The sequence below is a fragment of the Mya arenaria genome, chromosome 5 (genome assembly GCF_026914265.1).
Source record: "Mya arenaria isolate MELC-2E11 chromosome 5, ASM2691426v1".
Lineage (NCBI taxonomy): Eukaryota > Metazoa > Mollusca > Bivalvia > Myida > Myidae > Mya > Mya arenaria.
Window position 1 is genome coordinate 80,076,044 of NC_069126.1, and position 144,179 is coordinate 80,220,222.

A 144,179-nucleotide genomic window follows, 5' to 3' on the forward strand; every position below is an offset into this window, starting at 1 on the left:
TTAAAACATGACAATTTCATTATTGTTGTTACAAATGGCAGAATTAAAAATTGCTAATGAACGTACACATGTGGGCTGAGACAACAGGGCAATAAACAGCGGGTGCATAGCTGGGAATTGACCAGAATCTAGGCCTTTAAGGACTTTATAACCAAAAAGTGACCAGCTCTTCCAATAAAATTTACGTTTTAGGCAATTATTTTTTGACTGTATTATGGCACCAAATGTGATAAAAACTAATGCTACATGATCAAATAACTCTCACAGTTTTATCATTTTGACAACATCTTTGTATTTCTTGTCTTTGTGTAATCCATTTTTTGCATACACGTCTGGAAACCAGTATTAAAAGACTGCTGACAAAAGATCAGATCGCAGTTTATCATATTTACATTTGATTGCTGTTTTATGGCCCAAGTGTTACTTAACGCTTAAAGAAAAAAAGGTATTCCAAATAATTAAGATCCTTCATCGTGAGTTATCTTATATGAAGGTTTTGATGCAAAAAGATAGCTGATCCTGAAACAAAAATTAAAAAGATGTCAAAACTGGCAATCTGTGAGAGTGCAGCTTTATAGCCAAATGACATAATGTATACAACTAGAGATTGTTATACCATGGTATTTACATAATTTGTATTATATTTATATGGATATGGGGTTCATCTTACCAACACACGTAGCATACGACCGCTTTTTTCAAATCGTCATTTCTTAGTTGTTATAATCTATATAATGAAACTTTAACTTTATTGGTCAGTTAAGGCAACATTTATTTGGTTTTGCAAATAAAACTTTTAAGTCAATTTATCACACTGACATAATATACAATTGAAATTCTTCATCTTAACGTATTTTCAGGGACGTACCTGGGGTATTTCGAACTGTACGCCCGTATACTCTTATTCCAGGTGTTGACAGTAGTATGTAAACTGTATCTCACAGCACCAGGTCAGAATTTGCTAACGGTGCTGTGGTATACAGTTGGCATTCTACTGTCGACAAATGAAAGTCTTTCTTTACTAAGGTCACAATACGCTATATGGGGTGGAAGCAAATGGGGCGTCCCATGATTTGTTTTAAAGAATACAGTGATAAAGGAACCATTTTCAAGTACTATGTAGGTCAATATTCAGTCAAATTAAGTCCAACTCGAACCAATGAAATGAAAATATAATAATTATTATGTATAAACAGTAAACACCTCCTGAGACTTTTATCATAACTTTTGATTTCGAGTTTTAAGCATTTGCCATTTCGATTAAATTCATTTGTACGCCCGGGCGTACTGGAGTTTGCCTAGGTACGCCCCTGATACTTTGTCGTAAGCTTGTTGATAAGATGCTTCCCATGAAGTTTAAAGGCACAGATTATAAGTTAATGCCAAAAATATATATTTCAATGCATTGTCATGTTTAGCTCATATGCCTTTAATGATTTAAAGAAAATCATATGATATGTACAGATAAAAAATATATTGGCAATATTTGGGGCTGTTTTATACTGGGAAATTTGAGGTCACGTAGGTATTAATTAAAAAAAAAACATTCATAAAAGTTACATACTTTTTTATCTGTATACACAAATCATACGGTTTTATTATTTTTATCATTTAAATTCAAATAAAAAAATGCATCAGCCTTTATTGGGCGCCTTTAACCCTATCTGATGTACTGCTAGGAGATACCATGTGCTGACATTTATGCTTTTATATTTTTATTCCATTTACTTGTACAGATATCTTTATTGTCCTTATTTTACATCAAAACACATTCTTGCTCATGCAGTTTAAGCTGGGAGTAAGATTATTGGTATCCAGGTTTAAAGTAACGGTTTATATTTCTGAAGATGCAATCGTAAACACTCGGCAATGTTCGGCAATCGGAAGAGACTCAACTGTTCAATTACATAATGACCGAGGTGTTCCGATTGCTGATGACGGTTTTTCACCGAAACGTTTAGACAAGTAACATGCTTTTTTGTTTTGTTTTTTATTTATATGTTATTCTGCAAATCCGTTGAAAATTCAAATCCAAAGAAAAAATGTAACTTACAATTACTGAATACCGGGTAATGTGTTTTTTTAATATTTGTAGTTGAAGTGTACATGCTTTCTAAAGTGTATATATGGCCAAGCTTGAACTAAACTATTTATCTTTTTGCCCTGTGAATATAATGAATCTCATTATCCTTCACTTGCATTTTATTTTATTATCACTTTATTTTAATCATTTACATGTATATAAGCAAGCGTTAGCATTTGATTTATTAGTGTTATGATGTACACACTAAAAGCTATCAAATGAAGGAAATGCAGAATTTCAACACTATCTGCTAAACTTCCATGTGTGGGGGCATACCCATGGCCTCTCTTATTTGGTGCCTGCACATTAAAAGGGGGCTAGCTACGCCCCTTCTTAAGAGTTAGGTCGTTTTACATAATTCAATATTTTATGGGAAGATGTTTACTCCCTCAGACAACTTTTCTCAGAAAATTAAAAAAAATGCATTTTCTATCTAACATAATGTTAAGGTAAGCTTTCAGGCTAACTTATTATTTAGTATACATTGAACCACTAGATCAACTTTTACATCAAAACTACTCAATAATGCAATTCTCACTCAATAAATTAGTATTTCATAACTGTAGCGCTTCATTCTGAGACTTTTATTGCTTTGTTGTGATTTAGTAGTCAGAATAGCAAACACATTTAAGTATTTAATACTTTTTTATTTTTCATGTTATTCCTTTGCTATGTTTTATGTACATACTTCACACTTCACACATACTCAAATGTATTTTCTGCATTGATATTATACTCTTTTTATGCCATAGGCGGCGAGTGTGTGTTTATAATAAAGTTAAACTATATATTTAGCAATGAATGTCTAACATTCCATTTTTTCTTAAAATAAATTTCTGAATTGATTAATTGTTGTTTTAAAGAAAAAGGCCTGGCCCCGAACTTCTTTCTCCAAAGTTCTTATGTCCATAATAACAGGATTAAGATTAGCTTACTTTTTACCCCCGCTTAACTGAAGGTTTGTGGACAGGAATATTGTTTAGGCATTTTCCGTCCCTCTGTCATTCCATCTGTCCGTCAGTCCTCCCGTCCTTCACTTTTTTTTCTGTCTGAAACCATATCTTGGTAGCATTGGTCAGGTTATGTTTAAACTTGGTCAGAATGCCTCCTTGGTAAAATCTTCGACTGCTCGTCAATGTGTGTCACGTGGGGTCAAACACTAGGTCACTAGGTCAATTTGTAGGAAAATCTTTGGAACTGTATGACTACTTTGAAAATATGGTGTCAAAAACTAGGTCATTAGGTCAAATCTTAAATAAAAATATTATGAACATACTAGAGGCAAATAGGTACATATGAGAGGCAATATGTCTGGTCCCATGTTTATGAAACTTAATCAGAATGTTTTCTTTGTTGGTTTAGTATTGTTTGTATAATATATACATTCTTAAGAGTGTTTGTACTTTAAAAGGAAATTATCCTTAAGATAATCACGACAAATAATTATTCATTCAGTTAAATCAAGATAAAGAAAGAAATTTGGCTTTATTAAATAAGCTACTAAAGACTGTTATGTTTAAGTGTTTTTGAGAAATTCCGGCCATTTTTAAGGATAATTAAAATTACACAATGACAATACAAGTATTTTGTGTTTTTTATACTAGGCCAAAGGTTTACGTCGTTTACTCTGGGCCTTGCCCTGCCTGTTTTAATAATGGAATCTACAGGGTTAAGCCCAGTAGTATAACATTTAACGATAACCCTGTTTTAAGGCACACAGTTCAAAGCTCAAATGTAAACTTAACGAGAAACATATCCTGGTTGGGATCGAACAAACAACCACTTAGGTGAGAGGCGGACACCTATTACCACTAATTTATTAAACCACTTTCACCCAGGTTGATCAAACACTTAAACCACTAGACCATTAGACCACTCACACCCTGGTTTGGATCAAACAAACAACCCTCGGGTGAAATGCGGATACAAGTACTACTAGACCACTATCACCCTGGAAATGATCAAACACCGATATCACTAGACCACTCTCACCCTGGTTGGTATCCAACAAACAACCACTTAGGTGAAAGACGAAGACCAATACCACTAGACCATTCTGGGGGGGGGGGAGGGATTTCCCCGAAGTCTAACCCATCCCTGGTTCCCCGCCGGGGGATCCATATCACCTGGCATCCATAATAGTACGAGTGTGAAATTCCATAAAGGACATGATGATGTCCAAAGTCCAAAATTTATTGTAATGAGGGTGTTTTTGTATTTATTTTTATATCATAAATGTAGATGTTGCGCAAAATTTTGCTGCGTAAAAATCCCCTGGACCCTGGTGTAATATCAAAATCCCCTGGAATTCAGACCAAAATCCCCTGGACCCTGGTGTAATATCAAAATCCCCTGGAATTCAGACCAAAATCCCCTGGACCCTGCTGTAATATCAAAATCCCCTGGAATTCAGACCAAAATCCCCTGGGAAGCCTTTCAAAAATATGTCACGATGATATCATGGATTTTAAAAATAATTTAGAGACAAATAGATAGAAACATGATTAATCTTTTTATTGCTTGAACGCCCATCAGTAAAAGTTGAAACAGTACTGAAAAGGAATCACTTTCAGTTTGACAATTTCAAACAAAAACATGTAGTAAAATCTCGGTGATTTTTTTTACACGGACATTATCATCTTCTTTGATAATAACTACGTTTATAAAATATAATGCATAAATGTTACAATGCAATTGTTACAATGCAGTTTTCATTACAAAACAAATCGAAATATTCTCTGTTGCAAAATTAATAAGCTCTTATGATCCTTTTCATGTTCTTTGACATACATTGTATAATATCTAGGAAGATAAATGATCTGAAGACATATTTAAATAAAATGCAAAATTAATATGATGTATTATGTATCGAGGGAGATCGAAAAACCACCGTTCAGAGTATTTTTAAAAGCAGAGTATAGAATGTATTTAGTTTATGTTTGGTGATTTTTTTTTTAATTTCCCATTTAAGGCGAAAATAAAATAATTGCTAGATGTTCAACCAATTTTTCTTTAAATGGGGGTGTTGGGTGACATTTCATATTTCTTTTTTCTTCGATCACTGTTTCATGGTTGAATATGTGTTCATGCTGATAAGGGACCATAAACATGTGTTTCTCGATAAACCACAAATACCGTTGCGTTCCCGGACAGTACCGGAGCGATACACAAACACAGACCCTAATTCAACATTTTTATTCGGTCAATAAACTTTAAGGGGCTTGTGGGGATGAAATTCTAGCAATTAATTTGTAGTTTCCCAACTCAAACTATACTTTGAACATTATCAGAATATATATTTTGAAGAACAGATAGGAAGACATTACCTGGTAAGCATTTGTAATGAAATTTTCTTAAAACATATATTTTTTTCCATTTTTGATTTTTAACAATTGATGTATTAATATCAAATACAGTCTGCAAAGTACAATATTTATACAAAAACGGTGGCTACATTCAAACAATAATAGGCAAAATAATAACATAACGTAATAAGAATTATGCTTACTTTCACATACATTCAAAGGGTAAAATCTACCAGGAATGTTATATAAATACATATAAAAAAACAAAAAGTCACCAAATTGAATAAAAAATGTGTGACATTAAGTTTTAGATTTCATTATGTATTATCATTAAAAGTGTCTCTTTAACCATAAAATTCCAATGAATGGCAAACCATTCAAAGTACAAGACACTTATAGAAAATTGTTTATATCTTTTGACACGGAGTCTTAATGTCAAAAACTTTGAATTTTAATTTTCCAATTTGGTTTGTATACGTTTAAGCATTGTAACAATAAACCAAAAACTGTTTTTCAATATTATGTGGAAATATACAGCGCCCATCATGCAATATATCGCAAAATATTGTTAAAATTGTAAAATTGAGACAAATCTTTCAAACACTATCACTTCATAATGGAAATTTAAAAGAAACAAGAGCTGTCACAGTATGTGACGAATGCCCCCGATTGTGATATTGACCTATGAACAAGGTCAGTACATGAAAAGTTGATCTTGCCTTTACATGTCAAATACATATGGCAAGTTATTTTAAATTGCCTCTAAACATAAAAAATACCACCCATACTTGACAACCGACACTGTTATGTCCTTATATATGCAGCATTCCATTGTGAATAAACACCCAAGTGTGACCCTGACCTTAGAGATAGGGACACGGGTCTGTCATGCGACACATTGTCTTGGTATGTGGAACACATGTGGCAAGTTATTTTAAAATCTGTCCATACAAGGGAAAGTTACAGCCCGGACACGACAACTTATACTCTATGTCCTTATATGCAGCACTCCGTTGTGAATAAACACCTAAGTGTGACCTTGACCTTAGAGGTAGGGACACAGGTCTTGCACGCGAAACGTCATCTTGGTATGTGGAACACATGTGGCAAATTGTTTTAAAATCTGTCCATACAAGGGAAAGTTACAGCCCAGACATGACAACCTATACACTATATCTTTATATGCAGCACTCCGTTGTGAACAAGCACTTAAGTGTGACCTTGACCTAAGAGGTAGAGACACGGGTCGTGCACGCGACACGTCGTCGTGTTATGTGGAACACATGTGGCAAGTTATTTTAAAATCTGTCCATACAAGGGAAAGTGACAGCCCGGACACGACAACCTATACTCTATGTCCTTATATGCAGCACTCCATTGTGAATAAACACCCAAGTGTGACCTTGACCTTAGAGGTAGGGACACGGGTCGTGCACGCGACACGTTGTCTTGGTATGTGGAACACATGTGGCAAGTTATTTCAAAATCTGTCCATACATGCGAAAGTTACAGCCCGGACACGACAACCTATACTCTATGTCCTAAATGCAGCACTCCATTGTGAATAAACTCTAAGTGTGACCTTGACCTTAGAGGTAGAGGCATGGTTCTTGCACGCGACACGTCGTCTTGCTATGTGGAACACATGTGGCAAGTTATTTTAAAATCTGTCCATACAAGGGAATGTTACAGACACGACAACCTATACTCTATGTCCTATATGCAGCACTCTACTGTGAATAAAGACTAAGTGTGACCTTGACCTTTGAGGTAGGGACACGGGTCGTGCACGCGACACGTTGTCTTGGTATGTGGAACACATGTGGCAAGTTATTTCAAAATCTGTCCATACATGCGAAAGTTACAGCCCGGACACGACAACCTATACTCTATGTCCTAAATGCAGCACTCCATTGTGAATAAACTCTAAGTGTGACCTTGACCTTAGAGGTAGAGGCATGGTTCTTGCACGCGACACGTCGTCTTGCTATGTGGAACACATGTGGCAAGTTATTTTAAAATCTGTCCATACAAGGGAATGTTACAGACACGACAACCTATACTCTATGTCCTATATGCAGCACTCTACTGTGAATAAAGACTAAGTGTGACCTTGACCTTTGAGGTAGGGACACGGGTCTTGCACGCGACAGGTCGTCTTGGTATGTGGAACACATGTGGCAAGTTATTTTAAAATCTGTCAATACATGGGAAAGTAACAGCCCGGACACGACAACCTATACTCTATGTCCTATATGCAGCACTCCATTGTGAATAAACACTAAGTGTGACCTTGACCTTAGAGGTAGGGGCACGGGTCTTGCACGCGACACGTCGTCTTGGTATGTTGAACACATGTGTCAAGTTATTTTAAAATCTGTCCATACAAGGGAAAGTTACAGCCCGGACACGACAACCTATACTCTATGTCCTATATGCAGCACTCCATTGTGAATAAAGACCGAAGTGTGACCTTGACCTTTGAGGTAGGGGCATGGGTCTTGCACGCAACACGTCGTCTTGGTATGTGGAACACATGTGGCAAGTTATTTTAAAATCTGTCCATACAAGGGAAAGTTACAGCCCGGACACGAGTTATTGAGCCGGACACACGGACGGACGGAAGGACGGTGCGATTTTAATATGCCCACCTTCGGGGGCATAAAAAGGTCCATAAAATCAATAAATATTGAGCTGTTGGACTAGGACAATTCATTAAAGCATTTGATGTCTGAATAAATTGTTAAAATAATTACTGACAAATTTTGGTAAGCCGCAAGTTTCATCTAGCTACAATAATGCGTGTAAGGGGTACTTTATAAACATTTGGGCATTCATTATGTTCCAATTACTGCCACAAGTACACCGAATAATACCAATGTAAAATATTTTCTTCGACTGTAACCACAATTACACTGAGTTGTTCAATAAACAATAAAAACTTACACATAAATGATTTAGTAGCCAATACCATTTACTACTTATTTGTTTACAAGTCATTACTAGTGACGTTTTCTTTTTTAATATTAGCCGGTGTGTTATTTTTTTTGGAAGATATACTTAACGATTGCATTTGGCACACAAATGATGCAGAAATATGGAAGTGTAGTTGCCCACACAGAAAATAATCTCTAATCAAATCAAAAGACTCTAAATCAGCTATTTAAATGAAATAAGGAAAAATCTATCAACTTTTGATGATTTTTAAAAAATCTTTTTTGCGCAGGAAAAAGTCTGTCTAAAAAGCATAATTGCAATATAATATAAAGATGAAAATCTGACTGCTGTTTCATATCTTCACCAAGTGTACTGGTATATATGGGTTGGGGCCAGGTAGTCATCATACAGTAAAAAAGCCCAAGATGGAATCTCAAGACTAGTGAAAATTAAACAAATATAACGTGTACCTTCGAAGATGAGAAATTTCAATAAAAACATCAGACATACACTTCTATAATGCTGATTCTTAATATTCTTTATATTATATAAGGATAAAGAGCATCTCTTAAAAAACAAGGGATGTAATACAAATATTGACGTTTACATGTACTACAAAAAAATATAAAAATCTGAAACAATATAATTACAACAATCATTTCACCAGCAACAAATATGCAAAAATATCTACAATAAAACTAATTTATTACAGTAAGTTTTTAAGTCATTATTTTTATTAATATACTATCAAATAATTCATTCTTTTCTACGTTGGAACCATTTTTAAACTTCAAGCTTGATCAAAAAACCAACATAGAATATCTAAAGGCATATTTAAACAATAACAGCGAAGAAAATCAGCTGTACATATCACATAATAGTTGTACATGTATGCAACCCAATCAAAAGCTGGTTGAGAATCACATGACTTTAAGAATCAACCAATGAAAAGGCTGACTGCTGTCACATGATTTTAGAAACAACCAATGAAAATGCTGATTGAGTGTCACATGATACAGGTAAGAACTAATCAAATGTCTACAAATTATCACATGATTGAGCAGGCATCTGAAGTCCCGGGAAACTTTGGAACACCATTGGCATCAAAATCAAGTCCTGGAGCCATGTCACCAACTATTTCCTTCGGTGGTTGACCCAGATCCTGCATCTGAAATATGAAGGTTCTTCATTGGTTAAATCCTGCTTAAAACAATCTACTAGTATGTGTCATATTTAATTTACTGACTCTATATCCAATTTATTATACATATATAGGAACTGTAAGTTACATATCATATGTGTGTGATGTCATGGGCACTTTGAATATGTATTTATTTTTCAATTATTCTGTGTAACTTTTTATATCTGTTCATTAACCATATGCTTTTGTTTTGTTTTTATCATTAAAATCAAATGTGGTTTACACATAATAATGCATTAAAATAAAAAATAAAAATAATTATGGCATCAACCTAGATTGTGCCCATTTAATATAGACTGCAGTGAAATTAGTTTCAACCAGTTTACAAACATTTCCAACAACGAATGTACTAACTTCCCAACCAACCTATATACAGTTAAATGTCATACATAATCACTAATGAGAATACCTTTTGCATCATTTCCATAATCTGTTCGAATCTTTGTTTCTTCATATCATCTGTGTCAGTAGACTTTTCTTTATCGAATTCTACTAAAATCTGTGAAATCATGTCATTTTGTTTAGAGTAGTTGCTGAACGCTGCTTCTGTTATTTTGGATTTATTTTCTTCCAGCCATGGGGGATACTGAAAAATACACAGAAATGAAGGTTTTACCCGGGTTTTAAAAAGGGCAGGGTGCTTAAGGAGAGGAGGGCACATTGAGAATTTTGAAGATTATTACTTGGGAATTTCAAGCTGACAACACAGGGTTCTAAATAAGTTACAGTCAAACCGTCTAAAAAAGTGAAGTTATCGGCCAGCTACTTCTTATTATACTTGAAATTGACATATTTTTTTTTAAATTTGAATAGGCCCAATTGCCATTTGAACTTTCTAAAAAAAAATTGCCGGCAGTTGGTTTTTATTGACAAAACTTAACCAAGGCTAGGGTAATACATGAACACATTTTTCTCAAATGAGACAAGCTAAAAAGGAAAAAAGTCATGTAAATTAAAAATCACAAATAGATCAAAAGCATGTATTAGATTTGCTCTACACGATCAATAAAGATAATTTGTATGGTACATGATTGAAGATTGAATCAAGTTTGTAGTATGACAAAAATGTGTTATAATTCTAAATACAGTTAATTAATGACATTAAAGCTGAATTTTGTCTGTTTTACTCATCAATCCAGAGGCACAACTCAATATTCTTTTAAGGCACTTTTAGACTTTAATTCCGCAAATCAAAATCAGGTTTCATCAGAATCTACTTTTCGACATGACATGTTGAAATAATTAATGCTTCTGGGTTACAAAATATGATGTATGGTGTTACGGGATTTAAAGTAGAGTGAGTTAAAATACCACTTTATCTAAATAAGTTCATAAGATTGCAAAGTAAATGTAAATTTGAACGCAAGCCGAAGAATCTTTAATAAATCTTGGTTAGGAACTGAGGGGAATAGGTTAAAGATAATCATGCAGAAAATGGAAATAAGTTAACTTAAAGACCCTGCCTTATTTCACTTACTGAAAATAGTCAAAACCTCCTCAGCAATTGGGTTTCATTTAATAAACTTGTGAGATGAAAGCGATGTTTATATATCCTAATACAATAGGTTTATCAGTTACTGTTATGAGACTAGCTATATGTATTTAAAAAAATTACATTACCCATTCTCAGATCATGACAGGCACTTAAAGATTACAGTGTGGTGCCACTCAAAATATTATTTGGATTCAATTTTTATTGCCTGTGAACAGAATTGTAAACATAAATCAAGCTTGCCGCCTCTACAGGATTTCAAAGTTTAGTTATCGCCAGAGTTAAAGCTGCACTCTCACAGATATACCGTTTTTACAACTTTTTTATTTTTCGTTTTGGAAAGAGCAAATTTTTGCGTAAATATCTGCAAACCAATGATAAAAGATTGCTGACAAAAGATCAGAGCACAGATTTGCATATTTCCGCACGAAAATTAATGTTTAATAGCTTAAACCGTTTCTAATGGTTTAAGAAAAATGCATAAAACATGGGTTTTTTTAACTAAGATATAAAAATCTGTGATCTATTTTTTTTGTCAGCAGTCTTATATTTCTGGTTCCTATGGATTTTCACAAAGATTGGCTCATTCCAAGACAAAAAATAAAAAAGTTGTCAAAGTGTTCTATCTGTGAGAGTGCAGCTTTAAAGTCTAGGCATGAAACTGACAAAAACATAAAGCCTTGAAATATCCTAAAAAAAAATTCTTAAAAAAAGACAGCAATAAACTGTGATCAATTCTGAAATCTTTTTTAATGACGGGTATAGCACATCTTTTGAAAGCAAGGTTTTCATTATATTTCGCATCATCTGCATAAAGTTGTCCTCCTTGGCATTTTGGGCTGAGGCCCAGACCAGAAAACCTTGTTGTAAAAACCTAATATTTATTACCTTTTCTGAAATCTCTTTTAATGATGGATATAGCACATCTTTCGACAGAAGCGTTTTCATCATGTTTTGCATCATTGGCATAAAGTTGTCCTCCTGGGCATTTGGGTCGAGGCCCAGACCAGAAAACATCTTCATCATATCATCCTCCACTCCTGTGCCTGAGGCAGCATCCTGAAGAAGATAAAAAGCACATAATTTTAGGCATAAATATATAAAAAGCAAGATATCAAAGATCTTTACAACAAAAACGGAAAGCCGAAAACATTTTTGTATGGATATGTATTCCCTAAAGCAGAGGTGAATTTTTACTTTTTCTCCAGTGCTCCAGCAAGGATTTTAAAAGGGCAGGGTGCTAGGTCAGAAAGGGCGCTTTTGGTGTGCTTTGAATGAGCCTAAATAGAGCATAGTCCAGCAAGGAACAATGTACAATTATTATTGTGTATGTGTTGCAACTACTCTTAATAATAATAGTTTGTTATGAATATCTCTAATAGCTGTTATCTTTACTTTAGTGTTAAAATTATGTTTGTTAATTATTTGTATACTTCGTTCTGAAAAATGACTCTATCAGACAAAAGGGCACAGCAGGGTGTAGTCAAAAGGCAGTTGTGTGCTGGAAAAGGGCAGCGGGGTGCCCCACCTTGCTATTAGGCCTATCTGGGCACTGCAACTGACTGTAAGTATCAGTGATCAACAAATTAACACAATCGTCACCTGTAATCCTTCTGTATTTTGAGCTAAGCTTGCTAGAGTCTGTTTTAATGTTTCTCCAAACTCTTTCTGGCCTTCAGGGTTATCATCTGAAAAAAAGACACAAGTCAATGTCTTCCTTTTTCAAGTGAAATTTGAGTTAATTAAAAACATGAGCTGTCACAGTATGTGACGAATGCCCCCGAATGTGACATTGACCTATGAACAAGGTCAGTACATGAAAAGTTGATCTTGCCTTTACATATCAAATACATATGGCAAGTTATTTTAAATTGCCTCTGAACATAAAAAATACCACCCATATTTAACAACCTACAATCTTATGACTTCATATTCAGCATTCCATTGTGAATAAACACTTGGTGTATCTTTCACCTTAGAGCTAGGGACACGGGTCTTGCACGCGACACATCGTCTTGGTATATGGAACACATATACTCTATGTCACACAACTGAGTGCTGCATATAAGGACATAGAGTATAGGTTGTCGTGTCCAGGCTGTAACTTTCCCTTGTATGGACAGATTTTAAAACAACTTGCCACATGTGTTCCACATACCAAGACGACGTGTCGCGTGCAAGACCCGTGTTCCTACCTCTAAGGACAAGGTCACACTAAGTGTTTATTCACAATGGAATGCTGCATATAAGGACATAAAGTATAGGTTGTTGTGTCCGGGCTGTAACTTTCCCTTGTATGGACAGATTTTAAAATTACTTGCCATTTGTGTTCTCCATACCAAGATGACGTGTTGCGTGCAAGACCCATGTCCCTATCTCTAAGGTCAAGGTCACACTTAGTGTTTATTCACAATGAACTGCTAAGATCATCCCATATTTCACAGAGCGATATCATATGCCATATTTGGATATTTGGTTACTAAAGTGGTTATCACACTCAATTCTCACCATCGTGACACGGGTTCAATAATGCGTGGGCACATGTGAGTTGGTTATTGTTCACCAAGCTGGACAAGTGAATTTTCTCTGGATTTTCCGGTGTAGTCATGAGTGAAATATTCACTTTAAGTATTCATTGGGTGAATAAAAGTGAGATTTTAAACCAAAACAAACATTTTTTTTCCTTTATATGCTTAAATGTGGTACTTAAGACCTTTTTTATTGCATTTTATTAGAAAAACTTGCCAATCTGTAAGCGCAATTAAAGTCTTTTCCGAGATGAGGTCAGAGAGTTTATGTATCGGCCCTGTGCGTGCTGACGTTTGATGAAAGTGAAGCAGTTTTAAATTTCAAAGTGAAAAACACCAAACTGATATTTTCACCTCTTCATATATACCGGTACTTTTCATTTCACTGATAAATCTCTATAAATCATCAGAACGCATAATAATAAACAAAAGAAATCGCCTAACAATAATGAGCCTATTCAGCAGCATAAAATATACAAAAGTGGACTGAAAGAGACCTGTGTTGCCTGCAGCCTCAGCCAGTTTCTCTATCTGCTGCATCATGTTTGGGTCATCTGAGAGTAGACCCTTCATTGCATCTTCAAACTCTCGCGCCATTTCATCAGAAAACTGTTCTGCAAACATGTCCGAGATGGGATCATCACCTCCGCCTGCAGCTGCTCCCTGAGATAGGAAGGAAAAAAAGAATAGAAAAAGCCTGTTATAGGAATTTCCCATGTGGATGGTATAAAGCTGGAACAAATCTTTTGGCCAGCATAAGGCAAGAAGCCTAATCAAAATATGCTTTGTTTGACATCTTATACCAAGATTTTTGCATTATATTTTGTTCTTTAAATTAAAGAACAAGATTTTCACTTTACCTCATCTGGACTTAGACAGATAGACACCTCATAAACACCAATGTATATATTCCATAGATACGTCCACAAGGATGCCTATCCAATATCTGATTACTACCTTTGCTCCATCTGTTTTTGGTGTTGCAGTTTTCTGGTCCTTTTTTTGCCCAGGCTTTGCATTTGCATCAAAATCCTCCAATGCGCCTGAAATGAAAGGCAGGTTGTATTTTACTTCATCACCATCAGTTTTGCAAATTTCATCCCCCTAATGAGTGATTTTTTTCTAATGGCAAATTGGGTAAAAAAAATTGAGATTAGGAGAAATACAAAATCTGATTCAAATAGCAAACATAATGGCGAATATACCTGTTTTCACTTTTAAATTTATACATAATGCTGTGTAAGAGTTAGTTGTGTCAAGATTTTGTTTATTTTTCAAAAAATTCATTTCTTTTTTATTCACCAACATAATCTGCACTGATCAAATTGGGGAAAAAATTATGATTTATTTGGGAAAATGGACATTTTTTCGCTCAAGGAAACAGCCTTTAGAAGGCAGTCAATTGCCCCCTTACTGCTTAAACATGATGTCTCAATAAATAGGTTCTTGTAGATACAGCAATAGTCTAAAATAATAGACGTGTTATACGGGATTCTTCCAATCCCGAACGTCTAAACGGGAATGTGCAAAAAACGGGGGTGTTTTAAAAATATTGAAATTGTTTTAAGTAAAGTATTTTATGGTTGAAATTGATCATAAAGAGTTATATTCATATTTTACCATGTAAGTGAAATGTTATTTTGCACTAAACAAGCATTTAGTGCATTAAAACAAGTTGTTTACCTTTCCAATAAAACGAAAGCTGACTGACACAGACAACAATTATGCGAAGGGGAACAACTCGATACAATCGTAATAGCTCGGCCTCCTCCGACAAAGCTTCGAGATAGACCTCGTTATACAATCGTAACAACTCGGCCATGGCCGAAATGTTCCGAGCGATTTAAAACTGTGCCCTAAAGCCTTGCAGGTGCCCTTCATGTATATATTGTTATGTTTTGACAGAATGAAATGAAAAAAAGCCGTCAAACTCATAATTATAAGTTGGATATTTATTTTTTGTGTACGGAACTAATATAAAATAACATTATCTGGTAATATTTCTTGTTTTTATGATATTTTATAGACGCTATATGCTTTAACCCGGAATCCTGATCGGAACAACTACCCACTTTTGATACTAAACAATTTGTACGTGAAGGATTTGCCATATCAAAAATCTAAAAAAAATCCGCCAACGTACAATTATTTAGACTAGATACAGCAAGTGACTGCTGAAATAACTTAAAAAATGTTATATTCTGAGGTTTCTTCAACAATGCGTGATAATTCCTTAAAAGGTTTATCTGTATTAACCTTATACATTATTAACGGTGATGCACATCCGTTAAGTATTCATAAAAAATAATATTTGCAGATAAAAATTAGGACGACGCATGTCGCGAAATTACATGACATCATAACATTTTAATGATAGCTTTAGTTAATTTATAGAAAAAGAAATAAAAAAACATGAATACAATATATGTTTGATATTTACTGTCTAATAATTCATTCAGTTCTTCATCGATTTCAGTCTCAACCTGAGATTTCGACTTCTCTTGACTTTTATCTCCGGATTCCGCCATGTTGTGCCGCTTACATCAACTCAAAGTGGATTCTTTAAGCAAATTTTAAGAAAAAATGGTGCATTGATTCCTTTATTCAAACATAGTTATTAAAAAATATTCGAATAAATAATTACGCCTGGCCAATATACACTGTAAAACGGATTTGTAAGGTAAGCGATATTCCCCGTTGAGGTTCCCACGGGGATATTATCTGTAGGTCAAATTACACCATTACTAAGAAGAACTAGTGTGGAGTACCTTCCCTTACATTATCATTATCGGTATGTGATATCAGTACACAAGGAACCAGGCGATGTCACATTTACGTTTGAAAGAGGTTTTTGAGTCTTATTTCGTTGATTTTGGAGACAATCTAGAACACTCATTGATTTATGGCCTTATTTTTGCCTGAGCACTAGTTTAAATGATACATTTACCATAAAGGATGACATCCAAGCTTTCGGTTCTAAACCTTATTCAACCAGTTGAAGATTCTCTTTAAGCCCCCCCCCCCCCTTAATTAATTCTTATGTCAGCGTTCGGAAAGAAAGCATCCATCCAAACTGGGCGATAAACTTTCCACACCCTCATCATGACCTTCGGTCATTTAAGCATTTTCAGTGCAAGTCATTAATCGCGTAGTTGAAACGAGAAAAGAGTGTTTAATACCCGGAAAACCTAACATAAATCCCAGCTCTCCTAGTAGACTCGGAGAAGCTACATGAAGCTCATTGGCGGATAGACTTAACGCATGTATAAGAATGTGTTTGGGGTTTCCAGCTCGTCTATGCTTGCTGTGTGTAGGGACGGGGCATACACATTCTGATTGTACAGAGGTCTATCATGAACGTTTTTGTAGGATGGTCATGTTGGTATGGTCAGCTGCAGCTTACGGCAGGTGCTCTAAAGAGATTTTTAAACAAAGCTGGTAACACCAGAAAAGCTGTCGAAGATGGTTATATAATCTTAATCACTTTAAAAGCTATGGGAATTATCTCTGGCCCACTGTAAGGCAACATACCCCACAACCATAGTGTCTAGGAGCATTCTGGTCGTGTATGCTGAAAAATCCAAGTTGTCCGAGACGATTAGTTCATGGCTACAACTATGACCTTATCTATGTCGCTAAGAGTGAATCCTTCGTATACTAGTATGTCTAAAGAGTCATCATAGAACTCTGTAATTAAACACCATTACTGAGCTGGTATGTCGATGTTCACATGCAGAAAGTTCTACAAGCAGGTGTTCAGGACGCTGTTGTCGACCTGCCCCAAATATCACGAAAATACTAAACTCAAATCTCAATCTCAACTTATTTTACCTTATAATAACTTCTTTTTTTTTAAATATGTATGTTTTTACACTTTTCAAAATCATTCTCTCATGCAATGTGTTGATAAAAAATTGGAGTTGGAAATGCTATGTAATACTGTCGTGGGAGGATCGTGAGTTCGAATCACAACAACGCTCAACCAGTTTTCAATAAAATTTACTTAAAGCTGCATTCTCACAGATTTACCATTTTTACAGCTTTTTATTTTTTGTCTTGGAAAGAGCAAATCTTTGCGTAAATAATGTATCTGCAAACCATTGATATAAGATTGTTGACAAAAGATCAGGTCGCCGATTTTCATATTTCCGTTCAAAAATTAATGTTTTATTGCTTAAACCGTTATTAACGGTTTAAGAAAAATGCATAACACATCAATTTTTGAACTTGAATATAAACATCTGCGATCTAAATTTTTGTGAGGAGTCTTATATAACTGGTTTTCATGGATTTTCGCAAAATTTGGCTCGTTCCAAGACAAAAAATAATAAAGTTGTCAACACGTTCAATCTGTGAGAGTGCAGCTTTAAAAACGTAAGTTAAAGAGTTAAAAAATGTTTTAAAATATTTTCAAAATAGATTCCTTTTTGTTTGTTTTGTTCAAGACGGTGAAAATGTCTATTTTTTCTTCTTTTCAAAAAATGTTGATAAATGTTCAAATATTGAAGTTCACGATTTTGAAAGCGTTAGCAACGCGATTCAGCAAAATGACTGATTTGTCGGTGATTGATATTATCATGTGATGCTACTAATGTATTTATTAAATGTTAAAATGTTAGTCATCTTGCGTACTAGTCCTTGTTGGCGAGCAGATATGGTAAAAGTTGTCTATTTATTTCTTGACTATACCGACTTGAGTTTGCTCGCCACTACAACAGGGTCTTACACTTAAAAGCTGCACTCTCACAGACTGACCGATTTGACAACTTTTTCATTTATAGTCTCAGAATCAGCTGATTTAAGCATATTTGCTTTCAATTTAGTCATATAAGACTACTCACAATCGAACGAGTCTAAATAGGATGAAAAAAAAAATTCTTAACGCGTAAGTAACGCTTTTAGCCATAAAACATCAATATTCGAGCATAAATATGGAAAACTGCGACCTGAGCTTTAATTAACAGTCTTGCTATCATAGTTTTCAGGTATTGATGCAAAATTTGGCTCATTCCAAGACAAAAAATTAAAGAGTTGTCAAAACGGTCAACCTGTGAGTGTGCAGCTTGAACTGTATTTCTCCTGCAATTTCGGTACCAAAGAGTATACTAATTATACGATAAGTTTTTTGATGCATTTTAGGGGGAAATATTTTTGTTTGTTACCAAAACATGAGCGAGTCCCTTAACGTTGTGTTAAAGTGCCCGGACATATGATGACCATGCGTATAGACAACTGGTTGTCAAGTATGGCCTATTAATACATGGATACTATTTTCTTATGTTTTTTAGCATCATTCACGCGTGCGATATAATAATTAAGGACTGTTTTCTGTAACTTGCGGATTACATGTACCCCGTCTAAGTCGTGTTGCCAACCACAAAAGATTAACAAATATATACCATATACTTACGCTATACAAACTCCCAACTATTGGCGCTTACACATTTTCCTTTATAAATTGTCCAAACAATTAAGTTGCAATCTCACAGATATACCGTTTTTCCAACTTTTTTTTATTTTTTGTCTTGGAATTATTCAAATTTTGCGTAAATATATCTGCAAACCAATGATAAAAGACTGCTGACAAAAGATCAGATCGCAGATGTTAATATTCCCATTCCAAATTAATGTTTAATTGCTTAAACCGTTTCTAACGGTTTAAGAAAAATGCATTAAACATCAATTTTGGAGCGGATATATGAAAAACTGCGATCTGATCTTTTGTCAGCAGTCATTTATAACTGGTTTGCTCGTTCCAAGACAAAAAATAAAACAGTTGTCAAAACGTTCAATCTGTGAGAGTGCAGCTTTCAAATGAAAATGAAACATTTAAATTTATACATTAACATCGATGGTTCTACCACAAAGACATTTTCCATACTAAAAATAAAAAAAAAAGTTTAGCATGTGTTTGATAAAAAAACAACATAATTATAACACAGCTCTATTTTTGACGCAAACACTGTAACTTTTGTCCATGACTAATACACCGATAACGATATTCGCCTGAAAATGTACTATTGTCGACTAGGGTAGCAAGACCCATATAACTCAGGTTTAAAAATGATGGATTATCATTCGGAGCTCCTCGGCCATTTTATCGAAAACAACCTCGGATGTATTTGGACGGTTTACATACTCAAAAAGTGGTACGTTTAAGTCCGCTGCAAGTAGATCGCGTAGTAATTTTATTTAGCAGTTTAACTTTGTGACATTACTCTTGGGATTCTTAAATATGTTTGCAATAATACAATTTAATGGCAATCAATTTAAACTTAGATCAATAAATACAACTCTAAAACACTACATTTATTTATGATATAATTTAAATTTTTACGAACTACTTCAACTGATGTACCTGCATACATCCGAGGTTTTTTGTCATGGCCGAGGAGTTCCGAATGGTTGGATTATTTGTTTCCCATTGACTGAGGCAATGTCAAAGAGAATTTGCGTTAAGCGACATTTAGCTAGTATCTTTTGAGCCTTCGAAAAAACAACAACAACACACAGAGCTTTTAAAAATCAAATTAAAGCAAGAAAACCTACAAACATTTGTGTATCTAACATCATATTTTAATAAATTAAGAACCAAATATTAACAGTAAGCAAGGTCAGTTTATTAATTTATGCAAACTTGCGTCTATAAGCTTTTCATTGCCAGATATAGCTGTATATATCTCAAAATATGTTGAATTAAGGAAACCATACGGGTTTTTTTCGACATCTGTTTTTGTTCCTGTATGGTAGATAGGTTCGAAAACTGAAATTCGACGTGAAATAATCAATTTTTGGTTGGGCAATTCGAGAAAAAAGGAGGAGCGTTTGAACCCGTTCATGGTGCTCTTGTTGATTAAATGAATTATGTTATCCTATCGGCATGGTACTAACTCTTACGTACTAACTTGGAGTGCTTTTGGTCCAACTGACATTAGCATCATATCTTACCTATACATATTCGTTTAATACATTCCTATGCGCCATATTTTTACAAACAGAAATACCACGTGAACTTTTAGGGATACCCAGGTGGAATATTTGATTTGATGCTTTGATTGCATCGTCGGTATAATTTAAAGTGCATTAATTAAGTTATATAAGAGTGTGTTTGCATCAAACTTAGACATCCCGTTTGAAAAGGTTTAGTTTGGAGTTAAATGTTAAGTATACGGTATATAGAAATGAGGAACATTAGAGTGACCTAAATGTTGCATTTATATATATGAAAATGGTTTTGATGTTCAAAAGTTTGATAGGATGTAAATACAATCATGATGTATGTGTTCTTTGAAGATTAAACTGTTCATTTCATCCGGCAACCAACACGTGCGTTTTACAATTTTAGTACAGCTCTTCTTGTTCTGATAAATAGGATGATTTTATCCTGAGCTCTCCATATATTGACAAATTGGATGATATATCTAGATCAACATATCAAAATAGAATAAATAATGATAGTTTCATGTAGCCTTCATTTGGAAAAAGGCCAGAAGTTATCGGAATTTTCCCCTCTCGGGGCCTCAATGTTTGACAGAACAACAAGATGGCGGACGATAAAACACAGATCCCGTAAATTGGATATTTTCGTGCCAATTAATGGACATAAAATGGTTTGTTGTCATGTTAAATCAATTCATTTTAATAAATAATGTAGTATTTTTGCTAAATAGCATAAGTCTCAAGCGAATTAACTTGTTGACTTTGAGAAAACATTCATTAACTTTGTATCTGGGGCTATTGTTTTCATAGGATACGAAATTTGGTAAGGTGTAAATTGAGTTTTTATCGCTGTCGAGCAGTTTACAATATTCACAGAATATGTTTTTAAATATCGAAAATCAATTAATGAAGCATGCATATGCATAGTTTGTGTATTAGTTTGCAGATTACATAAGTTTTCACTGTTGTTATCTAGTTATTTTCTTGTTTTAAATATTTCCTAGCCTTAATTAGTTAATTCCTAGACTAAAATAATAGACATTCAAACAATAGGACATGTAATGGAATGAAAAATTTGTTATTTTTACGAAACAAGATGAGAATTGAACTAGATACTGCATGAAAAATTGAAAAACACTTCATATCTGGTTGACTGTACTCAGTTCAGAGCCGGGATGTTCGTCATAACTCAACGATGTTTTGATATATTGGTCTCATATTATACCAGTGTGCAGATATATCTTACTTGCATCAAATTGCATTACCAATTTTATGAAAGAAAAGCTTGACCACCTACCTTTCCTGATCAAAATATCCGTTGACAGTACCCTCATCAGAACTTTGAAGAACAATAATGAAGGCACTTAATTGAGATGCTTTATTAAACTCGTGTTGCAGTGATAAAAAATAATAACCACTTCCACAAAGCCTGGGACAAGTAAACATTCTGGCAGGCAAATTTTAACTACATGTATAATCGGTCTGTGCTCTCAAAATAATAATAAAAAAGATTTTTCTTTGAAATAAACAAAATAGAAAATATGTTAAAAACATTCACAGCTAGCACTTTCATGGAGCTGTCGGTAGAATTAATGACATAGTTAGTATTATTATACCTCACTTCAAAAGAACATATAGTAAAAACGCCAGGGCAATATTTTCGACCATCACCCCGCACTATCACCCTCTGACGTCATGAAATTGATAATACGCATACAAATACGCCGCCATGTTGGATTTGTATGTGAAAAATTATGATTAATATAAAACTGGCATTGCAACCTTAAAATGCACTAATTATAAAACCTCACTTCTATAGAACATATGAAATTGGCAATACGATATGAATACGGGATTTACTGATAGTATTTTACTTAAAGTCTGTATCACCTGAGCGCTTTGTTTATCAGCCGACAATTCTTGCCAAAATGGCAGCAAGATTCGCAGCTGTCAGTGAAAATGGTATTTATAGTCTTTAAAGTACTACAGTTTTTGTTCGGTATAATAAAATAGATATTGACTGCCTTGAGGGTGACAGTGCATATTGTCAACCTTCGGAAAACTTCGCCTCGGTCGACAGTATTTACCTCAGGTTGACAATATGCACTGTCACCCTCAAGGCAGTCAATATTTATATAATACTGACTGGTTAAAAATATGACTGAAACTAGATTACTCCCCAAAACAACCAGACATTCAACACTTCCCCAAAATTTCAGACGAAGTCCCAAATGCAAACAGTTTCCTCTCCATTTTTACTGTGCTCTGAGAAAGACATTCAAGCAAGACATTTGTTTTCTCCAGGCATATCTAAGAAACCAAAGTATGACTCCTCATATAAAATATAAATCAAATGGAACTGCACCTGATTTCTTTCAAGATACAGCTTATTAGTGAAAAAAAGTCCCTTCAGAGTGTTTGCCTATTTCAGGAATTTCCGAGAAAAAATCAGATTTTTGTAAAAGAGGAATGCACTTCAAAATGTTGTTGGATAGATATTTGAATCAATACAATTTGCCTAAATTGCCGATCATCTGTCAGTTATATTTGTTTGTATAACTATCATGAAAAACATTTTTGCTAAAAAAAAATCTACAAAATTACCAGTTGACCCCATTCAAGGGAAATTGCAATACACCTTAGATTAAACTCATTTCATCAAATAATTGTCATGAAACTTGATCTTTTTTGTTTCACTGCTCATAGAACCCAGTTGAACTTACGCTTTAGATAGAACAATGAAATTCCAAAGCGTGTAAATCAAAACAAAAGAATAGTAAAAAAGACTATTATTGAAATATTTGTAACAAAAACCCTAGCTTGTTAACCTGAAAGTTTTTCAGTTGGCAAAATAATACTTTTTTTGATACTTAAGACTGTGCCAAAGAAAAAAAGGAAGATAATTCAAGGCTTTTTCCGCAAATGGTATATATTTTTTTATTGCAGCTGGGTTAAGACCTATATATGCATGGCGCATCAGACCCATGCTGTATCAGACCTGGTGTATCAGACCCATGGTGTATCAGACTCATGGTGTATCAGAGCCATGGTGTATCAGAACCATGGTTTATCAGACCAATGGTGTATCAGACCAATGGTGTATCAGGCCCATGGTGTATCAGACCCATGGTGTATCAGACCCATGGTGTATCAGACACACAGTGTATCAGACCCATGGTGTATCAGACCCAGGGTGTATCAGACCCATGGTGTATCAAACCTGGTGTACAGACCCATGGTGTATCAAACCTGGTGTACAGACCCATGGTGTATCAAACCTGGTGTATCAGACCCATGGTGTATCAGACCCATGGTGTATCAGACCCATGGCGTATCAAAACTGGTGCATCAGACACATGGTGCATCACACCCTTGGTGTATCAGACCCATGGTGTATCAGACACATGGTGTATAAGACCCATGGTGTATCGAACCTGGTGCATCAGACCCATGGTGTATCAGACCCATGGTGTATCAAACCTGGTGCATCAGACTCATGGTGCATCAGACACATGGTGTATCAAACCTGATGTATCAGACCCATGGTGTATCAGACCCATGGTGCATCAGACTCATGGTGTATCAAACCTGGTGTATCAGACCCATGGTGTATCAGACCAATGGTGCATCAGACACAGGGTGTATCAGACCCAGGGTGTATCAGACACATGGTGTATCAGACCCATGGGGTATCAGACACATGGTGTATCGAACCTGGTGCATCAGACACATGGTGTATCAGACCCATGGTGTATCAGACTCATGGTGTATCAGACCCATGGTGCATCAGACTCATGGTGTATCAGACCCATGGTGTATCAGACACATGGTGTATCAGACACAGGGTGTATCAGACACATGGTGTATCAAAACTGGTGTATCAGACCCATGGTGTATCAGACCCATGGTGTATAAGACACAGGGTGTATCAGACCCATGGTGTATCAGACCCATGGTGCATCAGACACAGGGTGTATCAGACCCATGGTGTATCAGACTCATGGTGCATCAGACCCATGGTGTATCAGACCCATGGTGTATAAGACACAGGGTGTATCAGACCCATGGTGTATCAGACCCATGGTGCATCAGACACAGGGTGTATCAGACCCATGGTGTATCAGACTCATGGTGCATCAGACCCATGGTGTATCAGACCCATGGTGTATCAGACCCAGGGTGCATCAGACCCTTGGTGTATCAGACCCATGGTGTATCAGACCCATGGTGTATCAGACCCATGGTGTATCAGACCCATGGTGCATCACACCCATGGTGTATCAGACACATGGTGTATCAGACCCATGGTGTATCTGACCCATGGTGTATCAGACCCATGGTGTATCAAACCTGGTGCATCAGACCCATGGTGTATCAGACACATGGTGCATCAGACCCTTGGTGTATCAGACCCATGGTGTATCAGACCCATGGTGTATCAGACCCATGATGAATTCAATCTAGTGTGTATCAGATCCACATGTTATTGTCTGGCCACATATTTTCTTTAGAATACAAATAGTCTAAAACCGGAGAAAATTTGAATCATTCTCAATACTCAATTCTTATTGGTCTACAAATCATTGCTCAAAAAGGCTAAAGGCTAATAAGGCTCATGGTACAGAGTTCAATAAAACCGTCGTGCCTTCAATGTCCAATAAATTTAAAGATTAAGTTAGACCTGGTGTCCTTGTGTTAAGCAAATATTTACTGATTCAATATACAAAGGCATGGTGAAGTATTTAACTAATATCACTATGTACAAAACATTCATCTTGTCTTGTGCCTCATTATAAATTCTGTATCATTGGGCCACAGTAACAAATAGGTTTTTTGGCGTTGCCTACCCGCATATTGAATTGTTTGTGTGTGTGTGTTTTCTTTTGTGATCCTTTTATTCTTTTATGGAAAATGAAAGATAAAAAAAAATGACCGCCTGTAAAGCAATTTTTATTTTTTCAGAGTCACAAGTATTTCGTGAGTCCGTCAGAAACATCAAACACATTATTTGTTATTTGTTGCCTTGGGGTATGTTACATAACGGGACTTTAAGATGTATAACCAGTAATTTTTGTTTACTCTTGGAAGTATAAGCTTTATAAGTTTGAAAAGTAAAAAACGCTTCAAGGTGCTGGGTATTTGAAAATAATTTACAATTTAATTGTAAGTGGTCGTGTAGCCGGACATGCAACTTCAGGGACTCAACTTTGAATACAAAATATATGAAGTTAAAATTTTGTTAATTACGTATATAAGTGTATGTGGAAGGAAATTTTGATGCAATCTGATGTGAAGTATTTGTAAAAATAAAAAAAAATATATTTACATAAATGCATTATCTTGGACAAGAATAAATGGGGAATGGGAACATGTTAGTTGTGCCCCCTACCCCCTCCTCCTCCTTAAACCGCAAATGATTTAGTTTTATTCTTTTACCATAATGATGGGCGGATTGTTCGGAACTTTGCTCATATTCTCATTGTTAGCTTTCAAATTGTTACAGGAAAATTAATATAGATACACCTCCTCTGCGAAAAATGTTTAAGAATTTTCTTCAGTTCTGGAATAATTCATTTCTAGAACTTCATGAATTCTTCAAGAATCCCCCTTAGTCAATGATTGTAATCTCTACTGTATTTAACAAGATTTAAGACAACTGTTTCAGCTGTACTTTGCATCTAAATAATTCATGTTTATAAAAGTTAACAAAGATGCTGTTCACACTGTTCATTTTAACAAAGTTCTGAACAATCTCACAATTACTTACTTAAATTATTGACAGAATTTCTGTTTGTTTCTGAGCAATTCAAGAGCATCAGTGGATTTATTCTTTGCCTGTGCAATGTAATTTTAAACCGTAATATACCTATAATAGGCACAAACAGGTTGACATTTATTGCGATGTCCCACGACGGCTTTAATAATCACAATAATGATGTATAGATTTTTCCAGCTAGGAAACGGTGTGCCTGGCAGAAGTAATCCTTTTGTCGATAGTTTTACGGTGTGATTGTTTGACGTTTTAAATCTTCAAGATAAATTATAAGATTGACATCGTCAAACGAGATTGATACTTATATAGCGTTGAGGGTGTCGTTATCAAAGAAAAGTGCTATCAGCTTATGATAGAAGTACAATTACTTAACTTACTAGATGAAAAAGAATGTATGTGCCAATCATTGAAATTAGACTTTTGGATGAACAAGCCCGAATTCATATACCATAGCTTGGCATAATTTTTTTTAACAAGGCCTGCTATATAAAATTCAGAATTTGAGCAAGCCTGGAAGACATTTTTCCAGTGCAGGGCTTGTGGGCTTGTGTTAATTTCAACCACTGATGTGCCACTTTTGTGCTTGAAAATTTGTCCATATCAATTTTCTTATAATTTAAAGTATTGGGTAATACGCTGATATTACTTAACTCAATACACTGAACAATTTCAAGTCAGTTTTTTTATTTATCAAATGTTGAATTGAATGTAATTGTGTAAGATATTTTGTATAAAAAAATACATTTTTTACGTATTAAATTGCCTTTTTAAGAATGAAATTTAGAACATTTATTTAAAAAATAAGTTTCTGTAAATCAATTAATTTCCTCATTTGAACTGCATTTTAAAATACATTGTATGAAAACACAGTGTTTGGTTAATCATGATAATCATGAAGGAATTTCAAGAAGATAATAATTAAAGAGGTTCTTCCATATAGGCCCATTTTTAGCCCTGCAAATTTGCCAAATGAGAAAACTGTGCTTGAAATCTATGCAATCAGTCTTACAGATAAGATGTACCAATGTAAATGATTATTATATTGCACCAGTCAGTTGTAACCATGGCTGCAATAATTTTCGAATTGCTGGTAAAATCCCCGCCAAATGCCCCGCACCCCATGGACTTTAGGAAAGGCCCATTCCCGGCTTTTTTTTTTGACGCGAAGACAAAACCGCCGCATTCCACTGGCACGGCAGGACCATTACTTAAAAACATGGCCCATTTCCCCAGCTTTCCTCGGTATACCCCGGACCTGGGGGAACGTGAAAACAATTGACTGGTGCATTACTGCATGACATTTAAAATGAATTGGGTATCTAGCATGATCAATGAGTATTTCAAGTTTCTATCATCCCATCATTTTTATTTTAATTGTCTATCAATAATGAACTGTCTTTTATATAATAGGTTGATATTACTGATTGAGGAAACAATATCAGGTTACTTCATGATATGGGCAAGTTTGCATCTATAAAAGATATGATGATCATATAGCATCGTATCTACTAAGGAATCAATGAAAAGCATTTAAACTTAAACACCGAGTTCTCCTTTTATTTCTGGTTTGCTTCCGGAAAATGATAGGCCAATAACGGAAACAGAAATCTTTTTTTACCTTTAAACCCTTCAATTAAGAATATAGTATACTTAATCAGGTTCACCAAGCTTAAGACAATAGCGATTCCAATTTCAGTTCAAATGAGTTGAGTGAATCGATTTTTCTAGATTATAATTAACATTTATTTTGTTTATTTTGAATTTTATCAAACTTAATAAGCCCCATTGAATATACTTATTAATGAATTTTCTTAAGATTTTTTTCTCACTCCTACATGAAATCGATGAGCAAATTTACTTCATTATCATTTCTAAAGTCATCTTCCGTAAAAGGTTTTGCACGAGGGCATTTAATTTGATCATCTGTTGTATGCTTCTAGTCGGTCATAGGATTATCTGAATATTTGCGTAAAACTATCGACACTACTTCTTGTTCGATTATTGATCTGAAGTTTATGTATATATATATCTATCTGGCAGTAAGTGTTTGTTAACCCCAAATTTATAACAAGCTTACAAAGGTTTCAATAGCCAATATGCCTTAGTTCTTAAATGATTTCAAATTATAATGCGATACATTAGCAAATTGTTTAAAACTTCTGCGATTTTAACAAATGATACGATAAGAAGTTTGTTTGTGATTGAGACACTAAAATATTATGGACGGAAGAATCAATTAGCTACATCATGGAGTAATATGGTGATATGGGATACAAAAATTAAGGCCAATAACGTTTAAAAAACTTGGGTAGGAATTTAATCTATTTTTGTCTATCGGAATTAAAAGCGTTGACCATGTAAACCTTGTGGTCGTTTGAAAGGTAAGATCAAGGGATTATTACATTACATAAATAATCAGGTTATGTAGCACAGATAATTTATTTAGTAATTATAAATAACTGCAGTTCCATTTTAAAGATAGAAATTGTAGAAATATATTAGTTTAAATGCATCATTTAATTATAATTTCACTCGTTTATTTGACTTAATGGTCAAAACAAAAAAAGCATATGGTTTGTGTACATATAAAAAATATTAGTTTTTATAAATGGGGTTTTCAATTAACCTAAGCTATGTCAGTGTACACAAATTCCCCATTGAAAAAGCGCCAAAATATTGCTAATATTTCTTTATCTGTACTGTGACAAATCATATGTTGTTTTTTATCATTAAAGTTAAACAGAATAATAAAAATCCATACAATAATGGATTGGGGTTGGATCCATGTTTTTTATAACCTTAAATTGGGATTTTTATTTTCATATTTGGGAAAAACATATGATTTTGCATTGGGAAGGGGTAGGGGTATTTTGCATTGGGAAGGGGTAGGGGTATTTTGCATTGGAAAGGGGTAGGGGTATTTTGCATTGGAAAGGGGTAGGGGAATTTTGCATTGGAAAGGGGTAGGGGTATTTTGCATTGGAAAGGGGTAGGGGTATTTTGCATTGGGAAGGGTATTTTGAAATCAGAGGGGGTATTTTGCATTGGGAAGGGGAAGGGGTATTTGGCATTGGGAAGGGTATTTTGCAATCAGAAAGGGTATTTTGCATTGGGAAGGGTATTTTGCAATCAGATGGGGGTATATTGCTATTGGAAGGAGTATAACGTCTATTTTGCAGTACTAAACAATGAATTTGACATACACAGAAATAATTGTTCAATAAAGAAATAATAAACAAAAACTAATATAAAGTGGTTGAAGGAATCAATCTCTCACAAAAGGGGTAGCTTATCTTCAAAAAGGTCTGATCTGTAGGTCTGGTTGTGTACTTTCATGCAGACGACCATTTCCGTCAGTTTACAGGGAAGCATTAGCTTTAGGAACATGCAATTCCTTTTACCCAAACTTGAAACATTGTAAATGAGCCGTGACACATGAGTTTTGGCCTTGCTTTTCTGATTTTATTTGATATTTGAATTTATTGATATTTCTGGAGGCAATGCTGAACATTTCAAGATTATGTCGGATATAGTGTTGAAGATATGGCCTTACATGCAAGACAATGTGAAGTGAGTTTCGTCTGCTTACTTTTTTGCTTCTAAAATTTATGTCACGCATATGATGTATTGAGCAAAAGAACTTGATTGAAACATCACAAAGCGGCTCAAATAAACAGACCTCCCAGTCAGCCCACAAATATTGAATGGATATCATCCTTTCAATGTTTGTCGGCTGAATTGTTGGTCACTTAAAAAACATGGTGGTGAAGTCGATATTTTCATGCAACAAATGGGCGAAGTCTGGAAATTTTAGGTAACGACTTTGCCCAAGTAGCCCCCTCACGAGAGCCCTGCTATAATGCAAGGAGGTCCTCAGTGGTCTGTACTATTTCTGAATTCGTATGAGGATGAAGTAAATTATTTCACCATTATTGTAAAGTAAATACAGTTGAAACTCGCTATGTCAAACTCTGTTATCTCGATATTCCGGTTATGTCAAACTTTTAAAAAATATTTGAGGTTTAGTAAGACAATTGTGTGGTATGTTGGTTATATCAAATGTTTGTTATCTTGCAATTTTCCCCGATGTCCCAACAATTTTGACAAAGCCAGTTTTTACTGTAAATTTAAACAAAGTCTTTTGTTTATTTTCAGTTGCCATGGTGACAGATAGACAAGATCCAAGTATAATCAGCATCGTCGCTCAGCGTACTTTTCATTGCTGATAACGGGAACATCTTAAAACCGCTTCAATGACGGAAACAATGCATCGGCGGGCCTTCAACTTTAACACAGTATCGCAGGCCCATAGAGATGTCGTTGACGATCGATACCGTGATTTGCGGCGCCCTAGGAAAGTGCGGTTCTTCGTTAATGGGGATCGTTACTTTAAGGGGAAAAAGTTGTACATAACTCCGCACAGATACTTTAATTTCAACGACTTGTTGAATGATCTTACGGGTAAATTGCCATCTAATCTCAGCTTGCCGTACGGGGTACGACAGATCTTTACTCCAAGTAGCGGACATCGTGTTGTGGATATAGAGGATCTCCAAGATGGGCGCTCGTACGTGTGCGCTGGCTTTGAGGGCTATAAACCCATCAAATATGGGAAGGCAGAGCTCGAACCGTGGTCTTTAGGTGAGATATAAGTACTATATCGGAGCATGTTTATGCATACATGTGATATTATTTATTTCATCGAAACTCACTTTTCTCATGATCCATAATAAACTTATATATACTTTGTAATTGAATGATGAATTTGATACGAAAAACACTTAATTCCAGATATGTACAAAATATATGTATGGGCATATATATATATTCTTTGATAGAATTGGTAAAACGAGGGAAGTCTAAAATTAGAAGGCTTGTGTCATAAAGCCAGACTTTCTGAGTAAACATTTATGTGAGAAGTGAGCTTTAAGGATGCAATAAAGATTTTCACATCCTTAATTATTCAATAATTATATAATAAATATTATAGAATATGTAGCAAATATTTCATTTTCATGTTTATTTCTTTGAACATCTGTTTTGTTTTAGTTTTTTTCTTTTTCCTACAGTTTTTTTTTCCATTTTTCTCACAATTTTGCAACATTTAATGTAAGTTAAGTTGTTCAAGACCATTTTATTGAAAGAAATACTGGCATTTGAGGTTATGTATTAAGTAAATATAATTGTTTCATTTAACTAGATGGAAGTTTTTAAACTCCAGGACAATTAGTGATTTGGAATATATATAGTTATAAAATACACACCAAACCCTTGGCACTTAATGTATGTATTTCAAATATTAATACAAAGAAATTCAGGATTAAATGGCTTTCAGTGATTTGAAAACATGGGGTTCAAGTTCATAGGAAGTGATCAATTATGCACTAAAATATCAATTCCAAAATTGAATGATCTTCTCTCTCGGCCTAAAAACTAAAAAAATAGATTTGTTTCTGGTAACCCAACCACACCTCTTTATTTACCACCAACTCATTTTTTGGGGCCAAAAATGGAAATAGAAAAAAATGCAAAAGAAATGAGGTATACCCAATTTTTTTCATCTGAATATATGGCAGTTGCTAATTTCACAACTAGATTTTTTTCAGCTTCAAACTGTGCATAATTTCTTTTTTCAATATCTCAATGAAAATTTTCAACAACAGTTGTTTAACATGCATTATTAAAAAACAAAACAAACTACCGAGCCATATCTTTTTGGTCTTGTTACAAGAAACAAACCCTTTTCTCTAGGCCTTATGATTTATCTTTTGATGGCATTCAAGTCACAAGTGAAACATGAATTTTCAAGATAACTACTTACAAAAATGACAGAAAAATTTAAAATTTAATTTAAATTTTATGCATTTGACTTCCTTTTTAACAATTGTATTGATTTCTATTTGATATGTTTCAAATTAGGTAGATCATTCAGAGTGATTATTTTTAAGTGAATAATTTATCATAACTTAAGACTAACTTAAAGAACTCTTGAAAAGGAAACTTTTATATATACAGACATAAGACTTTAATTAAAGCAAATAACACATCAAAGATCACAAAACACACAAGATTAAAACTTGAAACTTTGTAATGGTTGCAAAAATACTTTTTATCAAAAATATTATTTTTTGCATTAGGCCGTAGGGTTGTCTAAATTAGTTGAGGTTTTGTTAACCTGTTATTTTATTGCAAATATCTGAAGCTAGGATACCATTAGAGATGCCACCTCACATATTTGCAAATCTATACTGCAATAAAAACCTTCTTAAAAGAGTTAAACCCATCAAGAACCATGCAGATAGATTAGTGATTATATTGTCAATAACTTGTCTAAATTTCAAGCACTCTTATGTTTTTATGGCTTAGAAAATTGCATCTTAAAACTTGAAATGGATTCAGATTTTCACAAATAATTATTTCCCTTGATGAGTGCATATCTAAAACTTCAAAAAATCAGGAGTTAGTTCCCTTGATGAGCACAAATCAACAACTAAACATATCAGGAGTTAGTTCCCTTGATGAGCACAAATCAACTACTAAACATATCAGGAGTTAGTTCCCTTGATGAGCACAAATCAACAACTAAACATATCAGGAGTTAGTTCCCTTGATGAACACAAATCAACTACTTAAAAAAATCAGGACTTGAGGCCCTTGATGAGCACAAATCAAATACAAGAAAAATCTTAAGTTGCAATCTCTTAATGAGAACATATCAGCTACTCAAAATTCGGGAGTTCCTTCCCTTGATGAGCTGATATTTTAAGATCAAACGAATCAGAATTATGTCCCTTGATGAGCGTAAGGTTTACACATATTTGAAGTTAATATATCCATTATTTAAATGAAATACATAGCCAAGATCTACTTAAAATTTCGCCATAACTGGTAACATTTCTGGTACTGATGTTTAAAATTGTGAAACTTGACATTAATGTTTAAAAATATGTTAAATTATGCACTCATCTATAAAGTGACTTGTATTACTTTGTTATTTTTTGCCAAAAGCATAAAAGGTTTATGAGTTATGGCCCTTGGTGAAAAATAATAAAATTATCTTTAAGGCAATCATACCAAATGATTGTTGGTACCTGGCTTAGTCATCACTCTTGTTCTTAATTATACTTAACATACAGTCGAACCCTGTTGACTTGAACTCCCAGGGACCGGCAACATTACCTCGAGCCTCTGTGTATTGAAAATGCTTAGCTTCAATATAAAGAAATCGGTCCTTACATCCAGTTCAGGTCAAGGAGGAATTCGAGCAAAGCAAGTTCAAGCCATCTGGGTTTGACTGTAAATAAAAAAAATACAAACAGCTATTTAGTATTGCCTGACAATGAACTGAAAATCATTTAAAAAATAAATTGGTTCTTTTCAATAATTTTCTCAGCTTAACTTAACGAATTCCCATCTCGATAAATGCAAACACGCAATTAGGTAAAAATCATAAGGAAGCCATATTGCCTAAAAAAATGAAATGGGTCAGGGTTAAATTTTACCTAAAATTTACTTAATGCCCAATGTCAAATAATTGCACTATTTCAGCTTTGTATCAATGTTTGCTTACCTAGATAAGGTTTCAATAATGAATGTGGCATTAATATATCTTGCTAGGATTTGTAGATATCTTCATGCCTTTGTTGGGTGCCTGCTAATGGGGATTACCAGATTATTGCCCCCTTTGAAGGATACTGAACGTGGTGTAATGGTAATAAGGAAAGTCTGTGAAGTTAAGATATGCATATATGATACTTATATCAATAATTTATCATAAATCAATTTTAGAGGGTGGTATATTAATTTATATCAGTAATAAATTAAAGATTTATTTTCAGGAGAATTGATATCTTAATCTTTCAAAAAAATGGTATAAAAAAAAGTTGTAACTCATAATCTTCAATGATAAAATAACAATCAATATTCTAGATGAATTATTATATTTAAGTGTGTCATGAAAATTCCAAAATAATATACAATAAATTATTACATTTCAGCTTTTATTACAAAATTCATTTTATGGGCAACTGTATTTGAACTTGTTACTTATAATGATAATTATTATTTGCTTTAATGTTAAACTTAATTATACTAATAATTTCAATCGGGAACTTATTAACATGGTATTATTATTTTTTTAGCATTTACAGATTTAGCAAGTAAGGAATTATTCAGATGCTTAAATTTTCAACATGCACGCAGACTTTTTTGCTTTTGCAAGATAAAAATCACTGTGCTTGCAGGAGAGTTGTTATTTCACCGAAAATCACTGAAAATAAATTATTTTTTTCATTATAATTGAATAACATAAGTATATTTTTATAAATGTATATTTCCTAGCATTTCATTGATCAGAAATATGATTCATGCAGAAATACATATGAGTTTACCTTTCGTAAAGAGGTTCAGGGGAGATATCAATTGTAAACAAAATTCAGGGGAGATAACCATTTTGAAGAATTCTGATGAGATAACCAATGTTAAAAGAAATTCAGGGAGAAAACCATTATTATAAAGGATATTTAGGGGGAATAAATATTGAAATGGAAATTAATAGAAAAGTACAATTTATGACATTAATGGGAGATTACCGGCCATTTTATAGGAAATTCAGAAAGATTGCTCTTGTGAAGGAAATAGAGGTGAGATTACTATGTGTTGCAGGTTTTCAGGGGGTGGGGGTGGGGGAATAAGCATTGTTATGGAAATTAAGGGGAGATAATCATTGTAAAGCAAACTCAGGGGAGATTTTCATAGTAATGGAAATTCAGGAGGAAATTTAGGAAAGCTAAACCATTGCAATGATAATTCAGGGGAGATAACTACTTGTACCAGGATTTCAGGAGAGATAGCTATTACATATAGAATTTGAGGGAAGATAACAATTCTTAAAGACATTAAGAGAGGATACTGTTATAATGGGCATTAGAAAGAGATTATTAATGTGAAAATAAACATTGTTATGGAAATTTAGGGGAAGAATACTGAATAAAAACATTCCGAGGGTAAATAAAGAAACTTAAGAGGAGAATATCACTTGTTTTAAAGGGACTGTACACCAGATTTGCACCAAAAAAAATCTGAAACGAATCTCAGGACAATTATTTAGTAAAATGTTTTACTCTTTGATATCATAATTGTAAAAAAAATACCAAAATGCAAAAAAAAAATCGAGTCGGAGACCGGGTTCGAACCGGGGTAGCCAAAATTGCAGTCCAGTGTTATATCCACTGTGCTACGAATGCTTACCCTTAACGGTTGGAATAGTTCAGTTGTATACCTAACTTGGTAATATCACGTGATAACATCGACTAGCCAATCATGCATAAGGGATGAATTCTATTAGGTAGACATACCTAGTAATCTTTTTTAATGGAAAAATACCAAAAAACTGCGAAAAATAAATTAACTGTTAACTATGTGGTACTTCAGTTAGTAAGTTTCAATGCATTGTACACATTGATACCAAGTTTATGTCAGTTTTCGACAATTTTCTTTTTTTTTGCTATTTCATCATACAGAGTACAGCCCCCTTTAAGGGAATATTGGGGAGTGTATGATTGTCAGTCCAAATCAGGGGAGTTAATCAAATCCAGTGAAGATTTTACGATTATTAAAGTTATTCATTGAAGTTTATCATTATGAAGAAAACTGGCATAAAGGAGTAATAATTAAATTACTATTGGGAAGGAGTTTTAACGTTATTTTTGCAAATTTTCAAGCATGAAACGGACATATTTCTTTGGATGGAGAAATGCAGAACTTTTATTGTTAAAAGCTTTGTCATTCAAAAACCAGCAACTATTTAATTGTGGTTTTCCCACCATATTTCTGTCTATCTGTCCATAAAACATGGCTTCTTTAAGTATCCAATTTAATTCAACAATAAAACACATAGTTATACCAACTATATGCGTTTCTATGGAGGGTTTCTATAAATTCTGAAGAAAGTTGGAGTGGTCCTATAGCAGTATTACTGGAAGGTTAACATTATTACCTACTGTGATCTTGTCTTAAAAACATGTTTCTTGTTGGTTTAATTAAAGTATCTTATGGACCATTCTCAGCACCCCAGCGTATCATAACCTATATTTAAATTGGCTATGGAAACTTCGTAAATCATGAATATTTATAAGCTTTTCCGACCAATTAAATAGGCAATAATAAAAGGAAAGAATCTCCTTTGTTAAGAGCTTTTGGCATATTTAACAATATCCAGTCTAAAACGATTTGTAAACCGTGACCTCATTTGATTATTTCGAACGCAGATTACATCCGTAACTTCTCGGCCATTTCAGCACTGCATAAGGTGTGTCCCATGCGACCAATCAAGCGTCTGGATTTCACCTTTTTAATTATTCATGAGTATGAGATTTTTACAGCTGATTTGCCCAGGGTATCATATAGGTTATGATAGGCTGGGGTGCCGAGGATGCTTGAAACTTCAGTGAGCCTAGTACGGCAATAATGTTAAATATTGATGCCTGGTGACTTCATGTAATTTTGGTATAAACTTTGAAAGGGTTGCATTGCCGACTGATTATGAATGTATTAAATAAATGACCGAAAAAATCGATCAAATTATTGCAGTATGAATTTTTATATGACCGTTTTAAAAAGGGGAAGTTTTATAGTTTATACCTACAGCGTACAGGTGGATGGGCTGGCAGCGCCCTGTATGTCTAATCTACTCAATAACTTTCGAAGTCTTTGTCCAAATACCATCGACTTTAGTCAGAATGAGTATGAGCATTATATCTTGGATAATTTTTATTACCAGCCATGACGCTCGAGTAGCTGGAGAGTTATCGCCCATTTATTATAGAAAGTACCGCGAATTCTCTTGTCCTGCAATCAATAACTTTGGAGAATAAAAATTTAGTTTCAATGTGTATTGGCAAAATCTCGGAAAAGTTTGGTACAAGTTATATGGCTGTAACAATTAGTAGCTCAATAAGTTATCTAGAGTATATTATACAATCACACAATTCCACATAGGATGCCTTAATGCTGCACTCTCACAGATTTACAGTTTTTACAACTTTAAAAAAAAAAAAAAAAAAGAGCAAATTTTTGCGTATATAGCTGCAAACCAATGATATAAGAATGCTGACTAAAGAATCAGATAAGAATTTTTCATATTTCTGTCCGAAAATTAATGTTTTTTGGCTAACGGTTTAAGAAAAATGCATAAAACATCAATTTTTGAACTTAGATATAAAATGCTGTGATCTGATTTTTTGTCAGCAGTATAATATAACTGGTTTCCATGCACTTCGCAAAAAATGGCTCGTTCCAAAACAAAAAAATAAAAAAGTTGTCAAAACGTTCAGTCTGTGAGAGTGCAGCCTTAATGGGTGTCATTTTTTGTTTTAAAGTGTCAAAAATGATTGAAATTTTATCTTCAGAAGATAACTTCAGTACCCTCAATCACTTGAGGTGACGTAGGGTTGCACTCAATTGTAAGCGAAATAACTCGGGTAAAAACTATCATGTAATTTTATTAAAACTGAAAAAATAAAAGGACCATATTTTAGTGCGTTAATTTTATTTATTATTGAAATCATATGTACTTGTAAACATATACCATTTCAGACCTTTAAAATAATTTATTTTATTTAACTTGAACAAATCAACATAGCAAGTGGGAATTAGGTTTCGGACAGGAGTAGATCTCGGACAGGACTAGATTTCGGACATTCATGATTTTTGCCTCATTTTGAAAGTTATTTTCAAGAGTCTGTTAAACATTTTTTTATAGAGTTTGTGAGGCATATTGTTTTTGTTTCATTTGATTTTATTACTGTGTATATTCTTTTTACAAGATATATGACAGACATCACAGAACGTCATATGAGATATGCCAGACATCACTGAACGTCATATAAGATATGTCAGACGTCACCAAACATCACGTTTTGGCATAAAAATAAAGGAGACATATTTTCTGCTAAACAAAATTATTCATAAAGCTCCATACAAAAAGTATATGTTTAAAAATTCAAATATTAAATAGAAAAAAAATCAATAAAATATTTGATGATATCTTTCAAGAAAAGTCCGAGAACTCTTGCAAGCTCTTAATTGTATATCACTTCTATTCTTTTTAGGAACTATTTGCAACCAAGAAGTTTGATTTCAGCTAATCTTGTATATTTCAAACAGAAAAGGAACTGAAGTTTTCTGTTCAGAAAAAAATACCTGATATCACAACAAATCATGAAGGCATCTTGAAAAATCCTCAAAAACTGTCCAAGGTCTACTCCTCCGCTGGTAATTATAATATATGTGTAACACAGAGTTTTCGTTTGTAAATTCTAATATTCTTTATATTCTTAATTTACAAATTATGGTTCCCAAGACAAAATGAATAAAAACGCTTTTAAGCTTAGGAGTATAAAACGTACCTTAATAATAGGCAAGGTTTTATCAAAAATTTGTAGGAATAATTATGTTAAAAAAAAGCCATGTTTTTTCACGTATTTCTGGTTTTGCATCTTTTTTATTTACCGGTAGTGGTACTCTGAGTAGAAAATGCATGTCAAGCATTTGTGGTGTCTTTTGCATTAGAGCATTAGATCTTTCTTGTTTTCTTGCATGAAAAGGAAAAACAATGCAAAATATTATGGTCAAAACTTCCAATTCACAAAATAGCAATAAAAATACTGAAAACTGTAATAACTTTTATCTTTATAAGTGTGTGAAGAATTTAATAGACTTGTTTGATATTTTTTCTGGAAATGTTTTAATTTTATTTTATTTATGTCTGTTTTCAAAGAATAACAAAAACGAACTGTTAAAAAACAGGTATTGTGATAGCCTTTGTGTCATCAGTGTGGATGTGCAAAACGTTTAGCCTAAGCAAAGCATTTAGCACAGCTTAAGCAATGCATTAGCGATACTTTTGCAAAGCTTTTATAGCACACCCAGTTGGCAAAAACTCAAAACCCAAGAATTTACATGAAACATTGTACACAGTAACCCTGGGCACCATTTCAATGAAGGATTTAAGTTCTAACTGTATTTTTCTAGCATACCGGATAGGCATTTTTGGTGAATTCAGCCATACTGGAAAACAATCTGGCACCTCCTATGATTTTAATGAAATATTAAATTATTTCCTGTGACAAAGCAGGGATCGGGGTTATTTATCACATTCAGTGATAGTTCAGGAACTAGTTATAATTCATGAACTATTCATCACATTCATGAAATGTATTCATGCATGGTTCATGCACAAGTCATGAACTGTTCATGAACCTTTGATGAATAATTCATGAACTGTTCGATCATCAACTTCTTATGAAGTTGTTCATGAACTTGAAACTCAAAACTACAAATAAGTTCATGAACTTAAAAGTTCATGAACCAACATTAAGTTCATGAACCTGATTTGTCCAAATTGTCATTCATGAATAGTTCATGAATAGTTCATGTTATTCTCAACAAGGTTAAATGTGCACTGCGACGCAGTACTTTTTATTTCTTTTATCATATACACTAAGCAAGTATAAGTATGATTTTTCAATAGATGATTTCCATAAACATTAACTTAGCAAAAATATAGCTTCAAAACAAAACAAAATAACCCTTAAAAGACTTTAATGAAGGAACTTTATGACGTATGCAGTGAATAAAAATTATGTTATGTCGTCAGTACAAAAATGTGTTTGCCTATGTCATTTTTTCACAAAAATGTCATTAAAGGTATGCAAGAAAAAATATCAATCATGTTTGTCCGGTTGGCATAGAAAAATCTGACCCTCAGACAGCTTAGTAGCCGGTAACTCTGCTATATGAAGCCTTGTTACCTGGCATTTACACAGGTGCCCTCGCTTCGGATTTTTCTATCCGGACGGAAAACACATGACATATATTATGAAACTTAAATCTGTATAAAAATCACAAATGGCAATTCAATAACATCAATTTTCCTTATTTCTTCAACTTCATGTGAATTTTCAATGTTGGCTAAATTTCAATTTATTCAACCATGGAGCGAAATAATGAAACTTTGACACTAAGATAATTGAAATTTACGAGAATCGACTAAAATCTTTATTGAAATGGCCCCCAGATTTTAGTAATTGTGAGCTTTGCCCTTGTCAAACTGGAATAATTTAAAAAAAAAAGCGTTTACATCCACATACAGTGCATATGTTTGACAAACCTCAAGTGTCACATCCTTAACTATTTTTTTTTTCTTATTTTTTCTTTCCTTTTTTTCAGTTTTGTACACCATTAGTAATTCATTATACATTTAGGCATTCAGTGAAATCTAAACTTTTGCATGAACAAGCCCAAATTTCTATTATTTGGCATCGATAACAATTGTAAAATCCCCAGCTGTATGAAATTCAAAAATTTAACAATCAAAATTCAAAAAATTAACAATCCCTGCAAATTTTGAGCCTGAATACTGAGCTTGCAGGCTTGCGCTTGGGCAAAGTTCATCTACTGTTTGGGTATCTCATGCATTTGTTGAACTTTAAATATTGATGAGTACTTTCTAACAGTCTTTTTGTTATGCACCAGTGAATTGTACCACGGCCCCCCCCCCCCCCCCCCCCCCCAGGTCCGGGGGTATAACACGGATAGCTGGGGAAATATGCCGTGTTTTTACCTTTCAGGTGGCCCCAAATGCAGTGGTTTTGTCTTCCCGCAAAATATAGCGGAGAATGGGCCTTACCTAGGGTCTCTGGGGTGCGGGGCATTTGGCAGGGATTTTTCCATCTGTTTGTTTCCGCAGGGCAGGGATTTTACCCGGGGTTGACTGGACCGAAGTCAAAGTCCCCGCTACTTGGACCTGGGGGCCCGTGGTTGCAATTGACTGGTGCATTACTTTTTGATATATCTGACTATGTAACTTTTTAGCATTTTTACTGTTTACAATAGATATTTACTAATTCTTTGTTTGGTTTCCTTTCAGCAGCAGGTAGATATGAGTTTTATGTGGTGATGTTCTTCCTCAGTTACAGCACTGTTACAAAGTGGGCACTTAATTTTGTGTTTCAAAATTATGGGAAATCTGGATTATCTTAAGTCATTTGTGAAGTTATTAATTCTTATATAATAATTTACTTAGTGAATTTATATAATGATTAAGTGCTCACTTCTTGCCCTTTCCTGCACATTCACATTTATCACAACACTAATAGGATGTATTTCAATTGGTCAGAAAGAAAACTTTTACAGCAGTTAGTTCCCTTTGAAAGCTTTGAGTCATGCCTTTTTAATATGTTAAAAAAATGGAGTCTTAAAATTTAAAACAAAAGTAATTAAGATGGAATATTCATTCTGTGGGAGATAAATAAGAATTATATGTCATAATTTGATAAAAATAAATTTTGATAATTTAAAAAAATTGTCTGTAATTTACAATAAAAGAACAGCCTCTTAAAGGATTCTTTTCTTCGGACATTTCATTTTTTCTGCTGTAACCAGGAAACTTTGTCATTCATTAGGTTGTTTATTCCTTCTTTCTTCTTTAGAACAAATATATACTGATTGAAATGATGTCCATGCCATATCTAGATTTTTCACATTCAAGTCGCAACATAGAACTGTAGTCATTGATTAAACAAATACACAATCTATAAGGGCTGCTTCTGTGCTATTTGTTATTGTATTAAAATAAGGTCTTTGCCTGTTATACAGTCATGTATATCTTTATCAGGACTCTTAAAGAGTTAGGTGAAATGGTGTATCAGTATAGGCGTCTGCTTCTTACCAAAGAAATCTGGTTTCTAGCTTTACTTGAAGGGGCTCTTTCTCATGACCCCTAGAAATAAACCACTGTACTGGTACCTTTCCCCGCAAGAAAATTTTAATGACATATATAGACATGTATAAGTGACCATTGAAATGATAATTTTGGATGAGCACAAGCCCAATTACTTTAATGTTGCCATCGTTTTTTTCAACAAGCCTACGTAGCTGAATAAAATCGAGAATTTGAGCAAGCCCAGAAAACAATATTTCACCTGAATGCACTTACTGGGCTCACGGGCTCGTCCTTATTTCGACCACTGTATAAGCTTAAAGCTGCTTTTATAATCGAGCTTAGCAATTTTGATATAAACTTGGCTTGCATTCATAAACTGCTATGTAAGCAGTACTGTATAAGAATCAAATTTGTATCATGGTAATATAAGTATGTCTCCTTAAACAAGACAATCATTAACAAAAACAAACAATTTAATAGCTTATGAAATCTGGTAGAAAATATTTCAGGTGAACCTAAAAAACAAGCACCACCTCCTTCCAGCACCGGTAATTGTGTGTGTTAACTCCCCTTACCAGAATGTGTGGACGGGGCTTATCATTACTTTACTGTATATTTATGATTTTATAACCATTTTTGTGATTAATTGTCAATATCTAACATCATGACTCCAGTCGAGGTAATTGTGTGTCTTAACTTACCTTACCAGAATTTTTGGACGGGGCTTATCATAACTTTGCTGTTTATGAATGTAAAACCATAAACCATTATTGTCAATATCTAAGATCATCGTCATCATTGTTGTTGTCGTCATCGTCATTGTCAACATCATCATCATCATCATCATCATCATCATCATTGGTGTCATCATCATCGTTGTTGTCATCATCGTGACGACTCTTTGTCATCAATGTTGTCATCATCATCAGCATCATAGCCTTCATCATCATCATCATTCTTCTTGTTTATTACATAAATAATTTTAAAAATCTGACTGTTTTTTTAAACTGGAACAAATTGAAATAGTTCCTTGCATGAGATCATTTATATGATATGATCCTGGCTTTTAAGTGTCGGTACATTATGGTAAATTGCCTTGTTTACTTGGCGTTCACATTGTCAATTAAGTGATCAGTAATGATAATATAGTATTTTGAAGAATGGACTGTAATGTACTATTGACGTATGAAAAATTAAGTCATTGACGCAACTTTAACAAATAAAGACATTGAAAGTGATCTGACGTTAGTGAAAACCAGTAAACATGAAGTTAATTGGTCAAGTAGAATAAGGGTAATTTTTTAATGATTCGTGCTTTGTAAAATGCACTTTTTGTGTATAAGGACACAAGTCCTCGAAATGGAGTGCAGTACGCTTATTTGTAGATTTCTGTTTGAAAGAACATTTAGTACATGAAATCTTAAACAAACATAATTTATAAACCTGCTGTCCTTTGTCAATTCTTTTCTTATCTATTCAAATCTTCATATTTATTAAAAAGCTTTCGATCAATTTTCGGTTCAACAATGACGCCTTATTATGAATATATTGATATAAAATGATAACAAGTACATGTTCATTATAATGGAACCTTTTGATTGTGTTTTTATTTTCATTAAATAATTGTTAGCAAGAACGAACTCTTATCTAATATACATTATTATAATAAGAATGACAATGGCCAAGTATTGAGACCACAATCGGCACTTTTGACATTGTAAATGTAGATTTAATGTTCTTAATGTAATCATAATGTCAGTAAATATATTCAAAATGTCTTTCAAAATTTATGGTATGATCATCTTGGGGAGATTATACTTGAATAAGTGTGTGTTACAGTTAAAACATTCATTTAAACTCCTAATGACATTTTGATCACAGGAAAGAGGACATTTAAGAATCATGTTAAATGTCATATTTAATATTTTGTGAGATTGAGAGGGGGGTGGGGGTGGTAGTGGGAGTGGATGAACATACAGGTACAGATACACTTTCAATCCACTATGGGTACAGACATATCAATCCACTATGGATACAGACACATCTATCCACCATGGATACGGACATATCAATCCACCATGGATACGGACATATTAATCCATCATGGATACAGACATATCAATCCACCATGGATACAGACATATCAATCAACTATTGATACAGACATACCAATCCACCATGGGTACAGACATATCAATCCACTATTGATACAGACATACCAATCCACCATGGGTACAGACATATCAATCCACCATGGGTACAGACATATCAATCCACCATGGGTACAGACATATCAATCCACTATGGATACAGACGTACTAATCCACTATGGGTACAGACGTATCAATCCACTATGGATACAGACATATCAATCCACTATGGTTACAGACAAATCAATCCACTATGGGTACAGACATATCAATCCACCATGGGTACAGACATATCAATCCACTAGGGGTACAGACATATCAATCCACCATGGGTACAGACATATCAATCCACCATGGATACAGACATATCAATTTACTATTGGTACAGACATATAAATCCACTATGGGTACAGACATACTAATCCACCATGGATACAGACATATCAATCCACTATGGATACAGACATATCAATCCACTATGGGTACAGACGTATCAATCCACCATGGGTACGGACATATCAATTCACTATGGATACAGACATATCAATCCACTATGGATACAGACATACTAATCCACTATGGGTACAGACGTATCAATCCACTATGGATACAGACGTATCAATCCACTATGGATACAGACATATCAATCCACTATGGATACAGACATATCAATCCACTATGGATACAGACATACTAATCCACTATGGGTACAGACGTATCAATCCACTATGGATACAGACGTATCAATCCACTATGGATACAGACATATCAATCCACTATGGGTACAGACGTATCAATCCACTATGGATACAGACATATCAATCCACTATGGATACAGACATATCAATCCACTATGGATACAGACATACTAATCCACTATGGATACAGACATATCAATCCACTATGGATACAGACATATCAATCCACTATGGGTACAGACGTATCAATCCACTATGGGTACAGATGTATCAATCCACTATGGGTACAGACATACTAATCCACTATGGATACAGACGTATCAATCCACTATGGATACAGACATATCAATCCACTATGGGTACAGACATACTAATCCACTATGGATACAGACGTATCAATCCACCATGGATACAGACATATCAATCCACTATGGGTACAGACATACTAATCCACTATGGGTACAGACGTATCAATCCACTATGGATACAGAAATATCAATCCACTATGGGTACAGACATACTAATCCACTATGGATACAGACATACTAATCCACTATGGGTACAGACGTATCAATCCACTATGGGTACAGACGTATCAATCCACTATGGGTACAGACATATCAATCCACTATGGATACAGACATACTAATCCACTATGGATACAGACATACTAATCCACTATGGGTACAGACGTATCAATCCACTATGGATACAGACATATCAATCCACTATGGATACAGACATATCAATTCACTATGGATACAGACATATCAATCCACTATGGATACAGACATATCAATCCACTATGGGTACAGACGTATCAATCCACTATGGATACAGACATATCAATCCACTATGGATACAGACGTATCAATCCACTATGGATACAGACATATCAATCCACTATGGGTACAGACGTATCAATCCACTATGGATACAGACATATCAATCCACCATGGATACAGACATATCAATCCACTATGGATACAGACATAAATCCACTATGGATACAGACATACTAATCCACTATGGATACAGACATATCAATCCACTATGGGTACAGACGTATCAATCCACTATGGATACAGACATATCAATCCACCATGGATACAGACATATCAATCCACTATGGATACAGACATAAATCCACCATGGATACAGACATATCAATCCACTATGGATACAGACATAAATCCACTATGGATACAGACATACTAATCCACTATGGATACAGACATATCAATCCACTATGGGTACAGACGTATCAATCCACTATGGATACAGACATATCAATCCACCATGGATACAGACATATCAATCCACTATGGATACAGACATAAATCCACCATGGATACAGACATATCAATCCACTATGGATACAGACATAAATCCACTATGGATACAGACATACTAATCCACTATGGATACAGACATATCAATCCACTATGGGTACAGACGTATCAATCCACTATGGATACAGACATACTAATCCACTATGGATACAGACATATCAATCCACTATGGGTACAGACATAAATCCACTATGGATACAGACGTATCAATCCACTATGGATACAGACGTATCAATCCACCATGGATACAGACATATCAATTCACTATGGATACAGACATATCAATCCACTATGGATACAGACATACTAATCCACTATGGGTACAGACGTATCAATCCACTATGGATACAGACATATCAATCCACTATGGGTACAGACATAAATCCACTATGGATACAGATGTATCAATCCACTATGGATACAGACGTATCAATCCACTATGGGTACAGACATAAATCCACTATGGATACAGACGTATCAATCCACCATGGATACAGACATATCAATTCACTATGGATACATACATATCAATCCACTATGGATACAGACATACTAATCCACTATGGATACAGACGTATCAATCCACTATGGGTACAGACATAAATCCACTATGGATACAGACATATCAATCCACTATGGGTACAGACGAATCAATTCACTATGGATACAGACATACTAATCCACTATGGGTACAGACATATCAATCCACTATGGGTACAGACATATCAATCCACTATGGATACAGACATACTAATCCACTATGGATACAGACGTATCAATCCACTATGGGTACAGACATACTAATCCACTATGGATACAGACGTATCAATCCACTATGGGTACAGACATAAATCCACTATGGATACAGACATATCAATCCACTATGGGTACAGACGAATCAATTCACTATGGATACAGACATACTAATCCACTATGGATACAGACATATCAATCCACTATGGGTACAGACATATCAATCCACTATGGATACAGACATATCAATTCACTATGGATACAGACATATCAATCCACTATGGATACAGACATACTAATCCACTATGGGTACAGACGTATCAATCCACTATGGATACAGACGTATCAATCCACTATGGATACAGACATATCAATCCACTATGGATACAGACGTATCAATCCACTATGGATACAGACATATCAATCCACTATGGATACAGACATATCAATCCACTATGGATACAGACGTATCAATCCACTATGGGTACAGACGAATCAATCCACTATGGATACAGACATATCAATCCACTATGGATACAGACATATCAATCCACCATGGGTACAGACATAAATCCACTATGGGTACAGACGTATCAATCCACTATGGGTACAGACGTATCAATCCACTATGGGTACAGACATAAATCCACTATGGGTACAGACGAATCAATCCACTATGGATACGGACATATCAATCCACTATGGATACAGACATATCAATCCACTATGGGTACAGACATCAATCCACTATGGGTACAGACGTATCAATCCACTATGGGTACAGACATAAATCCACTATGGGTACAGACGTATCAATCCACTATGGGTACAGACATAAATCCACTATGGGTACAGACGAATCAATTCACTATGGATACAGACATATCAATCCACTATGGGTACAGACGAATCAATTCACTATGGATACAGACATACTAATCCACTATGGATACAGACATATCAATCCACTATGGGTACAGACATATCAATCCACTATGGATACAGACATACTAATCCACTATGGGTACAGACGTATCAATCCACTATGGGTACAGACATAAATCCACTATGGATACAGACATATCAATCCACTATGGGTACAGACGAATCAATTCACTATGGATACAGACATATCAATCCACCATGGATACAGACATATCAATTCACTATGGATACAGACATACTAATCCACTATGGGTACAGACGTATCAATCCACTATGGATACAGACGTATCAATCCACCATGGATACAGACATATCAATTCACTATGGATACAGACATATCAATCCACTATGGATACAGACATACTAATCCACTATGGATACAGACATATCAATCCACTATGGGTACAGACGAATCAATCCACTATGGATACAGACATATCAATCCACTATGGATACAGACATATCAATCCACTATGGGTACAGACATCAATCCACTATGGGTACAGACGTATCAATCCACTATGGGTACAGACATAAATCCACTATGGGTACAGACGTATCAATCCACTATGGGTACAGACATAAATCCACTATGGGTACAGACGAATCAATTCACTATGGATACAGACATATCAATCCACCATGGATACAGACATATCAATTCACTATGGATACAGACATACTAATCCACTATGGGTACAGACGTATCAATCCACTATGGATACAGACGTATCAATCCACCATGGATACAGACATATCAATTCACTATGGATACAGACATATCAATCCACTATGGATACAGACATACTAATCCACTATGGGTACAGACGTATCAATCCACTATGGATACAGACGTATCAATCCACTATGGATACAGACATATCAATCCACCATGGGTACAGACATAAATCCACTATGGGTACAGACGTATCAATCCACTATGGGTACAGACGTATCAATCCACTATGGGTACAGACATAAATCCACTATGGGTACAGACGAATCAATCCACTATGGATACAGACATATCAATCCACTATGGATACAGACATATCAATCCACTATGGGTACAGACATCAATCCACTATGGGTACAGACGTATCAATCCACTATGGGTACAGACATAAATCCACTATGGGTACAGACGTATCAATCCACTATGGGTACAGACATAAATCCACTATGGGTACAGACGAATCAATTCACTATGGATACAGACATATCAATCCACCATGGATACAGACATATCAATTCACTATGGATACAGACATACTAATCCACTATGGGTACAGACGTATCAATCCACTATGGATACAGACGTATCAATCCACCATGGATACAGACATATCAATTCACTATGGATACAGACATATCAATCCACTATGGATACAGACATACTAATCCACTATGGGTACAGACGTATCAATCCACTATGGATACAGACGTATCAATCCACTATGGATACAGACATATCAATCCACTATGGATACAGACATATCAATCCACTATGGGTACAGACGTATCAATCCACTATGGGTACAGACATAAATCCACTATGGATACAGACATATCAATCCACTATGGGTACAGACGAATCAATCCACTATGGATACAGACATATCAATCCACTATGGATACAGACGTATCAATCCACTATGGGTACAGACATAAATCCACTATGGGTACAGACGTATCAATCCACTATGGGTACAGACGTATCAATCCACTATGGGTACAGACATAAATCCACTATGGGTACAGACGAATCAATCCACTATGGATACAGACATATCAATCCACTATGGATACAGACATATCAATCCACTATGGGTACAGACATCAATCCACTATGGGTACAGACGTATCAATCCACTATGGGTACAGACATCAATCCACTATGGGTACAGACGTATCAATCCACTATGGATACAGACATAAATCCACTATGGGTACAGACGAATCAATCCACTATGGGTACAGACGTATCAATCCACTATGGGTACAGACATAAATCCACTATGGATACAGACATATCAATCCACTATGGGTACAGACGAATCAATCCACTATGGATACAGACATATCAATCCACTATGGATACAGACATATCAATCCACCATGGATACAGACGTATCAATCCACTATGGGTACAGACGAATCAATCCACTATGGATACAGACATATCAATCCACTATGGATACAGACATATCAATCCACTATGGGTACAGACATCAATCCACTATGGGTACAGACGTATCAATCCACTATGGGTACAGACATAAATCCACTATGGGTACAGACGTATCAATCCACTATGGGTACAGACATAAATCCACTATGGGTACAGACGAATCAATTCACTATGGATACAGACATATCAATCCACCATGGATACAGACATATCAATTCACTATGGATACAGACATACTAATCCACTATGGGTACAGACGTATCAATCCACTATGGATACAGACGTATCAATCCACCATGGATACAGACATATCAATTCACTATGGATACAGACATATCAATCCACTATGGATACAGACATACTAATCCACTATGGGTACAGACGTATCAATCCACTATGGATACAGACGTATCAATCCACCATGGATACAGACGTATCAATCCACCATGGGTACAGACGTATCAATCCACTATGGGTACAGACATATCAATCCACTATGGATACAGACATATCAATCCACCATGGATACAGACATATCAATCCACTGTGGATACAGACATATCAATCCACCATGGATACAGACATACTAATCCACTATGGATACAGACGTATCAATCCACTATGGATACAGACGTATCAATTCACTATGGATACAGACATATCAATCCACTATGGATACAGACATACTAATCCACTATGGATACAGACAGACCAATCCACTATGGGTACAGACGTATCAATCCACCATGGATACAGACATATCAATTCACTATGGATACAGACATATCAATCCACTATGGATACAGACATACTAATCCACTATGGATACAGACATACCAATCCACTATGGGTACAGACGTATCAATCCACTATGGATACAACAATATCAGTCCACTGGGGATACAGACATATCAATCCACTATGGATAATAGACATATCAATCTACTATGGATACAGAAATATCAATCCAAAATGTATACAGACATATGTATCCACTATTGAAACATATATATGGATCCAATTTGGATATAAATGTATCATTCTTTAATGTATACATATGTATGAATCCACTATTTATACATATGCATCATGCAGTCCACTATGGATGTTAAGTTATGGATTTCACCAACACATTAGCAATTTTTTATACTGAAAATTGACATCTTTGTATTTTGCTCATTAAGTATAAGTATCTGACATTATTGAAATCATTAACATCAATTATTTTTCAAAATTGTTAACCTTCAGATCAGTTATAGTTATCGAATTTCAAAAATGGATCAAAGCCAAAGAGCTTTTAAAAGATCGTTTTATTTGGTAATTCATTGAGATGTCATACTGTGTTATAATAATTGATCAAAGATTTTGCCTTTTATTTTAACATGTTATGCGGTTAATCTCTTTATGATAATCTTTACACTTTCTAAAGTAAGAGAATTTAAAATGTGTCACAACTCTTATGACTTTCAATTGATTTAAGGTTAAATGATTAAATGCTACTAAGAAAGACAACTCTTACCATTCTAAATAATTATTTCCCTCAAAAATAGTATGCTTACCTCCCTTTGTTTATTCTATTGAAACAAGTACATAATAGGTTAAAGTTAATTCTAGTTGTATCTTCTGAATTGACCAGCTACAAATTTATTACAAATTTTCGTAATGAAAGTGACAATAAAGTTTGTTACATTCATAGGTGGTAAACATATTTTCTACGGCTGGATTTACAGCTAGGCGACCAAATTTACATTGAGTTTAAGATGCAAGTTTAATGCCTTAAATATTGTTATTTATTTTAAAATACATCATGAATTGTGCCTACGCTATTCTTTTCTGAATATTTACAAATTTTTATGACAATGTCAGCCAAAGTTTGTTGCTTTAGTGTGAGAAAGTGCTTCACTTTTGTAAACTTATATACTTAAAAATTTCAACCTTTTTTTAATGAAAACATTTCATTCAGGATTAAACACTTTATTACCCCAGAGCGTACATTTGAATAGCTTTGCATGTTTTTTCCTAATGAGTTTGTTTTGTGTAAGAAAGAAAAATGGAATCATTTCAATTTTATTTATTTTGCGATTCACTTACATTGAAATAACAACTTTATACAATGATTGGTTTATGTAAATAAAGTTAAGAATTTTAAAGACTTGACATGGAATAAATGGATTTGAATCATTTTATTCTTAAGAGAAATGTTATTGTGATAGTGAGACTGTTGAAATTATATAAGATTTCACTGAATATTTAATACACTCATTGGATTCATATACCGAAGATGTCGCTAATAATGATATTCATGAAGTTGTAAGTGTGTTTCAATCGTATCTTAAGATAAGAATTTCTTAAATTGTAAAAAAAGTAAACTTTTCAGCATGGAGTTTTTAAATTGTTTGTGATATATCGCCTGAGACTTTAAATGATAAAAGAGAATTTTGAGAATATTAATCGTTTATAAAGACTTTAACAGAAATCAGTTTTGGAGAATAATCAGTTAAAATGGTCGAGACTGTGAAAAATAATGTAGAGGAATTTAATCCGTACTATGACATTTTCGATTGGCGGCAAAGTTATGAGAGAAGAACTTCTGACGAAACCAAGGTTACTCTGACACAGGAAGTGAAATATGGGGACAACCCTGATTTTGAGAAATCCAAGATCAAGGTCATTAATATCGGGCCTGACCCCCCGCTTTGTATGAAGAGGTATATCTGGGGACGGAAAAGTAAGTATTGCTTTTCTTAGAAGGTTTAGAACTTTTAAGAATGGTGTCTCAGAGTCTTAAAAATAAAAAAGCGTAAAAAATACAGAGTTATGAGAGCCAAAGATCATTTTATTAATGATTATTTCATTTGAACTAATTTTGTCCGACGGCCCAAAATTGCGCAATGCGGCTCAAATTCTGATGAAAACAAGGTCATCTGTTCACTGTGAACAAGCCCTCTTAATTATGAACACTGGCATAGGCCAAGATAGTCACGCTCAGGGCTCTTTATTACGTCTTGAGTCTAAATTTGCAATTCCTTGTTTTGTTGTACATTTTTAATAGATTAGAATGATAATGGTAAAACTTGCCATACATGTTGCAAATATTGTGTTTAACAAAAATTTATCATATTAAAAATAACCACACTATATTTAAAATTTATTATCAGACCTTTAAGGATTGGCTTTTTTGAGTCTGTCAAGCCTCAAACTCAGATTCAAGATGTTATATGGTGATTGTGAACTCTGGGGCCTGAAAATGATAACAAACTGTGAGTCTCAAGTCTGAATTCAGTCTCAAGTAACAAAACTGCAAATCTTCATTTCCTTCAATTACTAAAATTCATTCTAGCATTTATTGAACAACAAAATTAAAATTTGCAAACTTAGACTCAATTATTATTATATATTATTATTAGTGATAAGAGCCCTGAGCTGATTATCTCAGTCTATACCAGTGTTCACAATCAAGCGGGCTGGTTCACAGCTGGTTCACAGTGAACAGGTAATTATTGTTTAGCTTTAAGTGTCATATCTCATTTGCAAAACATTTGAGGAGATAAGCTCCTTTATTAACTAAAAAACAGACATCTTGCAGTAAATTTCTAATTTTGATCTTGCGGTATTATCTTATTATCATGTGACAAATTCATTTTTTGCTGACAGAAATTTATGTTTAACTTTAAATGCAATGAAAAAATCAGTCCATATTTCAATATTTGCTATGCCTGCATCTTGAAATTTATTGCTTTCAAGTGAATATTATTGCACTAAAATTACTCGTGTTCGAGTGTTTTAACAAGTTTGTACCTAAGTTTATAACACCCCTTCTTCTTCTTATTTGTTTTTTATCTTAAGGTTTCTAATATTTGTTTTTTTTTTATCTTAAAGTTTTTGTCCAATGTATACCCACATCAATGACTTCACACTAGAATTTGAGAGTTATGATGACATTTTATTTAAATGCCATTGCCATTCGTTAAAGCTGCACTCTCACTGATTGACAGTTTTTCACTTTAAAAAAAAAAATCAAAAAAATCTCAGAATCAGCTGATTTTGGCATCTGAATGCCTCCAATTTAGTAATATAAGATAACTCACAATATAGACTTCAACAAATGTCAAATGTTTGGAAAAGTCTGCCGAAATTTTCATTTTTCTGAAAGCATTTAAGTAAAGCTTTTAAGCCATGAAAAATCAGTTTGGAATGTAAATATGAAAACTGTGATCAGCTCTTTTGTCAGCTGAGTCTTATATTTCTAGTTTCCAGACATTTATGGAAAAAATTGGCTCATTCCAAGACAAAAAATAAAAAAAAGTTGTCATAACAATTAATCTGTGAGTGTGCAGCTTTATTAGACTTGGCTAAAGTTTGATTAATTTCAACATTATCAAAACTGATAAGAATTATCAAGTGCTTTGATTTGGTGGTGCGAAACTGAAGCAAATTGTTTGCTAGCTTTACAGAAACAATTATAGAGCACCTTTAAAAGTGCTCTTAGGTCTTAAAGGTGTCCTATTTTCGTTTCTGTCAAGCAGTGGCAAACATCTTGTATTGCAAGTTTGTATTGCAAATTTTCAAATTTTGTATAGCAAGTTTGTATTGCAAATTTTGTATAGCAAGTTTGTATTGCAAATTTTGTATAGCAAGTTTGTATTGCAAATTTTGTATAGCAAGTTTGTATTGCAAGTTCATATCTCAAGTTTGTTTTTCAGTTTTGGGTTGCAAGATTATTTTTTTGCAAGATTTAAGTTGATATAATATTTATAGAATACATGGAATGGAAAAAATTGACAGTATTGAAATCGAAAAATTAACATCAAAATAAAAATGACTTCTGCCTAAATGTGAAATTTTCCACTCAATAACTATGGCTGCACCATTTTAATGATTTAAAACCCCTACAAACTTTGGCCAAGAAAATTAGTGAGAGTGAACATTTTTTTATAATAAAAATACAATCTTTTGGTTTAAAAGCAGGAACAGGATTAAGGCCAGACCGTTTTATCCTATGTGATAAATGATATATTTATATTTCTGAACAATTTATAACATTATTAACTCTACTAAGTGCAAGGAAATACTCCTAAATATACCTGTTTTAATCTTTCGAAAGTTTGCCATTGACAAAAAATAACATGTCTTCCCAATGAAGCGTTCTTCGGCACATTTTTGAAATAAATAGGACCTCAACCGTTGATGCTTGATTTAAAGGGACTGTACACCAGATTGGCACCAAAAAAAGTTTTTTTCTGTAACGAATATCAGGACAATTATCTAATAGAATGTGTCACGCTTTGATATCATAATTGTAAAAAAAGTAGCAAAATGTAAAAAAAAAAATTGTGTCGGAGACCGGGTTCGAACCCGTGTCGCCAAAAGTGCAGTCCAGCGTCATATACACTGAGCTATGACTCCAATCGGGTGACATAATTAAGCTATACACCTACCTCGGTAATATCACGTGATAACACCGACTAGCCAATCACGCATAAGGAATTAATTCTACTAGGTAGACATACCCAGTAATCTTTTTTAATGGAAAAATACGAAATAACTGCTAAACTTAAATAAATTGTAAACTATGTGGTACTTCAGTTAGTAAGTTTCAATGCATTGTACACATCGATGCCAAGTTTATGTTAGTTTTTGACAATTTTCTTTTTTTTGCTATTTTATCATACGGAGTACAGCCCCTTTAAAAAAAGAGGAAGACTTAAAAGTTGGTTAAGTAAATCCACTGAATGAAACATCAGCTTGGCCTAATGGCCAATGTACTCTAAGGAATTCATTTACGTAGATATATGAGATAATACCTCTTACAATCACACGGGGATGAGAATTTAATTCCGACTTCATAAATATTTCAATGTGATTGTTCTTACTTGTTTTTCACAGACAATACTCCGATTTACAGCTAAATTGACATTCCAGTGATTTGTGGTCTCTTATCAGAAGTGCATTGTCTGTGTACCCAGTCTCAGTTTTATTGAAATTTAGCAATCATGTGAACTTTTATCTAACGAAAGGCTGGTTTTTAGAATTCAGTAAAATAAAAATATTCAGTACATTATGGATTGTAATGAAATATGTACACTGGATCTCCATTAGTTATGATCAAGTATTTAGTTCAATGTGGATTATAGTTAGCTTTTGGACGTAAAAAAAACACTATTTTCTTCGGTTTGTTAAAAAATGGCTATAAGGGTTGACTCTGGAATTTCACGACCGTTGCGACAGTTTGGTAAATATTTTTATTTTTGGATTTGTTTCTTTACTATATGTTTGTCTGAAATTTATTTAAAGATGCATTGTGAAGGTTATGTCACTTTTTGAACTAATTGGAATTGTCTAAAGCAGAAACTTATGAGAAATTTATGCACCAATCAATTGTAACCAAGGCCCCCCCAGGTCCAGGGAATAGCGGGGACTTTGAATTTCGGTCCAGCCAAGCCTGGTCAAAATCCCCGCACTACAGGGACGAACTGCTGGTAAAATCCCAGCCAAATGCCTCCACACACCAGGGACACTAGGTTAAAGGCCCATTCCCCGCTATTTTTGGCGCTGAGACAAAACCACTGCTTTCACCCTGCACTGCAGGGCCACCTGGAAGGTAAAAACACGGTCCATTTCCCAGGCTATCCCTGGTGTACAGGACATGAGGGGGCCGTGGTTACAATTGACTGGTGCATTCGGATAAAAGCAAAGAACTCTCTCAGCTGACCGACAGATTAATTGTTACACGTAACTATTGAATATATCAATTTACTGATTTTCTTACATCTGCAGCTTTGGCAAATGTAAGGCACAGCAGGGATTCAAACATCAGAGATCTCTATATGTATACTCAGCAATTTTGTGTAGATGCATTGTTCATTTTGCTGTTTAAATAAATAATGTGGCCTGAGAGGCTTGACTTGACTTGACTTGACTTGAGAAGATACACAGCTAATCAAGACCCCTACAATTTGGTCTAAGGGCATGTACATCTATAAGGACCTATATATTTGTGGAATTAAAAAAAAATGTAGCATTTAGAACTATAGTTATTAGATCTGATTAAAATATTTGTCGAGTTATTCCCCTTTATCTTAGTAATTTTATGGATTGTTGGTAACCATCATTGTAGGCAACCACAAACTTTCTTCTGTTACACTTACATATATACCATGGGAAAATTGACTGACAAAATCTTGATTATATGAATTTGCATGAGGCAGGGGAGACAACTCTTCATCCAATGAAATTGCATGTTACAATTAAATACTTTTCAATAACCCTGAATTGTCAGTTTTCTCCTCAAGCAAGTCAGGTGAAAAAAAGGTTAGATCCAGAAACTGGATACTTACATTTTTGTTATGTCTTATTAATTATATTTTGATCTCTTCATCTTTCACTTATAATACATATATACATATTATGTTTACCTCAAACTAGCCTTCAAAACGCATACTGAAATCGAGCACATTCTCTGGATGATAAATTATGATATAGATTTGTGTTAATGACTTAAAATCCAGTGTGAATTACTTGTCTGAATGTGTGTTTTTATTATAAAACAAACAAATAAACTGATCATTCGGATTGATTTACCGAGGCAGTAAAAAGATATTTTGCACATCATAAAGTAATCAATCCAAAACTAATCAGCAAGATTATAGATAACTTTTGTCCATAATATGGGATCTCCATAAAACAAAAGCCGCCATGTTACAAACTACGCTGTTACACATTGATACCGTACCATGCGATTGTTCTGATTCTAAAATGAATATCACCAACTGAGCTTTACAATATATAGAATATTATTAAGGCCTTTTTCGATGCACAAAATAATCTTTGTTCATAGTATAATCAAGATGTACATGACAGTTCAATAATGTACATGAAATCTCGTTCACGCTTTAACATGTGTTAATTTGTACAGTTTGAGAGCAACAGTTTTCGGTTCAAAAATGAAGCTTAGGATCTTAATTCTTACGAGATAATGGATTAGATATTTATATAAATTTGGAATATAATGTTTTGTGTTGAAATAATGGGATAGTTATGGCTTTTAACTCACCGTTCAGTGGTTGGGCCTGGCGTTACATTAATTGTAGGTAACTTTTACTAAAAGTAAAATACTAGATTTGGCTTGTACTTAGTGTTGTCGCTTATGTCTCCATCAATGAGATCTCCAGATGATTCTAATTTTATTATTATTAAAACTTCAGACGAGAATGATCGCCAAAGTTTCATTTTGACACTATAATGTTTTAAAAAGTGGGTTCCACCAAGTTCTTCAGTGGTTCCCATAAGCCATCTGGCTAGTATAGAGTACATTCGTGCCAAACACTATGATATGTTTTATTTTATTTTTGCTTTACTAAACAATTGAATCAGCAGCGAGGCTGCGACCGGCTTATGCCAAATTTAAATGTCTAAATTGGTAAAGCAAAGATTAACCATTATGTCTACATTTATATATACATATATATATGTTTAATATAATCATTATTGTGCTTTAAGAGATTTTATATACATGCACATACACCATTGAAAAATTATTTCCGGATTTAAACATATAAATCTACCCAGGGGCCATAATTCAATATAATTGTTATCGTTATAGACACGCCTTATTGATTCCATTCAGTCTATTGACCACTTATTTTAACAGTCCAATCAAAACACTTGCTCAGAATACCGCCTCTGGGCCAGTCTTATCCTTATCCTTAGACATATCGTAGTAAATCGATTTTAGTCTATTGGCCAATCAAAACACTCAGATTTAAGTTTAATATAAGTTGGTTATTTAATACCGCCCTAGTTGTATATTTCATCATATTAAGTTTAAATAAAACCTACTTTTGAAACCTGAGGCTTTAAAATATCCTACTTCAGGTATTCCTGCAGTTCGTCACCATAATGCAATAACTCATTATCACTATAGTTATACATGTGTACACATATTTTAAACAAACAATCGCAGTAATTACAATTTCTATCAATAAAGTTTAATTAATTGAAATTTCATCCTCACCTACCATTCATAAGAGGGTTGTGTCCATGACTGTAGAAGTTACTTTCTCCATTTTAAAATATTGGCAAATCTGCCAACATACTGGTTGAGCCTGATGTAGACAATTTTGTCAATCCTATTGATCATGGAATGAACATGTAGGACAGTTTTGCATGTCTGAGATGACTCAGGATAGTTAATAAAGTATGTCCTTTATGATATTGATATTGATCAATGCCAAATGATGTCATTGGTTACTTAGATGTTTGATGAAATACACTAAAACACACCTTAAATGTGGTGTTGTTTTTTAAAGATTTGAAGAATAGCACCGGATGTGGAAGTTCTTGCAGTGTAGAATAGAAAAAAAATGTTATAGTGTCAGTTAAATAGGATGATCATACCATTTAAGCTCATCAAAACTTAAAACAAAAGATCATGCAATGTCCCAGTGATATGACATGATGTAATTTGGTGCAATATAAGTATATTTGTACATCATACTATTGTTTCAAATTAAACTCAATATGTGACATCATCGATCTTGGATTGACATCGAAACCACGCCTTTTAATCATGATCCTATATCAAATTGTACTAAAACTCATCCATTCCTTTGTTATAAAATCATTAATTGTTAATTGTTTGCAGCTTTTATATTGTTTTGCATACATTCTGATCCTGAAATAGGGTTTTGTTTTTCCCATTTATTGATCTTTGAAAGGCATTTGACACTGCGCCAGATTTTGATCATTTAAATTTATTTGTCTTTTCCTGATGTTGTGTATTAGTTAATTAATTAGCAACCTGAAAACATGGTTTAAGAAACAAATATGTTGAATTATAAGGAATAAACAATAGTTTGTGATTTGGATTCAGATATTGGCATCAACTGTTAAAGCACGGAATTATGTTTCAAGTTGCACAATATTACCCTGGTAACAGCTTTGTAATCATATCTTCATGTTTGTAAAGAAACCAACACTAACAAAACTAACAAATGCTAATGGTGTTTGATTATAATAGAACAGAACTTATAAATAAAGCATATTTTCTGCTGTTTGACCACAGTGGGCATATATTGTAAATCAAAATTATTTCAGCTATAAATGTAAATAAATTATCTGGAAATTACTTAGATCTTGTCTAGTTTGAAGCGCTTGAACTGTATAAATTTTGTATTACAACTATTCATTATTCGGTGTAACTTTTTCATTGACGTGTCTCACATTGTGAACATTTACATTTTTTATTGTATTATTTCAGCACGAGCCCACCAGCATGACCAATATGACCCAGATCAAAACTACACACAGGGTCTCAATACCCGACCCCGCATGTATGGGAATGCATTTCAACCGGGGCGGTACTTGCAGGGTAAAGGTGGCATCGAGACCTCCACCCATCACAGGCGATTTCCGGGTGCGTTTGGGCCCGCAAGTCGAAACAGCTACTTGGCCCATGGGGGTGAAGCTCAGGTTCCGTTGAAACCCAAAGTGATAACAATAGTTCGCAATGGGGCCAAACCTAGAAACAATGTTAAGATTTTACTAAACCGTAGGAGTGTTCAGTCCTTTGAACAACTTATGGGTGATATTTCTGAAGCGTTCGGTCCTAAATGGAAAACCAATAAAGTGCGAAAGTTGTTCACTGTTCGAGGAAGGGAGGTGCAAGGTGTTGCAGACTTTTTCAGAGATGATGATATTTTTATTGGTGTCGGAAATGACCCACTCACAGAACATGATGTTCATGACATTATAGAGGAGGTCTACCCAGACAGTCCGTATGCAAAGAACATTATGAAAGACTTTGAAAGACAAAAACGGAAAAGGCTAGCACAAGTGAAAGAACCAATAAAAGACCATGATGCGGATAAACGTGATAGTGGTTTCGGGGAAGGAAGTGATGGAAGCAATAGAGATGCCGACTCAGAATATGTTCTGTACAAAGGACGACCGACAGAGAAGGGGAAACGTAGGAATGAGTATCCAAGAGACTTGGAAGTTGCAATGAGATTAGATAGAGAGAAAGAGAAAGCGGCACAGGAGGAGAAGGACAGAGTAAAAAAACAGAGAATGAAGATGGTTGATACAGAAAGAAGAGCTCAGGAAGAAGAAAACAGAAAACGTCGACAAGTTCCAAAGGAAGGTAGAGGAGATGATCCTTTTAAGAAGATGAAAGAACAAAAGGAAAAAGAGAGGGAAGAAATGAGGAGAAAGAGAGATGAGGAAAGGAAGAGACAGGAAGATGAGGACAAGCAAAGAAGAGATGAAGAAAGACAGAGAAGAGAAAAAGACAAACATGACAGAGACCAAGCGGAAGCAGCTGCTAGAGAAAGACAAGCAGCAGCCGAGAAGGACAGACAGGAGAGGGAGAAAGAAAAGGCTGAAAAGAGAGCTGCTAGGGACAGAGAAAGGGAACAGAAGGATAAAGAAGCAAAGGAGAAAGAGATGAAAGAAAAGGAAAAAGAGAAACATGATAAAGATAAAGCTCATCCTGAAAAACATCATAGTGATAAACATCATGGTGAAAAGCATGAAAAGGAAAAGGATCATAAGGAGAAAGAAAAGGAGAAGGGACACGGTGAAAAGGAAGAGAAAGCTAAAGATACGGAAAATGAGAAAGATGTAGATGAAAAAGCGGATAAGAATAAAGTTGACAATAAGGAAAGAGACAATAAAGAGGCAGAGAGGAGGAAGAAAAAGACTAGTAAAAATAGGATTATAAGAAAAACTAAGTTAGAAAGACAAATAAGTAGTGATGAACATGTGACATCCAAATATGATTTAGGACGGACTTTAGGTGATGGCAATTTTGCCATTGTTCGAATGTCAAAGATGAAGGCTACTGGTGTAGAATATGCTATGAAAGTGATTGATAAATCTAAACTCAAGGGAAAGGAACACATGGTGGAAAATGAAATTGAAATAATGAAGGATTGTAATCATCCTAACATTGTAAAATTGTATGAAGAATATGAGACAGTGGACAAGATTTATCTGGTTATGGAGCTTGTGAAGGTAAGAATTTTCACTACAATCAAACTTTTTATGTCATAATTTATAATAAGTTTGTCAGACCTTACCCAAACTCTCAGGTCTGTGTTCTTTTCAATTTTTGTAAATGGGACCAGGGCCCTTAGAATTGTGAAAATAGCAAGAAAATGCCTGAAATTTTGATTTATAAATGTTAGTATACATCAAATAAGGAAACAAAGCAAAGTTGCAGATGTTAAGAGGCAGGTTTTTTTGGAATAGTTTTGAAATGGATTTAAACAAAACTGTACTAAATTGACTGGCCACACCCCGTCAAAATTATTCGTTCTGGTATTAGGCCAAAGAATGAATTTTGAATGTTCAAAAATTTGATGCCAGGCAATAGTATAAAAATTTGGGCTTTTTCATCCAAAAGTCTTTAAATTTCGATGACTGTTTAGACTGTGCTATAAATTTTAATGAAAGTTTTTCTCTGTCAGATTTTAAACAGCAACTGCCATGAAATTAAAGTGCTCCGGACCCTTATCCTTTCTTGAACATTCTTTCAACCTAAACTTGTTGTTGGTTTAAACTTGAAAAATTGCTTTGGACTATTTACCTTGATCCAATTTATAAGTAATGGACGAGACATTGAGAGTTTAAATATGATTAAAATGATGAAAAAGTCAATAATGTTACTTAATTTCCAATTTAATATTTTGTTTTTGACAATTAAATTGAATTTTTATCGCAGGAGATTTTCTAAATATCTTAAAACAATTTTGTTTTACAGGATATATATAGGTGAACAATTGTGCCATTTTGTAATTTTATCAGCCATGTAAGGTCGCTTATCATCATTATTAATCTCATGATTTTTTTTTTCCAGTTTATTAATGAAATCTTGAGATCTATCTGTGAAAAAACAATGCGAAAGGATAGATTTAAATTGTTTAGATAAGGAAGAAATTATTGTTTCATTATGAGTGAAAGTTGACCTTTAAGACAGAGTTTAATACTAAAAGACAAATTACCATCAGTTCTATATATATCTTAATGAAGGTAGTGTGAGATGGTCTTATTAATGGTATTTTTAGGTCTTCCTGTGGCAGGTTAGAGTGGTGCATGTAGCCTTAGGCCTAAGGGCAAGAAGGCACGCGTACAAATCTGGGTCTAATTTTCTGAAATATCTTCTAGTATTTTCCACATAACCGGAATAGGCCACTCTAGGTCTAGAAATAAGCGCCACTGAAGTCCTTACTGTTTTAATAATATGTTGTTAAAAAAAATATGTGTTCTTTATACTAGAGATTACTATAAGATCATGTCCTGACAATGACAATGATGTCAACTTCTTTTATAATGCCTAATAAAAAAACAACAGAAAACTACCTGCCCTACCTGTTTTTGAAAAGGATATAACCCTTACCAAACCATTATTTTTTTTGCCTCATCATGGGAACTATTTTATGACCTCTCCTAAAGAACACCATGGGACCATTTCATCCCAGTTCCAAGCAACAATTATATACCCACGAACAATTTTTAGCAGTACTTTTAACTTTATACAAATTTATTTTAGCAAATAATTGTGACGAAGGCTGATATAGCTTATAGAATCACTCTCGAGTTCGTTTCCTGAGTAAAAACCAGTACTGGTGTCCCTTTTTTGAGGCCATGAATAATTACAGTTGGTGGGGATCGAATACCACAACTGCTTGGGTTACTGGGAGAGAGGAGGACATATATACCATGAGTCCACTTCCACTCTGTCAAAAGACCACTGTCACTCTAAGACAGTATACTTTATGCTCCAGTGTTGAAACAAAAACCTTGTCTAGGTACAAGATCGCTCTTAGAATTTTTGATGAAACAAACCCAGTATTAAATGTTTGTGCCAAGTTGTAGTTTATTCTGTTAAAGCTATCAGTTTTTGTCAGTATTGATATAAAAAAAAGAATGTAATAACTGCAACTTAAGTACAAGAAATAAGAATCATAAATCCATTTCACAAATTAAATTCTCCTTGAATTTCTTTTTTTACAGATTGAGAAAACATTTTGCTACATTTTTACTTAATAACAAATATTGTTTGTTGACTATCAATGCTTTTTTATTTATTTAGATGAATAATATCGGTTTACACGTCAAATATTTGTTCTGTTTAAAAAAATCATTGTTTTGGCACAGTGTCAGAAAACAGAAGGGTTTGTTGTCAGCTGGGTGAGCACTTTGTACAACGAATAAGGAACGAAAGATTGTCTCAAACCGATCTTAAAACATTGATAGCCTTGAGCAAAGTTTACATTGAGATCATAATTATGTGACGTTGTCAACGAAGATGATACAAATGACATTTTATTTTTTGGCAAATTCTATGCCTAAATTTGATATTTTAAAATTCTTTTGACAATAATCGTTTACTCAATTTTAAATCTTCATGATCAGTTTCTTTTCACTGCTTTCATGTGGAGTGTTTACTTTCTGTTTCGCCTGCAAAGTATGGCAGACATATGGGGATGACTTTGTATGCTGCAGACGTCTTTGTCGTCACACTTTTTTCCAATCAATAACTGCTGAACAACTTGGTGTAGAGTTCTCAAACTTTGTATGTGCATTGGTTATGTTTCCAATCAATTACTGCTGAACGACTTGGCGTAATTAATAAAAGTCATCAAACTTGGTATGCACATTGGTTTGTAGATGATCCTTCTACATTTTTGAGTCAAAGGTCGAGGTCATGTTCTCCCTCACACAAATAACATGTGCTATCATTTTCGATCAATAACATTGGAGCAACTTGGTAGAGTCATCAAACTTGGTATGTATATTGGTCATGGTTAGTAGATGATCCCTATGTATTTTGAGGTCAATCTGTCAAAGGTCAAGGTCACCGTAACCTTTACTAGAAAAGCTTATTGGAGCTCCTAGCAAGCGAGGCATCATATTAGCGGAATACTAGTTTCTAGTTGACTTCCTCAATAAAGGACCTTTTTCACTGACAGTGTCACATAATTATTTAAACATTAAGGAAGACCTTCTCAAGATTTGTACATAGGTGTTTCTGTAAAATTCTTTGCTCAAAATTTCTTTTTTTTATAAAGGACTGCAGCTGAAAAACCTGTGATTTAATTATGAGGTTTGATCAGATTTACGAGCCATTTAATGTTTTGGTGCATATGTCTTAGAAAAAAAAAGTTTGTCAATGATATTGGACTTTTATATTTCTTTTTAAACCCATGAGATTTTCTACCCCCTTATGAGAAGTAAGATAATTGTCATCGCTTTAGTTTAGTGTACATGGTCCCAATTTCAAGACGTATCTTAAGTGTTACAAGCTTAAAGAGCTTATTTCATTTATGAAGATTACTTACTTAATCTTGATTTAATGAAATTTTCAAGAAAAACCTTAAGTGTTTTAAGATTAAAGGACCTTATTTCATTTCAAAAGATTAGTCACTTAATCTTGATTTAATGTAATAATTTTTTTTATTTATTTAGACCGCGTCATCAAGATAATCTCCTTTAAAAGTCTCGAGACCCTTCAATACAAGGAAATTACACAATTTATTGCAAAACAAAAATACTGAACTCGATCAGCAAAGGACTTGAAATTGTTCATGGAAATGGAGCGAGTTTTGTACAACAACATAAAAAAAATCTCTTGAGTACATTTTATCACCTGTTATTTACCTTTACTTCTGGTTTCGATGTATTTAAACAAATTTTACTTGCTAATCTCTAGGGTGGTGACTTGTTTGACGCAATCACCCAGAGCGTCAAGTTCGGAGAGGTGGACGCAGCCCATATGGTGAAAGATCTCTGCAGCGCTCTGTTCTACCTGCACTCCCGCATCATCGTACATAGGGACTTGAAACCAGAAAACTTGTTGGTAAGATTGAATTTGAAACAAGAGCTGTCACAGAAACATTACAAATGCCCCCCATTTGGCCATGTCGGAGTGATAGCCATTTGAATTGTAAGTGTGACCTTGACCTATTATAGAGGCCAAGCCAGAATGCAATGCGCATTAAACCTCCCAATGCTGCTGTACAACCTAATTGAGTCACAGGGACTGTTTAATCTTCTTTTTGGGGTCAAAAAATTTCTCTTTGAAAAAGGGTTATGTTTAACACATTTGCCTTTAATGATCAAAACAAAAGCTTATGACTTGTGTACAGATAAAGAAATATTAGTGATGATTTGGTGCTTTTTAAACAATATTTATATTATAATGATCATTAAGGAAGTATACATTAGCTAATGTTAAATCCGAGCTGGTTTGCACAACACAATATTGCCTGATAGTGGTGTCTGTGGGGAAAACCAGAGTACCTAGTGAAAACCCACTTGTCTGGCTCAGTGACCATCAACCAAACTCACATAGGCCAAGGCCGGGAATCAAACCAGGCTCACCTTGGTTAGAAGTGAGTGCCCTAACCAATGCTCTAACCGGACAATGATGTTTTGCTTAAAATTATTTATCATGCCTGTTAACCATTAAATGTTTCATGATAAAATGTACATTTGAGGTCCAAAGATTTGTCAATCTTATCCCTTTAGCTGTTTTTTTTCTGAAGGAAAACTTGAGTTGTATAGAAGTGATCATGACATTTTGTTAAAGCCACGGCTTGTAAATCTTAATGAGCAATTATAGAAATTCCGAGACAGATTTTATTTGTCAGTTCTACTTGATCAATAAACAAATACTTCATCTGCTTTTCAGGTGCATCGTAACAAGGACATGACGATATCCCTGAAGCTTGCCGATTTTGGCCTGGCTATGGACGTGAAGGAGTCAATATACACCGTGTGTGGTACCCCCACTTACGTGGCTCCAGAAATCCTCTCAGAAATAGGTAAGGCTAAGTAATACCAAATCCATTTACAAGCACAGTGCTTTCTCTTGACAAAGGGAAATAACCACTGTGTCTAACCAGTGACCAGACTCTGAATGAAAAGGCAGTGAATAAGTTGTAGATAATTGTTAAAGTTGTTTCAATGTATTGGAGCATATTTGACTTGCCACTTAGTTCTAGGGTGGTGACCTGTTTGACACGGTCACCAACAAATGCTCAACACCAGGGGATTAAGACAAATTACAAAGTGGTCAGACAGTTATAAATATATAATCTGGCAATTGCTATTCCCTGGATGGGAGTCTCATAATATGTGTCAAAATCTTGCCCTTAGGGAATCATCTACTATCAATAGCCCCCTCCCCCCCCCCCTCCCCCTGCATGCCCTACACCCCCAGCAGGGGCAAAACATTGCTTGGTTCATAACATTTATCATTTGAGTTTCCTCTTAATTGGCATACTTGCAGAAACAAAACTGAACAAGTCTCATGTTGTTTAAGGCGTAATTTTTAAAAAAATCATTTGTTTAAATGTTTTTCTTTTAAAAGTTAAAACTGAACTGTTTAGGCTTTAGACAATCATATAAGTGATGCTAATACTGATTGTATAGATGTTCTTAAGCATATAAATGTTCGTAGCAGATGACTCTCGAGAAAAAATATGACTGAAACAGGAAACAAACTTGTTATTTTTTGCGCCGAACTGAAGCCTATTTCCAATATAATTTTGTGTTCAGGATATGGTCAGTTTACATTCAATATGATTATTTTCAGGATATGGTCTCGAAGTTGACATGTGGGCAGTGGGCGTGATAACCTACATCCTACTCTGCGGGTTTCCCCCGTTCCGAAGTCCCGACAGAAACCAGACGGAACTGTTCGAGTTCATCAAGGCGGGAGAATACGAGTTTCTTAGCCCATACTGGGACAATATCTCATCTAGTAAGCTTTGGTTGGAAGGAATTAGATCAAGAATGGTTTATTCTTGAAATGTAAAAATCAGATAATGATATCCATCATGTGTTTGCGGGATGGATTAGTAAATCTAGAAAGGCGCAATTCAAATCTTACACTCATCTCGATATGATGTCTGAAACTGGCAATGTAATGCTTCTGATTTTTTTATTGACAAAAAAGGTAATGACTGTGTTGTTATTGTCTTTTTTGTGAATTTAATACAGTTGATATGGAAATACTTTTAACTTTAGCCTTTAAAATAGGCATTCAAGTTATTCACATAAAATTTAAAACATGCGTTACAAATGGCAACTCACGTTCTGTGTCAGCATGGGCTATTAACTCTGACAGCTAATTTTTGTTAATTTATCCTTGATCAACTGACAGTTTTGATATCCACTTGCATTCTGAGGTGTTTAAAGCAGACATTCTGAGGAAGTAGATACAGACGAACCCTGTTAACTCGAAGTCGCTTGGCTTAAATTCCTTGTTGGCGCGTACTGGATGTTAACGACATATTTCTTTATACTAAAGGAAAGCATTCCTGCTTAGCTCGAATTTTTCGAGGTTCGATGTATTTTTGTCAATCCCTGGGAGCTTGAGCCAACTCGGTTTCATTGTAGAATGTATGTTAAACTATTTACTCAACTTATAAAGTACATGTATGAACTATTTTTATATCTATTTTTTCAGGTGCTAAAGATCTGATTGAGCATCTACTGGTAGTAGAGAAGAAGCGTCGCTACACGGCGATCGACGTTCTATGCCACCCCTGGATTCTATGTGGCGGTGATGTGTCGAGTATGGATGCATCGAGAATAGACGAGCTTCGTAAAGTCTCACGGAAGGAATTTGAAACCCAGGCTGCTTTGAATCGTGAGTCGTATCAGAAGATGAAAGAGAAGCGTGCTCTGACTGGATGATGTTGATCGATGAATTTAGACATTTCCGGAAGTGCTTATATTTGTATAGATGGACATACTGTTGTATGAATAATTGAATTGCTAACTGCTGACAAAGTTATAAATAGGGTAGCTCTGTGGTGTATTCAGCTCAGATATTTGACTACAAGTTTAGTTTACCTTGTATGTGTAGATATGATTTTTGAATAGGTTTGCTGATTTTATTGTTTTATTGTTAAACTTAGAAGCATAACAAAATTTCATGGATTTTGATTAACAAGGGAAATAACTGTTAACTGCTCATGTAATTTGCTTATTATTACAATGTCAGTAATGGCATATGTAACTCTGACTAGTGCATATAGTTCAAGTCAAGTTCAAAAAAAGAAAAAAGAAATATAGTGCATACAAAGCCAGTGCCAATTCAGGTTTCCATACATGTCTCTGATTACAATTGAAACTATCTAGTAGCAAACTGTATTTAACATTTTAAAGCAAGAATGGAAATTTGAAGTTTTAAACGGAAAAAATGATTAAAATGTCAAAATATTTTAATGTCAAACTAGGAGTCTCAGGTTTTTGGTTTGTGTGTTTTTTGTTGAAACAATAAAAGGGAGAGAATTTAAGATAAATCATTTCATGCAGATGTTCAAATCAACCTTGTTTTCAATCAATTGACATTTTGGATGTTTTTATCGCATATTAGATAATTCCATTGTTGATTATGATGATAGACATAAATTTACTTCATATTTACGGCAATGTTACTATTTAGTCAAATAATCATGATTAATTTTCATTGATGAAATAATTCACAAAATCATGTTCTCTATTAATTGATAATGAAATGAAGGATTTGTTGATTTTTATAATATGCTTTACCTTGAACATCATTGATACACATACATTCAAATATTTTGTAAAGTAATTAAAGAGGTTGCCAAACACTACTTGTAATTGTTAATGTACCAGTGGACTACTTTTTATGCACTACATCATCCATGTACATGTACATGTGGACTACTTTTTCTGCTTTACATCATCCAGGTACATGTACATGCGGACTACTTTTTGTGCACTACATCATCCACGTACATGCACATGTGGACTACTTTTTGTGCACAACGTCATCAAAGGTTGTGTACATTTTACAAGTTTTTAATTACATGGAAAATAACATGAGGGAAGTGATTTATCTGATATAAGCGAGCCTACAGGTAGTTTAAAGCGAGATTTTGCGTACAAGTTTTAACTTATCCGTAAATTTTACCTGTACATGTAGCTATGCGTACAAGTTGATGTATAAGTAATGTTGTGCAACCTCTTTATGTTTTAGGTTTTTCATGACATGAACATAACTTATCAAATTATACCACTTTGATTTATTTTTTTCTAATTTGTTTAGAGACAGACATTATGAATATCGTCCGTCCACATAGAAAATCTCAAATTAGTATTTATTCTGGTAAATATTTGCATTTTGCCATAAGGACTGGTTTAAAACATTCTGAAGAGTTTTGCATAGTCTGTTTTAAAGATTCGTTAATATATATATATATTCAGTATTCAGTTACAGGCAAATATCTTATTAATAACATTATAGATCTGTGTATAGTTATATCATTTATATGCTTAAATGAAAAAAGGTCATTTTAAATTATCAAGTGTTTTACATACTGTTTTAACCAGTTTTCAAAAAACAACAACAGAATATCTCGTTATTCATTCAAATTTAGTTATGTTATATTGTGCATACAGGATTGAAAAATGGTTATGTTGTAATAAATGATTTCACGAAAAAAGAATGGACACAAATTGGAATCTAGTAAAATTATTGACACATATATAGAATCCAGTAAAAATGGATGTTTTTAGTTTATGAAATTTCATAGCACTATCATGTCATTGATAGTTTTTGCTCACGAACAGGAGTTACAGATTGGTCGAGTATTTGTTCAAAGTGTGACTATGAATGTATGGAAGCATATACTGTATATACTGATAATATGGTCATGTGGTCTTACCCTCTTGTTTTATATTACTTGATGGTGATAACATGAGAATTGTCAAAATTAAGCCGACTTGTCAGCTTATTAAGTGGATTTGGCAACATATTTTTTATCGATTGAACATTCTATGTCGACTGCTTTTTTTATGTAACACAGTTATATTGATTTGTCAATCAAACTTGTACCAACTTATCCAGTTGGTAAGTGAGCAAGTTGACACAATTTTGACCAAATGTTGTGTTATAGTTAATCATGACAACATAAATCAAGTCTACAAGACAACATGATATCCTTATCAGTATATACCATATACGCTTCCGTAATAAATGACCTTTCTTCTACAATAATGTGTATATAATACTTTATTTATGCTATGTTATATCTTCATGACAAATTATGTACTATATTTTAAGAATTGCTTTCATGGGTGCAAGATGCAAGCCTAAAAACAACATGTTAAGACTGTGAATGTATTATTATGTACATTATTTTATTATTTTCTCATATAATTAGCTAATCTCCATGTTAACTATTATTGAAACAAATTGCAAATGTGTTTAATATAACGATTTTTCTACAAATGATTTATCATTCAATTACATTCCGTCCAAGTGAAAGATATTTTATCTTTTTATTTTTGTTAAAAGTTTTTTGTATCTATTTATTTTATATATTTGTTATAATGATATATTTTTGAAAATTGTTTTGAAGGTTAAATGTGTTACTGATATATTTATCAGAATTAAATGAAATATATTATTTTATTATTAAGTATAATTTTCTTTTGCATGAATTATGGTTTACAAATGGTCATGGTTTTTGAAAGGGAAGTAATTCAAATACACAGTTTATCAGATAATTTCAGTATTTTTAGAATTGTAAACATTGTATTGTTACAAAGAGAATGTATTGCATTACTTACTCCATATTTCAAACAGCAATGTAGTAACAAGGACCAGGGGTGTTATTTAATATCAAACTAACATTGAACTTAAAGTAAAGCTCAGAATTCAAGTGCTTTGATTGGACAGTAAAAATAGTTGACCAATAGACTGAATGTGATCATTGAGGCTTGTCTTAGGATAAGGATTATATTGTTTATGGGGTCAGGACAGTCTTATGGATTAGCTGTATTTCATGCATCACTGATTAAAATATTTGAGGCCCCCATATTTGATTTATTCTGATATATTTTTATTAATCAATGGTCACAGCTTAATGCCGATGACTATCAATTGAGTTAATCTACAAATAGATATTATCAGGGCCTCATAAATTGTGTGGCAGTTATTATCACAAACCTTGTGCATCTAAATCAGGGCCTCATAAATTGTGTGGCAGTTATTATCACAGACCTTGTGCATCTAACATCATGGGTGGCATTTTATATACGACAATATACAACTTAAGTTAATCTTATGATCGTACATTATTGACTTCATTCACTCCATTGGTCAGTTATTGATAACAAGTAATCTGATTAGCTACATCGTTCTAAGATCCAATTAAGACCAATATTGAATACAAGTTCAGGGCCTCTAAAATGTGATGCAATAATAATCATGGACGTTGTCCATCTTACATTGAAAACTATGCAGTCACTGTTTTCATGAGATGAAGAAGGAACCCCAGTCTCACAAATTTTCCCCGTCAGGCCATATTTAAAAATATGTAAGGTTGAAGTTACCCGACCCAATCAATAAAATCAGTCTGAATCAAAGAAAATCTTGGATATCTGCATTGTCAATTTGTATTTGTAGCCAAAAGCTGCATACTGCTGGAAGTAAAGTATTATAAAAAAAATCCCTACTTTCCTTCCTTCCACCTCCCAAGGTTGTGGGTATGGTTACTGTAAACAGATTTTTTTTTAATAGTGGCCTTAAATACAGTTTTTTTTTCGAGAATATCAGTAAAGATGAAATGAAAATTGTGTTTATGTTTAAACTGATGATTGTGATATGTTTAGCTGTTGTTGATTGTTACGGCAAATGTGATTTATATGTGTGAAAAGTATCTGTGATATTTCATATATAATAATAGTGATAATAATAATTATGTATATTTTTTTTAATAATTGTTAAGTTTTATGCCCAATATTTGCTTAATGCATTATATATATTTTTCAAATTCTACTGCAATTGCACTTAATTAGAATATAAATTGCGAATTTATTTTGATATATACATCAATTTTATAAAAATTTGAAATGACAACCTTTGCCTATAGAAAGACTTCTATAGATCAAGAATGAAATTTAAACCTCTTTTTTTTAAGAAACAAATATGTGAAACAAACAACAAAATTGTTGGTGTATTGTTTTTTAAGGACAAACTTTTTTTCATATTTAATTGTATTTATGTATTACAGGGTAATGATCCTGAAAAATACAAGAATATATTAAAGTAGAAGTCATGATTAATTAATTTAAATGAATTTAGAAAAGATTTTATTTTAAGATTATTGTATGTCAGATTATTTACTCAGGATAACTTTTATTGAATAAAACTATGCATTAATGTTTAAGGAATGTCTGAGTGTGTCAAGAAACACATCCTCCATATAAAGTAATTAACCTATTCTTCTTCTCTTTTTTTTGGAAAAAATAAATATTTTTGGTTTAATATTAAAAAAAAAACACTAAAGCTTCTGGCCCCAATTTCTCAAAAGTTATAAAGTGTAACTAGCTTAAGTAGTTTATTTCATCAAGGCAAATTTCTTACTAAATCTATTTTGATAAATAAAAAAAAATCATAATCAATATTATATTAAATTTTCTTTTCAGACTTAAGTCTATTAAAAATGTAAATATTACACAAATTATACCAAAATAAAAGTATTGAGCTTAACTTAAACATTCTATAAGGGACTTCAGATATTTCAAGAAATTGGGGCCCGTTTACCTGAAAATTATTTTGGCTAATCTTATTACATTTTTTTTCTCCCCTATGAAGTTGATATTGGGTATATTTTGCCAGCCTAATGCAAGAACTCGATAAATGCTTGTATATGCTCCTAAGGAGTTCTTGTAGTAGGATGACTTTTATTTTTCTTCTAGTGATCACTGTAAATATAGATACATTCATGCCCAGTAGAATTTATAAACCCATCGTACTTACACATAACTTGTGCTGCTGTTGCTGTCGGTTATTGTTGCCGTAGAATCAGAAATAAAATCATATTTCATGAAAGAATGTGTTTGTTTTGTTTCGACCAGAGTTTTTAGGTTTTAATGTCATGTATAGTTTTATTTTTGTTTATCATTTTACACAGAGGACATATTTCAGTGTTGCGAAACTTTGATAGTAATGGATGCATGGCCCAAATAAGCACCAGCCCGCGCAAACCCTGCACTCGTAAAATGCTTTCCTGACCGGATTGTTTTAATTCTATTTAAAGGACATTTTTTATTCCCTGCCAAACCAAACCTTAGAAAGAACTTATGGAAACATACTAGAGCCAATATATTTGGTCAAATTATAATCTGATTTAATCAGAATATTTTCCTTAATGAAATTACCGAATAGTTTGAAACTAGAGATCAGAAACTAGGTCAATAGTTCAAATAGGTGAAAAATCATGTCTAGAACCATCTATTGGTATTGAAATGTCAGATTGTTCAGAATGTTTCCTTGATGTAATCTAAAAGTCGATCATAAACTAGGTAATTAGGTCAACTCTTATAGAAATATTGGGAACAAACAGACGCAATATATCAGTTCCAATCTTCATGAAACTAATCAGAACATTTGCCTCGATAAAATCAGTAGTTTGAAACTAGGTCACATGGGGTCGACAGCTATGAGGTCATTTGGTCAAATCTTAGAAACAAACTTGTGAATACTCTAGATGCTATATTTTTGTAATGTTTATAATTGCCCAATTTTAATGAAACTTTATCAGAATGTTTGCCTTGGTGAAATAGGGCAAGGCAGGGACAAACCCTAGGTTACAAAGTCAAATCTTAATGCTACATTATAAATTCAAACAAATGCAAACAAAGCTCATATATCATGTCTATCGTTCATAAGAGTCCATCACTTTGCAGCCGTATTATATGTTTCGTTAAGAATATTTCACGGATACGTGATCTCCATTCCATCTACTTTGCCTTATCAGGCGGGGGATATAAATTCAACGAATTTGCTGATTCCATACTAAGCACATGTATACAGATTCGGGCTTGTTCAATTTATAAGTCGAATTTGGGTGACTGTGCAAGGAATACAAGAGAAGTCGTGCCAACACGAAGTCGTACGGTATTTTAAGAAGTCGTGCCGGCACATTCAGTCTAAAACTCCTAATCGATGCTAGACTTATATACCTACGAGTAAATAAAAAGAGCACCTCCTTATTATGAATTTATAGACATCTCGCTTAAGTTCCTATCATGTAGACGTGCGTACATGGCAGGCATTAAAATGGACTGTTTCCATTCAAGTTAACGTCTCTGTTTGAGTTCATGTAGGCAGACGTAGTAAGAAGGCATTCAAACGGACTGTCTCCCTTCAACTTTACGTCTCTGTTTGAGTTCATGTAGGCAGACGTAGTAAGAAGGCATTCAAACGGACTGTCTCCCTTCAACTTTACGTCTCTGTTTGATTCCATGTAGGCAGACGTAGTAAGAAGGCATTCAAACGGACTGCCTCCCTTCAAGTTTACGTCTCTGTTTGATTCCATGTAGGCAGACGAAGTCAGAAGGCATTCAAACGGACTGTCTCCCTTCAACTTTACGTCTCTGTTTGATTCCATGTAGGCAGACGTAGTCAGAAGGCATTCAAACGGACTGTCTCCCTTCAACTTTACGTCTCTGTTTGATTCCATGTAGGCAGACGTAGTCAGAAGGCATTCAAACGGACTGCCTCCCTTCAACTTTACGTCTCTGTTTGATTCCATGTAGGCAGACGTAGTCAGAAGGCATTCAAACGGACTGTCTCCCTTCAAGTTTACGTCTCTGTTTGATTCCATGTAGGAAGACTGTAGGCAGGCGTAGTCAGAAGGCATTCAAACGGACTGTCTCCATTCAAGTTTACGTCTCTGTTTGATTCCATGTAGGCAGACGTAGTCAGAAGGCATTCAAACGGACTGTCTTCCTTCAACTTTACGTCTCTGTTTGATTCCATGTAGGCAGACGTAGTAAGAAGGCATTCAAACGGACTGCCTCCCTTCAACTTTACGTCTCTGTTTGATTCCATGTAGGCAGACGTAGTAAGAAGGCATTCAAACGGACTGAACTAGTAAGCTACTAAGGACCAAGTTTTTAGAACTACTAAGATCACGGATGGTTTATAGGTCCGTGCTAAGATATACTTAAAAGGCACTATGAAATGCATTGATGTGTTTTAGAAATTAAGGTAATTCTTAAATTGTTCTATGTATTTACTTTTCATTAGATATTTTGATGTCAGGTTGACATTTCAAATTATTTCCTTCTATTGCGAAGTCTTTTTGTGTCTATATTATGTAAAAATCACAAGTTTGAGTTTTAAAATTAATATGATTTCATCAGGTTATGTACCTTTTATTGCGTATATAAGTGCGAGAGGGACATCAACGTACATCTCCGTTTCATCATTGATAACAGATGTTATGATATCCCACTTCCATAGAACATATAGTAAAAACGACAGGGCAATATTCGCGACTACCACCTCGCACTTTTACTTTTAATTTCGGTCCAGCCAAGCCCGGGTAAGATCATCATCTATGCACCTGTAATGAAGCAATTTCACAGAAAGAGTCGAAAGGACTGGAAAGACTGAAACAATGTTGATAACTGATTTGTCTTGTTCAGGTAACAAAATGTTTCCCGTGATGACACGGTCGCCAACTGTTGAACGTTGTGTTTCCAGAACCGTAAGCTCCATGAAGTAAATGCATATCGTCCACCAATAGGCAATCGGCAGTGTGCATGCCCAAGAACCCCTACTGCTAGATCTGCTACCTTTGCAACATCGTCCGTGTCCCATCTTACCCTCCCCCGATTAACTTGTTAGTGCTTGAGACATACTTAACATGCAATTCAATGGCATTTTTTATTTTCTTTACCTATATTCAAGCATTGCATATGTATAATGTTCATGTGTGTTTTTTTTTCATTTTGCGGTCAATAATTTATGACATTCATCTGAGGGCCCCCTATCAATAAAATGCTTATTTTTCAGTCCTGGAGCGAAGAAAAAATATGTTTTAGTATCTCAGTCAAGTTTAAGAGGTTTTTATTTTATCTTCTTCATTGTATTTAACATTTTTTTCACCCCAAGTGGCTAATTATTTACAAACCAACATCTTTATACGATGTTAAAAGCATATACAATAGTACACAATTTAGTATAAATCTGACTGTCTAATAAACATTTTTAGTTTATCAACATTAGTCTCATAATATTTAAAAACATTATTCATAATACCTAAATTTGTAATAGAAAACATCAGTTTTACATGTAATACCGATATGCTACTTAATTTACAAACTTTATTTTCATTCATTGCCATTTTTTCGCACCTTTTATTGTAATGTCCAAAGGCACTACGGTAACGCATTGTTATTATAACAATTCATTTATTTATAGAATAGTTTATTAATCGTATAAATAGACTGAAGAAAACAAAACCGGAAGGCATAAATTGTTTAGTAAATCTCCAAAAAAGGACAAAAACCTCTATTTAGATGAAATATTGATCCAGTATGAAGTTCTTAAAATATGATATTATAGCTTGTTGGGTTTTCTGTGCATCAATGCGAACATTTATACAACTAACATTTCCACGGAAAGAGATATAGAGATCTGCCATATAAACCTTAAAATTTCATAACATGAATCAATCTTCCAAGGTTTCTAATCTTGGACAAATTTGTACGAGAACTAGCGATGCTGGTTCTCGACCCGGCTCTAAGAGCCACCACTCGTACGTGTGGTCGTGCATGGTACGAGATCTGTCTTCTCATCTGTCTTTCCACTGACTCTCAGAGTCAGCATCGTACATGCGTATGTGGTCGCGTATGTTACGAGAACTATCCAATCGACTTTCTCTAATCGTTTCCTCTCTCTCACCCATACTCATCACTATTTTTCTCGTATTTCTCTCCCTTTTCTTCTTCTTAACCCTTTTTTGTTCTGTTCTCCGTCTTTTCCTATCTATCCATTTCAATATTTTCTTCATTTTACCCTTATTTCCTCTTCTATCATCCTCTCTTCACTCCATAATCCTTCTTCCCTATTATGTCATCTTCTGTCCTCTATTCTTCCCCTCTCTCATCTTCACTTTTCCCCTCTTCTATCTTTCTTTTCCAGCCTGTAAACTATTTCCTTCTTTCCTTTACTATCTTCTCTTCGAACCCTCTTCTGTCTTCCCTTCTCCCCTCTACTATCTTCCCTTTTAAAACCCTCCTTTCTCCCTCTCTTCTCTCTTCCATTCTCCCCTCTTTTTTAAAACTCTGTCTTCCCTCCCCCTCTCCTTTCCCCACTCTTCTGTCTTCCCTTCACTCCCTCTTCTGTCTTCCCTTCTTCTGGCTTCCCTTTTAACACTCTCCTTTCTCTCTTCTGTATTCCCTTCCCCCTCTCCAGTCTCCCCTCTTTTGTCTTCCATTCTCCCATCTTCTGTCTCCCCTACTACCCCTCTCCATTCTCCCCCTCTTCTGTCTTCCCTTCTTTCCTTCTTCCATTCCCCCTCTTCTGTCTTCCCTACTAACGTCCCTATTCAACTTCCCCATTCTCCCTCTCCATTCTCCCCCACTTCTGACTTCCCTTTTCCACCTCTACTATTTTTCCTTCTAATACCCTCTATTCTCTCCCTCATCTGTCTTCCCTACTACCCCTCTCCGTTTCCCCTCTTCTGTCTTCCCTTCCCTTCTCCATCCCCCTTTCTCCCCCTCTTCTGTCTTCCCTTCCCCCCTCCATTCTCGCCCTCGTCTATCCCTCAACTCATCCTAGTTTTCCCTCTCTTATATTATAAGGAAATTATTAAAAAATATATCGATTATAGCTAAGTGCTCTCATAACGCAATTTGTCAAGAATGGAAAGGTCAAATTGGTCAAATTAAAGGGCAATTACTCAAAAGTTAAGATGCCTGTCTTAATGTTTCGAATACATAAATTAGTAATTTTTGTTGAAGCTCTTAGTAGTTTCTAGTAGCTCTTGTTTTAGCGTTTAATAATTTTCGTTACAAAGAGCGTCACGGCATATCCAGTTAAAGAGTCAACAAGAAGACAGCAGTATAACAACTTTGTCAAGTCGTCATAGGAAAAGTTCACAAGACTACATGATCACAATATCTGTGTATACGATTTACGCTTCAATAAAAAAATATGTCGTACATGTAGTTGCGATCCCAACATTACGACATAGTAGACTCCTTATTTCAGAACTGTAGTAACTTTGATAATTAATACTCAGAGTAGGAGCATTTATTTCGTCGGATAAGCGAAATAACTTGAGTAATAACCAGGCGTTTGATATGCAACTTCAAATATGAGGCGAAAATCGCGACGGTTTGAGAACTAATGTTGTCCAAAAACTGCTCGGCTACTGGTATAGATATAGCTTTATTCATGCGCAGTACAATACATCGTACGTGCACATGGCCTGTGCTATCATTGATGCACGGCTAGTGTTACCATAGAATCAGAATTAAATCATATTCATGAAATAAAACATGTTTTTTTTTTCTGTCTAGACAGATAAATCAAACAAAACTATGTTGAAACCTCCCCGATGTATCTAAAAACGTTGATCACCATAATAGAGACCGGTTTTTGAAACGGCAGAAGGGCGATAACTCGGGGACGCTTTGGAGCGAAAAAGCTCCAGTTATTATTCGTGTCTTTTTTCGGTGTACGACTCAACAGTTTAATCACACAATTGAACAATTATTCAGACTTTGTTAAAGTTAACAGCGTTGCTAACGTCGCTTTGGTTTCATATGACCTGTCAAAAAATCTCGAAAGACCGGATATATTGGGCTTTCGAGATTTTCTGACATTGTTAAACTACAGTAATTCATATTAATTTTAAGCTAGATCGTTGCTTTGAGTGACCCCTTTGATAAATCTGAAGGAAAATTAAAACAAAACAATTTTTGCCTGTTTCCTGTAAGACTCCTGTAACACTGATTTACTTTCTTTCCATTATGGCATAAAAACACAAGCGGGGCACAGTGTTCCCTGTGAGACTGTTGTAAGACTGATTTACTATCTTAGTGTTTATCTTATGTAGCGTAACACACAAGCGGTCTTAGGACTGTGTCTTGAGTGACTCCGGTAAGCCTGATTTACTATGTTAGTGTTTATTGTCTAAGGAATAAACACACAAGCCAGCCTACATTGGACTGTTTCTTGTACATTACAATTAAAAGAAAAAGACTTATGGTCCCCGGTAAACACATATTTATTTGTATACAATTTCCTTTTATTGAGACTTATATTTTGAGGATCCATGTTTTTGAAACTGAAATCCGATAATAAAGTGCCGATTTGTCTAGTATTTGGCAACTCTGGTGTCTTAAGTCATTGCGCGGACGTCCCGAAATATCCTGTTTTCGTTTAATCTTTTTCATCAGATGCAGTTGGTATTTAACACGTATTGCCTGTTTTAGCAACTGTACATTGAAAGGTCAAACGCCATTAAGGTGAGCATTTGCATGTTGTTTTATTCTGTCGAGCTAGGATCTATGGCCCAGGTCAACCATTTTTATGTTGAATAGAGTGTCAATCTACGACCTACGATCTAGTTCGACAATATTTGCTTGTTGTTTAATTCTGTATTTTGTCGAGATCTATAACCAAGGTGAACCAATTTCTATGTTCACAGATTTTCGATCTACGATTCAGGTCGACCATTTTATTTGTTCTTCTGTTCATGTGCGATCTACAAGGTACGCGCCAACTTCACACATAGTTATAGCTCTTGTTATAACTCTCAACCATTTAAAAGAATAGAACGACAACTCTTACAAAATTTACAAAGTTGTTTCCCTTGTTTAACGAATATATTCAAACGCGGTGATGACAATGAGCCACTCTTTGAAATGATGCTTTAAAGTAAATGTCATTTGCAGTCATAATATATTTCAATGTAAAAGTGAACATTGTATAACACACGTAAACTCTAGAACGATTTTGCATTCCGACGCCACCGACATAGACGTGGTCACAGACATGACCTCCTTTTTCTTCAAAGCAAAAATAAGAACAACAACAACAACTACAACAACAACAAAATATAAACAAAAACAAAAACGCGGGCAATAAAAACTGTCGTCGATGAAAAATGACGACGAATTAAAGTTAAGTAGTGTAGTAATTCAGTGATTACATGCTTTTTAACTTCTTCGTCTGAACAAAACATCAATTTCATTGACAAAAACGCAAAGTGAACCATATACGGCATGAGGGCACACGCCATGAACTATATGCCTAACAGTGCCTTACATATAGTTTGCCGACGGCCTGTATGCGGTAACGAAAGCACTAACATGCCCGCTTATTTCACCAAAACCGTTGACTAACAAAACTGTAGTAAGACCTAAGTCTACTTCATGGATCATTTAATCCAATTTCATGTATCACTCGAGTCTCTCCCAGAAAGAAAATGAGTAAATTTATTGGACTTATTTTTTGTTTTGCCTTTTTTAAAATCAACGACAGACTTAACAATTAAGAAATCATTTATACATATTTCATACTTTTCAAATTCTGCACCTATATTTTAACAGCGATATAATCCACCTTTTAATCGTCTCAGCAAGCCCTAGTGTAAAACTATGACCCCCTAATAGCAACTCTTGAAGACATTTCAGTGTTTTGACAGTGAAACAATAACACGCAATCAACACAGCGACTGCTTAATCACCGTGAGAGGCCTTTAATACAAAGTCACTACATTATAAAAAGAGAAATCCAATTCAAAAAGTTTATATATTAAATAGTAAACATGAGAAATTTCTTTTAAATGTCTTTGCTGTCTTGCTGGTGCGTCACGCTCAATTATCTGGTATAATATGGTTTTACCATACAGTCGAACCCTGTCGGCTCGAACTCCAAGGGACCGGCGAAAAGTCCTCGAGCCCCGGGATATACGAGCCAAGCGGGAATGTTTGCATTCAGTAAAACAAAAATCGGACCTTTACATCCAGTTTGAGCCGACGAGGAAATCGAGCCAAGCGAGTTCGAGCCAACGGGGTATTACTGTTCGTATTTGTTGAGTTGGAATTTAGTTATAGATGTTATTTTTTCATATATTAGGAACCTCTTTTTCAGGTCATGCATTTAATTTTGCCAAACTCGCCATGGAATATTGATGTTTTAAACATATTGAAAATAAAACATACACATAATGTAATTGCCTTACACACGTCTACAGACACAAGTGTATACCAGCTGTTAGAATTATGACAAGGTTAAAGTTCAGGTATCTGGATATGTAAGCTGATAATACTCCCACTCGCAAGACCTTTTCGGATTTAAATTTTCTTTGAAGCATAATGCACCGACATAATGTAACCCTAATCAAAGCTTCCCTGGTTCTTTAACGTTTACCAGCTACTGTCACACGGGGGCTCCCATTAAACGTCCCTGCCGGAAGACGATTAGTATTATCTGTTGTGGTGCAGCGGGGTATCGAAGTTGCGATCCCTGGATCGACAGTAGAATGTATCACCACTAGATCACGATTTCGCCTCTCACACACAAAGCAAAACAATGTGTGCTTAGGGTTACATTTTTTTGTCCAAGACAGGTAATATTAGCAGGAATTGTTTGGATTTTTAACTTATAATGCTTTATGTTAGAACGTTTTAGTCATCACTGGGGAATGGCGTAAAAGTTGTCTTTTGTATAAAGCTTTTTAAACTAAATATTATAACACCTTTTTAACGATTTCTTTTAACCTATTACAGCATTAGGGTCGGCGCCTGTTTCGTACGTAGGGTCAGGTAGTCAAAACCACTATTATTTTCTAGGCCAGAGTCATACGAAAATTGTTGTTATACTCAATTACCTATATTGTCAGCAACAGACTCATTTACTTTTGTATGCATTTTCATCTTTGAATACTCAAAGTTTAAACAATAAATGTGAATGAATTTGCTGGGCATTAATCAATGGTTTAATATACTGACACATGTATAGGGTCTCAATAGTCCGAGGAAGTGCATTTAAATATGCATGAAGATACATAACAGACTTGAATAATTTTATCGCAAACAAAAGAATGCTTCATTCGATATTTTGCTGTATGTTGGGAATTATTCATAGAGCAGTTTGATAAAAGGGTATTGTTTGTTGTCCTGTATCGTTGTTTCTCTTGATTATCGATTATTTTGGCTTGCTCTATGTGCCTTTAAACATTATTTTGGTGCTACAGGGCTTGTCACTGTTGTTTCCATGGTTTCAATCCAGCTTATGCCACTGTAACGTTACCTTTACAGGTGTTGAGAATGTGTGTCGCAGTAGCGGCCCGGTAGCTCAGTCGGTAGATCACTCGCGCTGTTAGCGGGAGGTGCCGGGTTTAAGCCCTGGTCTGGCTACACGTTTTACTCACCCTGTGACAAATGGCGCCCAACGTTGAGCCGTACCTGTATATGTCCTCAAAATCTTACGCGTGGGTTCGTAGAGATTAGGTTTACCTTGTTATTTTCTCTAACATGGAGATTCGTGGACATATTCCAAATTTGCAGGAGAGTATGACACGGTACTGTTACCTATCCAGGTGCTTAGAAAGTGTTTTAGCGGCCCGGTAGCTAAGTCGTAGAACACTCGCCCTGTTAGCGGCATGTCCCGGGTTCTAGCCCCGGTCTGGCTGCACATTTTCCTCATCCTGTGACACCTACTTCTTCAGCTTGAAAGAATTATCCATATTTTGGTAGCAACATCAATTACCTATACATGTGTTGGGAACTGTGTCGCAGTAGCGGCCTGGTAGCTCAGACGTAGAACACTCGCCCTGTTTGAGCCCCAGTCTGGCTGAAAATTGTCCTCACCCTGTGACACCTACCTTTTAACACACAACGTCGCTACAAAGCAAGACACACAATATGGTCGGGCTATCGCCTTGAAACGGTCAGCCGAATAAGTTCTTTTTGGGTTTAAACTTGCGAGTAGAAACCAGTTTATGCGTACTCAATCTCACGACATTATGTTCTCTTAAATTATCTATACAAAGCTGTATAATCGACATCTATACGTGTACCTATTGACCAAGGTCGCATCTCCTAAAAGTACGTTATATTCAATCGATTTTATTTAACCATTTCCAAATGTCTTAAAGCTGCACTCTCAGATTGAACGTTTTGACAACTTTTTTTTTGTCTTGGAACGAGCCAATTTTTGCGAAAATGCATGGAAACCAGTCAAATAAGACTGCTGACAAAAATAGATCGCAGATTTTTATACTCAAGTTCAAAAATTGATGTTTTATGCATTTTTCTAAAACCGTTAGTATAAGCCATAAAACATTAATTTTCGAACGGAAATATAAAAATCTGCAATCTGATCTTTTGTCAGCAGTCTTACATCATTGGTTTGCATATATTTACCCAAAAATTTGCTCTTTCCAAGACAAAAATAAATAAAAAAAATGGTCAAATTGTTCAATCTGTGAGAGTGCAGCTTTAACGGGGCACAATATAGGCTACACGTGATAGATGGATAGTTTTATAATCTAAATACTTCATAATGTTTAACGCGTTTCACATAGATGTTAACAACAAAGAAATTAAATAAGATTTGTGTATAAATATGAAATATTTGCGATATTTCCGCGCTTCTTTAAATGCGAAATTTGTGACCACGTAGACATTCATTGAAAATCCCCAGTTATAAAGGCTTATATTTATTTAACTGTGTATATTTGGTTTTAATCATAATAGTGAAATGCCTTTAAGTGTACGATTTTTAGCGATGCAAGGAGTTTGTGCATGCGAATAAGTAGCACACTCATTAAAATCAGATCTGTTAAATCACTTCACGACGCTTCTCTGTTATAATACAAAAAGCAATGAAGCGAATATCACGATATGATTTTAATGGGATTGGATTTTAAGTAAACTTTCCGTTACCGAAGCCGTGTTTTTGTGATTGGGTACTTGATTTCGTCTGAGTTTAAAGGGACTAGACACAGATGTTCTCAAATCGGCAAATACAGTATTATCTAAAAAAAAAAGCCAAGAATTATCAATACGAGCTAGTATGAGGCCGATAATATACATGATTAATATAAAATTGTGTCGCTGTCTCAGCTGAGTTAAAAATTACCTATTAAAAATAGCGCATAATGGTTCCCAAGTTTATAGTGTGTATATTAAGCATGCGAAAGTCACGCTATCATTAAAAAAATCATATACCGACGCTATATTTATATTTATTGATATTTACGTGGTAGACAAACCCAGTAAATTTCGATTTGGAAAAAAACTCGTAAAAAATGCGAAAGATGTGTCGTCAGCGATGATTCATCAATAAGTAAGATTCAATGCGTGATACAAAACTATATCAAATTTGTGTGACTTTTTGACAATTATCTTTATTCTTGCAATGGTAAGATTCAATGTGTTGAACACAACGATATAAATTTTATTAAAGTTTTTGACAATTTTCCTTTTTATTGCAATGGTATCATCTGGTGTCAAATCCCTTTAAACCAAATTGAACCAAGGTGAAAATGCTAATTGAGGAAATATGATTCCCCATGGGCATTCATCGCTTCATAAATTTCAACTGTTCAATGTTTCACAAAATTTCTCGATTTAAACTTTGATTTGTTTAAAATATTGGAAACTGTCTGAAGTTACACTTAACACGCGTCTTCCGGGAGTAGAACTTTCGTAAATACATGTGAAACTGTGATTTTAAAGGATATGAAATAAAGCTCATTATATTTAACACGTCGTTTTGAAATACACAATAAATATATTAAAGGAAAGGAATTTTACATACTGGGGAAGTAAAAAACAACCTGTTTGAACATGGGGGCGTTAAAAACTTGTGGACGAATTCTAGTTGTTTCTGTGAATATATTCTTTTTGGTGAGTTTCTGTACAAATATATACCTGATTTCTTTTTTTTAAATAATAATTTTTGTAGTGAAACGAAGATTAATAATATCGATTCTTCATTGGTTATAAAAAACAGAATACGTTAGAGATGTCAAATCAAAACTATTTTCGCAGCTTCTCCAAGACTCACTCGTTTTTGTTAATTTACTTTTCTTTTATGCTTTTTATGAAATATCATGTTATTATCACTGCTTTTATTTTCACTGCAGTGAAAATATCTAATCTCTGATAGATTTTGGTCCCTACATAACAATGATATAGCCAAAAATATAAGCGAACATTTAAAGGGACTGTACACCAGATTGGCACCAAAAAAAAGTTTTTTTCTGTAACGAATCTCAGGACAATTATTTAATGAAATGTTTTACGCTTTGATATCGTAACTGTAAAAACACATACCAAAATGGTACAAAAATTTGCAGTCCAGTGCTGTATCCACTGTGCTACGAAGGCTTACTCTACATAGATGGAGTATTTAAGCTATATACCTAACATGGTCATATCACGTGATAACATCGACTAGCCAATCACGCATAAGGAATGAATTCTACTAGGTAGACATACCTAGTAATCTTTTTTAATGAAAAAAATACGAAAAGAACTGCGAAAAATTGATTCATTGTAAACTATGTGGTACTTCAATTAGTAAGTTCCAATGCATTGTACACATCGGTACCAAGTTTATGTCAGTTGTCGACAATTTTCTTTTTTTTCGCTGTTTTACCGGAGTACAGTCCCTTTAAATAACGCAGCGATGATTATGCTGTGATAAAATGTTTTGTAATGACGTTAACCAAATTACTTGAAACGTTATGATTCTAACTATAAAAAGATATGTGCGTGAACGTTTTCACAAGACGCACTTGAGGTTTTAATTTCTTAGCGGTAAACGAAGAATTGGTGAAACTATCGGTTATTGTAGATGGAACGCAAAAATATGAGATACGTCTCAAAATTGACGTCCGTGGTATATTTTGAGGAGTCATAGTTTCAAAACTGTTCCGAATATTAAAAATGTAAAAAAACAGTCCCTGATTGGGCATATGCTCTTCTATTCGTATACCAATTTTCAGACAGTAACTCGAAAAAAAATTCATAGTCGCGTTCCACCTTAAACTAATATTGTTCATAAAATTTGGAATAAAAGAAAAGAAAAGAACTTTGTTGAATTACGGTCTTTGATCAAATTTAATTTTACTTCAGATAAAAGTAAATATTATTTTCACTCGAAGACAACAAAAGCAAAACATATATTGATAGATGCTCTTTGAACGGACAACAATGGCTGTTATATATTGATATACACAGTATGAACGTTCTTCCGTGGGTAGTATATATTGATAGACACTTTATACATGGACACCAATGAATAATATGCTATCTGATATTGATACACACACAGTGGCTGGATGACAAAGGCTCATGAATGTCATAAAAAATCAGTTTAACAAGCCAAAATTTTATTTTACACATACTTGAACATGTATATCATTTGACAAAATTCAAAAGTACCCTATACTGTTTCATATTACAGTATAGGCTCCTTTTGAATTTTGTCAAATCTCATTTTACGTTTAAGGCAATGTATTATATTAATGATAGACATGTTCAAGTGTGTGTAAAATATAATTTTGGGCAGTTGAACTGATTTATTATGACTTTAATGAGCCTTTGTCATCAAGCCACTCTTGATACACACCCAATGAACGAACAACAATTGGTAATCTAAACTCTATTGATAGACACCCTTTGAAATACAACAATGGGCAATATATATTGATGGAAACCCTATACACGGGCGACAATAAGGAACATATAAATCACATATAAATCTCTAATGAAAAGGTCGGACAAAAAATAGCAATATATATTGATGGAAACCCTATTATCGGGCAACAAAAAGAAACATATAAATCTCTAATGAAAAGGTCGGACAAAAAATAGCAATATATATTGATGGAAACCCTATTATCGGGTGACAAAAAGAAACATATAAATCTCTAATGAAAAGGTCGGACAAAAAAATAGCAATATATATTGATGGAAACCCTACTATCGGGCGACAAAAAGAAACATATAAATCTCTAATGAAAAGGTCGGACAAAAAATAGCAATATATATTGATGGAAACCCTATTATCGGGCGACAAATAGAAATATATAAATCTCTAATGAAAAGGTCGGACAAAAAATAGCAATATATATTGATGGAAACCCTATTATCGGGCGACAAAAAGAAACATATAAATCTCTAATGAAAAGGTCGGACAAAAAATAGCAATATATATTAATGGAAACCCTATTATCGGGCGACAAAAAGAAACATATAAATCTCTAATGAAAAGGTCGGACAAAAAATAGCAATATATATTGATGGAAACCCTATTATCGGGCAACAAAAAGAAACATATAAATCTCTAATGAAAAGGTCGGACAAAAAATAGCAATATATATTGATGGAAACCCTATTATCGGGCTACAAAAAGAAATATATAAATCTCTAATGAAAAGATCGGACAAAAAATAGCAATATACATTGAAGTGTGTATCACAGCGATTTGTAATGATGAGATTTGATTTTAAAGCTGCACTCACGAAGATTAAACGTTTTGACAACTTTTTTATTTTTTGTCTTGGAACGAGCCAATTTAAGCGAAAATGCATGTAAACAAGTTATATAAGACTGCTGACTACAACATAGATCGCAGAGTTTTATATTTAAGTTAAAAAAAGATGTTTTAGGCATTTTTCTTAAACCATAGTAATGCTTTTAGCCATAAAACATTTATTTTCAAATGGAAATATGTAAATCTGCGATCTGATCTTTTTTCACCAGGCCCCAATTTCTCGAAACTTCTTAAGCTTAACAGGCTTAAGTAGCTAATTTCAGTTACCCCAAAAACATACTTTAATTGATTTTTTATAATTGTAAAATGGTTAATTGTGATTTTCATAAAGATAATTTTTATCTTAAGTATAAAAACTCTTAAAGAAGTTAATATAAGGCAATTTATTAAAAACCAAAAATAATGAGATTAGCTTAATCCTGTTATAAGGGAATTAAGAACTTTCGAGAAATTAGGGCCAGTCCATTATCATTGGTTTCATTATTGCAGATATTTACTCAAAAAGTTGGTCATTCCAAAACAGAAAATAAAAAATAATAAGTTGCAAAAACGGTAAATCAGTGCAGCTTTAAATATCATCAAAGCATGTTCCATGTCATTGCTCAATATTCCTGGCATGATTAAATTTGACACGAAATGCAAAATTTGAATATACACTTTTATTAGCAATAGATGAAGGAAGCAGTTCTATTTTACATAAACATGACGGAAGTTTATAGGGAATAATAACACGCATGGCTTCACACCGTTCATGAGATTTGTCGTTCAAATACGAGTAGTTTTCAAAATCAAAATTTCAAATTACTGTAAATTGTATTTATCTTAAAGGTGCATTCTCACAGATTTACCGTTTTTTTATTTTTTATCTTGGAATGAACCAATTTTTTGCGTAAATATCTGCAAACCATTGATATATGACTGCTGACAAAATATTAGATCGCAGATTTTCATATTTATGTTTGAAAATTAATGACATTTTCGAATAAATTGGCTCGTTCCAAGACAAAAATAAAAAAGTTGTCAAAACGTTCAATCTGTGAGAGCGCAGCTTTAAAAGAACTCGCTCATTCTTTAGCATCAAATAATGTCCACGGTATTGCATCTGAAAACACCCATAGAATAACTATTTTACTCTTTGATACCGATATTGCAGACAAAAACCGTCTTACAAATAATAAAAAAAATGGTTTTAGTGGGGCCCGAGACCACACCGGAACAGACAAGAAAACATAGAAAACTGACAACAAAACCAACGCCCACAAGGACTCATCTTAAAACATCAGGATAACTTAACCTTTAAGCATTTTCTTAAAAAGCGTTACTTGCGCTATTCAAAATCGCGGCCTTCAAAGGGTTCTAGCAGTCAGTATATTATTTTTTACAATCCTAATCAATTGTCATTCATTATTTCGCCATACGAAAACGTGCATTTTAATAATAATAATAATAATAATAATAATAACAATAATAATAATAATAATAATAATGAGCGAGTCCCAAACAAAAATAAATCAATATGGCGAAATCTGGTTTGTTATTGAAAACAATGTAGATTTCAAACATTGCTATTGTAGAGAAATAGTTTCCCTACAGGGTTATTATTCACTAGCAAACATTTGATACATATCAGATATTTACTTTTAATTTTATTTTGTCAAATTAATTTTGAATTATTCCCCCAACTATTATGAACGGTAGTACATCATTAGTACATAGGCAGGACAACAATATCACATTTGTACCAGTACGGTACACATCAATTTAAGCCAAACAGGAGAGCCGCCGATCCATTACGGGGCACTACCCGTGCTCAACCGACATTAACGAAACCTTAACGGAGTAATGCCGTTGGTGTCCCGTTGCTCGGAGAGCCGCCGATCCATTACGGGGCGCTACCGGTGTTCTACCGACATTAACGAAACCTTACCGGAGTACTTCCGTTACGGTCTCGTTGCTCGGAGAGCCGCCGATCCATTACGGGGCGCTACCGGTGCTCTACCGACATTAACGAAACCTTACCGGAGTACTTCCGTTACGGTCTCGTTGCTCGGAGAGCCGCCGATCCATTACGGGGCGCTACCGGTGCTCTACCGACATTTACGAAACCTTACCAGAGTACTTCCGTTACGGTCTCGTTGCTCGGAGAGCCGCCGATCCATTACGGGGCGCTACCGGTGCTCTACCGACATTAAAGAAACCTTACCGGAGTACTTCCGTTACGGTCTCGTTGCTCGGAGAGCCGCCGAGCCATTACGGGGCGCTACCGGTGCTCTACCGACATTCAGAAACCTTACCAGAGTACTTCCGTTACGGTCTCGTTGCTCGGAGAGCCGCCGATCCATTAGGGGGCGCTACCGGTGCTCTACCGACATTTACGAAACCTTACCAGAGTACTTCCGTTATGGTCTCGTTGCTCGGAGAGCCGCCGATCCATTACGGGGCGCTACCGGTACTCTACCGACATTTACGAAACCATACCGGAGTACTGCCGTTGCAGTCCCGTTGCTCGGAGAGCCGCCGATCCATTACGGGGCGCTACCGGTGCTTTACCGACATTTACGAAACCTTATCGGAGTACTGCCGTTACGGTCTCGTTGCTCGGAGAGCCGCCGATCCATTACGGGGCGCTACCGGTGCTCTACCGAAATTTACCAAATCATACCGGAGCACTGCCGTTGAAGTCCCGTTGCTCGCGCATGCAGATCAATGGAAGATTTTTTAGCACGTTCAAAACTTACCGTTTCCGGTCGATGTTCTCACAATCTCCTGTCGACGTAATACTGTTGTTCACGATGTGATACCGTTTTTCGCGATGTGATATCGTTGTTCGCGATGTGTTACCGTTCTTTACGATGTGAAACCGTTCTATATGATGTGAGAGCGTTCTTCACGAAGTGAAACCGTTTTTTATGATGCGATACCGTTCTGTATGATATGATACTATACTGTGCTTAACGATGTGATACCGTTGTGCTGTAGTACTAATACCGATTCCCGAAAATCGCCAAATTTTATGCTCAGTTAAGCTCCGGCGAGCCAAATCGGCTAGGTGTGACAGACCCTTTTTGTTTTTATTATATGTCTAAAATGGATATTAAATGAAATGTAGTTTAGTTTATCCGAAAAGCGTACCGAATGGTATACGAACTTCCCGGTTAAAATTACAAAACAGTGAAAACTTCTAATTGAGATTTTCACTGTTCGAAACAGTGAAATTCCATTTATTTCACTGATATATCTCTATACACCGCCGAGAAGCATATAATACATGTTCTTCAAGTATCCCGTTATGCTTATCATGCCAGAATCCATCGCCCGCTGTGATAAATGTATATCTTTTACCTCGGCAGTTTATTGGGGTTGTCCTATTTGGCGTTGGAATGTTCCTCCGATTCGGTAAGAAGTACACAGACGACTATGTTCAGTCAGCCGAAGAGGCGCTCAAAAAGGCTCTGGAAGATACAGGTACGTACTTATATTAGGTACAAATATTTGTATTAACAATGTAAATATTAATTCGTCATAAAATTGACAGTATATTTCAAACAGCTTTCGTCGATATTTGCCTGATAGTCTATGCGGCAAGTTATTTTGCTTAAAATGTGTTCGCCATACCTATTTCATTAGTTTACCATGCGGAATTCAGTTTTATCTCCGAAGTATTTGAAGCATTAAAAACGTATTAAGTTTATAATTGTACTATACTGTACTGGCTTCACTAATATCAATTCCCATGGATCGGTAGTTGATTAATTCAGGAAAGTCCGATCTGGCACCTCCACGCCAGATGAGTCAAGCGGAACTTCTTCCATGCGCACACTCCCTTTTTTATGCCTTTCGATGAAACATAATGCTGTTTGTAATGTTCATTATTGTTTCCCAGGGATTGGTAACAGCACGGACGTGGATCTGGACATGAACGAGCTCTTGCTCACTCTGTCAATCGTGCTTATCTGCATCGGGCTGTTCTTCGGGATCATATCTTTGCTTGGAGTTCTTGGGGCTTGCTGTCAGATCAAGTGCCTCCTTGTGATGGTAAGTGAAATGTCCTGAAAATATGTTGTTGTTGATCACAGGTTCTAATGTTATCTTCTTGTTTGTATATATTCTTCTTCTTCTTTTTCTTCTTCTTCTTCTTTTTCTTCTTCTTCTTCTTCTTCTTCTTCTTCTTCTTCTTCTTCTTCTTCTTCTTCTTCTTCTTCTTCGTTTCTTCTTCTTTTTCTTCTTCTTCGTTTTCTTCTTCTTCTTCTTCTTCTACTTCTTCTTCTTCTTCTTCTTCTTCTTCTTCTTCTTCTTCTTCTTCTTCTTCTTCTTCTTGACATTTCTTTTCAAATATTATGTTTAAAGGTGTCTGCTTCTGTTTTTGCGTTTCATTTAAGGTCTTAGTCCATTTAGGTCTTAAACTGAAATGATCTTAGTGTCATATTATCGCTATTTTTCTACATATTTGTGTTAATTGAGCTTAAGCCAGTATAAAAATGGACACAGAATTGAGGAAATAAAGCAATCAATGTTTTGCCATTTGTAACTAAGCTGAAGTTACGACTATTTTTTTTTTATTGAAACGCCCTCCGGGACGCTAGTGAATATGGGCCCAGTATCCATAAGCCAACGAAGACACTGATAAGAGGCACAGTGCTAAGGCCAAACATATACTTAACGAGAGATACACACCGTGTAAAAACAAACAACGTAGACAAACTACACATGTACATTGTATTAACATATCTGTATACATAAATGTTTGGGCTATCATTTTTGCTCTGTCAGTTTAAGAGGAGATCACTGCTGGTTTCAAAAAGTTCATGAATACTTCACCTTACACCTGTACCAACCAAGTCTTATATACTGTAGTATACATCACTGGTGGCTTCATTTAGTTCATGGATACTCAACCTAACACGTATACCTACCAAATATTATATAATACATTATACATCACTTGTGGTTTCAACTAAGTCATGAATACTTTCCGCCTTTGCCAACCAAGTCTTATATAATATATTTTACAAAGTACGAATTCATATCGGAATTTGCTTCAATATTTGAAACTCTTTCCTAATTGACGTCTCTTTAAAAAACAAATCTTGAACAAAAACAGGCCTCACTTGTATCATTATGTATTAATTACCATTTTATTTCTCTTCAATTTTACTGAAGCGTTTTACAACAGAATAAACGGGCCAATTTCTTGACCTCTAAAATACCATGATAGACCCAAAATTCATAGAACAAAAGATCTATCATGATGAAAAAACTTGCGAAAGAACTAAAATGACCTCTACCTGTTTGAGGAATAAAATAAACTAGCTAGCAACAACAACCTATCAACAACATTGCATATGTATATTATCTTTTTTATAGATACAAATAACTAGAGAGTAAAACTAATCGGAAATGTGATTAATCCTAGAAAATACTTACAAAGGAACACATGAGTTTTCTTTTGTCCCCTGTGCAAAAGACAAACTTGCAGCGATTTTGTTTAGAATAGATAAGGTTTTACTAATTACATATCGTCTATAGTTCCAAATGTCTTTGACGCGTGTACCTGTATCGATACAATTATTGTCATTATTTAAAAGCCTTCCTGTCGCTAATTTGACACCGTGCTCTAGGTCTTATTTATTCTTGCATACCAGGATACCTTATAATTGTTGGCATGCTAGAGATTAAACAAACTTGTGGCCTTGCCAAACTAATGGCAATACATGTAATTGTTTTCATTGCAAGATCAGGTATGGAGATTTAGAAACTAAATCTTCTTATACGGCCTTATAGACATACATTTTTTTTGCGTAATGTTAAGTATTGTTTTTGCTCGTAACGACCCCACTTGTCAAATATATCCATAAGTGTCTCAAATTATACCCACAACGTTATAGTGAAAATTATAGTATATAATAGGCTTGTTTCAGAACCCAAGTTCGAATATAAGTAGTAGCAGTATAATTGGTGTCAAATATTTGAAGTGTCACCTCTGTGGTATGGCCATTAAGTAGTGCATGGAACTATCAATGGGACGGTCTGCTCCGTGTATTTGCAAGCTATATTAGTTCAATGAATTGGTTGAGCGAATTTAAATTGCCTTTCTTCTGTTTTCAGTAGAATGTGATCATCTGCCTTATTAATTGAGGAATTAGTCTGTGCTATATGCCGTATAGTCGTGCAAGGAGACTTCGATGGGACTGTCTGCTCTTTTTATCTGCAAACCATATTCCTTTTTTTCTGATTTACAATTGGTTTTTTACTATTTTCAGAATGTGTTCATCTACCTAGCCATATCAATAGTTTTCTGTGTTATTCGCATGTTTGGTTATGCAAAGTGCCTTGGATGGGACTGCCAGCTCCATTTATCTGCAAACTATCCCCATTCGGTCCATTGAAAGAGTTAATTTCAATTTCTTTTTACAGTACGTGATCTACATAGTCATACATTTGAGGAAGTAGCCATATCAATGCGGAAGTAGTCTGTGTGATTCGCAGTTTAGTCATGCAAAGCGCCTTAGCTGGGACTGTCTGCTTTGTTTATCTGCAAACCATCCCCATACGATCCGTTGAAAGTTTCTTTTTACAGTATGTCGCAATCTGCTTAGCATTACCCATTGCTAAAGTTGTCCGTGTGATTCGCCGTTCATGCAAAGCGCCTTAGATGGGACTGTCTGCTTCGTTTATCTGCAAACTGTCATCATTCTATCCATTGAAATATATTTTTTTTTTCAGTATGTGGTTATCTGCCTAGCCATCGCAATTGCGGAAGTTGTCTGTGTGATTCTCCTCTACACTGATGATACGGTAAGACAGGATCTAAAACTATCATTCCATTGACCAGTATAAATAGTTACTGTATTCTGAAACATTAGAACAAATGTAGATCCTGTAATCATTATCATCTTGGCATATATCATCATGTTGAAAAGTTTGTTATGAAAGGAAAGGAACAGAACTGAAGTTTATTTTAGCTTACGCAACAAAGCCTCTCGTCTTTCAAATGTATAAAACGTAAAGAGTATACCCACAACCTGCCCTCTGCTTTGCACCTTTACCTACGTTCACAGTGACAATGATGCTTCTAGCGCATCTTTCATCCGTATTTCTACGTGCCTACTTACTGCATCGAAAAGAACTTTATGCAAGACATATCACTACTTATATGTGATACGTTCAGATTTGGTTTTGTAACTTGAAACACTATACCAATGTTTAGCAAGCAATCAAATCACTAATGCACTTCTCTGATTATGACAATGCTGTATTAAATTATAATATTTTTTTTACGACGATTGTGAATTTAGTTATGGCGACAATAACTTTATCAATCTTGTTTGCATGATGTTTTGTGATGATGTTTTTGTTGTTGGGAAACGGAGTACCCAGAAAGAAACCCACTTGTCCGACTTGGTCGTCACTATAAACCAACCGCCGGCAATTGAACTTTGGTCAGAAGCGCGGGCACTAAACGTTACATTCGCTAACAGTTTGACGTACTTTTTGGAAAAATAATTTTAAATTTTAAATCCCTTTTAGTCACAAAAAAAGGTTTTTATCAGTGTAAGAGTTAGATCGCAATATATTTAAAGATGCACTCTTCCTCCCTGATGAGATTTACCACAATAAATAATACCGTTTTAATATACTAAGAAGGACGAATAAATGTCGAAAACAATGGTTCTTATGAAGGATACCAAGTTTAATTTGAAAGAAAGGTGCAGAAAACACGGTATTTCTACCTTATGAGACTATCGTTGACCACAGTAAATACTTTAGCATTCACCAATCATTTAATATTTTTGCGCTTTCTGCTATTAAATACACGATTTCAATCTTGATATCAGAAATTAATGTTTTCCATGAAAGCATTATTTAGTAAGTAGATGAAGGTTTATCAGTCAAATTTAATGTTTGTTATACATGTGTATGTATTGATTTTGAATAAGAGTGTCACTTTAAGTTACGCTTATGCTGCTCGTTAAATATGGCTTTTAGAGCTCACTTTGAAAAAATATATTGCGATCAGTACATTTAAACAAGCACTTGCCCTCTATGATTTTTCAGTTTGCTGACAAGATTAAGACCAAACTCAAGGACAACATCAAGACAGACTATCGCGGTCTCGGTGCCAGTGATATCTCGTCCGTCTCCTGGAACATCCTCATGATTAAGGTAAGCAGGAATACACACGTTCACCCAAGGGCTCCACCAGAGGAAAGGTCTCAGGGCCTCTCCAAAAGGACTCCAAATTGTACCGACATGTACACAGGAAAAGGAGTCGATAGTTACTCATAGCAGCTTTCAGCTGTATGAAAAATCGAGCGAATAAAATAACTATTAACTAAATGTAAACCATATGATAACATATTTTGCAAAATATGAGGGCATGTATGACGACTGTGATACCATAATTTAAAGGGCGTAACCAAGATAAATGCCAACTGAAAAATACCTACTTCTATGATATTTTGTGAAAAAACATCTAAATTGTGGTACTTAAACACATTTGTGAAAATCTCTAAGCACACTGATGGAAACCAATTTTGCAAATGTTAAACTAAAGAAAAGTTTAGCCAAATTTCGTTTTAAGAAACGTTTGATCAAACACGCGTCTCACAGACATACATTGTCAAATAGTTCGTGCCTGAATGACCTCATCACCAATATCTGTTTCCGGTACTACAATATTTCCCACAAGGACAATTCAATATCAGCATAGTTATGATGAAACAAATCTTATTGTAGTGATTAAAAATATTGGGCCGATTGTTCAGAGCTTTGATTTCCAGTGAAGTGTATTATTGCATAAATCATTAAGATTCTTAAGAGTGAACTCCTTAATTGAATTTATTACGCGATCTTCTTGAAGCGTAATTAAAGGTAAAGAATTCTGATACTGTCGACTAACCATGATAACTTATCCAGAACTTAATTATGTTAACATCGTTATTTAAGACATCGTTGTTAACTTTTAAAGGTGAAATATCTTTTGATGTGATGAAACAAACACAGCTGAATCAGTTGTCTCCATATTTGTTTAAAGTACCGCAGATCACATGTGTCTATTACACTCTTGAGTATTAAAGATTTTATAGTAACAACGATCCAGTTAGCAACGTACTTAGCTTTTACAATATTCCGATTTATCGGCCCTCTATTAACCTTTAGAATACAACGTACATTTTCAGCCAATAAAATTGCAGATTGGCAGTCATTAAGTTCAAGTTCTAGGCTCTATAATTAGGAATTTCAAGTTTCGCGGATGTTTGAAGGAACTGCAATTCATCCGGTACTCACTCACTGCGTCAATTTTTGCGTTGAAAATGTGTCAGCAAACGAAGTATTCTAATTCAGATTGCTTGAGTAAAATCTAAATAAAAATTAAGAAGGGCCTGTTTGCTAAGCTCACTCCACCCATTCTTAATAATACTTTTTTACTTCATGTCATCTAACTATAACTTAACAAAACATTCATTAAAAGAAAAGTGTTGCATTTCTTTCTTGTGCAAAATGATGTTTAAGTTTTGAACACCTAGTGCCATCTAGTGCCTATATGTTTAAGTTTGCCTTTTTATAGTACGGTTGTTGTGGCGTGGATGCGTACACAGACTTCGACAACACTGAAAAATGGGCTCACACAGAAACAACAAATGGTGTCACAAAGACAGTGGCTACCCCCGTCTCCTGTTGCAAAACACTACCAAGTTCCGAGGACCTATCATGCGCACAGATACCTCTTCTGGCAACGGAAAACTACCTGTCAGAGGTAAGACTATAAGTATCTCCCATGGCAGAGTAAGATAGATTTCCTCATCACAAATACATTCTTTTATGCAAGTTTATGCATGAAATAAGCAAAAGAAATACGTTAAAAACAATCCGCATATAAAATTCGTTTCTTCAGTTTTGACTATATAACACAACACGCCTAAATGGTTTACGTAATGGACTAGAACTATCAATTTCTATCTATAACGGATATAATATTGTATATGTAAGATGTAGTTTACGTAACCATTGGTAACAAGAAAAAAACATATCCAAGCAACATAACTTTATTATTATTATTTTGCAATTAATGTGAAGAAACACAGACAAGACATGTGCTGTAGATAAAGAGCACCATTGAAACTCACAGTTTCCTTTTCAAGTAGTTCTCTTACATTACAATAAACATTTTATTAACAGTATGTCATATACGTGACAAAATGATTAACTGACACATCTTAACATAGGCATAAATTACGTACAAAAATATGTCTACAGGTGTATAAGCTTTTACAAAATAGTAACAATTTCAAAAACAGAACATCATGCAATCAATGAAGTCAAGTAATCTCATTTTATTCTCGTAACACTTCCAATCCGATATGCTCACAAAATCACAACACCCTGCTCTAGCTTGTATCAGATCTGTCTTCAAGTACGATGCCAATCATACTATAAAGCCCCTCTTAGTCATCGTCATCTTTAAAGTCACTGGAATTTACATCTTCACTAGTACCCACTATGTAAATAATTTCTTGATAAACAATGTTTATACAGCCCAATCGTATTCGATACCACTTGGCACTTTTTTTGCAACCACTACATTCTACGTCTCTGTGTAAATTTCATGGGAGTGAAGCCAGACGATGATAATTAGTTGACGTTTACCAAATTATGCCGTATAATAAAAAAAAGCCTTGTTTAAATTGTAGATATGCAGTTGCGCCGATATGTTGCATAAGCATTCACAAGTACAACTTATATTTTCCAACATTTTAATACCACGTTATCGTTTCGTGAGTGTTAATTCCGCAATTTGTCACTTTTTAAATTTAGGTAACAATATAAGTATATATACCCGCAGATGTAAGATACAGTCGAAACTCGCAGTGTCGAGCTCTGTTATCTAGCTGTTCTGGTTTTGTCGAACTCTTTTCTATATCTTTTTTTAGTTATACATGTTTTGTATATTGGCTATATTGAATGTTATTTATCTCGAAGGATTTCCCGAAGTCCAAATTACTTCGACAAAACGAGATTTTACTTTATGTTAAACTGTTATTTTTGAAACTAATTCCAGGGTTGTTATCAGAAGGCTTGGGAAGATACTCTCGGAAATGCCATCTATGCTGCAGCAATCCTCGGTGGAATTGGACTACTACAGGTAGGAGCTAGCCAGACTGGGGTGGTATTCAATATTATGCTTATCTAGATCTGAAAAGTATGTTTTGAACATATTTAATGTTATCTTTGAGTATGCGCGCTTAAGGTATTTTTATGTAGTGGAGCTTTTGATTCATTATTGATAAAGATAGTTTGATGAATGTGTGGTCTGTCTTTTTTAAATGTACGTTTTGCGCCTGTTATTCAGTGTGTCTGGTCAGTAAGCCTGTCATAAAACTTAAGTTTTCTTTTGAAACTCACACCTCACGTTCAGTCTGATCAGTAAGGCTGTCATACGACTAAAGTTTTCTTTTGAAACACACGCCTCACGTTCAGTGCCTCTGGTCAGTAAGTCTGTCATACGACTGAAGTTTTCTTTTGAAACTAACGCCTCACGTTCAAGGCCTCCGGTCAGGTAGCCTGTCATACGACTGAATATTTCTTTTGAAACTCACGCCTCTAGTTCTGTTTCTCTGGACAGTTAGCCTGTCATAGGACTGAATATTTCTTTTGAAACCCACGCCTCACGTGCAGTGCCTCCGGTCAGTAAGTCTGTCATACGACTGAATTTTTCTTTTGAACGTTCAGTTACGCTGGCCAGTAAGCCTGTCATATGACTTGAAACACACGCCTCACGTTCAGTTACTCTGGCCAGTAAGCCTGTCATATGACTTTAAACACACGCCTTACGTTCAGTGTCTCTGGTCAGTGAGCCTGTCATATGACTGAAGTTTTTTATTGAAACACACGCCTCACGTTCAGTGTCTCTGGTCAGTGAGCCTGTCATATGACTGAAGTTTTCTATTGAAACACACGCCTCACGTTCAGTTACTCTGGCCAGTAAGCCTGTCATATAACTTGAAACACACGCCTCAGTTTCAGTTACTCTGGCCAGTAAGCCTGTCATATGACTTGAAACACACGCCTTACGTTCAGTTACTCTGGCCAGTAAGCCTGTCATATGACTTGAAACACACGCCTCACGTTCAGTGTCTCTGGTCAGTGAGCCTGTCATGCGACTGAAGTTTTCTATTGAAACACACGCCTCACGTTCAGTGTCTCTGGTCAGTAATCTTGTCATACAACAACAGTTTACTTTTGAAACACACGCCTCACGTTCAGTGTCTCTGGTCAGTAAGCCTATAAAACAACTAAAGTTTTCTTTTGAAACACACGCCTCACATTCAGTGTCTCTGGTCAGTAAGCCTATAAAACAACTAAAGTTTTCTTTTGAAACACACGCCTCAAGTTCAGTGTCTCTGGTCAGTAAGCCTATCAAACAACTAAAGTTTTCTTTTGAAACACACGCCTTACGTTCATTGTCTCTGATCAGTAAGCCTATCAAACGACTAAAGTTTTCTTTTGAAACACACGCCTCACATTCAGTGTCTCTGGTCAGTAAGCCTATCAAACAACTAAAGTTTTCTTTTGAAACACACGCCTCACGTTCAGTGTCTCTGGTCAGTAATCTTGTCATACAACTAAAGTTTTCTTTTGAAACACACGCCTCACGTTCAGTGTCTCTGGTCAGTAAGCCTATCAAACAACTAAAGTTTTCTTTTGAAACACACGCCTTACGTTCAGTGTCTCTGATCAGTAAGCCTATCAAACGACTAAAGTTTTCTTTTGAAACTCTGAGGCTATAGCAGAAGCATCCACAGTCGAAACTTTGAAATTTAAGTGTAATTTAATGGAACAACGTAGCAAAATGTGACCCATTTTAAAAGTTTTAAAGATGCCTCTTTCATACGGTTCAAGAATTTGGCCATAGACAGCACGTATATTTTATTCTTAAGCACAAATTATATTATGTTCGCTTATTGGAACAAAATATTGTAATTTTCGTTTTTTAATTTATTTATTGATAATATGTATTCATGTTATGTTCTAAACCATCAGATCTTGCTGATCATTGGTGCGATTATCGTGCTATGCTCCGGTGGCAAAGATGGCAAAGCAAAAGAACGACCTAGTAGCGGAAAGGTACTCCGCAAGAACCAAGTAGCTCCCGGAAGTATCCCCGGCTTCAGGGCCGGCAGAAGGCGATACTGATGTGCTGACTACTCAGTGACCACACAAAGAGACTGTGATAATCGTTTCAATGTTGTGCCATTTTGTTTAGATTGTTTTTTTATTTAAAATGTCATTCGGAACTCCTCGGCCATTTTATATCGAAAACAATCTCGGATGTATTTGGACGGTTTACATACTCAAAAATAGGTACGTTTAAGTCCGCTGCAAGTAGATCGCGTAGTAATTTCAGTTAGAAGTTAAACTTTATGACTGAATTCTTGGGAATTTTAATTATGTTTGCAATAATACACATCATTGGCAATCAATTTAAACTTTGATCAATAAATACAGCTCTGAAACACTGCATTTGATTAATGATATAATTCAAAAAATTACGAACTACTTCAACTGATGTACCGGCATACATCCGAGGTTGTTTTCGATAAAAATGGCTGAGGAGTTCCGAATGTTAAAAAAGTTGGATTAGTTCAGTTTATCCGTCCATATGTGTGTTATTGTTTTTGTCATAGCATTAGATCTTTGAGGAAGAAAATGAATTCAGCAGTGATATATTGACATGAAAAGAATGTTTAAAAGTGTAAAGCGAAGTTAATAAGGCCATGATTGTTATAAGTTACTTTTGATTTTATGGAATATATACAATTAGTTTACTGGTACAAACACTTTTAGATCATCTGATGATGTTTTGTTAATTAGAAATATTTTATTAAAAGATAAATTACAATCAGTACAAAATTCTGGCCAACGCGTTCCCATCAGGAAAACAGATATAATACTAACATTTACTAGCAGACAAGGAACAAACAAACTAAAATAAAATAAAATTATTTATTTAAAAATCTTTTCAAATATTAAACATGCGTTGATCGCATTTCTTATTCAATATCATCTTGAAAAGCATACCAGAAATACTTAAGATCTAAGTTATGAGTTATGTGTCAAACACAGTCTTAATTAGTTTTGTTTTAAAAAATAAAGATTTTAATGCTGGTAATAAAATCTGAGAAAATATATGTGTTGTTGTTACTGATAATATGATAGCTATTGATCTACTTAATGTTTCAAAAATGGAGAACAAAGTTGTTTCACATTTTCTCCTTTATTCTTCAATAGTTTTGAATTAGATTCAAAGGATTAGCTTTCCAAACAAATAACATTAACTTTTTTTTAATTTTCATTTTTAAGCAATTGCAAATTTTAAAGGAATTTCCTTCGTGGTAAGACATTATTTTACAAATTTGTAAAAAAGGTTTGAAATTTCATCTAAATATGTTAAATATATATACTAGCCAACTTTTGAAGGGTCACAACTCTGTCAGACTTTTACGGATGTAAAACATCAAAAGGATATTCGATAAAAAAGTGCGCTCACTTTTTGACCTTGAAACATAAAGCATCAGTAATTCACCTCCGATTTAAGTTGAAAAAAAAAGCAAAAATAAACGTTTTTCCGTAATATATTTCATTGTTATTTTATATCTTAGTAATTCTCATGTAATACCCTTTTCAATAATACAGAAAGTACATCGGGTCACCAGGCGTGGGAATGAAACATTATGATCAATGGAGCTATCACAGACGGTTAGATTCCTTAAATTGGTGTAGTGGTAACTAACTGCCAATGCCTGAATGAAAAACACATTTAATGGAGGTGTTATCCGATTAAATTGATTATTGACATAATTATCTTTTAATTATACTTTTAATAAGAGCTTCTAAAATTTACAGAAACATACAAGTTACGAACGAGGTAAGGATACTTACATTTAACAATGACAGAATAAAATTCCTTGTAAGGAATATGTCCTACCATTGTTTTGTTGAACTGCATGTCCTCATCAAAGCATGACTACTTCCCGGAACAACAGAATCTTCCATGATGTTCCCTGCTATCACTATCCTTTCGCAAACAGTATGAAAATAAATAAAATGAACTACATGTACTAGATTTTGTCGAAAGTAACATTGTTATGCACCAGTCAATAGTTACCACGGCCTCCCCAGGTCCGGGGAATAGCGGGGACTTTGACTTTCGGTCCAGCCACCCCGGGTAAAATCCCCGCATTGCGGGTACGAACTTATGGTAAAATCCCCGCCAAATGCCCCTGCACCAAAGGGACCCTAGGTAAGGCCCATTCCCCGCTATATTTTGCGCGAGGACAAAACCACGGCATTCACCCGGCACTGCGGGGCCGGCTGGGAGGTAAAAAGACGGCCCATTTCCCCGGACCGCCGTACCTGGGGAGGGGGGCCGTGGTTACAATTGACTGGTGCATTACATTTTAAAAGGTTACACTCGAACGAAGAAACTATGCAGTTAAACACAAATTATTTGTACGCGCGTAAATAAGATGTATTATCAGCATTTTGTATATTTAAACGGAACAAAACACACACAAAAAACTACATAAGGCCCCCCAAAATTCAGTGTTTGTTTCCACGAACATCTACGAAAGAATTATAGTAGGAAGGTCGGCATATATTCCTAATTTTTCTGCTATTGTTTGTGAGAACCGAGATCTGTACCAAGATTATGTCCTCTCACATTACCTGTCATAGCTACACTGGGAAACGGTAGTGTCGATATCGTCATCAATCGGCCAGGTAAATCTGGAGTCACTTTTCAGCGAGATAATCTTCCAGTCACTTAGGCGCAGGTAGTTGCAGTCTGCGTTGAAGTCGCTACCTATTATCCCGTCCTGAAATTGTCTTATAGTTATACCGGTTACTTATTTGCACATCCTGTAATCAAAAGTGTAGTGTCAGGTTTATAATCAGAAAATTAAAGTCTTATATCAACTTCGGTAATAAACAGTTATGTTTTATCAACCGTTGTGCCTTACGTATCATTGATGATGTGTATACACTCCGGGATAGGGGCATAAATAGACCAGAATTGCTGTACAGGCCCGGTTTGTTAGTGATCGTAGAAAGACCAGAATTGATGCGTTGGCCCGGTTTGTTAGTGGTCGTACATAGACCAGAATTGGTGCGTAGGCCCGGTTTGTTAGGGGGCGTAGCAAGACCAGAATTGATGTACAGGCCCGGTTTGTTATGGGGCATAGAAAGAACAGAATTGTTGTACAGGCCCGGTTAGTCAGGGGCGTAAAAAATACCGAAATTGACGTGCATGCCCGGTTTGTTAAGGGGCGTAGATATAGCAGAATTGATGTGCATGCCCGGTTTGTTATGGGGTGTATATAGACCACCCCAAGAATGTATGTCGAGGCCCGGTTTGCTAGGAGGCAAAAATAGACCAAAATTGATATGCAGGCCCGGTTTGCTAGGTGGCGAAGCTAGACCAGAATTGACGTACAGGCCCTGTTTACTAGGAGGCGTAGACATACCAGACTTGATATGAATGGGCGGTAGATTAGGAGGCGTAGACATACCAGAATTGATGTGCAGGCCTGGTTTGCTAGGTGGCGAAGATAGACCAGAATTGATGTGCAGGCCCGGTTTGCTAGGTGGCGTAGACATGCAGGAATTGAGGTGCAGGCCCGGTTTGCTAGGAGGCGTAGATAGACCAGAATTGATGTGCAGGCCTGGTTTGCTAGGAGGCGTAGATAGACCAGAATTGATGTGCAGGCCTGGCTTGCTAGGTGGCGAAGATAGACCAGAATTGATGTGCAGGCCCGGTTTGCTAGGAGGCGTAGATAGACCAGAATTGATGTGCAGGCCTGGTTTGCTAGGTGGCAAACATAGACCAGAATTGATGTGCAGGCCTGGTTTGCTAGGTGGCGAAGGTAGAACAGAATTGATGTGCATGCTCTGTTTGCTACAGGGCGAAAATAGACCAGACCTGATATGCAGGCCCTGTTTGCTAGGAGGCGTAGATATATCAGAATTGGTGTGCAGGCCCTGTTTGATACACGGCGTAGATAGACCAGAATTGATGTGCCGTCCCTGTTTGATACACGGCGTAGATATACCAGAATTGATGTGCAGGCCCTGTTTGATATACGGTATAGATAAACCAGAATTGATGTGCCAGCCTTGTTTGATACACGCCGTAGATAGACCAGAATTGATGTGCCGGCCCTGTTTGATACACGGCGTAGATAGACCAGAATTGATGTGCAGGCCCTGTTTGTTAAGATGCGTTGATAGACCACCGTTGATGTGCAAGCCCGGTTGCGCTTAAATGATTTAAACTCGTATTTGCGATGTACAATTTCTGAGAAACCGGTCCTATAGTGCTTCATGAAGCTACGCCAGCGTGGAAGAGGGGTCATTCAAAACGCGATCGGTATGAATATCTTGAACCTTATTTTAACAATATAATCACCTCCAATGATGGTAATCAATATGCAAATCAAGTCAACCTTATGGTCGTAAATCATTTAATTGCCTTCACTCACTGTATTGGTTGGGTATTAATACCACGCAATCCGATACGCTACATAAATTTTAGATTCAATTGAGACCAATAGTGTATACCACCCCTAAGGTGTTATGTAATATACAACCTAAGTTAATCTGCTGGACGTACATCATTGACTTCATTCATCGTATAGGTCCGAAAGTGATATCACGATATCCGATAAGCTACATCGTTCTTAGATCCAAGTAAGACAAAGAGTATAAACCACTCCTGACCCTACAACCCTTCAAATAATTATGTTCTTTAACTGTACAGAAGTCGTCTGAAATATTTAAGAATGCAGTGGCGGATTCAGGAATTCATAACGGGGGGGGGGAGAAACCAACAGTAAAATGCCCAATCTATATATATATGTGATCGTTTCAATTGTTAAGGTCTCAATTTAATGGGGACACGGGCGTCCCCGCTACTGGACAGGCGCAAAAATTGGACCAAGTGAAAAATTTTGATACCTCAAGTGAGTACAGCTCACCTTGTCGTAAATTTCCAATTCATACTTTCGCTTTAGACCTGCATTAATCTCCAATATGCACGCGCGATAAGCGAAACATAAATATAGCTATTAGACATTACATATTTTAAGTCTTGCCGATGACAGAAAACTTGTATTCATTTCTTTCAAATACTTTTTTCAAAATAGTATTACTCCCTGTTAAGCTTTATGATAATCACCTGTTCTGAGTGTCAGGAAATATCATGCCAACCAATTTATATAAACTGCATGAAGAAACATAAAACAATTCAAACAAGTTCGGTCATTTATAATATATAAATAAAATAAATTGCAAAAAAATGTGAAACAAATACGCAAAGATATCATATAATTATCAATAATGCCTGTATAATTGTGCAATAAGACAAAGAAAAATAAACATATAGCTATTTATTCAACGATATCTTATCGCCGATATCATTCTTGAACTAAAACGTGCAAGAGTCCAATAAATGATTAGGTCATGTTTTATTGCACAACAAAATGCTAAAAGAAGTGTTTTATAAAGGTATTTCCAATGGAAATTTTATCTCCAAACGTTTTAGAACAAAATATGACGTAAGTCTTTAGTATTTAATAAGAAGCGAGCGGCGTGGGTTACACAGTAAGGCGAGAACAAGCGGATGGAGGACATCTCTTTGTAAAATATATTACAAAATAATTATATTTAAAGTTGATATAAATATCAATAATATAAATTAACGAATTGAAAGGAAGTGAAAGTGCTGAAATATTAAAGACGATCATAATTATATACAGGTATTCATAATTTTGTTTTATTTTAAACATGATATCGTATTAATTATAAGGAAATTCTCTTTGGTAAAATAATTATGTATACAGGAATAATTGTTTATAATAATAACCTATCAATTTTGATTGGACATAAATTTTGCATCGGATATCTGGCTATATCTCAGTTAACCTTGCAAAAATAATAATAAAACGTGTTGTTACATTCATTATAGATTAGCTTGCATGTGACATCTGTTATATTAATTTTAATAGACCTACGTGATTGGATAAAGTATCTTCTTTTACAGTGAAAGAAAATGGGACGTGCCAATTCGTCAATTGTGAGTTTTAACTCATCCAGAAGAGGACTCAATTCATTGAAGACATCGGAAAGGAGCACATATCTTAAGAGCATTTTTGAGGGATCTTCGCCCGATATTTGTCTACTCCCCGGCGATGACAAAGCTATGTCTATGAATGCTGTGGTTGGCTACGGACAGTATCAGGTCCCATCGGCCGACGGGACAGTTCTGTTGTATGACAATAAAAGGATTAGTATGAGTGAACCACAGGTCAGTCTGAACAGTTTTGGACCACTGCCGGAAATTGACACATACAAAATGGTGTGCCCCAGTGTTCAAGTGTTGGATGGACGGTCCGTTGTAAAAGAGTTTTCGCTCGTGTCCTGGAAATACACAATGTTTACGGAATCTAAGGAAAGGACAAGGACCCTTGAAAGTACGATAGTTTTTTCTCAAAGGCTTGCATTTTCAACCGGAAAACCTGTTTTTATTGGGGGTGAAATGGCCATCGATTGCGAAACCATTCAAACGATAACGACGAACCTTTCGCAGAAGGGAAAAGAAAGGTTTTTGTCTGACGCCCAGTCTGAAATGGTAGAGCACGCCTTCCTACCGTCCACGACAAGTGCCACGTTTCGGGACAGGCGACATCTCTTTGAACTGAAACTGTACGGATGCAAAAGTGGTCCAATGCTTTCTTCAAGCGGAAGTCAACCTGATTGCTTCATTTCTTCTAAGATCCTGGAGCTCTCCGAAGCAAAGCTGGTAGACGTGGAGAAGGTCTGTAGCAGGCAGTGTAAACTAGAAACGCTGCGAAAGATCTGCCCTACGGAGACGACCGTGACCATTCCCCAGTGTCCACCACGGCACCAGGGTGGCTAATATTATTTACTGAATAATATCCGACAGCTCAAGAAAGACATCCGTCGAGTGAATGTTATTTGCAAACTCTTTTCATGCCTACTGAACGTTTAATGTGTTTTAAAATCGACTTTTTCTACGAAAACAACTGTGAATTTGTGATAGGCTTTTGTATCGAATCTGGTCGTATTGATCGGAATCGGAGGCCAAAAACTTAAATACTGGCCATAACTAAAAAAACATTCAAGATATTCAAGTGCAACTGTGTACACGTATTAATACAAATGCGCACATTTGTAACAATGCTATTCACTTAGAAATAATAACTTTTAAACTAAAACAACAGACAAGCATTAATTTGCATCTGCATTTCTCGCTATTGTTTAAGGTATTGTAACAGAAAATATAAAAAAAAATATTATCGCTGATGATAATAAATATCGATTACCTGCAGTTACACCATCGGAAAAAATGGACATTACAACATAGTGTCAATAAAGAGTTCAATGAATGTTTGACTGTTTTTAATTGTTTTATGCACTAAATGATAACATTTTTAAGATTAAGCTTTTTGAAGTGGACAGTTTTACTGATTATATAAACAAGTTAAAAGTTGATTGTTACGTTCACAGTTTTTACTACGTGTTATGCGTTTTTGTAAGATAACTATACATTGTCAGGCTAGTAGCAAACATGTTATCTTTAAATGAAACCGGTTTTGTATCAGTCAGTGGCGAAACAAATATAAATAAATCTGATCAGGGACACACTGCTTGATGCTAAACGCACTTGGGTGCATATTCCTTAAAAAAATGTTGTTTTTTTTGTAGTTATTCTTTTGATAAACATAATACAGCCTTCTTATGTACATGCTTGTAACTCAGGATTCTATTATGTGATGTATTTATGCAAATCGTTTTGTTTGTAGAAAAATATTAAATAAAAGTGTATAACACAATCTGACTGTCACATGTAATCCTTATGTATCACATAGAGATATACCATCCAGTGATATTGCGTAAGGGGGGTGGGGGGAGGGGACGCAGTTAACGGGTGCAACTTAGGACGTTTCCCCTTAAAGCAAAATCAATATATAGTTTCGATGTTGTTAAGATATTAGATGTTCTCCCTGACAAAAATTTGATTATTTTTTTCTGAAATGACATGAAGAAGTTTACTATGACAGTTCGAATGTGTAGGAGAGGAGTTGCGCCGCCCGCCCCCTTAATCCGCTAGTGATTATATTAGGAAATGCGATACCGTTAACAAATACTTTTGGGTGGACATCCCATTATTTAACCATGAAGAAAAAATCCATAGCGAGCAATGACGGATCGTAATTTGTTGACGCTTTATGTCCCTTTATACATATTATTGCTTTTAGTAATCGAAATGCTGAAAGATGCAGCAATGCCAAATAAATAGACAGTCATAGTCACTCATTTCATGGCACCATTGTCATATATTGTACCGCCAGAAATACTTGTTGTGTGATCTGCTAGTAAGTATTAAATATTGGTCTTGAAATATAATCGATTATCGGAAATTATCAGTCAAGTCAATTTTCGATTATTTAATAAAAATCGAAAGTTCATAAAAAACATTAAATGTAGTATTCAAGAAAAAAAAACCTGCATTGAAATTTTAACAGGAAAAACGAGATAATGTGCTTTTGTTTACTTTTAACACCCCTCCCACATTTTGAAAATAGCGCTCAATGTTCCTGCGAATATTCCAAATTGTTTCCGCATCGCCCAATATTTAAGTATCAAAGGGGTATTACTCTTACCTGTAATTGTCAATGATTTTGAAGTGCAGTGTAGACTTTTGTCAATTTGTGCATTTTTAAGGGCAATCATAGCAAAAGCCTGAATGAATGAAATAAATGTTGTTTGAAACCATGACGAAACCCTGAATGACTGTTATATATGTGGTTGGCAGCCATATCTAACTCCGAATGACTAGAATTAATGTGGTTGGAAACAACATCGAAATCCCGAATGACTGGCATGCAACAGTAACGAAATTCTGAATGACTGATATGAATATGGTTGGCAACAGTGACGAAATTCTGAATGACTGATATGAATATGGTTGACAACAGTAACGAAATTCTGAATGACTGATATGAATGTGGTTGGCAACAGTAACGAAATTCTGAATGACTGGTATAAATGTGGTTGGCAACAGTAACGAAATTCTGAATGACTGGTATGAACGTGGATTGCAACAGAACATTACAAAATTGTATATGACTGAAACAAACGAGTTAATTTGATAGATAACAGTTTAAGACAATTTATTTGAGCCATTTTCGATGGGAGAATCTTAGGAGGCATTAAATACGCATAAAGCAATTGCGCAATCCATTTCATGTCCTCATACACTGGTGAAAATATAAAAAGATCAACAGTCTTCACAACATAAGAATAACTGGACATGTACCAAGAACTACATATTGATTGGTCTAAAGTATTTCCAAGACTGCATACAATAATACGTAGAGGAAGATAAAAAAAATACATGTATACAAAAGTACCACCTTTTTTGGTTTAGCCGAGGGACTAACCTATTGTTGGCGAAGGAAACCTGGCCGATAATGGTTTCCGCCCTAAAACAGGACTAACCTGTTGTTGGCGAAGGGAACCTGGCCGAGAATGGTTCCCGTCCTGAAACACTGTTGGTGGCGAACGAATCCTGACCTAGAATAATTCCCTCTGTAAAATGGGTCTTATATCAGTTGTTTGCGAATGGAGCCTGGCCAAGAATGGTTCTCGCTAAAAAAAACGGGACTTAACTGTTATTGGCGAAGGAATCCTGGCCGAGAATGGTTCTCGCTCAAAAAACGGGACTAAACTGTTGTTTGTGAATAGTACCTGGCCGAGAACGATTCCCGCTCTAAAACGGGACTAACCTGTTGTCGGCAAATGAAACATGTCCGCGAATAATACTCGCTCAAAAATGGGATTAACCTGTTGTTGGCGAATGAATGGTGACCGAGAATGATTCCCGCTAAAAAACGGGACTAATCTGTTATTGGCAAATGAAACTATATCAAAATGATTCCCGCTCAAACACGGTACTAACCTGTTGTGGCGAATGAAACATGTCCGATAATTATTCCCGCTCAAACATGGTACCAACCCATAGTTGGCGAATGGAATCTGACCGAGAATGATTCCTGTTCAAAAACGAAACCAATCTATTGTTTGCAAATGGAGCCTGATTGAGAACGGTTCCCGATTGTCATGATTGTTGTGATACTGGTATGTGTCTGCAGCCTTTTACCCTAGACGGCATAGCATTACATCGAACGACATAGTTGATGAGTTAAACGGACGTCAAACATATGTCACCAGGTAGGTTGCGTTAATAACGCTGCTTCGTAAACAAGCAATGAATATCGCGATACATGCATGTTTATATTAAAGGAAAATGGTTAAGTTGATATATGTACTGGGTGAGTACCTAAATCGGAACAGTACCTAAATATGGAACACCCATTATAAAAGCGTTATTCCGATCCAGGTCAGTTTGATTACGATTTTAATCAATATAGACGTTTGCCTTAGATACAAGTTCCAAAGAACATGATTCTCCGGTAAGTATTTCAAAAACTGCTATCATTTAAAGTTTTTCATGTTCAAATGTCAATACATGGCATGCGGGGGGAAATACTTCATGCTTGCCACAATCACAGCATACTGGTACAGCCTGTATTACTGAAATCATCAAATTTTACTGACAAAAATGTAACAAAAAAACAAGCTGGAAATAACAGAAATTTATAATTTACTTAAACGAAACATGGAGCAATAATTTAAAAAAAATTCATAAAAATAAATAACGAATTAAAACTGTTCTATATTTAGGTACTCCGAGGACGAAAATGGCAGTCAATGACTGTGCGGTTAATAAAGTACTTTTCATGCAGATTGGTAGCATTTTGAAAAATGCCATTTATATCAACCAATTGGTCATGAATCCTAGTATGCTGATGGAAAATTTTGTAGTTGTGGTGCAGGTCTAACTAAAAATATTTCAAATATAGTGCCGAAAGTGTTCCGTTTAGGTACTCACCCAGTATAAAACAATGGAAATAAGGGAGATATTGTATCATGTAATACGAATGATACTGACGTTATTAAAAACTGTTCAATGTAAACTATATTGAAGTCATCAAATGAGTATGTGATTTGCTTATGTAGTTTATATTTTAGCTTAACTTAACTTTGACCGTGAACTTAATCTGATGTTTACCCCCTCTTTGGTTCGGAATGCACGTGATCGATTTGGTTATTTGCCCCTATCTGGTTAGGTTTTCAGCAGTTTTACACTATTGAATTATATTGAATAACTGATTTTGACTCCATAAGCTTTGGGAATATTAAAGTCATCGATGGAAATTCTAGTAACATTCCGTCTCGCTGCGAAACTTGTGGTCCCTATTCCTCATTTAAAAGATATCTTAGTCTTAAACCCTGTGCTGCTTAAGAGTAATTATGTTCATCCGTAAAGTTACGGGCAAAATGAATGCGATTATTGTCATTCCGATATTTAGCTTTAAAACACCAAAAACGAGGCTAGGCCTTGATCTTAAGCCTACGATCTTTATTGAATCTTGGCCTCATACTTATATGTGTACTTAATTTAATTTAAAACTAATCCTGTCAAAAAGCTATAAATACATTTAAATCCCGGTGAACATGGGTCGCTGGCCGTTCCAAAGAGTCGACATTGACATTTAATGATAAATATAGTTTGATGAATATGCGGTCTGTCAGTTTTGTTTGTACATTGTTCGTCCCTCGCTCAGTGTATCTTAGGGCTTAAAATGTTTTTTTTTAAATCGCTACTGAGCTTGACCTTGTAGTTTCTATTGTATCATTAAACTACCGAGGACTATTTCTACATATTTATAACTTTAGGAAGAGGAAAACAATGTTCCCATTGTTTAAACAGACCAATGAGAATGTTCTCGCTAGGGCCTTCATGTTTCTTTTGAAGTTTTGCTGCTATATGACAGAATGGTTGGTAACATTACCCCAGATTGAACAACTTCCTTACCTGTTATTTCCACTGGTAGTAAGAGATACTCTTAAATGCTTTTTCTGCAATTAAAATATAGACTAGACACCATTTCATAGAAAATGGTAACACTAGTTATTAAGATGCTTCTGTTATATAACCCCTTGCATGGACATTGATAAACAGTAACACTGAATACCATTGCACATATCATTTGGTGTTCGCTAATTTGAAGCAAATATTGCTATTTTGTTCCTGAATTCATTTATTAATTATAAGCATACATGTTATGTTCTAACCCTTAAGATCTTGCTGATCATTGGCTCGATTATTGTGCTTTGCTCCGGTGGCGAAGCTGACAAAGCGAAAGAACGACCTAGTAGCGGAAAGGTACTTCGCAAGAACCAAGTAGCTCCCGGAAATATCCCCGGCTTCAGGGCCGGCAGAAGGCGCTTCTGATGTTCGAACTGCTCAGTGACCACACCTAGAGACTGTTATAACCGTTTCAATGTTGTGCCATTTTGTTTATTGTTTCTATTTTTTCTTAAGATTGGTTTGTTCAACTAATCCGTCCCTATGTACCATTGTATGTTGTTAAATTTTCAAAGCAATAAATACCTTCGAATGCTAGGAGGATTTTGTTCATCAGTGATATATTTTTATTAAAATCATGACTAAGGGTGTTAAGCAAAAGTATTCATTTCAAAGTAATTGATGCCAATAGTATTCTTAATTTACTAGTACACACACTTTAAGATCATGTTATGAAGTATGTCAGTAAGAAATATTAAAATAACGCACAATAAAACAGACAGACAGAACATGACAAGATCTATAAATAATATTTCCGATCATTCAACATAAGTTGATGGCACTTTTTATGTAGTTTCATATAAGACACCAAAAATGGTTGATATATAAATTATGTACACTGTTTTAAAACGCCCCGTTTAAAATAAATGAGTTCAATGTCGGTATTTAACTATGAGAAAAATGTTTGTGTTGCGGGTAGTGATAGCTTGAGTATTCAAACTTTTAAAGAAGTATATAAATTGCAAATAATGAAAAACAAAAATAGTGGGTTTAGCTTAATCCTATTATAACGGTCTTAAGTTTCGAGAAATTGGGGTTAGGCGTGGAAATCAAACATGGTGATTAATGGAGCTATCAAAAATGCTTAGATTTCTTAAATTAGCCAACACAATGGTTCTACAAAATGTGAAAATCAATTAACGGTCGCCTGTATCGCTTAATGTCCGCTAAGCTGCTTTGATATTGTCAGCTCACATGTGTAAGGTGGCTGCAATGAACATTTGATAAGGATATCAAATATTTCTTTCCGAACTGAATAAATCAGTCCATAAACATCCGGCGGCGCATGCGTAATGAATGCAGATTTTAAATATCCATCTGTCATGCTAAGTAGTTCCGCAGAAATAGTTCCAGGACACGAGGAGCGGAACGCCATTAAGTTGGACATGATGTATTTATCATCAGAAACCGTAGTATGCACTGTGACAAAGTCCATATGTGAGGCCTCCATCTGCAATTTAGTCGTAAAAACTGAGCTGGCGCAGGAAGGCGTATGGTAGATACTTCTGATGTCATTGACGTTAGCAACTGGATGTGAGTCGACGACGGTGAAGGAAATCAATGTCCTCAGACCCTGTTGTGTTTGTACGTGAGCTGAAAATATGACATTTTTATTTAAATTTAGTTACAGACATTTATGAGAAATCGTCATTTTGGTATATTTCCTCTCGTTATAGGTACTTACCTTGGATTTCGGTACAAGGAAGCATACCATAGTGATTCTGGAACTTCAGTGGATAGGTTGTTCGTTATTGTGCTCCTAACATTATCAACAAACTACATAAGAAGGAACTCTCTGCTTCCAAAGGATCACTTTTGAGGATCAGTAATTTTAGTTTAAATATATGATTTTAATCTCAACTTCAATAATTATCATAAATATGTATAAACGTTACAAATACCATTACGATGATGTTTTTCCTCAATTAAATATGGCATTATGATAATTTCATTTGACGTCTTGAACTGATCAATGTCTTTATTGAAGAGCTTAGTCGTACATGAAAATGTTCTTACTAAGTTAGTTCCATAGCTATATTATATAGCTGCAAATTTGTATGAATTGAACCATAGCCTACATTAAAATGAAACACGATGTTAAGGAATGAAATCAAGTCGATACATTGCCATTTGTGACGTTTATACAAATTTAAAATTATGTTTCTGCTTCCTCCCGCAGTCTGTGTGAAAGGTTGAATATCATTGTTTGTCCTCGTATATCGGATATGGTAGTTACGTTCATCCAATTCTATTTTTCGTATGAGAAACGTAATTTTTCCAACATGTTTAATGTTTAGTAGTCAAATGCAGCTTCCTACACATTTATAGTTTTGGGGGCCGTGATTTGCGTGCAAATTGGTCAATTGACTCAATAAAATATAGGAAATTTATTTAGTGGTGTCTGACTTTCAACAACATATTGAGTAGGGATAAAACAAAATCCCTGGTAATGAATGTGTCTCACCATTGTTTTGTTGAAATGCATTTCCTCATCAAAGCGAAAAGCATGAACACTTCCCGGAACAACCGAATCTTTCATGAGGTTCCCTGCTATCACAAACCTTTTGCAAACAGTATGGATATAAATAAAATGAACTACATGTACTAAATTTTTTCAGAAGTTACATGGTTACCTTTGACAATGTTAAACTCGAACGCACGCAAATATGATGTATTATCAGCATTTTGTATATTAAAACGGAAGAGAACACACATAAGAAGTAATTATTACGCCTTGAATATTTCCACTAACATCTCCGAAAAAATAGTGTAGGTAGGTAGGCATTAATTTTGTTCTCTTTTGTTTTGAAGAACCGGTCTCTGTACCAAACCCCTGGACCTATATCAGGGTATATCACGATTGTAGAACTTTTTATATATAAATAGATCAAATTTTAACATGTTCACTCAAATACACAATGTTAATTCATCATCATCATCATCATCATCATCATCATCATCATCATCATCATCATCATCATCATCATCATCATCATTCACTATCATCATTATCATCATCATCATCATTCATCATCATCATCATCATCATCATCATCATCATCATCGTCATCGTCATCATCATCATCATCATCATTATCATCATCATCATCATTCACTACCTAAGCATCTTTAACATTGTGTAAGTCTCAGATACACTGTAAAACCAAGATAATGTCCTGTCACATTACCTGTCATAGCTGCATGATGACTGTGAAACGGTAGTGTCGATATCGTCATCAATCAGCCAGGTATATCTGGGGTCACTTTTCAGCGAAATATTCTTCCAGTCACTTAGGCGCAGGTAGTTGCAGTCTGCATTAAAGTCGCCGCCTATTATCACGTCCTGAAATTGTCTTATAGTTTGTTATACCAGTTACTAATTTGCACATCCTCTAATCAACACTGCAATATCAAGTTTTTAAATCTGGAAATAAAAGTCTAATATCAACTTTTCTTTTAAATATTCATGTTTTATCAAACGGTGTCTTAGGTATTATTTTCGATGATGTTTGTACACACCAGAACAGGGGCGTAGATATACCATGATTATTATTGTGGAGGCGTAGATAGACCAGAATTGATGTGCAGGCCAGGTTTGCTAGGAGGCCAAAGAATATCAGAATTTCCTTGCAAGCCCGGTTTGCTAGGAGGCGAAGTTAGACAAGAATTGTTGTGCAGGCCAGGTTTGCTAGGATGCTAAGATAGACCAGCATTGTTGTGCAGGCCCGGTGTGCTAGGAAGTCGAAGAAAGGCCGAAATTGATGTGTAAGCCCGGTTTGTTAGAGGGCGTAGATAGACCAGAACTGATATGCTAAAACAGTTTGTTAGGTGGCGTCGATAGACCAGAATAGGTGTGCAGGACCGGTTGCTAGGAGGCGTAGATAGACCAGAATTGGTGTGCAGGCTCGGTTGGCTAGGAGGCGTAGACATACCAGAATTGTTGGACAGGCCAGGTTTGCTAGGAGGCGAAGTTAGACCAGCATTGTTGTGCAGGCCAGGTTTGCTAGGAGGCGAAGATATACCAGTATTGTTGGACAGGCCAGGTTTGCTAGGAGGCGAAGATAGACCAGCATTGTTGTGCAGGCCAGGTTTGCTAGGAGGCGAAGACATACCAGTATTGTTCTGCAGGCCCGGTTTGTAAAGGGGCGTAACTAGACCATATGTAATTGATTTGCAAGCCCGGTATTTTGAAAGGCGGAGACAGACCAGATTTGATGTGCAGGACCGGTGTGCTAGGATGCGATGATATACCAGCATTGTTGTGAAGGCCCGGTTTGCATGGAGGCATAACTAGACCAGAAATGATTTGCAAGCCCGGTTTGTTAGAAGGCGGACATAGACCAGATTTGATGTGCAGGACCGGTGTGCTGGAAGGCGAAGAAAGATCAGCATTGCTGTGCAGGCCCGGTGTGCTAGGATGTCGTAGAAAGATCGGAATTGATGTGTAAGCCCGGTTTGTAAGAGGGGCGTAGATAGACCATAATTGATATGTTGAGCCGGTTTGTTAGGTCGCGTCGATAGACCAGAATTGCTAGGAGGCCGTAGAAAGACCAGAATTTCCTTGCAAGCCCGGTTTGCTAGGGGGTGTAGAAAGACAGGAATCGATGTGCATGCCCGGTTTGATAGGGGCGTCAAAAGACCAGAATTTATGTGCAAGCCCTGTACGCTAGAGGGCATTGAAAGACAAGAATCGATCTGCATTCCCGGTTTATTAGGGAGCGTAGAAAGACAAGAATTGATTTGCAAGCCCGGTTTGCCAGGGGACGTTGATAGACCATAATTGATGTGCTGGCCCGGTTTGCTAGTGGTCGTAGATATACCAGAATTGGTGCGTAGGCCCGGTTTGCCAGTGGTCGTAGATAGGCAAGAATTGGTGCGTAGGCCCGGTTTGTTAGGGGGCGTAGATAGGCTAGAATTTGTGCGTAGGCAAGGTTTGTTAGGGGGTCGTAGATAGACCATAATTGATGTGCAAGCCAGGATTGCTAGTGGTTGTAGATAGGCTAGAATTGGTACGTAGGCAAGGTTTGTTAGGTGGCCGTAGATAGACCGTTATTGATGTGCAGGCCAGGTTTGCTATTGGTTAGAGATAGGCTAGAATTGGTGCGTAGGCAAGGTTTGTTAGGGGGGGGGGCGGGGCGTTGATATACCATAATTGGTGTGCCGGCCATTTTTGCTAGTGGTCGTACATAGACTAGATTGGTGCGTAGGCATGGTTCGTTAGGGGGGCGTATATAGACCATAATTGATGTGCAGGTCAGGTTTGCTGGGAGGCCAGAATTAATATACAAGCCCGGTATCCTAGGTTGAAGACAGACCAGAAAGGATTTGCAAGCCCGGTTTACCAGGGGCCGTAGAAAGACCAGAATTGATGTGCAGGCCCGGTTTGTTAATGGTCATTGATGTACATGACTAGATGTTCAAGCCCGGATTGTTAGATGTGTTTTTCGAGGAATGCTCCACCGGTGAATTTGTTTAATGCAATCTAAGGGTTTCAAACATACTAAAATACATTTATTTGAGATTCCGGGCCTACATGGAGCTATGCCATTATGGAAGAGTGTTCATTCTTAGTGTGATCTGAATCGGAATTACTATTTTAACCTTATTTTAACAATATTATGTCAATCTTAACGATATACACTATTATTATACCTCACGTGACCTGCCCATGTTAATTTCTCATATACCCATCATGGGCAATTTCTTACTGTCATACTAACAGTACCGTTTTGACCGGTTGACATTATTACTGTCACATAGCACGCGTGTCTAAAGATAGGCATTGTTTTGGTTTCCCAAGTCTGAGGTGGTAAGCGCTTATTTAAATGTGTTGTTAATCTGGTTAAAACGGCGTTTGCATTATTTCTAAATGTGATTTGCATCAAAATGACGGCTAATAATGTAAACAAAAAATAATTACAGAATAAATTGATTAAATTTGAAAGTTGTGTAATGGTAAATATCTTATATATGTATATAAATGTAACTGTTTTCGGTAGGGTAACAGTATTTCCCTCATGTTGACAATATGTACTGTTACACTGGAAGCCATGCAATATTTATATATTGTTTATGTTCTTAATTTTTATCACACAATCCGATAAGCCCCATCGTTCTTCAATCCAATTAAGACCTATACTGAATACCACCAATCACCTTACAAATAACTGAAACCGTAAAGAAGCGATGGCATGTCCAAGAATACATAACTGAGTGGCACAACCGTAACGAAACACTATATGAATATATTATTTGTAGTATCAATCATATATAATATGAAGTTATTAATGATATATGTTTTATATGTATTTTGTATATGTCTGAGCGTTTTAACTGTTAACGTACCGATTAACGTACCCCCTCGCCTGCTAGAACCGCCACTGGACTGTTTGAAAAATGGGACCCTCAAGTGACAGAAAACTGTTTTTACCTCAGGTTACAAACTATCTGAGCACATCTATCGGAAATTCCCATTTCATACTTTCGTTTTAGACATGTTTTATCTCCAGTATGTAAGTCCGATAAACAATATTTATTCCTATAAGATATTACATATCTTAGGTCTTGTGGATGACAGAAAACTTGTATATTCATTTCTTTTAAATACGTGTCTCAAAATACTACCAGGCAGAGCGCAACCGGGTACCAGGCAGAGCGCAACTGGGAACCAGGTAAAGCTTAAATGGGAACCTGGCAGAGCCCAACTGGGTACCAAGCAGAGCTCAGCTGAAAACCAATCAGAACTGGGTAACGGAGGTATCTGACAAATGGCGCATTAATACATGCATAATTATGTTTTTTTCTCTAATATTAGACAAAATAATGTTCAACTTTTGTCCAATGTTTTCAACAATCGCATAACACACATCCACAACTTCCATTGCTTCCGTGCGTAGGAGCACGCAAATTGCGTGCTCAAATCGTATGCACACTCTTGCGATACGTCAGCTGAGTTCCTTAGTAGAATTTATGTCCTTTCTGATAACCTAATTGCTATTCAGTGCCTCTCCAATAATCACGAGCTTCGAAGTCCCCAGGGACAAATTAACTGATATTTAGACCCTTCTTTCTCATGATCAATACTTTTTATCACACATGAACATAAATCCAATTTCAATAATAATTTATGTCACACTTAGTCAGCAGTATCTAACTACAAGCATTTTCATTGGCCCATATGCATTCCAATGTCTGGGACATCCGGACTACCGTCTTTATCCGAATCACCGTCATGTTTGGTAATTTTCTTCGCCTTTATTCTTCGGTTCTGGAACCAAATCTTGATTTGTCTTTCTGAGAGGTTTATAAGCTGGGACAATTCCCAGCGTCGGGACTTAGAAATGTATGTAGAGCTGTTATATTCCCTCTCTAATTTCGCGATTTGGAACTTCGAATATGGACGGCGTCGCTTATGTAACGTGACGGCCGTTGGCGCTAACGTCGTCGACGGCAGATGGATTGCGTTCCCCATATCTCCTGAAAATACAACAAAAATGTTCTTATTTACTGTGTATTTGTGTTAAAGATCAATTATGAAACATAACAGCATTTGCAAAGAGGACTGTGGAAGATTTTTTTTCGTTTATAAAATCAATTCATTAAAAAATATGGATAGTACTATATATGTATATAATCAATACCATGCCAATATTTTCGTTATTCAAACAATTATCATGATAATTATACATGTATAACTGACATATGTTTTTAACTTTTGATAGCAAAACTGGTGTGCTTAGTTACCAGGGTTTAAATGTATCATGCATTTCCTTAAAGGGACACGTTCTCTTTTTAAAGGCTCAGGCATTACGAAATTAAAATCCGTATAGTTTGTGCAAACAAATATTGTAAGAATGATAAAACATCATCAGTTTATTCTTTTGTTCTCAGATATTGAAAAAAGCGAAATAAAATGCTCGATTTCGTCGAACAGCTTATGTTTGAAATATTTATAATTTGTGCTTCAAAAAATGTATGGGGTATCTGCTTGTGGCGGTTTGGTGTTTGTCGATGGAAGGTAAAACATATGAATTTTAGCAAGTTTGAAACATCGTAACTAACCATGAAATTCTTCGAATGAGTCCGCTTAAAATAGAATTGCTGTTTTAACGCTAATGGGTTTTCTTTCAAAATTAAGGAAATACAATGGGTTTTTTTCATGTAAGGGACTCGTTAATAGAACTTCAACGAAAATAATTGTCTCCAAATCTGAACCTATTTAACGTGGACGATTCCTCTTAAAGGTGATTGTTTTACCTATTAGACAAAATATTCCTCTCTACATCTGACCCTATTAACCGTGAGCAATTCCCTTTAAAGGTGATCGTTATACTAATTAGACGAATACATGTATACAAAATACAAATAAATAACAATGATTTGTCTACAACCGTTGTTCTCTTGGCTATTTAATAATGCGAACACCTGCGAAAATAATTTGTTAAATGAGATAGAATATGCTGTATTCATTGATGTACAATGTATATTATTATGTATCGTTGTTTGAAAAATGCTAAAATGCATAATTAATTCATTATAATGAAACGCAGCTCTAAGCATGAAAATCGCATAATAAAAGTGTGTGTTTAATTTTTGAAATGTTATTATGCATAATTATTGTTATGTATTATAAATTGTTTTCAGTTTTTTGTCGATGATCTGTTTTACTTGTTTTGCCGAGTTGTACTCACTTGTTTATTTTACAGTTTGTTCGCTGTTTAAAGGGACTTCATATCATATGATTCAATTGCAAGAAAAAATGAAATTTTTATCGTTGTGTACAACACTTTGAATCTTACTTACTGATGTAGCACATCACTAACGACATATGTATCTTTCGCGTCTACCACGTAAATACCAGTACATTCAAATAAAGCGTCCGTATAGACGATTCTATTTAATAGTACAGTACGAATTATCTCCCCTGTCAAATACTCTTCAATTTACTTGTCCGCCATTGCGGAAGTGAAAAACCAATAATCTGTCAAATTATCTCGAATCGATAAAATATCGGATAATTATGCCATATAAACGAGGTGGTGGAAGGCAGTGTGTTGTGGTTAATTGTAGCAATAACCAGAAGAAACTTTGCGACTGGGAAAATTCCACCTGCCAGTTTCATAATGATGTAAATGGCAAAGACTGTCCATGCCTTGTACCGTTCAAATTCCACTGCATACCGGCATCGGGAGAAAATCGTCTCCAGTGGTTGAAATCCATCAACAGGAAAGGCTTTGATCCTCCTATCAAGTCAGTGGTGAGTTATGCTAAATTTTGGAAAAAATGGAGTTACTGTGTCATATTTTTTTTATATTATGTATTATGTATACAGTACCATAACCACTATGGTGAACAGCCACCCTTAAAAATGGAAAAGCACCACACTTATTGTCGGCAACATTAAATTAAGAAATGATGTTAAAACATTTTTTCATTAATTGTTAAGGTGTAAATAAATCTATATTTTCAGGTTTGTTCGAAGCACTTTATAGATGGCCGCCCTACAAAGCAAAACCCAATCCCAGTGTTGGAAATGGGATATCGACAAGTGACGCCAAAGACACCTGGACGTAGACCTTTGAAAAGACTCCGTCTAGAATCTAATGAAAATTCAAGTCCATGACAGTCACAGCCACAACCTGATCCATTATCAACTCCTGTAAAACGACCAAGTCCAAAAGTGGGCTGTCCTCCTGACGAAATGTTGACAGCTACCCCAATCACTGATGCTGATGAAGCCTTTACGGACTGTCAGCAATGTTTAAGCATCTGTTGTCAGAAATACCCACAACACTGCCATAATGCCAATAAGCCTAAGCTAGTAGACAGCAGTACACAGACTATGGATTTGGTGGCCCATGACCACACTTACTGGTATTCTCTTAAAACAAAGACGGTATCTACTCAGCATTCTTCTGCGGAATTTGGTTTTGAAAACATACAAACAGACTCAGACTCTCGTTTTTACACAGGATTGAGCCTCTCAGTGTTCATGACATTAATTTCAACATTGTCAACTTATGGAAAAGGTTTCCCATACAGAATGAGTGTTCCAAACCAAATCCTCTCAGTGCTGTTAAGATTAAGGCTTGCACTCACATTCGAAGACATCGGCAGACGTTTTGGTGTGTCTCACCAACTCATGAGTAATGTTTTTAAGTCATGGATCAATGTAATGTCCCAACATCTGTCACATTGTGTGGTATGGTTGCCCAGAGATACTATTCGAAGAACATTACCAAATTCCTTCAAAACATCATTTCCAAAGACAACCTGCATAATAGACTGTTCTGAAATTTTTATTCAAAGGCCATTTTCATTAAAAGCAAGGGCTCAGACTTGGAGTACATACAAAAGTAATAACACTGCCAAATTTCTGATTGCGATAGCTCCAAGTGGATTTATAATGTACATCTCACCATTGTATGGTGGACGGGCAAGTGACAATTTCATCACTAAAAATTGTGGATTTTTGGACTATTTGCTGCCTGGGGATGAAGTAATGGCTGATCGTGGTTTCACAATAGGTGAGGATATGTGTAGCCGTCGAGTCAAACTGAATATTCCTGCATTTATGAAGGGTCGGTCGCAGCTATCCGAACAGGAGACCATTGACTCTAGAAGGATTGCGGCTGAAAGAATTCATGTTGAGCGCGCTATCATGCGAATGAAGTCTTTTAGACTGTTGAACACTAAATACAGTATAAAAACATTACATAATGCAGATAAAACTGTCCGTGTAGTTGCAGCTTTGTGCAACATGAGAGATTCATTAATACGGGATGATGTTGTTGACTAGACAAAGATCTGTGTATACATGTAGTTTAATTAATTTCACAGCCGTTAATGTTGTTTATTGTATACATTTTATTGTTTATTGTATACAGTATGTTGTTTATTGCATACTGTATGCAAATGAAATGTATGCTACCTCTTGGTAATTGTCCAATGGTTTGGATCTTAAATTCAAAAGCCAAATGGTTGTTTTTGCTATTTCATTCATTAATAACACTATGCATGTCTTAAATGAATTTCATATTAAATATGGTGCATAAAAAGAAGAAAATATATTGTCTATTATCTCTTTTCTGTATAAGCCCACACTGGCAAAAAACAAGACTAGTAGATGGTGATGCAAATCCCAACTGGAGAAGTATTGGGTCTATCCATTTATTACTGTACAATAAGCTTTTCAAGTAGTGTCCTTGATGAACTATTAAGATATGTATTAAGTATATACATATGCTTTCAACCCTTTAAGAGACTCGTTCAATTTTTTAATGGTCAGATATCTTATGTTTTGATTTCAAATTTAGTTTATTGGTGTCAAGCTAAAGTCAGTGAGCGAGTCCCTTTAAAGTTTGAAAAAGATTTCAAGGACAATAATCTGAGTTTACTCCTTTAATTTTATGATGATTATAATAATGTATTACAGTAATAATTTTTACATATAATTATATGAATTACAATATTTAAGTTTTAACAGATAAATAACAATCTTAAGAAATCAAAAGTGTGTGCATTTCTCACAGAAATTTCCATTACATTTTAAGGTACACATAAAATGACATTCAGATTTAATAATCTTCTTCTAGGAAATTTCCTTAAGTCTCAAGTCCTTAAATTTGGTATGGAATTAACGGCACAAGGATTTGTATTCCGGGGAAATTTTCAGACGACTTGCCTGGAACTCATCTGTTAGTCTAACAAGGAGGTGCTTAAAATAAAAGTCACGGATTCTAGGAAGAATGCCCTTTATAAAGTCTTTACTGTATTGAACATCCACAACACACTGCTTTTCAGCTGTCCACACAACAAACTTGCACATAGTTGACTCAGTGCAAAACATTGCAACTTGCACTTGGCAATAATAGCCATTTTTTCCCTTGGGGCTCAATTTCGGCTGACCATCTTCAAGTAGAACATCATATTTTCCTGATGATATGAGGTCTTCTAGCGGGCGTGTTGGACATTTTATTTCCACAATTGTTCTTTCGTCTATAATACCATCTGGGCTGGCAGCAATATATGGCTCCGTTAAACTAACAACAATCCCAGATTTTCTAACCTTGTGACCAGAAACGCTTTCATACCAGGCTCGTGCAACTGGTTCGTATTTCTGTCCATGACGTGTAGCAAAACATCCCTTAAACCTAGGATAAATTTGATTTGTCACAAATTTATTAGGATTAGCTCTTTTAGTCTTTGGCAAATCATTCACTTTGCTGCTGGTTAATCTCAATTTTCTACTGTCTGTCCAGACACAGGTGTTCTGATTTTCTGTGGATTTGGCTAACATTTGAATTTTTTCTGAACTAATGTTGACATATTTATCGTAGAATGTTTGGCATTTGGCACATGACAGAGGAACTTGTACAGGATACGAGGCATTTTCACAATGTTCTTGGTGCAGGATTTCTTCATTTATGTCCCTTTTAACCTCTGGTGCATGTAGCATTTTGTACAATATTGTACCTTTACACTCCCAAATGTTTGCCACTGTGGAATTTGACACAAAGTCCTGTAAGTCACTATGGTCCAGAAACTGTTCAGTACGAGGTGGACAATCTGTATCCGTGTTGGTCTTGTTGGCTGTTTTCTCAGTACATGGTTGTAGCTGAAATGGGCTTGGTCGGTCAAACACCATATCTGAAATGGTGTCATGTGACAGTACTTGCGCAGCTCCTTTACCCCAAGCCCGCTGTTTGTCTGTACACGTTTCCCCACCTACACCATTCGCCCACGCCAGTGTAATTGCATAAATAATTGCTGATATATGACTACACGATCGGGCATTGCCAGCTGGACAAGAACAATGGCCAGTCTCAACAGTATTTTCACTAGAAACCGCAATCCATGAGTTGTAGTCCTTGCGCCCAACGCCTGGCTGACTCGGCGAAATTTTGGCCTTTATGTAAGTCATACCCTCACATTTAATGGACCACATATCACCCATCCAACCATTTTGTACATAGTTATATCCGTACAACGACCTAAAGGATTTCATGGCCTTTCCATCATATGCTTTTGCATGTATCAAATAGTCAACAAGATCCTCGTACATCAGTTTAGGCCAGGCATTGCTTTTGTTCTTTTCCCACTTCAAGTCATCGGGTGGCAGCCCTGTAAAAAGTAATGCATACATAAATCCTCTATTTGGAATAACATTTATTTGCAAAAGAGTTGGAAGTATTTATAATTACAGCCGAGTGTATAAGACAAAAGCCCAAGGCTATTTACAAGAAATGTTCACACCTGTCAAATCTCTTGGCAGTCAACAGGTCAACATTATGTACTCTGGCAAGTTGAACGGCTATTGTCATTATTTTTTCCGTCAAGAAAGCATTTTATACAACATTTTATAAATGTTTATTTAAAAACCAAAAAAAGATTCTTACTTTAATTACATGAATAATCCTCTAAAATGATAAACATAATTTGTTAAACAAAGTCCACCATTTTGTTTTTTAGAGCAATACGGCAGTATTTAATTGTCTTTTTACAGGCCAGTTACAACTATACGGTCTACTATTTATTACAATTACATTCAGAAAAAGTGTTCCAATAAAACAACTTACGTAGCTGCTTCTCGGAGGTCATTTTTGGTCTCAATTCTAAAATTTAAATGGCGTGTGAGCGTTCTTGCAGACTATCAGGAACTTTCACTTCTGTAATGGCGGACGGTCACGTGACAACAAAATGGCGGCGGTCTAATTTAAGACATATGAATCGTCTATAAACAACAATATTTTCATGACCTAAATTGGCGGGAAATATTTTTTTAATATTTATAATTTCCCAATCTTTATGAAACTTACTCAGAACGTTTGCCTTGATGAAACAGGGCAAGGTGTGTGTACACAAACAATAGGTTACAAGGCCAAATCTTAATGCTACACTATAAATTCAAACAAATGCAAAACAGAGATCATATATCATATCTATCGTTCATAAGAGTCCATCACTTTGCAGCCGTATTGTATGTTTCGGTTTGAATATTTCACGAACATGTGATTTCCATTCCATCTACGTTGCCTTATGAGGCGGGGCATATCAATTCAACGAATTTGCTTGTTTTATATCAAGCACAAGTATAAGAATTCGGGATTGTTCATTGAAAAGTATAATTTCGATGACTGTGTAATGATTACAAGAGGATTCGTGGCAATAAGAATTAAGTCGTACAGTATCATGAGAAGTCGTCTCATATTTATGGCAAATAGATATAACATTACCGAAGATATGGATACCATATTTGGACTAGGGTTTAAAACATTCAGCACATGCAGTATAAAAAAACAAAATCCGTAAACATGACATTTGATAAGCATCTTAACAATTTAATATACATAGGACGACTTCTCCTAATCGATGCTAGCTCATGGGCATATGAGAAAATAAGAAAGAACACATCCCTATTATAATTATATAGACATTTAGCATGGGTTTCTATTTGATTTCATGTTCGCAGGCATTCAAAGGATCTATCTCCAATCAACTTTGCGTCTCTGTTTGATTTCATGTAGGCAGTCGTAGTTAGAGTTAGAAGGCATTTAAAGGATATGTCTCCAATCAACTGCGTCTCTGTTTGATTTCATGTAGGCAGTCGTAGTTCGCAGGCATTCAAAGGATATGTCTCCAATCAACTTTGCGTCTCTGTTTGATTTCATGTAGGCAGTCGTAGTTCGCAGGCATTCAAAGGATATGTCTCCAATCAACTTTGCGTCTCTGTTTGATTTCATGTAGGCAGTCGTAGTTCGCAGGCATTCAAAGGATCTGTCTCCAAACAACTTTGCGTCTCTGTTTGATTTCATGTAAGCAGGCGTAGTTAGAAGGCATTCAAAGGATCTATTTCCAGTCAATTTTGCGTCTCTGTTTGATTTCATGTAGGCGGGCGTAGTTCGAAGGCATTCAAACGATCTGTTTCCCGTCATATTTGCGTCTCTGTTTGATTTCATGTAAGCAGGCATAGTAAGAATGCATTCAAACGAACTGTCATCCCTTCAAATTTGTGTTTCCGTTGATTTCATGTAGGCATGTGGAGGTCGAAGGCATTCAAACGACCTGACTCTATTCACGTTTGTGCTTCCGTTGATTTCATGTAGGCATGTGTAGTTCGAAGGCATTCAAACGGACTGTCGCTCTCCAAGTTTGTGTTTCCGTTGATTTCATGTAGGCATGTGGAGGTCGAAGGCATTCAAACGACCTGACTCTATTCACGTTTGTGTTTCCGTTGATTTCATGTAGGCAAGCGTAGTTCGAAGGCATTCAAACGATCTGTCTCTCTTCAAGTATGTTTCCGTTGATTTCATGTAGGCAGGCGTAGTTAAAAGGCATTCGAACGGCCTTTCACTCCTCAAATTTGTGTTTCCGTTGATTGTATGTAGGCAGGCGTAGTTAAAAGGCATTCGAACGGCCTTTCTATCCTCAAGCTTGTGTTTTCGTTGATTGTATATAGGCAGGCGTAGTTAAAAGACATTCGAACGGCTTTTCTATCCTCAAGCTTGTGTTTTCGTTGATTGTATATAGGCAGGCGTAGTTAAAAGGCATTCGAACGGCCTTTCTATCCTCAAGCTTGTGTTTTCGTTGATTGTATATAGGCAGGCGTAGTTAAAAGGCATTCGAACGGCCTTTCTATCCTCAAGCTTGTGTTTTCGTTGATTGTATATAGGCAGGCGTAGTTAAAAGGCATTCGAACGACCCTTCTATCCTCAAGCTTGTGTTTTCGTTGATTGTATGTCGGCAGGCGTAGTTAAAGGGCATTCGAACGACCTTTCTCTCTTCCGAGTTTGCGTTTCGGTTGGAATTCATGTAGGCATGCGTAGTAAGGAGGCATAACAAAGGCTGGTTACCTGGAAATAAAAGCATATCATTTATAAGGTACAAGTATTTACAAAAGCAGGTTTTTATAGTATCCATGCATACAATTAAAAAGGTAAGATGTATAAGAACACTGTATACAGTGATAGCATTAATTAGTTTTACCGGCTGTACGGCCAGTCCACGTGGGACGCCAGCAACAAACCTCTCATATTCATGAGTGATAACTGATGATGATGATGCATGATGATTACTTAAATATATTGCTCTTTCTTCCACAATATGAATAAAATGAATCTTCCGCTGGTGTATGTCTTTACGTGTGCATTGATACAGTGAAGGCGTTGGATATAGTTTATAAGTGTAATCATTTATTGAAAGTTCTGACAATGCTTACAATCTATTGAACAAGATACTATGTAAGCATAACAACTTAAACTGATATAGAAAGAAATATGGCCATTTGGACTCTCAGAACTTCCAACCTTTTAATTTGGTAAACTTTTACCAAGTAGACTTTTACTTGTCATAGGAATGGTCAACCATAGACCGCCCACTACAACTACCCTCTAAAATTAAAGTAACCGGCCAAGACACATTTAACTGATACTAAGATACCTGTTAGAAATCATCATATGTACGTGTTGTAAATTTTGTTATTAAGCAATTTCACAGAAAGAGTCGAAAGGGTTAGAAAGACTGAAACAATGTTGATAACTGTTTTGATTTGTTCTGATAACAAAATGTTCCCCGTGATGACACGGTCGCCAACTGTGGACCGTTTGGTTTCCAGGACCTTAGCTCCTGCTCCAGGTCAAGTACATGCTCCCAAGTATATCGGCCATCATAAGGCAGTCGACAGTGCGCATGCCAAAAAAACCCTACTTCTAAATCTGCTACCTTTGCAACATCATCCGTGTCTCATCTTACCCCTGACTAACTTGTTAGTGCTTGAGACATTCTGTACATGCGATTTTCAATATTTTGTTTACCTATTTTCAATGGCATTGCATGGGTATAATGTTCATGTGTTGTTTTTTCATTTTGCGGTCAATAATATATGACATTCATCTGTGGGCCCCCTATCAATATAATGCCTATTTTTCAGTCCTGAAGCGAAGAAAAAATATTGTTTTATCAATATAATTCCTATTTTTTCAGTCCTTGAGCGAAAAAAATTAATATTGTTTAGTTTCTCGTCACATTTTTAAGAGATTTTTTTTATAATTATCTTATCTTCCTCATTGTATTTGACATTTTTTTTTACCCAAGTAGCCAATTATTAACAAACTAACATCTTCATACGGTGTTAAAAGCATATACAATGGTACACAATTAAGTATAATTCTGACATGTCTGTCTAATAAACATTTTTAGTTCATCAACATTTGTCTCATAATATTTAAAAATATTGTTCATAATACTTAAATTTGTAATAGAAACATCAGTTTTACATATAATACCGATATGCCACTTAATTTTCAAACTTTTTTTTCATTCAGTGCCATTTTTTCGCACCTTTTATTGTAATGTCCATAGGCGCTACAGTAATGCATTGATATCATAATAATTCATTTATTTATAGAATATTTATCAAGTTTATTAATAGTATAAATAGACTGAAGAAAACAAAACCGGAAGGCATAAAAATATAGGTAAATCTCCCAAAAAGGACACAAAACCTAGTTAGATGAAATATTGCTTAAGTATGAAGTTCTTAAAATATGATATTATAACATGTTGGGTTTTCTGTGCATCAATGCGAACATTTATACAACTAACATTTCCACGGAAAGAGATATAGAGATCTGCTATATAAACCTTAAAATTTCATAACATGAATCAATCTCCCAAGGTTTCTAATCTTGGACAAATTTGTACGAGAACTAGCGATGCTGGTTCTCGACCCGGCTCTAAGAGCCACCACTCGTACGTGTGGTCGTGCATGGTACGAGATCTGTCTTCTCTTCTGTCTTTCCACTGACGCTCAGAGTCAGCATCGTACATGCGTATGTGGTCGCGTATGTTACGAAAACTATCAAATCGACTTTCTCTATTACTTCTCTAATCGTTTCCTCTCTCTCACCCATACTCCTCACTATTTTGCTCGTATTGCTCATATTTTTCTTCTTCTTAACCCTGCTTTTGTCCTGTTCTCCGTCTTTTCCTATCTATCTATTTCAATATTTTCTTCATTCTACACTTATTACCTCTTCTATCATCCCTTCTTCACTCCATAATCCTTCTTTCCTATTATGTCATCTTCTGTCCTCTATTCTTCCCCTCTATCATCTTCACTTTTCCCCTCTACTATCTTTCCTTTCCCGCCTCTAAACTATTTCCTTCTTTCCTTTACTATCTTCCCTTTTAACACCCTCCATTCTCTCCCTCTTCTCTCTTCCATTCTCCCATCTTCTGTCTTCCCTTTTAACACTCTCCTTTCTATCTTCTGTCTCCCCTACTACCCCTCTCCATTCTCCCCCTCCTCTGTCTTCCCTTCTCTTCCGTCTTTCCTTCTTCCATTCCCCCTCTTCTGTCTTCCCTCCCCATTTTCCTTCCCCATTCTCCTTCTCAATTCTCCCTCTCCATTCTCCCGCACTTCTGACTTCCCTTTTCCACCTCTACTATTTTTCCTTCTAATACCCTCCTTTCTCCCACTCTTCTGTCCTCCATTCTCCCCATTCTCCTTCTCAATTCTCCCTCTCCATTCTCCCCCACTTCTGACTTCCCTTTTCCACCTCTACTATTTTTCCTTCTAATACCCTCCTTTCTCCCACTCTTCTGTCCTCCATTCTCCCCATTTTCCTTCTCAATTCTCCTTCTCCATTCTCCCCCACTTCTGACTTCCCTTTTCCACCTCTACTATTTTTCCTTCTAATACCCTCCTTTCTCCCACTCTTCTGTCCTCCATTCTCCGTCTTCCCTACTACCCCTCTTCTGTCTTCCCTCCTTCCATTCTCCCCTCTTCTGTCTTTCCTTCCCCTTCTCAATCCCACTCTTCTGTCTTCCTTCCCCCCTCTTCTGTCTACCCTTCCCCCTCTCAATTCTCCCCCTCTTCTGTCTTCCCTTTCCCCTCATCTGTCCTCCATTCTTCCCCTCTTTTGTCTTCGCCTACTGGTATTTATATATAGGTTCATTCATGCACAGTACACTATATCGTACTTGCATGTGGTTTGTGCTTATGTTGGCACAAGGCTAGTGTTACCATAGAATCAGAAATAAAAACATAATCAAGAAATAAAATGTTTGTTTCTTCTATGTCTAGACAGGTTATTTAAACAAAACTGTTTTGAAACCACCCCGATGTGTTAAGAAAACGATATTCCCAATACATATCAAACTGGAGTAATACAAAATGCCGAAAGGCGATAACTCGGGGACACTTGGTACCGAAAAAGCTCCAGTTATTATTCGTGTCTTTTTCAGTGTACGATTCAATAGTTTTATCACACAATGGACCGATTATTCAGAATTTGTTAAAGTTAACGACGTCATATTGTCATCAGTCGTTTGCAGGAAATGAACTCCTGCTATGGTGTCATGTGACCTGTCAGAAAATCTCGAAAGGACGGCTATTTTGTCCTTTCCAGATTTTTTCACATTGTTAAAATGCAGTCATTCACGGTTATTTTATGATAGATCGTTGCTATGAGTGACCCTTTGAAGGAGAAATGAAACAAAAAACTTTTGCCTGTTTCCTGTTAGACTCCGGCAATACTGATTTACTATGGAAGTGTTTATCTTCTATGCCATAAAACACAAGCGGGTCTAGAAATGTTCCTTGAGGGATTTCGGTAAGACTGATTTAGTAACTTAGTGTGTATCTTCTGTGTCATAAAAACACAAGCGATCCTAGCACTGTTTCTTGTTGGACTCCGGCAATACTGATTTACTATCTGAGTGTTTATCTTCTGTGGCATAAAACACAAGCCGTCCTAGGACTGTTCCTTGTGGGACTCCGGTAAGACTGATATACTATCTTAGTGTTTATCTTCTTTGGCATAAAACACAAGTGGTCCTAGGACTGTTCCTTGTGGGACTCCGGTAAGACTGATTTACTAACTGAGTGTTTATCTTCTATGGCATAAAACACACAAGCGTTGCTAGGACAATTCCTTGTGAGACTCCGATAAGACTGATTTACTAACTGAGTGTTTATCTTCTGTGGCATAAAACACACAAGCGTACCTAGGACTATTCCTTGTGGGACTCCGGAAAATATGCTGTCAGATCGGCACCAAAACACCGAGGGGTCACTTTTTTAATTTTAAGCGGGTTATTCATAGATCATGTAATAATCAATGATATAATCAATAATATAATCAATAATATGCAATTGGGTTGTTCCGGGCTGTTATCAAAATAATGATGGATTGTTCTGGATTACCAACAGCAGTGCAATTGTGTTGAGATATAGCATTGTCTAGTTTAAACAATGCTATTTTGTTATTTATCTTTGTGTATACATGTATAAGTAATTACCCTCACTGTTTATTAATTTTTAAAATAGCATGTACTGCATTCTTTTACTACAGATAAATTGATGTTTTTTTTTAACGCGACGATATATGTTAATGAAACATGGATATTCTTTTAAACTGTTTATTACATAAACTTTAAAAGAAGGGTAAACGCATATGTGTTCGCACATGTTCAGGACAAATATCATGGGGACTCATGTTTGTGAAACTGAAATTCCGAAAAATGAGTGCCGACCACTGTCTTGTTTGATATTGATGGTATTTGGCATCTGGTGCCTTCGGTTATTTCGCGGACGTTTAAATATACTGTTACATCGTTTTCATATCATGCAATGGTCAGTTAAAACTTGTGATTTTGTTAAATTATCCGAATTAAAAGGTCGAGCTCTTAACGTATTTCTGGAGATGGTTATCCTCTTCCTCCCTTCGCCTTTTTGTTGCAGTTGCCATGATATGTTGTTGTTTTAATGGATAGACTTGAAATTTATAAATGCAATTTGTATACAAAACATATGCCCACATTCATGTGTGAACACATAGTGTACCAACACAACAATACTTCTACATCTACCACACATAAAACAAAATCATAACCTATCGCAAAATATTGTGAAGGATTTTGTTTGACCCCAAAGTAATAAATTGACTAGCCTATATACCCTTTAGTGCCGCATACAGTTCGCAACTGCATATAGTTCGTGCTATATGTGTCGAAAAGGAATGACCAGGCCGCATATAGTTCTTGTTTGATAATTCTCTACCATTTGCTTGTCTTCACTAAGAAGAAAAGAACGACAACTCTTACACATTTAACTAAGTTGTTTTTCCAGTTAAACCTGGTAATGACAAAGAGCGACTCATTCAAATAATGTTTTTTTTGTGATCTGATTGAAGTAAATGAAACTTGCAGTCATACCAGATTTCAATGTAACAGTGAACGTTGTACAAGAAAAATAATATCTGGGACGAATATGCATGCCGGCGCCGCCGGCATAGACGTGGGCACAAACACGACTTTTTTTCTTTAAAGGAAAAAATAACAACTACAACAATAACACCAACAACAACACTGATAATAAAAAAAATGTCGTCGACGATAAGTCACGGCGAATAAAAGTAATAAAGCCTAGTAATTAATTATTTTGTTTATGTTAACTCTTTCGTTTTAAAAAACATAACGAAAGAAAACGCAAAAGGAACTATATACGGAATGAGTGCACACGCCACGACCAATATGCGTTATAGTGCCCCGCATATTGATGCCGACAGTAGGTATGTAATAACGAAATGTATGCGGCATTGCAATGCCCGCTTACATGTATTTCACAAAACACGTGGACTAACAAAACTATGTAGTGAGGCCTTTGTCTGCTTTGTGGATCATTTAATCCAATATCAAGTATCACTATAGTCTCTCCCAGGAAGACAGGAGTCAATTCATGCATGCCTTATTTGTTTATTATATTATTTTTTGTATTTTTTATTTTTTTTCTAAAAGAACGATCGCCTTATCATTGAAGAATTGTAAACATATTTCATACTTTTCAATTTCTACACTTAGTAGTGTATTTAAACAGCAATAAAATTCGCATTTTAATCGTGTCAACAAGCCTTAGTGCAAAACTATGACCCCCTAATAGCAACTCTTGAAGGCATTTGAGCGTTTTGACAGCGAAACAATAACACGCATTCAACACAGCGACTGCTTAATCATTCGGAGAGGCCTTTAATATACAGTCACTACATTATAAAAAAGAGAGATCCAATTCAAAAAGTGTTTGTATTAAATAATAAACATAAGAGATTTCAAAGACATTTTCTATCTAGCTGCTGCGTTACGCTCAATTATCTGGTATAATAAGGTGTTACCATAAAGTCGAACCCTGTCGGCTCGAACTCCAAGGGACCGGCGAAAAGTCCTCGAGCCCCGGGATATACGAGCCAAGCGGGAATGTTTGCATTCAGTAAAACAAAAATCGGACCTTTACATCCAGTTCGAGCCGACGAGGAAATCGAGCCAAGCGAGTTCGAGCCATGGGGTTCGACTGTTCGTATTTGTTGAGTTACAATTTAGTAATAACCCTGATAAAAGCTTCCTTGGTTCTTTAACGTGTACCACCTAATGTCACACGGGGCCCCCATTGAACGTCCCTGCCGGAAGACGATTAGGATTGTGTAATGTTGCAGCGGGGTATCGAAGCTGCGATCCCTGGATGGATTGACAGTCAAATGTATTACCACTAGATCACGAATCCGCCACTCTCACACACAAGGCAAAACAATGTGTGGCTAGGGTTACATATTTTTTGTCTACAACAGGTAGGGTAAGCAGGAATTGTTTGGATTTTTAACTTATAATGCTTTATGTTAGAACGTATTAGGCATCACTGCATGGGAATGACATAAAAGTAGTCTTTTGTATAAAGCTTTTTAAACTACATATTAAAACTCCTTTTTACCACTACTTTTAACCTATTACAGCATTAGGGTCGGCGCCTGTTTCGTAGGTAGGGTCGGGTATCCAAAATCACCATTTTTTTCTAGGGCAAAGTCATACGGAAATTGTTGTTATACTCAATTACCTATATTTTCAGCAACAGACTCATGTACTTTTGTATGCTTTTTCATCTTTGAATACTCAAAGTTTAAACAATAAATGTGAATGAATTTGCTGGGCATTAATCAATGGTTTAATGTACTGACACATGTATAGGGTCTCAATAGTCCGAGGAAGTGCATTTAAATATGCATGAAGTTACATAACAGACTTTGATAATTTTATCGCAAACAAAAGAATGCTTCATTCGATATTTTGCTGTATGTTGGGAATTATTCATAAAGCAGTTTGATAAAAGGGTATTGTTTGTTGTCCTGTATCGTTGTTTCTCGTGTTTTCGTTTGTTTGGGCCTTGCTCTATGTGCCTTTAAACATTATTTTGGTGCTACAGGGCTTGTCACTGTAGTTTCAATGGTTTCAATCCTGCTTATGCCACTGTAACGTTACCTTTACAGGTGTTGAGAATGTGTGTCGCAGTAGCGGCCCGGTAGCTCAGACGGTAGATCACTCGCGCTGTTAGCGGGAGGTGCCGGGTTTAAGCCCCGGTCTGGCTACACATTTTTCTCACCCTGTGACAAATGGCGCCCGACGTGGAGTCGTAACTGTATATGTACTCAAGATATTACGCGTAGTTTCGTAGATATCAGGTCCACCTTGTTATTTTCTCTAACATTGAGATTTGTGGACATATTCCAAATTTGCAGGAGAGTATGACACGGTACGGTTACCTATCCAGGTGCTTAGAAAGTGTTTTAGCGGCCCGGTAGCTAAGTCGTAGAACACTCGCCCTGTTAGAAGCATGTCCCGGGTTCTAGCCCCGGTCTGGCTGCACAATTTCCTCATCCTGTGACACCTACTTCTTCAGCTTGAAAGAATTATCCATATTTTGGTAGCAACATCAATTGCCTATACATGTGTTGGGAACTGTGTCGCAGTAGCGGCCTGGTAGCTCAGACGTAGAACACTCGCCCTGTTTGAGCCTCAGTCTGGCTGAAAATTGTCCTCACCCTGTGACACCTACCTTTTAACACACAACGTCGCTACAAAGCAAGACACACAATATGGTCGGGCTATCGCCTTGAAACGGTCAGCCGAATAAGTTCTTTTTGGGTTTAAACTTGCGAGTAGAAACCAGTTTATGCGTACTCAATCTCACGACATTATTTTCTCTTAAATTATCTATACAAACTGAATAATCGACATCTATACGTGTACCTATTGACCAAGGTCGCATCTCCTTAAAGTACTTTATATTCAATCGATTTTATTTAACCATTTCCAAATTTCTTAAAGCTGCACTCTCACAGATTGAACGTTTTGACAACTTTTTTTTATTTTTTGTCTTGGAACGAGCCAATTTTTGCGAAAATACATGAACACCAGTCAAATAAGACTGCTGTTTTATGCATTTTTCTTAAACCGTTAGAATAAGCCATAAAACATTAATTTTCGAACGGAAATATGAAAATCTGCGATCTGATCTTTTGTCAGCAGTCTTACATCATTGGATTGCAGATATTTACGCAAAAAATTGCTCTTTCCAAGACAAAAAAAAAAATGGTCAAATTGTGAGAGTGCAGCCTTTAAGGGGGCACAATATAGGCTACACGTGATAGATGGATAGTTTTATAATCTAAATACTTCATAATGTTTAACGCGTTTCACTTGGATGTTAACAACAAAGAAAATAAATAAGATTTGTGTATAAATGTGAAATATTTGCGATATTTCCGCGCTTCTTTAAATGAGAAATTTGTGACCACGTAGACATTCATTGAAAATCCCCAGTTATAAAGGCTTATATTTATTTAACTGTGTATATTTGGTTTTAATCATTATAGTGAAATGCCTTTAAGTGTACGATTTTTAGCGATGCAAGGAGTTTGTGCATGCGAATAAGTAGCACACTCATTAAAATCAGATCTGTTAAATCACTTCACTACGCTTCGCTGTTATAATACAAAAAGCAATGAAGCGAATATCACGATATGATTTTAATGGGATTGGATTTTAAGTAAACTTTCCGTTACCGAAACCGTGTTTTTGTGATTGGGTACTTGATTTTCGTCTGAGTTTAAAGGGACTAGACACAGATGTTCTCAAATCGGCAAATACAGTATTAGCTAAAAAAAAGCCAAGAATTATCAATACGAGCTAGTATGAGGCCAATAATATACATGATTAATATAAAATTTTGTCGCTGTCTCAGCTGAGTTAAAAATTACCTATTAAAAATAGCGCATAATGGTTCCCAAGTTTATAGTGTGTATATTAAGCATGCGAAAGTCACGCTTTCATTTAGAAAAATCATATACCGACGCTATATTTATAATTATTGATATTTACGTGGTAGACAAACCCAGTAAATTTCGATTTGGAAAAAATCTCGTAAAAAATGCAAAAGATGTGTCGTCAGCGATATGATTCATCAATAAGTAAGATTCAATGCGTGATACAAAACTATATCAAATTTGTGTAACTTTTTGACAATTATCTTTATTCTTGCAATGGTAAGATTCAATGTGTTGTACACAGCGAAATAAATTTTATTAAAGTTTTGGACAATTTTCCTTTTTATTGCAATGGTATCATCTGGTGTCAAGTCCCTTTAAACCAAATTGAACCAAGGTGAAAATGCTAATTGAGGAAATATGATTCCCCATGGGCATTCATCGCTTCATAAATTTCAACTGTTCAATGTTTCACAAAATTTCTCGATTTAAACTTTGATTTGTTTAAAATATTGGAAACTGTCTGAAGTTACACTTAACACGCGTCTTCCGGGAGTAGAACTTTCGTAAATACATGTGAAACTGTGATTTTAAAGGATATGAAATAAAGCTCATTATATTTAACACGTCGTTTTGAAATACACAATAAATATATTAAAGGAAAGGAATTTTACATACAGGGGAAGTAAAAAAACAACCTGTTTGAACATGGGGGCGTTAAAAACTTGTGGACGAATTCTAGTTGTTTCTGTGAATATATTCTTTCTGGTGAGTTTCAGTACAAATATGAAATCTGATTTTCTTTTTAAAAAAATAATAAGTTTTGTAGTGAAACGAAGATTAATACTATTGATTCTTCATTGGTTATAAAAAAAAACAGAATACGTTAGAGATGTCAAATCAAAGAATGTTTTTCGCAGCTCTCCAAGACTCACTTGTTTTTGTTAATTTACTTTTCTTTTATGCTTTTTATGAAAAGCCATGCTATTTTCACTGCTTTTATTTTCACTTCATTTGAACTATCTAATCTCTTATAGACCTTGGTCCATGTATAACAAAAATAAAGTCAAAAATATAAGCGAGCATTTCAGTAACGCAGCGATTATTATGCTGTGATAAAATGTTTTGAAATGACGTCAACCAAATAACTTGAAAAGTTATGATTCTTAATTAACGCCAATTAAACTAATATTGTTTATAAAATTTGGAATAAAAGAAAAGAAAAGAACTTTGTTGAATAACGGTCTTTGATCAAAGTTAATTTTACTCCAGATAAAAGTAAATATTATTTTCACTCGAAGACAACAAAAGCAAAACATATTTTGATAGATGCTGCTTTGAGCGGACAACAATGGCTGTTATATATTGATATACACAGTATGAACGTTCTTCCGTGGGTAGTATATATTGATAGACACTTGATACGTGGACACCAATGAATAATATGCTATCTGATATTGATACACACACAGTGGCTGGATGACAAAGGCTCATTAATGTCATAAAAATCAGTTTAACAAGCCAAAATTATATTTTACACATACTTGAACATGTATATCATTTGACAAAATTCAAAAGTACCCTATACTGTTTCTTATTACAGTAAAGGCTCCTTTTGAATTTTGTCAAATCTCATTTTATGTTTAAGGCAATGTATTATATTAATGATAGACATGTTCAAGTGTGTGTAAAATATAATTTTGGGCAGTTGAACTGATTTATTATGACTTTAATGAGCCTTTGTCATCAAGCCACTCTTGATACACACCCAATGAACGAACAACAATTGGTAATCTAAACTCTATTGATAGACACCCTTTGAAATACAACAATGGGCAATATATATTGATGGAAACCCTATACAAGGGCGACAATAAGGAACATATAAATCACATATAAATCTCTAATGAAAAGGTCGGACAAAAAATAGCAATATATATTGATGGAAACCCTATTATCGGGCAACAAAAAGAAACATATAAATCTCTAATGAAAAGGTCGGACAAAAATAGCAATATATATTGATGGAAACCCTATTATCGGGTGACAAAAAGAAACATATAAATCTCTAATGAAAAGGTCGGACAAAAAATAGCAATATATATTGATGGAAACCCTATTATCGGGCGACAAAAAGAAACATATAAATCTCTAATGAAAAGGTCGGACAAAAAATAGCAATATATATTGATGGAAACCCTATTATCGGGCGACAAAAAGAAACATATGAATCTCTAATAAAAAGGTCGGACAAAAAATAGCAATATATATTAATGGAAACCCTATTATCGGGCGACAAAAAGCAACATATAAATCTCTAATGAAAAGGTCGGACAAAAAATAGCAATATATATTGATGGAAACCCTATTATCGGGCAACAAAAAGAAACATATAAATCTCTAATGAAAAGGTCGGACAAAAAATAGCAATATATATTGATGGAAACCCTATTATCGGGCTACAAAAAGAAATATATAAATCTCTAATGAAAAGATCGGACAAAAAATAGCAATATACATTGAAGTGTGTATCACAGCGATTTGTAATGATGAGATTTGATTTTAAAGCTGCACTCACGAAGATTAAACGTTTTGACAACTTTTTTATTTTTTGTCTTGGAACGAGCCAATTTAAGCGAAAATGCATGTAAACAAGTTATATAAGACTGCTGACTACAACATAGATCGCAGAGTTTTATATTTAAGTTAAAAAAAGATGTTTTAGGCATTTTTCTTAAACCATAGTAATGCTTTTAGCCATAAAACATTTATTTTCAAATGGAAATATGTAAATCTGCGATCTGATCTTTTTTCACCAGGCCCCAATTTCTCGAAACTTCTTAAGCTTAACAGGCTTAAGTAGCTAATTTCAATTACCCCAAAAACATACTTAAATTGATTTTTTATAATTGTAAAATGGTTAATTGTGATTTTCATAAAGATAATTTCTATCTTAAGTATAAAAAACTCTTAAAGAAGTTAATATAAGGCAATTTATTAAAAACCAAAAATAATGAGATTAGCTTAATCCTGTTATAAGGGAATTAAGAACTTTCGAGAAATTAGGGCCAGTCCATTATCATTGGTTTCATTATTGCAGATATTTACTCAAAAAGTTGGTCATTCCAAAACAGAAAATAAAAAATAATAAGTTGCAAAAACGGTAAATCAGTGCAGCTTTAAATATCATCAAAGCATGTTCCATGTCATTGCTCAATATTCCTGGCATGATTAAATTTGAAACGAAATGCAAAATTTGAATATACACTTTTATTAGCAATAGATGAAGGAAGCAGTTCTATTTTACATAAACATGACGGAAGTTTATAGGGAATAATAACACGCATGGCTTCACACCGTTCATGAGATTTGTCGTTCAAATACGAGTAGTTTTCAAAATCAAAATTTCAAATTACTGTAAATTGTATTTATCTTAAAGGTGCATTCTCACAGATTTACCGTTTTTTATTTTTTATCTTGGAATGAACCATTTTTTTGCGTAAATATCTGCAAACCATTGATATATGACTGCTGACAAAATATTAGATCGCAGATTTTCATATTTATGTTTGAAAATTAATGACATTTTCGAATAAATTGGCTCGTTCCAAGACAAAAATAAAAAAGTTGTCAAAACGTTCAATCTGTGAGAGCGCAGCTTTAAAAGAACTCGCTCATTCTTTAGCATCAAATAATGTCCACGGTATTGCATCTGAAAACACCCATAGAATAACTATTTTACTCTTTGATACCGATATTGCAGACAAAAACCGTCTTACAAATAATAAAAAAAATGGTTTTAGTGGGGCCCGAGACCACACCGGAACAGACAAGAAAACATAGAAAACTGACAACAAAACCAACGCCCACAAGGACTCATCTTAAAACATCAGGATAACTTAACCTTTAAGCATTTTCTTAAAAAGCGTTACTTGCGCTATTCAAAATCGCGGCCTTCAAAGGGTTCTAGCAGTCAGTATATTATTTTTTACAATCCTAATCAATTGTCATTCATTATTTCGCCATACGAAAACGTGCATTTTAATAATAATAATAATAATAATAATAATAATAATAATAATAATAATAATGAGCGAGTCCCAAACAAAAATAAATCAATATGGCGAAATCTGGTTTGTTATTGAAAACAATGTAGATTTCAAACATTGCTATTGTAGAGAAATAGTTTCCCTACAGGGTTATTATTCACTAGCAAACATTTGATACATATCAGATATTTACTTTTAATTTTATTTTGTCAAATTAATTTTGAATTATTCCCCCAACTATAATGAACGGTAGTACATCATTAGTACATAGGCAGGACAACAATATCACATTTGTACCAGTACGGTACACATCAATTTAAGCCAAACAGGAGAGCCGCCGATCCATTACGGGGCACTACCCGTGCTCAACCGACATTAACGAAACCTTAACGGAGTAATGCCGTTGGTGTCCCGTTGCTCGGAGAGCCGCCGATCCATTACGGGGCGCTACCGGTGCTCTACCGACATTAACGAAACCTTACCGGAGTACTTCCGTTACGGTCTCGTTGCTCGGAGAGCCGCCGATCCATTACGGGGCGCTACCGGTGCTCTACCGACATTAACGAAACCTTACCGGAGTACTTCCGTTACGGTCTCGTTGCTCGGAGAGCCGCCGATCCATTACGGGGCGCTACCGGTGCTCTACCGACATTTGCGAAACCTTACCAGAGTACTTCCGTTACGGTCTCGTTGCTCGGAGAGCCGCCGATCCATTAGGGGGCGCTACCGGTGCTCTACCGACATTAACGAAACCTTACCGGAGTACTTCCGTTACGGTCTCGTTGCTCGGAGAGCCGCCGAGCCATTACGGGGCGCTACCGGTGCTCTACCGACATTCAGAAACCTTACCGGAGTACTTCCGTTACGGTCTCGTTGCTCGGAGAGCCGCCGATCCATTAGGGGGCGCTACCGGTGCTCTACCGACATTTACGAAACCTTACCAGAGTACTTCCGTTATGGTCTCGTTGCTCGAAGAGCCGCCGATCCATTACGGGGCGCTACCGGTGCTCTACCGACATTTACGAAACCATACCGGAGTACTGCCGTTGCAGTCCCGTTGCTCGGAGAGCCGCCGATCCATTACGGGGCGCTACCGGTGCTATACCGACATTTACGAAACCTTATCGGAGTACTGCCGTTACGGTCTCGTTGCTCGGAGAGCCGCCGATCCATTACGGGGCGCTACCGGTGCTCTACCGACATTTACGAAACCTTACCAGAGTACTTCCGTTACGGTCTCGTTGCTCGGAGAGCCGCCGATCCATTACGGGGCGCTACCGGTGCTCTACCGACATTAACGAAACCTTACCGGAGTACTTCCGTTACGGTCTCGTTGCTCGGAGAGCCGCCGAGCCATTACGGGGCGCTACCGGTGCTCTACCGACATTCAGAAACCTTACCGGAGTACTTCCGTTACGGTCTCGTTGCTCGGAGAGCCGCCGATCCATTAGTGGGCGCTACCGGTGCTCTACCGACATTTACGAAACCTTACCAGAGTACTTCCGTTATGGTCTCGTTGCTCGAAGAGCCG

General features: G+C 35.4%; 10 protein-coding genes, 1 long non-coding RNA gene and 1 pseudogene across 18 annotated transcripts in view; 5 read left to right on the forward strand and 7 right to left on the reverse strand.

Moving 5' to 3' along the window:
• Window positions 1-5,263: 5,263 nt before the first annotated feature.
• On the reverse strand, window positions 5,264-16,102 carry LOC128235333 (peroxisomal biogenesis factor 19-like). The gene is made up of 7 exons (XM_052950146.1): window positions 15,987-16,102; window positions 14,504-14,589; window positions 14,044-14,209; window positions 12,621-12,706; window positions 11,907-12,077; window positions 9,936-10,112; window positions 5,264-9,493 (listed from the first exon to the last, which is right to left on the reverse strand). The coding sequence occupies exons 1-7, from the start codon at window positions 16,072-16,074 to the stop codon at window positions 9,374-9,376; spliced, it is 894 nt and encodes a 297-aa protein (XP_052806106.1). The 5' UTR covers window positions 16,075-16,102; the 3' UTR covers window positions 5,264-9,373.
• Window positions 16,103-21,083: 4,981 nt separating this feature from the next.
• Window positions 21,084-73,955, forward strand: LOC128235092 (serine/threonine-protein kinase DCLK1-like). Of its 8 annotated transcripts, none has more exons than XM_052949815.1 (8): window positions 21,084-21,156; window positions 30,414-30,899; window positions 42,492-42,530; window positions 60,330-62,083; window positions 65,784-65,930; window positions 66,765-66,897; window positions 67,671-67,838; window positions 68,547-73,955. In XM_052949815.1, exons 2-8 carry the CDS (start codon window positions 30,512-30,514, stop codon window positions 68,774-68,776), a joined length of 2,859 nt encoding a protein of 952 aa, XP_052805775.1. In that variant the 5' UTR covers window positions 21,084-21,156; window positions 30,414-30,511; the 3' UTR covers window positions 68,777-73,955. The 8 variants fall into 8 exon arrangements, with proteins under 8 accessions (XP_052805775.1, XP_052805776.1, XP_052805777.1 ...); XM_052949816.1 differs by lacking the exons at window positions 21,084-21,156; window positions 42,492-42,530 and adding exons at window positions 28,457-28,639; window positions 34,400-34,417 and having other exon boundaries at window positions 60,327-62,083; XM_052949817.1 differs by lacking the exons at window positions 21,084-21,156; window positions 42,492-42,530 and adding exons at window positions 28,457-28,639; window positions 34,400-34,417.
• A 1,222-nt stretch (window positions 73,956-75,177) lies between these two features.
• Window positions 75,178-75,765, reverse strand: LOC128235995 (uncharacterized). Its single transcript, XM_052950777.1, has one exon. It carries the CDS (start codon window positions 75,763-75,765, stop codon window positions 75,178-75,180), a length of 588 nt encoding a protein of 195 aa, XP_052806737.1.
• A 2,376-nt stretch (window positions 75,766-78,141) lies between these two features.
• Window positions 78,142-78,662, reverse strand: LOC128235997 (octapeptide-repeat protein T2-like). The gene is made up of 2 exons (XM_052950778.1): window positions 78,578-78,662; window positions 78,142-78,446 (listed from the first exon to the last, which is right to left on the reverse strand). Exons 1-2 carry the CDS (start codon window positions 78,660-78,662, stop codon window positions 78,142-78,144), a joined length of 390 nt encoding a protein of 129 aa, XP_052806738.1.
• Window positions 78,663-85,460: 6,798 nt separating this feature from the next.
• LOC128233961 (tetraspanin-1-like) lies at window positions 85,461-102,619 on the forward strand. Its single transcript, XM_052947862.1, has 8 exons — window positions 85,461-85,783; window positions 91,790-91,904; window positions 92,323-92,474; window positions 95,163-95,234; window positions 96,495-96,602; window positions 98,008-98,196; window positions 99,499-99,582; window positions 101,481-102,619. The coding sequence occupies exons 1-8, from the start codon at window positions 85,724-85,726 to the stop codon at window positions 101,631-101,633; spliced, it is 933 nt and encodes a 310-aa protein (XP_052803822.1). The 5' UTR covers window positions 85,461-85,723; the 3' UTR covers window positions 101,634-102,619.
• A 4,852-nt stretch (window positions 102,620-107,471) lies between these two features.
• On the forward strand, window positions 107,472-108,736 carry LOC128233479 (uncharacterized). The gene has a single exon (XM_052947165.1). The coding sequence runs from the start codon at window positions 107,545-107,547 to the stop codon at window positions 108,409-108,411; it is 867 nt and encodes a 288-aa protein (XP_052803125.1). The 5' UTR covers window positions 107,472-107,544; the 3' UTR covers window positions 108,412-108,736.
• A 7,218-nt stretch (window positions 108,737-115,954) lies between these two features.
• On the reverse strand, window positions 115,955-119,905 carry LOC128234532 (uncharacterized). The gene is made up of 3 exons (XR_008260960.1): window positions 119,857-119,905; window positions 116,700-116,854; window positions 115,955-116,072 (listed from the first exon to the last, which is right to left on the reverse strand). It is a non-coding gene; the product is annotated as an uncharacterized LOC128234532 (long non-coding RNA).
• A 771-nt stretch (window positions 119,906-120,676) lies between these two features.
• On the reverse strand, window positions 120,677-122,326 carry LOC128235998 (homeobox protein Hox-D9-like). Its single transcript, XM_052950779.1, has 2 exons — window positions 122,314-122,326; window positions 120,677-120,987 (listed from the first exon to the last, which is right to left on the reverse strand). Exons 1-2 carry the CDS (start codon window positions 122,324-122,326, stop codon window positions 120,677-120,679), a joined length of 324 nt encoding a protein of 107 aa, XP_052806739.1.
• Window positions 122,327-122,530: 204 nt separating this feature from the next.
• Window positions 122,531-124,316, forward strand: LOC128234533 (uncharacterized; annotated as a pseudogene).
• Window positions 124,317-125,146: 830 nt separating this feature from the next.
• Window positions 125,147-127,112, reverse strand: LOC128235999 (uncharacterized). The gene has a single exon (XM_052950780.1). The coding sequence runs from the start codon at window positions 126,653-126,655 to the stop codon at window positions 125,147-125,149; it is 1,509 nt and encodes a 502-aa protein (XP_052806740.1). The 5' UTR covers window positions 126,656-127,112.
• A 4,679-nt stretch (window positions 127,113-131,791) lies between these two features.
• On the reverse strand, window positions 131,792-132,408 carry LOC128236000 (octapeptide-repeat protein T2-like). Its single transcript, XM_052950782.1, has 2 exons — window positions 132,212-132,408; window positions 131,792-132,059 (listed from the first exon to the last, which is right to left on the reverse strand). Exons 1-2 carry the CDS (start codon window positions 132,406-132,408, stop codon window positions 131,792-131,794), a joined length of 465 nt encoding a protein of 154 aa, XP_052806742.1.
• A 6,629-nt stretch (window positions 132,409-139,037) lies between these two features.
• Window positions 139,038-144,179, forward strand: part of LOC128234534 (tetraspanin-1-like) — a 16,686-nt gene continuing 11,544 nt past the window's right edge. The window contains exon 1 of the mRNA XM_052948799.1: window positions 139,038-139,367. Within this exon, the coding sequence (XP_052804759.1) occupies window positions 139,308-139,367 (60 nt within the window). The 5' untranslated portion in view covers window positions 139,038-139,307. The remainder of the gene's footprint in view (window positions 139,368-144,179) is intronic.

Coding starts and splice junctions, on each gene's coding strand:
- LOC128235333 (XM_052950146.1), bottom strand. CDS start 16,074: ATGGCGGAATCCGGAGATAAAAGTCAAGAGAAGTCGAAATCTCAGGTT. Junction 12,078..12,620: donor AAAATACAGAAGGATTACAG/GTGACGATTGTG, acceptor TATCTTCTTCAG/GATGCTGCCTCAGGCACAGG. Junction 9,494..9,935: donor TTATGGAAATGATGCAAAAG/GTATTCTCATTA, acceptor TTCATATTTCAG/ATGCAGGATCTGGGTCAACC.
- LOC128235092 (XM_052949815.1), top strand. CDS start 30,512: ATGACGGAAACAATGCATCGGCGGGCCTTCAACTTTAACACAGTATCG. Junction 66,898..67,670: donor AGAAATCCTCTCAGAAATAG/GTAAGGCTAAGT, acceptor GATTATTTTCAG/GATATGGTCTCGAAGTTGAC. Junction 67,839..68,546: donor CTGGGACAATATCTCATCTA/GTAAGCTTTGGT, acceptor CTATTTTTTCAG/GTGCTAAAGATCTGATTGAG.
- LOC128235995 (XM_052950777.1), bottom strand. CDS start 75,765: ATGCCTTCTGACTACGCCTGCCTACAGTCTTCCTACATGGAATCAAAC.
- LOC128235997 (XM_052950778.1), bottom strand. CDS start 78,662: ATGGAGGGGGGAAGGGAAGACAGAAGAGGGGGAGAAAGGGGGATGGAG. Junction 78,447..78,577: donor AAGAGGGGAAACGGAGAGGG/GTAGTAGGGAAG, acceptor GGACGTTAGTAG/GGAAGACAGAAGAGGGGGAA.
- LOC128233961 (XM_052947862.1), top strand. CDS start 85,724: ATGGGGGCGTTAAAAACTTGTGGACGAATTCTAGTTGTTTCTGTGAAT. Junction 91,905..92,322: donor AAAGGCTCTGGAAGATACAG/GTACGTACTTAT, acceptor ATTGTTTCCCAG/GGATTGGTAACAGCACGGAC. Junction 92,475..95,162: donor TCAAGTGCCTCCTTGTGATG/GTAAGTGAAATG, acceptor TTTTTTTTTCAG/TATGTGGTTATCTGCCTAGC.
- LOC128233479 (XM_052947165.1), top strand. CDS start 107,545: ATGGGACGTGCCAATTCGTCAATTGTGAGTTTTAACTCATCCAGAAGA.
- LOC128235999 (XM_052950780.1), bottom strand. CDS start 126,655: ATGTATGCATTACTTTTTACAGGGCTGCCACCCGATGACTTGAAGTGG.
- LOC128236000 (XM_052950782.1), bottom strand. CDS start 132,408: ATGAGGGGAAAGGGAAGACAGAAGAGGGGGAGAATTGAGAGGGGGAAG. Junction 132,060..132,211: donor GAAGAGTGGGAGAAAGGAGG/GTATTAGAAGGA, acceptor GAGGTGGAAAAG/GGAAGTCAGAAGTGGGGGAG.